Here is a 131692-nt window from a genome sequence, read left to right as displayed (position 1 = left end):
ATTGAAAGGCCGAGTTTGCCCCTAATATTTAGATTAGATAACTTTATCTGAACCCAATCCAACACCTGTGGGGAATTCTGAAGAACAAGTTGAGCATCATCTCCATCCAGCATCCAGGCTCTTAAAGAGGTTCTTCTTGAAGAATGGACAAAGATAGATGTTGCAATATGTCGCCAACTTGTTCATTCCATGCCTAGAAGACTTGATGCTGTCCTTAAAAATTACGATGCTCATACAAAATACTAGATGTAGTAGTTTTTCCTGCAGGGTGTAGTGAAAAGAGAAATACCAGAAGTTTGAAGATTACCGTACACAAAACTGAAGAAAGATGTGTGTTCCAACTGATAATGGGTATTTGAGATTAGCAGTAAACAAAGTTTGTATGAATTGATTTCTATTATGTTATCTGTGACTACTTTGGTGAATTGAATGTTTGAAATAGCATTTTTTTGTTGTATACGCTATTCAATGTTTTCTTTCTTCTTTTATGTTATGGAAAAGCTCCTCAGCATTTTGTCATGTTTTGAAATAACACTCTGGACTGTGTCTATACCAACAAAATGACGCATACAGAGCTGTCCCCATCCTCATTTGGGCTTCTCAGACCACATAGCAATCATGCTGGCCCCTGCTTACCGCCCTCTCCTCAGACGCCAGGCACCAGCACAGAGGACCATCACAGAGGTGGCCCAGTGAGGCTGTACCAGCTCTGCAAGTTTCCAGCACACAGACTGGCATATCTTCAGGGAGGCAGCTTTGCACGAGGGGGAAATGGACCTGGAGGATTACACATCAGGAGTCCTCGGGTACATCAGAAAGTGCACGGAGGATGCCACCAGCACCAGGACTGCAACGGACTAGCCCAACCAGAAACCCTGGCTGAACGCAGAGGTGCGGTCTCTGCTGAAAAACAGGAATGCTGTGTTCCAGTCTGGTGACAAGGTGGCACTCAGAGAAGCGAGAAGGGAGCAGCACGCTGGGGTGAGGAGGGCTCAGAGGATTCAGGGACACTTTACGTCCAATAATTCCTGTAGTATATGGAAGGGCATTAAGTGCATCACAGACTACAACACCAGAGTTGCACAATGCCCTAAAGACCCCTCTCTACCAGACACACTCAATCAGCTCCCTGGACGGGGACTGAAGGACACCAGCTGAGCACACCAGCTCACAGAGGTGCTGACAGACATCTTCAACACCTCCCTGAAGCAGGCAGTGGCCCCACCTGCCTGAAAACCACCATAATCATTCCAATCCCCAAAACATCCTTAGTGACGGGTCTGAATGACTATCGTCCGGTGGCCCTAAAACCGATATTCATGAACTGCTTTGAAAAACTGGTCATGACTCGCACCATAGAATCCATCGATGTCACCAAGGACTTGCATCAATATGCATGCAGGTCAAACTGATCCACAGAGAACGCCATCTCCTATGTGCTCCACACAACCCTCACCCACCTGGAGAACAAGGACTTGCCTGCTCTTCGTGGACCTCACATCTGCCTTCAATACAATCATCCCACAGACCCTCATCCAAAAACTGCACACACTCGGACTGAGCCTCTGTGAAGATCCGTGACGTCTGCTCCTCCCTGATCACCCTCAGCACAGGCCCCCCCCAGGGCTGTGTGCTTATCCCCCACCTGTTCATCCTGCTCACCCATGACTGCACAGCGAGTCACCCCAGCTGTCTGATCGTGAAGTTTGCAGATGACACAGCTGTGGTTGGACGCATCACCAACAACGATGAGTCTGACTATAGGCAGGAGGTGGAACACTTGGAGGGCTGGTGCAAAGACAACAACATCTGCATCAACGTGAAGGAGACCAAGGAGATGATTGTGAACTTCAGGAAGGACAGATACCCCCCTCCTCCCCTTCACATCGGAGGGGCTGCGGTGGAAGTGGTTTCCAGCTTCAGGTATCTGGGCGTGCACATGTCCAATGACTTTACCTGGAGCACCAACACTTCCTGCTTGGTCAAGAGGGCACATCAGCGCGTCTATTTCCTGAGGCGGCTCAGGCGTGCTGAGATGGGGATCTCAGTCCTGACCTCCTTCTACAGGCGTGTGTGGTGGAGAGCGTCCTGACCTCCTGCATCACGGTGTGGCACGGCAGCTGCTCTGTGGCAGAGAGAAAAGCTCTGCAACGAGTGGTTGAAGCTGCACAGAGGACTGTGGGTTGCAGCCTGCAGACCACCACCAAGATCTATGAGACCAGATGCAGGAAACGAGCCTCCCGCATCTTGAAACACCCCACTCACCCCTCACACCCTCTGCTCTCCCTGCTCAACTCAGGCAGGAGGCTGATAAAGAGCAGGACCACCAGACTGAGGAACAGCTTCTTTCCAGAAGCGGTCAGACTGCTGAACTCGGGAAGATCATTGTAACCCCCCCACCCCCAGCCCCCACGGACAACTTGCTAAATCTCAGTCCAATAATCATGGAACTGTTCAATACTGTAATATACTCTCCACTGTTCAATATATTCTCCACTGTGCAATGCTCAATAGGAATCATATTATATCATATTGATATCTACTTATTCCTATGTTCTCACTGTAAACGGCTGGCCCGGGACCAGAGACGCTAATTTCGTTTTATTTTTGTCATATAATTTTGAAAGAATTGATCAAAAAATAAACAACATGTTGGCCTTAATTCTCCTGCATTTGGTTCCTCCACATTTTATGTTGCACACAAACGTGTTCCAAAAATAAAGGCACAATAAGAGTCGTTGAGCTGCCTTGCACGTAGGGTTGTTGACTGGAATGTTTCTAGAGTTGAGTGTTTTTTTTAAACCCACCCCCACTTATAATGAAATGCTGCTTAGTTATTTTACTAAACTTTGACACAAAGGAAGTCTGATCAGTCATTGTTCTCTGTCAAAATGTCACTTTTAGGTGTTTCATGAAAACATTTGTCTTTGCAACCAAATACCACAAGAGATCTATGGTCTCTGACCAATATTCAAAGAAATTCAAAGAAACAGCAGGTGGGATGATAAGAAACAAAACTGAGGTGTTAAGGTAAACTGGAAACAAAAGTAACACAGGATGTGAGGCAGGGGCTCAAAGTCAGAAAAGTGCAGCAAAAGCACCTTTTTTGTCCTTTAAACAACCTGGAAATTAAGTAAAATTTAAGAATAAACTACTAATGGGATTCCAGCTGGGAGGGGTAATTTAGGATACACCTCCATTTGAATTGGAGCCAAACATATCTGAAGGAGGGAAACGATTGCATTTCCATTGTATCTTTTATTTTTTTAAACCAAGCATGTTTCTGTCTTTCTTCCTGTTAGAAATATCTGTCTCCTTGCTTCAGTACACAAGGGACACAACTGTTCAATTACATGATCCATTACTCTTTAATGTGCCAATGGATGAGACATCTGACAACTCAGAGATAACTGTGCTGAGAGATAAAAATGTGGTTAAATCTCCTAACTTCTAAAACGCGCTATGTTGGCCTCACATCAAACCCAAATCCTATGTTGTTGTTTCTAGCTACTGTTGGTGAAAGTGATACAATTGTCATTTCTTTTATATGAGCAAATTGTTGTCAACGTAAGTTTGTTCACTTTATGATAGACTTGGAAGACATCAAAGCATAAAACACTGGAGGCTTTTTATGTTGACAGCATGTGCTGCAGGCTCGATCAACATGAATCCAGTTTAATACAAATGGTAATCTTTTAAACACAGACATCCTAAAACTTTCATCCCCAGAATGGTGAATTTATAAATAGTATTTAATGATATCATACTGTTGCTGTGAGGATTCTGCAGTTTAGTTCTTTAGTGGTGTTTTTGGTCATGTTCTGTTCTCTGTCAGTCACTCCTGGTTCATGTTCATCATCCACAGCTGTAATTATTTCTGTTCATTGTCTTCCATAGAAGCATCTGGTTCTCAGTTCCACATTGTCAAGTCATCTACGTTTTGTTTCTCCACAGTTTTTGTCCTGTTTAGGTTTAATTATTAAATGTTTATGTTTTTGCCACCATAGTTTCCTGCATTTTGTCTCCCACATCTCCAGTTCCTCCACGTAAAGGTCTTTCTATATGGATAAAAATCATTGATTTAAAATGGATTGGCTTACTCACTGTGTTTGATATAAAGACATTGTGAATACTGGCGTAATGTTTTAGCCAAGATAATTACTTTTTGAAAGGTGTGTTTGCTCAAATGTGTGACCAGTGATTAGTGACTAGTGGCGGCCTATGTTATTTCTCTGTTGTCCTCGCCGTTAGGTCACAATAGTAACCACAATTAAAAAACATTAAATTGGGAAAAAATTAACATCAAATTAAAAATGATAATTAAAATGTATAGAAAACAATAAATATCATGAAAATCTAAACAGGGTCAGATCTAAATAATTAATTGGAAAACTAAATATTTAGTGAATATGTAATTATTCAAAAAAAGATTTAACTTTAAACTAAATATTTAGCTTACTTACTAAATGTTACTAACTAAATGTTTAGTTAGTAAATGCAACATTTACAAAAACATGACTTAAAAGGTGGAAAAATACATTTGAAAAAGAAACCTGTTATTTTTCTCCTAAAACAGGCTAAATAACCAAAAATATTGCTGTTAATATTTAACTTTGCAATTTTACAAACGGCGACCCATGCAGCAGAATCTCCATGGATAAATGATAGAATTCATGCTATCAATTATGATATATGTCGTGTTGGTGATTTGATAAGTTTCTGAGTTTTTGTCACATAAGGATGCAAAAATATTGACAAGAGTGTTCAGAAAAAAACTCTTTATTTACTTTTAAATTGTGATCCACAGATTTTTATCATGGTGTAACTGTATCATAAAGAATTAATTATCAACTAATTTTGCCTTCTGCCAATACAGGAATTAGTCATGTAAAAAATGAATAACAGTAGATGAGCCATTGTTACCACAAATTCTTTGAAATTAGCAAAAGTTTTCTGAGATTTCATTGAAGCAACCGTTTTGAAATGAGCAGGAAAGGCTCTTCTACTGCCCCAAGTGGAATGATGATGAACTGCAGGGCAGAAAACATGGACCAAACTAAATACCATTTTTTAAAGGAAGGTTTACTTTAGATCATGTTAATGAGATAGGGATCTCAGAAATGCATGTATCAAATATGATACCAATGGTTATATAGGGTTAAGTGCTTATAGCCTACAGTCCAGAACATCAGAAAGTTTGGAGAAAGAGGTACAGAAGTGGGGGGCTAGCAGGTTGGAACAGGTAGAGAAAGGTTTCAGGCATGACGTATATGATCAAGAATGAAAAGACAGATGTAGAAGACTGTGGTGAGAGCAACCATGTTGTTGGAGACTCTGATGCAGAGAAAGGAGGCTGCAGTTCTCTTTGGGAGACACCAGGATGAATAGGATCAGGAATGAATCCATCAGAGGAACAGACCAGATGTTCTGGAGACAAAAGAAGCAGATGGTTCGGACACATTGAGAGGAGAAACAATGATGATGTTGGTAAAAGGATGCTGAGGTTTGAAAGACCAAAGAGGAGGTTCATTGAAGTAAAAAGGAGGACATGAGGTTGATTGGTTGGTTGAAAGAGGAGGACTCAGAGGACAGGATTAGATGAAGGTAGAGGATTCGCTGTGCCGATCCCCAAAGGGAGGAGCTGAAAGTCACATTTATTTTCACTTAAAACGGTTGCATAAGTGCACCAACATCAGGGTATCATTTCTTACAGAGCAGGTCTTAAAAAATAATCTGCACAGACCTTTAAGACTATAAGGCGAGCTGGACAACTGTGCAAACAAACAAACGCTTTGGAATCATTTGATGTGAACTGGAAGTTGGATCAAAACAACTCTGGAAAGTTTGTCACATGGGAACATTCATGAAGCTCAGAGGCGTTTATTTTATTTTAGCGTCATTTACATGAAAGCAATGTAATTCTTTTTTCAAATACTGTGATTTTTGCTCCATAATAAGGAGACTGAAAAATAAGCAGAGCAGCTTTGCAGAATCTTGTAGAAGTGCAGATGAATGACCTGATGATCATAAAGTCTGTTGTTTCTGCACTGAGCCATAAATAAATATATGCAGATGATGTGAAACTAGACAGGCAGACGTCACAGCAGAGAAACTGCAGTAAAGAGAATTCCTCGTCCTGTCTCGACCGAAAAACTGATTATCATTTAAAGGATAAATTACTGGTTTGAACTGGAAACACGAGGATTTTTTCACATTAAAGTCCTGAGCTAAAAAAGATTCATAAACAGTCTGTTTACTCCTAAGAAGGACTTAAGCTGTTGTAAAGAAGATGTTTGCAGAGCTCAGAATGGCATCACAGCAGATTTGTTGAGGTTCATTTTAAGTTAGTTCAGCACTCAGCAAATGTTTGATGAGTTTCTGACTTTTGTGTTCCTGTGACTAAATTTGCTAAGTCAATGCAGCACCCTAAAACCTTTGGCCCACCCCTTTTCTAGAGCGTTTTATCATCCTGCTTAGCTGTGGTTGGCCTGAACCACCGGGATTTGACTCCCAAAAAATGTTGGAATTCATTTCCTATGTAAAACCTCTTTGCCTATAGAAGGCACCTTGTTTTTCAGACGTTTGAGGGGCTGGTTTATCTTTGAGCCAATATTATTCAGTTAAGAGAAGTTCTCAAGTCTTGGTGGTCCTGTTAGTAGAGGTCCAGTCAGTTTTGTTCTGATTGTCACTGCACTGAATGTAAGTCTGATTTAAAAAAAAAAAGCTTAACTGCAGCCGTTTATATTATCTGTTTTTTTAACAGTAACTAAAATTCACTGAGATTCTAAGTATTTTCTATCAGTGTCCTAAATTTGGTCCTCAGAGCCAACTATCCTGCATGTTTCCACATTGAACTGCTCAAACACACCTGACTTTATTGACTATCATTCTCAGGCTGCAGACTTTGATGATGAGCCAAATCAGGTGATTTTGTGCTGGGAGGGAGGAGGCATGAGGACCAGAACTAAGAAACACTGCAATATTACATTTGATTCTTGTGTTGATGCTGTTTTGTTTTATTTCTGCTGTGCGTGTATCAAGTTTGATCTTAAATAATCCTTAAAAATCCTAAATCTACTCCACCTTTGTTATGACTGGGCGTGCTGTAACCCATTCCAGCCCATTTGGTGGAGATAGAGAACAGCTGGACCCGTCAGCAGCGCATTACTGACATATTTACTTTATAATCAAATAACTAACAAACACACTGATGGACTGTGGAAGAAATCGAGAAGAAAGGCTTTCATTTCAGGTGGGGGCTGAAGTCTTCAAGGACTAAATATCTTGACAGGGTCCATGGATTAGATCCCATGTTCAGTTTTTAAATGGTTTCTCTTCTCTTTGCCACAGCAAAAAGCTGGAGACTGATTGATCATGCACACCAATGCACACAACATCCTCTTTTGTTTCTGTGCAGGCTGGCTGTGACTTCTCCTGGATGGCCTCCCCCCACTGAGGTCCCCTTGAGACAGTCACAGCTGCTTGCAATCAGGCTCAATTAGGCTCACCAATGAAGGAGGTGTCTTTCTGTGTTCTGCATTAGAGCGTCTAGTTGTTGGATATTTGTTGCCCTGGTTGGCAAAGGCAAAACTGTTAGTTTACAGAACAAACTATGTTCCTACTCTCTACTATGGTAATGAGCTGTGGTCATGACTGAGAGGATCAACTCCTGGATACAAGCAGCTCCATATAAGTATTCTTCACAGCATGGGTGGGCATGGTCTTAAACTTAGTCGCAACTGACTTTATGGGTGGATACAGGCTGTCTGCAGGCAAAAAAATGGGCGAACGTTTACGTGACACTTCTGTCAGCTGGAGGGACAGAAACCCAAGTGCAGAGAGGAATCAGGCTGAGACTCTGAATGTGCTAAGAAGCGAATTAATACCAACAGAAAGCGCCACAAGGTGGGAAGGTCATCCTTCAACCCTCCCCAAACCTTGTGCACAGCGTAAGGAGCCCATAAGTGCTGTTTAAGTGATAAGCCTGCAGTCCTTGTGTCCAGCCTGACTGTTAGAATTTGGGAAATTAAAGAATCAAAGTTTTTATGGACATCCTACAAGCGTCCTACGGGCACTTGCATATCACAAGCACACTTAGTGCATGCAGCATTTACACACTGTCAGTAGGAAGCTAGTACTAACACTTTAAATGACTAGACTGTGGCGTAAGGATTCGGTATGACAGCATCACCTGTTCATCATAAGTCTGTGTAAGTTAGTTATCCTTACAAATACTTCACGATACACTTACCACGCACACAGAAATGGTACGTTCCATTTTCATGACGTCCCTTAAGTTGGCTGCTGGAGCCTTAAAGGAACTGCGAGACACATGTGCTCCCCTTAAGATACAGTCCCTCCTCTCTATGACCTTTTGTGGGCCCGGACAACCCAAACCCCCCAACCACTATACGGTTGCATGTGACTGAGGCTTTAGAGGTAAAGGGTGATGAGCTTGACTTGCTGCTCCTCCACACTGAAAGAGACCAGTCTAGGTGGCTCGGGCATCTCTCTCCCTCTCCAACCAAGAAGAGGCTCAGGTAAGACCCAGAACCTGCTGGTGGGACTATGTCTCCCAGCTGGTCTGGTTTCACCTCAGGGCAGAACTGATGGAAGTTTCTGTAGAGAGGAGGGATATGGGCATTTCTTTTAATTTTTATATTTCATTTCTTTAGATTGCATCCCTGCAACTCACCTCCAAATAAGGGGAAGAAGATGGACCATCTTGTTGTGAGATAAAGGTGCTGACCACCACACAATGCTGCCTCTTTACCTAGAGATACCATCCATTGATTTTCTCTACCTGCTGACTCCTGAGTAACCCAGAGAGTACCCAAAGTGGTTAGCACTCTGGGTTTGGAACCAAAGTGCTAATCACTCTACAGTACACTATTTCCTTTTTGTGTCTTGCTCCTTGCTAAAAACTGAGAAAAACATTAGTGAAACAAACAGATAACCTGACCAAGACAGACTTAAAACCTCACTTTGTTATCCTAAGGATAAGATGACCTTTTAATAGAAACAGCAAAGCGAAAGGAGACTTGGTGGGACTGGGACTTGGATAATATAAATTCAAACAGAATGTGATTACAAAGGATGACTACAACCAAGAAAACCCAAACATGAAGCACAAATCCTCACACAAATCCTCACTCAGAGTTGCACAAAACTTTTCTTTACAGCACAGAAGCAAAGTTGTGTTTAAAGCGCCTCAATCCTGCAGAGTTTTTTGTTTCCATACGAAGCATCACAGTCAAAATGAAGCATTTGCTTTTTGTTTTTTTTTAATTTTTAAGATATTTTTATGTTGACAATTTTGAATCTTTAATTAAAGATTTTGTGGACAAATGATTAGCTACGTGTCTGGTTCTGCAAGGTCACTGCATCTGCCAGTTTCACATGCAACATTTTTTGGCTGGATTCGGCAGAGTTGATAAGACCAAAAGCTGGCGCTTCTTCAAAACCCAAAGAGCCCAGATGGTGCTGACTTCACTGCTGACAATTCATACTTTTCGCTATTTCTGGATTCAATAAAAAATCGAACCCCATGTTTATTTACCTCTGCATGGAACTATCAGCTTTTAAGAATTTAGCTGATTTAGAGAATTGGGGAAGAAGCAGGGAGCCTGAAATGGTTGTTATTAAATTAGGAGTGAGAAAAGCAAACACTGACTGCCCACTTGGTCAGATGTTGTTCAGGGTGGGGTCTCCTTTAAAAGGATGCCCTGACAGTTGATGCCTCCCAGTTTGACCATGATGTTCAGGATTTTGGCTGCGTTTGCTGTGTTCCTGCAGGCGGTTTCTGCCACCTCCGTGAGTTTAGACCCAAACTGATATGTACCATCAAAAAAACGTAAATCTTACTTTGAAAAAAATAGCCAGAACCAGGAATTGGGTGATGAAGGGGAGTGCACTGCAGGCAGGGCAGGGGGGGGTGAAAGCCACCAGTGGGGTAACGATTTTGTGTTGGCAGACTTGCTGTTGAATATTAGAGTTATGATTAAATACTTTTACATTCCTAAAAGCCCAAAATCAAGATTTTAACCTTTGTCACTATGCAGACAGTCTCCAATTAAAAAATAATTAATCTTTCAGGAAAACTAGAGCATGTTTTTTTTTTTCCATGTGTGTTATTGCAGCTCGGCATTGTGAACACCGAGGGAGGGCTGGTGGAGGGAGAAAACATCCTCCTGGAAAACAGTCGTTATGTGGACGTCTTTAAGGGGATTCCTTTTGCGGATTTTCCTGGAAGGTTTGAGAAGCCCAAACGCCACCCCGGCTGGGACGGTGGGTGCATTTACCAAAACTTTCCAGTGATACAATTTGCATCCCGGTAAACATGACCACACTTTCTCCGCTCTGTCTTTACCCACTCTTGTTGCTGGGTTCCATATTTTCTAGAGGTTTTTCTGACTGAAAATCAGAACACAGCAGTGGAAATGAATTCAGGTTTTTGATTATGAAAATGAGCTCAGATTGGTTTTAAAACACATCTTACATCCACATCAAGATGTGCATAATAATGCAAGAACATAATTCAGATTGACAAAAATTCTGCAAATAACACTTTTACTGCCTTCTCTTTCAAAACGTACCGTCAGTTGTGCACGTGTGCATGTGTGTTCAACCAGAGTGACATCAGTAACAAAAAATGCATGTGAAGGAGCTTTGCTCATCCACTGAAGAAATGGTGATGGAGACTCGGCAGAAAATATATGTTCAGGTCTGAAAGCGGGTGAGGAGGAGCTGAAGCTTCTGAAGTCAGTCTGCAGGAGGCAAAGAAAGACCCCTGTGGTCTAATACAAACATGTTTAAACAGATGCATTATGGGACACGCTCTTCTCTGTCCAATTCATGAGCCAATTATGACAACTTCTTTTAATGAAAAATGTAACACTGTATTTTCTTAACACGTATTTTCAGGTGTGTCATGTCTTCATTTGATTTTGTATCATTTGTTACTGTAAGCTAAGGGTCATGAGTGGGGCTGGGGCTGCCAAGGCACCTCCCTTCGACTGCCACCCCAGCCTCACTGCACCGGCCTCTTTCCAGCTCTCTTAAACAAACTGAAATACCTTTATTAAAGTCTATTTTTTTATTTCCTACAAAGAGACAACCAACGTTTGCCTTAAAATGTATGTAAGCACTTAAGATTTTACTTCTGCAACTTTCTTAACAAATGCTAGCCTGGTTGTGTTGCTGTTAAAACAGAAAGTTTGTGTTTGAGTTTGGAGGGGGTCATTATTTGTTAAAGCACAGGATGAAGCCATGTGGGACTTGATGGACTTTAGTTAATGAGTTTCACATAATTACAGTTGACAGTTATTCCAGTCATTCAGAGACGCCTAGTGAAGATTTTCATGTTGGAATATTCTGCTCTCCCTTCAGGTTAAAAGAGAAAACATGTTTTACAGACTGAAAGCCTCTTCACCTACATGATGAGATCAATAAAAGTTGTCTGCCTTTGTGCTGTTTCCTCGATCAGGTGTTCTGAAGGCTACCAAGTTCCAGAGGAGATGTCTGCAGCTGGATCTGACCATGACGGGCACCATGGGCAGTGAAGACTGTCTGTACCTCAACATCTGGGTTCCTCATGGCTCCTCAGGTAACAATGATGCTCAGAATGTATGCTCAGTTTCACCAAATTGAGTTTGATATCATGACACCAGGATGAAGAGCTTAAGCAGTTAGAAAAAAAAGGTATTAAACTCAGTTTTCTGGGTCTTTTACACTAAGTAAACCTGATTTGTGAGCAGATATTACACGTAACCGCCTCTTTGGGATACATCTGGTAAATTATATTTGATTATCTATATAACAGCTAAATAACATTAGATCACAGTACACTCAGATAGTTTTTTGCACACACAATGACTTACTTTTATCAGATATGATCCAGTTATTAGTGTGTAAAAAAGATTGACAAGATACGCTTTTCAGGGGACCCAGCCAGTCAAAAGCTTTCTTTAAATTAAGCACTGTTCCAACTACACATAATTTCTCAATGTTGCCTTTAAGTTGATATTTTCCACAAAGGAAAAAAAAAGAACAATGTTACCGGTTAAGAAGTGCATTGAATAAATGTTGCACAGACTATTACAAAAATGTATTTTGGCCAGCTCTGATCATTGTAGTAGATACTCCAGGTTTAAAGGCCGTTTCACAACAGCCACTACGTACAATGTGTGCATTTACAACTTAATTAATTTCGGTCTTTCGTGATCCGTGCAAATGTGTAATACATCACTGTTTCTTGCATTCATCATTCGTCAATGTCTGCAGATGTCAGTCGAGTGTTTCAGCTGACAAGTCTTGAAGTGAATTCCGTTTTGAGCTGTTCAAAATAAGGAAAATCTTGTTGATTACCGCAAATCTTTTGCCTCGTTGTACTTAAGATGTTTTCTCACAAAGAACTACCCTCACCTAGCCCCAACTGCCCTCACGGGGGATGCAGGCTCTCTGCAGGTGAAAAACTGTCAAACCTGTACGGGGCACGGACGTGTCGTGCACAGAACATCAAAGTCGTAGACCATTCGATGAGCCCGTAGAGCGCAAATGTTCATGCATTTTTTCTACGGGAATGCTGCGGACGACAGGTCATAGTGAACATTTAAATAATATGCAACGGTAGGTAAGGGTGAGGTAGGACACATGCAGGCATGGTTTTCTTGTTTTAACCCCAGAAACCCACTGCGCGAGTAGTCCATTAGTGCTGTTCACATGAAAAATGAACAAAGCTACTTGTGCACCCCTTGAGCACTCCGTGCTTCCAGTCTGACTGTAAGAAATACAGAAATTAAATATTCACAATCTAGTTTGTGTGGACAACCTATGGGCATCCTACTGGCACTTATCTATCATCTGTACCCAGTGCGTGCAACAGTAAGGAGCCAGTAATCACATTAAATAACCAATACAGTGTGGCGTTAGGTAAATGTATGTCATAAATGCGAGGCAACTTACATTATCCTTAATAACACTTCCCGATACACTTAACAACACGCACCACAATGGTACATTCCAACTTACTGACGTCTCTTAAGACATCTCTGAGGACTGCATTACTGACCAGTGTTGTCTGCTGGAGGAAGCGATCTCTGTAGAAAACTCTTTGTCAGCTCAGCTCCCTCATTGTCAGAATTAAATGTTTACTTTGCAAACTAAAAAAGGAACTTAAAATTAAATATTTAGCTTACTAATTAAATGTTTGGTTGGTAAATGCAACATTTATAAATACATGAATTAAAAGGTGGAAACATACATTTGAAAATGAAACCTGTTTTTTTTTCTTCTAAAACAGGCTAAATAACCAAAAAATATTGCTGTTAATATTTGAGTTTCTCACTTTACAAGCAGCACACCATACAGCAGAATTTCCATGGATGAGTGGTTGAATTCATTGCATCAATTATGATACATTTCTTGATTTGATACATTTTTGGTTTTTGTTACTTAAGGATGCAAAAATATTGACACGAGTCTTCAGAAAAAAACTGTTTACTTTTTTACTGTGATCCACAGATGTTTAACATGGTGTAACTGTATCATAAAGAATTAATTATCAACTAATTTTGCCTTCTGCCAATACAGCAATTAGTCATGTAAAAAATGAACAACAGTTTTTGAAATTAGCATTTTCTTTTTGAGATTTCATTGAAGCAGCCGTTTTGAAATGAGCAGGAAAGGCTCTTCTACTGCCCCAAGTGGAATGATGATGAACTGCAGGGCAGAAAACATGGACCAAACTAAATAAAAATTTTCAAAGGAAGGTCTAAATCACGTTAATGAGATAGCGATCTCAAAAATGCATGTATCAAATATGATGCCAATGGTTATATAGGGTTAAGTGTTTGGAGCAAACAGTCCAGAACATCGGAAAGATTGGAGAAAAACGGCACCCCATAGTCCACTGCTTTTTAGCATCATGTTATTTTTATTTTTGCAGTTTCCACCGGTTTGCCTGTCATGGTCTGGATCTACGGCGGTGGCTTTGTGACGGGAGGAGCAATGGGTGTCAATTTCCTCAATAATTACTTGTACGACGGGCAGGAACTGGCAACCAGAGGAAATGTCATTGTAGTGACGCTGGGGTACCGTCTGGGACCCCTTGGCTTCCTGAGCACAGGAGACTCTGATATACCTGGTGGGTCATGGTTAAGATCTTGGTAGAAAATGGATCTGCCATATGTTCCAGTAAAAAGTATTCATGTGAACTTGTCCACACTTTGTTTGGGTTAGGAAATTATGGGCTATGGGACCAGCAGGCTGCCATTGCATGGGTCCACAGAAACATTGGATCATTTGGAGGAGACCCCAGCAACATCACCATCTTTGGAGAGTCAGCAGGTGGAGCCAGTGTTAGTTTACAGGTGAGCCTTAGAGTTTTAAAGGCTCTGTATGAGAACAGACAAAAACTATTTCAAATTCCAAATCCATTCAAAGATCATACTATCAACCTTTTTTTCTGTCCACTCACAGACTCTCACTCCTCACAACAAAGGGATCATCAGGAGAGCCATCTCACAGAGTGGGGTTGCAATGTGCCCTTGGGTAATCAGCAAACACCCCCGCAAGTTTGCTGAGGAGGTAAATGTCAGCCTCTACAAACTTAATATACTTTTATTGGAATATTGTGAATATCTATGACCACAACTATGGTAAATAAAACCTTCCAGGTTGCCCTAAAAGTTAACTGCCCCATCGATTCCACTATGGCTGCCTGTTTGAAGACGATAGACTCTGCAACTCTGACAGTAGCAGGAACTATCAACATGTCTGGATCTCCTGATAGTAGGTTGAACTCTCTTCTCATTCTCTAGAACTTTACCGTGAACGCTACTAAAGCCTTTTATCTAAACAAAAAAGAGTTTTCCGTTTGGATCAGTCTGTGGAGTTACCATCTGAAACTACACTACCCATGTCAAAATGCAGTCAAGCAAGTACTTTTAATGAAAGGTCTATGTAAACACGCATATGTACGTGTTTTTGGCTTCAAAACTCTCGCTCCACGTGTAACTATGCAAGTTTCTACGACCGTTTTTGAGCTCTATGTACAAATCGTGAAGCCACTGAACCTGCGTTTAAAGTTGAACCAGGTTCAACTTTGACCAATCAGGGACTCGGATTTAGTAGTGACAATGGATTCACGGAAAGTGCCTCTTTGTGCAAAAATTGACCATGGAGGAGAAATTGATAATTGCAGTTTGTGCTTGGCCAGAATTATACAACACCAAGTCTTTCTATATCAGAAGAGAGCTGTGGAAGAAAAAGCTTGTAGCAAGATTTGCTAGATTTGCAGCATTTTGCAATAAGTCTCTTCCAGATCTTCAAAAGAAAAAAAGTTACCAAAATGCCCCAAGTTTCAGAGCAACTAGCTTCGTGTTTCATTCTTTTAATTTACACAGAGTAAAAGATTTATGATTAAATAGGAGTTGTAGGGGTTCAGATTACATTGAATTTGTTAATATGTCCTGGCTCAGTGACATTTCTGCCTGTAATCTTAAAGATTTGGTTCTGTAAGGTATATGGAGCAACTGAGGTACAGTTCTCTAAACCTTGCTTAAAAGTATCATTAATAATAAAACAAAGATTAAAGCCATGGTTAATTTTTTGAAACCACGGTATAAGAAGATGTGGCATGAATCTATTTACTCCTTGCTGTTCTGAAATGTATTTATTTATCAAACAATATGGCTGCTGTTTGTAATTTTCCTCATGGCAACCTTTTGTTGACAGAGTCTGCTGCTTTTGTTAGATCCCGTTGTGAACAACCTGGTCCTGTCTCCTGTGGTTGACGGAGACTTCCTGCCTGATGAGCCTCACAACCTGTATCACAACGCTGCAGAAATCGACTATCTGGCCGGAACCAATGACATGGATGGGCGTATGTACAGTAGCATGGATGTTCCTTCAGTCAACGATGACGTCCTGGAGACTTCCATGTAAGCCCAAACTGTTATTTCTCTGGAGGAAAGAATGACGTTGCAGCACGTGGGTGTTGAGCCAGATCTCAGTTTGAAAACTCTTCTTCTTTACAGTGAAGATGTTAAGAGGCTCTTGACTGCCTTGACCAAAGAGAAGGGACAGATGGGTTTGGATGGCGCTTACGCCACGTACAGTGCAAGCTGGGGATCCAGTCCCAGCCAGGAGACTGTGAAGAAAACAGTTGTAGCCATTGAGACAGACTACCTTTTCCTGATTCCCACACAGACTGCCCTTTATCTTCATGCTGGAAGTGCCACGTAAGAAAATTTCTTCAGAAGTGTCTCTTTTGTATCATTATGTTTGACTTTGATACATATTTGGACCAGAAGACTTACTTGTGTTAAACAAGGATTGTTGCGCAAGAGATTCAAACATTTGTATGTCTACTCTGGTTATTCAATGGTTCAGGATTTTTCTCACACACATGACACACGTGCACACCAAATATACAATCTTCATCAAATTTCCCTGGGTATTGGATTTTGACATCCAGACAAAAAAATATATCGTCCTTTTTGACAATGGCAGATGTGATTGTCCAGAATGAGATATTGGGTTAATATGCAGTATTTTTCTCTCAAGAAAGCTACTTTCAAGCATGAATCCACTTTCAGTCGATGTTGGTTTGTATGTTTGTATCTGGACGTGTGTCAAGAAAAGGCAGAAGTCACAGCAGCGTTGTGTAACCATGATAACCACTGTTTCTTTTTTGCGGGGTAAAAACGTAGAAGAGTAGCAACGTCTTTGTAGACATTAGAGTTGCTCCATCAGCAAATCAAACACTAAGACCATCAGCACACATTGTTTATAAAATAGGCAGGTGAAGATTTTCAAAGTAAAGGTGGTTTGGAAGCTATTTCAAAATAATCTGATAATTGAGTCCCATGTCCCAGGATCTTTGTGGGATGGCATTTATTTTTGTTTTTTATTCTGATTCTTCAAAACTTTTAGATCTTAAAAAATGATCAATTATCATTTGTTACCATGGGAGACCCCAGTGTAGATAACAGAGCAAAAGTGCATTTTTACACAGATGAGTTATTAACTGAATTGCTTCTCTCTGACCCTTAACTAATGTAATAGGTTGACAAGCTGTCATTTATAAAACATTTTTCTGAAAAGACTTCGGGCTTTAATGAGGTTTTAGAACAGACAAAAGCATTTTAAATGTAAGTATAATGTATCTATTTAAAGTAGGTACTTTGAACTATTGTGTTCTGGACCATTACTCTATTATGTACTTTTATTCCAACCTGTCCCCATCATTGACCATAAACAGACAATGGCATTGACCATTTTGATTACAATACCACCCTGGGTAATTTTCACCATATGTGAAACACATTGAAACCTTTTTAATGTGGTCTTAAAGATGAGACCTAAGTCTTCTTTATGTTTCAATTTCAAGACGTCACCTGCATGACTGAGAACCTTAAACATTTAATAAACAAACTGAAACATGACAAAACTATGGGGAGAAACAAACCGGTGACAAAACAGAGCAGATGACATCTGACAAGGATGAACAGAAACCAAGACACTTAAATAGGCTGAGGGTAATTAACTGAACTGAAGACAGCTGTGGATCATGAACCTGAAAGTGGAGTGACTGACAAAGGAAACCAAAAACATGACAAAGAAAACCAAACTACTGAATCCTTACAGCGTCTTTTTCCTGGGTATTCAACGGTACAGTTACTGGGAAAACAAGCAGTACCGTTCTTGAAGAAATATGGGTGACAGACCACTGATCTATTTACAGTATTCTTCAGAAAATGGGCCTGTTTCTGCACACATGTATATCTGTCACTCGACATTTTAGAATTTTTTTTCCATCTGTTTTTATATGAAAAATTCAAGCCTGACCTTGCACAGGTCCGCTTTCCTTACTTCCTTGTCCTGTGCAGGGGCGGAGCAAACAGATGAGACCCGAGAGTTTTCTTTGTTAGACAGATCCTACTGTTACAGTTGGGGGTATGTAGCATAGGGATAAACGGGGTATATTTGTATAAATCCCTATGGTATTTGAGGCTAAACTTGTAAGAGAAGGGAGAGGAGGATTAAGATGTTGGATTATGATTAAAGTCGTCATTTAATGTCTGCATGCATCACACTATTCTGCTGGTACTTTGTAACATCGATTTACAAACTGCCTATCAGAGCTGAAAGACGTTCCTTGACTGCACAGATCCTCAAATGGTTTATGATTTGTCTGTTAGACAACTCTCAACTTTCTATTTTGTCTCATTGAAGAAGCGGCAGGACCTACTCCTACCTTTTCTCCGTACCCAACCGTATGGGTGGGATCATGCCCTCCTTCCCCAGCTGGATGGGAGCTGACCACACTGACGACCTGCAGTATGTGTTTGGGAAACCTTTGTCCACACCACTTATCTACAGAGCTGAAGATAAAGCTGTTTCTGAGCACATGATCGCCTACTGGACCAACTTTGCCAAAACTGGGTAAAAAACAAACAAACAAAAAAAACATAAAACATTGCAGAGAGGTCTAAGAGAAAAGAACATCTAAATGTGTTTCTGGTCATATTTACAGAGATCCTAACAGTGGAGGGCTGAGCGTCCCAGTGACTTGGCCAGAATTCACCAACGCAGACCACAAGTTCTTGGAGATTAATGCCAACATAAACAGTGCCTCAGTGCGAGAGATGTTGAGGTTGGGTTATGTGTATTTCTGGACCAGTTACTTGCCTGATCTTCCTGAAGTTACCTCCAGATGAAGAGCTGGTGCTTGCTTGTACACCTCTGGATTATAATGTGCTCTGTATTATTTGGTCTCTGCTAAATAAAATCTAGTGAGCATAAACTTCTTAGTCTTAGTCTTATCTTCTCTTGAGCCCAAGACGATTTTTTATTAAGAGTCATCAATTATACATTCAATGAATACATCACCGGAAGTGTGACTGACCTGACTCAATTTAGAAGGCCAATTTCTAAAAAAGCCAACTGTTATATCATTTCTTGATGGTGAATACGATCGAGTCAACAAAACAAACAAGATCTGTTTTTTTGGGGGGGGAGGGGGGAGCATCTCTTCTTTTTTCCTTCATAATAGTTTTTTTGTATTTTTTTTCCTTTGGTTTGTTTGGATTTTGAATGACTAAAAAATTTGCTGAATTAATTGTTCATGTGATGGAGTTGTTCACTAATTTAGTGAATAAGTTCACAAAGACAAGCAATGAGATTTACACCAAGTGGGGTTTAACCCTTGTGCTATCTTATGGGGTCCAGATGACCCGACCCTTACATTGACGTGTTCTCCCTACCATGACAAAGGTGGATAAAGGTGAAGAAGATTTCATGTAATCTATGGACACCAGTGAAGATCACAAATAATTGAAGAAAAAAGGTTCAGCGTACTGTCTTTTGGGGTCTAGATGACCCACTCCCAATGTTAATGTGACTAGGATAGCACAAGGGTTAAACAAAAACCTAATATTTGGTGACAATAGCATTAAAAACAATTTTTAATGTGTTATATAAATGTTATTAACAGTAAAAATCTTCTCAAATTAGCTGAGTTCTGGTCTAAGAGATATACTTTTTACAGTGAGTAAGGGATACAGTGAAAAACTGTTTCTTTCACTTCACAGATTTTGGGGATAGGGAGGTAGTTGAGGTAATAGACATACAGTACCTCATTTAGTGTTTTCCACATAATGGCCTCACTGTGTTCAGTCTGTATTGCTCATTGGTGCCAAAACCACAATATTCTAAGATAAAAACCTTATATGGCATCAATGTCAACAGTCTGTGGAGACAAAAAACTGATTTTGTCAGTAGCTACGGTCAAGTTAATCATAAACACAAGACGTCATTTAACGGACGAGCAGCACCACCTGACCACAGCACCTTCTGATTAGTAGTAGACAGTCAGACGTTACAGGTGAACTTGTCTCAAAGTGTCATCAGCAGACATGCATCAAGAGTCAGAACTACTCTCAGAGTTTGTGAGCCAGGAGTGGAGCCCCCCCAGTGACCAGAGACAGACCACAACTATGACCAAAACCTAAGGGCCTCTGACCTCAGACATGGTTTTGCACACCACACAGCTGCAGCCCTGTTTACAGTGAGGGGTACTAGGATTTCCAGACAAACTATTTACAACATAAATATATGTTGTAAATGGTTTGTATCCAAAAACATGCTTTATAGGTTAATTGGTCGCTCTAAATTGTCCACAGGTGTGAGTGTGAGAGTGAATGGGTGTGTGTTTGTGGACATTCTACCCTGCGACAGACTGGCGACCTGTCCAGGTTGTCCCCTGCCTTTGCCCACAAGTGGCCGGGATAGGCTCCGGCAGCCCCGTGACCCCGAAAGGGAAAAACGGTTAAGAAAATGATTGAACCATTTACAACAGACTCCACCGCTTTGACTGGAATGACAGACGACTGTTGCAAATTACTCCATCTACTCCAAGACACCCCCTGAATGCTTGCAGTGGACGTAAGACCATGTGACCTGGACAATGCAGCACTGGTTTACCATCCTGTTCACTGAGTGTCAGGTCACCTTGCATTGAAATGTTGGTCATCAGCGTTGCTGGAGAAGGCGAGGTGAGCGATACGCCGAGGTCAACATGGTCATCGGGGTTGGCTTTGTTGGAGGTGCAACCGTCTGGTCAGGCATCACCAGTCAGAGCAAAGCTGATTTGGTTATTGTAAAAGTTTCAGTCATCACACATTTTTATCTCCCAATTCCACCAGAACACCCCCAACTGTCTGTTCATGGATGATAACGCTCCACCACAAGATGCCAGAATTCTAACAGCTGGACTTTAGAAAGTGGGCGTGGCTTCATATGGTATTGCCAGCAATGACTCCTGACCTGAACCCCATAGAGCACACCTGGGACAACCTGGAGTGGAGACTGGATGGTCGGACCCCCATGTGACCCGGCAGAACTGCGTGTAGCACTTATGAAAGAGTATAAGGCCTCAGAACAGCATCATGAATCTAGTGAGGAGCATGAGACGTCAGCTTGACAAGCTGTCACTGCAGCAGACGGTTGAAATACCCGCTAGTGACATGCTCCATTTTTGTTATTTGGGGTGATCTTTAATATTGTCTAGATTTTGGGGGTATTAGATATTTAAAAAATGAAAATGGTTTTTCTTCTCATTCATTATTAGTGATATCAAAGAAGAAGTTTACATATTTCATTATAATTCAGACCAAATAGGTAAATCACTCTTTTAAATAACAATATCCCTAACTTACTGTGAGAAGTGCAACTTGTGAATTTTGTGACGTAGAGATGAAAGCTCATAGAAGAAGTAAAGCATTCTAAAAACACATCTCTAGCAAAAATCTTTTCTAAAAGAAGACTAAAAGTCTATAGCAGTGAGGGGGGCCGGGAGGGGACTATGACTTTTTTCTTTAAATAGAAGTAATTTTAACTTTATGAAATCTCATAAAAGCTTGCATTTTGAGGGCTACAGAAACACATTGGTCATAGGAAATGAGACTCTCCATCTTCTTCTTTCTCTTTTGGCTTTTCCCATCGGGGGTCGCCACAGCGAATGAGTCACATGGTAAACATGGCAATGTTTTACGCCGGATGCCCTTCCTGACGCAACCCTCTCAAAGCAACCGGGCTTGGGACGCACAGAGGTAGAGAAGGGAACAGTGAGCAGCCCGGAGTTGAACCCTGGTTTCACAGATCAAAGGCGCCGCAATCCAGCACGAGCTAAACCGGCTCCCAAATGAGACTCTCCATCTGATTAACTCAAATTTTATCAGATCTAGCAAGATCAAAGATGAATAGAATAAATATAGTGGGTGCTTTGCCTTGCATCATGATTATTAGGGAAAAAAACACTCCAACCTCAAACCTAAAGACAAGTAAAGAAATTCCTCCTGAAAGTCTGGAAAGCAACAAAAAAAAGGTGTTAAATGGATGGATCATTGACTGTATATTAGAACTGGACGTAGTGCCCCCCCCCCCCGCGCGGGCGCCAAACAGGAGTATACCCGTGGCTCCAAGAAGCCAAAATCCCATACACATCTATAGAGAAATGAATAGCTGCTACTCAGTCATTCTTTTGGTCAGAATAACCTTTTCTTTTAACATGTTCTAGATTTTTTTCATAGAACAAGTTATTCAAGTTCTAAAAACACCAATCAGATGCCTTGATAAAGTATGTGGTCTTACCTCAAATTCTCCTGAGCCCTCTTTCAAGTGGTAGGGGTGTGGCCTTTCAAGGAGCTCCCTCCTAATTGATGAAAGTCTGATAACTCAGACCGACTTGGACTAATCACTGACCATTTCTGGCTCCCATTTTGCGATAAAAAGGGCGAGTCAATTGACTGCATTTCGTTGGAATCAGGAAGTAAGGCATTTTCAATGAGTGACGTCACACATGGTTTGAACATTTTTTCTCCTACATGACCCACGTCTGCTGTTCCAGTGTGGTAAAGCATCCCTGTTTTAATGTCTCCTCTAAAAATGATGTTCATTGGTTCAAAAGGATGCTTTAAAGAATTCTAAGACAATCATTTCTAAAAATGTCTTTGCAAAATCACAGGTAAAACTGGACTCTAAATATCAGACTGAAGAGGAGTTAGGCAGTCTACCTGTACATGTTTGTGTAAGAAGGGGCAGCCTATAATAAAGCACAATGACACCAAGAAACGTTCTAAAAGAGATTTATTTTGCTTGTTGTTCTGGGGTCTAAAGTTTACTGGAGAGCGTCAGCTCTTCACTGTGAAGGAAGCTTGGGAAACACGCTGGCCCAGAAATGCACATAGCGCAGCCTCAACATTTCATTCACAGATTCACTGTTTGTTTTGGCGTTAATCTCCAAAAACTTGTGGTCTGTGTTTTGGAATTTTGGCCAGGCAACAGGAACTTTCAGATCTCCACTATTAGGGTCTCTATAAACAAAACAAAACAAAAAAAAACATGTTAGAGTTTTTTTCGCCTTTTTTCTTTTTGAAACTTTGTGTTTTTGTTGGTTTTTTACCCAGTTTTGGCAAAGTTGGTCCAGTAGGCAATCATGTAGCTGGAGACGTCTCTGTGACGAGGCCAGTATCCCAGTGGTGTGGAGAAAGGTTTTCCGAACACATACTGTAAGTCATCTGCGTGGTCAGCACCCATCCAGATGGGGAAGGGGGCAATCAGACCACCCATTCGGTTAGGCTCAGAGAAAAGGTAGGAGTAGGTACGACCAGTTCTTAGGTGAAGGAAATAAGGAGATGTTAAAGTTAAATTAGAAAACATTCCAAAGTTAGGTATTCTAACAAGATACAACAGAAATACAAAAAACAGCTTGCAGAACTTTCTCTTACGTTGCCTTTTCAGCATGAAGATAAAGGGCAGTTTGTGTGGGAATCAGGAAAATGTAGTCTGTCTCAATGGCTACGACAGTTTGTTTCACTTTTTGCCAGCTGGGATTTGATCCCCAGTCTGAAGAATAGGTGGAGTAAGCATTCTCCAAACCCAGCTGCCCCTTTTCCTTTGTCAGGGCACCCAACAGCCTCTTCACATCCTCACTGCAAAGATCAGAAAAGTTTTCGGACAGAGAACAGGTACAACACCCACCTGCTCACAAAAACAACTAAATCCAACTATTGTCTTGACGTGCACCCGTATGGGGGTTCACCCATACACAGGGAAACGCGATACACACCTGCGATCATCTCAAGCGCAGGTGTGTCTTGAGGTGGGTCTAACCCACTGACCTGCACAAGTGTGTCTTGCAGTTTCTTTAAGGTGCTTGGGGCTACCATAAGGGAAGTCATGAAAATGGAATATACAATTGTTGTGTGTGTGGTAAGTGTTTCCTGAAGTATTTATAAGGATATTGTAGGTTACATGCATTTACGACATACACGTGATGCTGTTATAAAGTGCACTTATGCCACACTAGCCTTTGGTGAGGGTAGTGCACCGGCTTCATACTGACCATGCAGGATTGCTGCATGCACAGGGTGTGCAGATGAGATCTAAGTGTTGTAAGACCCCTGTAGGATGTTCACATAATCTACACTCAGTCTAATTTTCTCATTTCTAACAGTCATGCTGCACGCACGGACACACAAGGAGTACGCACTTATCATTTGGAAAACTCTTAACGGCTTGCACAGTCCACAGATTTCTACGATGTGCCTGTGTCTCACCTTCTTCACCCTTACCTACGTTTGCACGTTATAAAAGTGTTCACTACAACCTGCCTGTCAAAACAATGTGCATGAACATTTTCTCTCCACAGGCTCACAGAGTGGTCTACATGCAGCCCACCTGTGTGCCCGTTCAGATTTGCCCATAGTTGGCCCGCAGACAGCCCGTATCCATCAATGAGGGCAGTTGTGATTAAGGCATAAAGTTTGGTCTGGTACACATGGTCTGGTAGTGAGCATGAATTAACTCACATGGGAGTTTCAACTATATCATTGTTGACAGATGGAACGTCCAAACCAGTGAAGATATGTCCGTCCATGTCATTGGCTCCAGCAATGTAGTCAACTTCTGCAGCGTTGTGGAACAAGTTGGAAGGCTCATCTGGCAGAAAGTCTCCATCAATCACAGGTGACAGGATCAGGTTGTTCACAATGGGCTCTGGAAAAAGCAGCAGGCTCTCAATTACACTGATGATTTGCGGCCACCTTTTGTTATCAGTGTAAGAAATAGAAACAGTTAAAGATGACTTTTTTTTTAATAAGGCATATTTTATTAAGGTGGAAATATTGTAGCAGATCCTGTTTCTCTGCGTTAAGAATATTAGTTATAAAATGTTATATTGTTTAATGACATATAAACATTTTTAACCCTTGTGCTATCTCAGATGACCCCACCCTTACATTGACATGTTCTCCCTACCATGACAAAAGTGGATAAAGGTGGAAAGATTTCATGTAATCCATGGAGACCAGTGAAGATCATAAGTCATTGAAGAGAAAAGGTTCAGTGCACTGTCTAGTGGGTCTAGATGACCCAACTCCCAATGATAAAATGCCTAGGATAGCACAAGGGTTAAGTACATCTAAAAAAAATGTGCAAAACTCAAAATGCTAGAACCCACTGGGGGAGCAACTTTGGCACAGGGATTCCTGAGAAAAAGAAAGCATAAATTGGAGAGGTATCACTGGGAGTGAAGTTACCAGTGGGATAACACTGGTGATGCTGCTGGACTGGGAACAGCCATGGTATCATTTAACAGAAACCTACGAGGTCATCAGCATTTTACTCCTAAAAACATCACCAGAATCAAAGGTAGACTACCTTAAGCAGACCGAGACTGTCTCTCACTTTTATCTCAAGCAGGTTAGACTGCTCCAACAATCTAAGAGGGTGTAAGCAAATACTAAACATACAAAGCAAATGAATTACTAAAATTCTAAATTTCTAAATCCCAGGTAGCAGGAAGGGTTTCCTGAGGTGCAGCAGCTGTTTGACCCCCCATTTCTGAGAAGATTATTCAGGGCACGGCTGTGACCGGTTATAACCAAATGCTGAATCAGCTCTGGTCATAGGCCAACACCAGCCAAAAGCATCTCCTTAGTGTGTGGAAAGGTCTATGAGAAGCTCAGGAACATAAATTCTGCTGATACTGGAGTTAGCACTGAGAGTAAGACCGAGTCTGCTTCATTTGTTCCAGATCGAGTTCCGAACCTTGCGTTTGGTCTGAGTTTCAGCAGCCCGTTCTGTTACGGACCAAAGCTTGTAAACAAATCGTGTGACTAAAAATCTCTTCAGTCATTGGCCAGGAACTACGAGGCCGGGTCAAAACAATAATAGAAGGATGGACGTGCTGCGCTTTACAATACTTATCCGGACCGTTAACTTATTAAAACCTTATATGTCAAATACCAGTTTTGAACGTCAGGATCAACACTTTTTACTGGGAAGTAGACGTGTCATGTGTACTTTAACTCGGAGGACGCTAGAAACAGGAGTGATGAGGAGACGTCGGGTATGATGGTGCCCTGATAAGTGTTTATGACATATAGATTGTCAGGAAAATAGCGAGAAGCAATGTGGGTCAGGTTAAAAGTTGTTTTAATGAGCCTGAATTCCTCCTACCACATTTCAATGAGTTGCTGTGTCTCATAGTTGTGGTATTATGGCATTCTGTTAAGGAACTACAAGGTAGCTTTTAGGGTGACATCACAGCAGCACTGGGCGCGTAGCACATAACGAAACACAGAAAAGCATAAAAGCAGCTGTGTTAAAATAAACATTCTAACAAAAAAACAGTTGGATCCTTTTTTGTGTTTGATAAAACAACAATCGTTGCTTTATATTTGTCAGCGACCCATCAATTCCTTCATTCCTAATTTGTTTACATCATGTGACAACTTGCTACGGTGGCCATTTTGGTCCAGTTGTTCTGCTCCAAGGCCGAATTGAATTCAGACTAAGGAATCTCAGAGCGAACCGAAGCTCAGTCTGATTGGAAACGAACATGAAACCACCTCCAAAGATGGGTCAGAGAGGCGTTCCTGGTCCCGGATCAGATTCCGCTTAGGTGTATTCAGACTGAAAATTTGTTCTGGTTTATTGAGGGAAACAAACTCTGGTTCTGAGTACACCCGAAGGTTAGATGAAGGACTAACCTTTTCACGTGGACAAGATTTTAACTCTGTTTTCCTAACATTTGGTAATAAGAAGCTTTATGATCAATAAAGATCTCTAATATGAAGGACTTGGGCCTGATATTTGAGGCGGTAACCCTGGCTATAGCTCAGGGCTATAGCCAGGTTTAGCAGTCATTAGGGCAGCACTTCACAAGCACAACACTGACTTTATCTTTACTCAAGAACCTTAAAGTCATGTTTTCCTCCATCCTAGAAAACTGGCGAATTTCTTTGGAAAACTGCGGGAGTGTAATCCTGCCAGGAATCCTGTAAGACCCAAATCTTCAGAGAAAGAAAACAGGGGTGAGCTTACGATCAGGAGAGCCAGACAGATGGATAGTTCCCGCCTTTGTCAAGGTAATAGGATCTGTCATCTTCAGACAGGCAGCCATTCTGGAATCGGTAGGGCAGTTGACTCTGAGGGCAACCTAAAGGAATTTTACAGCAACTCGTAATTATTTACTAAAACTGAAACCTTGCATATTTAATAATAAATCCAAATGCAGATACTTCACAGATATGATAAGCTGCTGTTTACCTCCTCAGCAAACTTGCGGGGGTTGTGGTTGACTGCCCAAGGGCAAAGGGCAACCCCACTTTGGGAGATGGCTCTCCTAATGAGCCCTTTGTTGTGAGGAGTGAGAATCTGTCAGTTGAAAGAGAAAAATGGATCAGTTAAAATGCCATCAGTTGTCCAACAGGTGGCTGTGGGAAATGTGTCCTCTGCATTTGACCCGTCCCCTGGGGGAACGATGAGATACAGTCACAGCCACACCGGGTAAGCATTTGGTGGTTTAACCCCCAATCCAACCCCTTAATGCTGTCACCCATTGGGTCCCATTTATAAAGTTTTGGATAAGATTTGAACCATGCTCCTGCTAATCTCAGGACAATCATTCTACCACAAGATAAAGCTGCGTTCCCTTTGAATAGATCAAAATTGTTACTAAAAAAACGTGAATTGGACGTTTCTCTCTTCTGTTGTCACAAAGTGTTGCAAAGAACAGTTGGTGTCTTACCTGGAAGTTGACGCTGGCTCCACCTGCTGACTCACCAAAGACGGTGATGTTGCTGGGGTCTCCTCCAAATGCCCGGATGTTTCTGTGCACCCATGCAATGGCAGCCTGCTGGTCCCACAGACCATAGTTTCCTGATCAAAATGGAGTGTGGACAAGTTTACACGAAGAAAGGACATTTCAATGAAACTTTTAGAAAATCCAGTTTTTATCAAGATCTTGTCAGTGACCCACCAGGAAGTTCAGAGTCTCCGGTGCTCAGGAAGCCAAGGCTACCAACACGGTATCCCAACGTCACCACAATAACATTTCCTCTGTCTGCCAGTTCCTGCCCATCATACAAATAATTGTCCAGGAAGTTGGCACCCATCGAAGCTCCGGCCAAGAAACCACCACCGTAGATCCAGACCATGACAGGTAAGTTGGTGGATACTGAAAGACAAAAAAATGGTGTAGTGTACCTTGATTTATCATCATACTCTGTAATCAACTGTCAGTTCCTACCTGAGGAGCCATGAGGAACCCAGATGTTGAGGTACAGACAGTCCTCACTACCCAGGGTGTTAGTCAAGGTAATGTCCAGCTGAAGACACCTGCTCTTGAACGCAGTGGCCTTCATAACACCTAAACACAGAAGAATCATGTGCTGTGTTGAACAGTTTAGTTCAGACACACATGAGGTGTTGTATTTGTCAGTAATGTAAAATGTAAAACTTTTACTTCATAAATATGCATTTTCATTTAATTCCCAGTCCATTGAAAGGAGTGAAACATCTCCTTCACTCCCTGTAAATCTACGTACCGTCCCATCCAGGGTGAGGCTTCGGCTTTTCAAACCGTCCGGGAACAGCAGCGAAGGGGACACCCCTGAAGACGTCCATAGTACGGAGTAACCCCAGGCGGATGGTTTTGCCCTCCACCATCCCTCCCTCAGTGTTCACGACACCGAGCTTTAAACAAACACACAGAAAAGGCCATTTCAGCTTATCGCAGAGCACCAGAAGGGACTGATGTTCGGAATGCATCCGTTCAGATGGGAATTTACCAATTCAGATCATTTCAGTTCACAATATGAAGAAGTAAAGAAACATGAGTTTAAACAGATTTAAATGATGAAAACAAAATCTTGAAAATAAGCCACGTGATGTTCAGAAAAGCATCCATTCAGAACTTCTGATTTTTCCTTTTTTACCTGTGCTTTTTAGGGTTTTTTTAAAACTCTTGGAGTTTGTGGTTTCAGGGAAGCTTAAATGCTAAAGAAGTGGTGCAATAGTATACAGAGCATGCATGCATGAGCAAAAGCAAAAAAAATTTTCAGTTGAACTTTTGATAAATTTAGCACAACTCAAGCAGAGGCGTTATTTGGGACAACTGGCCTTAGAGAGATAACCTTTCATGGTCCAGTAGTTCTGAAGAACAGGGACTGGGAATCTGAACCGACACGACTGAAGCAGAGTTTTGTGTTAGAAAAGAAGACTTACAGAGGCAGCAGAGACCGTCTGCAAAAACACGGCAACAGCAGCCAAAATCCCAAGCATGGCCATCAGGATCCTACTGGAAGTCCGGATGGACGATAAGCTGACTTTATAAAGAAGACTCCACCTCTGACCAACACAACATCTGACCAACCACACCTTCAAAGAGCTTTTTTCTCACCCGCTGGAAAATAATTAACTTTGTGTTTAATACTTACATAACCAGTAAACCAGTAATTACATTACCATAGTCGTTACTAATTGAAAGTAATTCACTACTCATGACTTTCCTTTTTTCCCCTCCTATACAAATTCTCAAGGAAAAATCGATAAAATCCTCTTGCCTTTCATTTAACTTTATTTTTTAAAAGCTTTGTCCTCAGGTAAAGTATGAACCTGGTTCAAGACATAAGCTGGCTTCATTAGAATTCAGACAGCAGAGTAAAGAATTGACACAAAAATAGAATACAACGCATGGTTTCTACCACTGCTGAAAGTGAGATGTGGAAAAAAAAACTGTTACAACGATTGCTATGCAGTTAGATTCATATCTATCAAATCTGAAACTAAGCCAGTCTTTGGAAGACAAACTATTAAATGCCTCCAGCAGTTTCTTTCTCCTCCTCAAATGCAAAGAAGTCATTCTGACTGGAGGGGGCGGGGCTAGAATCAGACAAAATGTAAACAGGGTTAAGCATTTCCTCTCAGGGTAATTTTACCTGAATTTCATTAAAAAATGTGAAATGTGAAGCTTACAAAGATCTTTTGACTTTGTTGATTCTACCTTTTTCATATGAAATAAACCCTTTAGAATAGAAATACTGTTGAATTCAGGCCAACCAGTTATTGAATGCAGGTTAATGTGGGAATTAAAGAGCAGACGTAACAAGCTTCCACAGCCTTCACCGTCCAACTCTTCACAGGTGATTTCTAATCTCATTTCGTGTACACTTCCATTTCCAGACCCTCCGTTGAGTTTACTCAGCTGTCCAACATGCTGTGATGTCTCACAGGAGTTCTCCGTAATGCCATCCCATTTTGCTGTAACACAGACTGGACAGGGGACAAGCCCCCGCCCAGAGGGTCCCTGCCGGCACCAGCCCACTCTTTAGTAAACAAACTTCCCCTCACTAATGTCCTTTGTGTTTTTGCCAGATGTTTCCTTATAATCAGCTTTATTTCATTCACCTAAAAACACAAAAAAGTCCTCTAAAGAAGATACAATAATTTAAAACTTTTTCACGAAACATTGCAACAGAAAAGCATCAGAATAAAAAAAAAAAGACAGTGATTTTTTTCATGTTCCGTCAGGTGCTCCCCAACAATGGTGGTAGGTGCCCTGATTGCAGAGGAACATCTTCAGGGGTTTTGGTTGGGGCTGGGCCAACGTCTTGTCCCGTGCCCATCCCAGTTCGGTACGTTTTCTTCTTGCTTTTGGGGCTTCTTCTTCTTGTCGGGGGGGGGGTTATGGTATGGGCTGCTGCCTGCCTCTTTTCTCCTCCTGATGCACAGGTGCAGGTATTTGTAAAGGATCCACCTTAGGAGCTCTTCAGGAGAACTCTTCCTCTGGCTTTCCTGCCACGGCCAGATCCTCCGCTGCAGTTCTGGGGTTCTTCCCTGTCCCTGCAGGCATTCCTCTGTTTGGTTCTGTTTGTTTGCTCCATTTTACAGAGACACACTTCATTCCCAGACACACATGCAGCACCACATCTTCATGCTTTGTTGTTTTTATTGTATGTTCTTCTTTAAACATATTAACCCTTGTGCTATCTTAGATGACCCCACCCTTACATTGACGTGTTCTCCCTACCATGTCAAAGGTGGATAAAGGTGGAAAGATTTCATGTAATCCATGGACACCAAGATCACAAATCACTGAAGAAAAAAGGTTCAGAGCACTGTCTAGTGGGTCTAGATGACCCAACTCACAATGTTAAAGTGCCTAGGATAGAACAAGGGTTAAAGGGGGAAAATCAGTTTCATCTCCCCTCTTATTGGTCCAGAGTTAATCGTAACAAAGTGTTGTCCAAAGAAGGACGATAATCCAACGGTTTTGCTCAGACCAGATGACAAGGGACAACTGAGATAGAGATACAGTCAAGGCCAGGGGGGGCTGCCTCCTGCTACCTAAACTTCTTAAAATAAAGGAAATACTATGGCCGCACAGTCCTTCTTAAAGACTCACTGGATGCACTGGATGTTTTCCACATCTCCTCCATTGTAGACCTTTCTTCTGTCTTCTGTTGTCCATGAATGTAAGTCATTACTGCCTTGATTGACTTCTGTTGTCGTGTCTGTCTCCTTCCTGCTCCTTCATTGTTAAAAAAACACCTATTTGTCTTCACAGATGATTGGATTTTGAGTTTGTCCATCTGTGCCCCATCCTGATTCATGTCAATAACTGGAGTTTATTGGTATATTTGTGAGAAATACATGTTTAATCAACACAAACTGTGATGTGTGCCAGCAGGTTTAGCAGTATTTTCTAGTCCTCAACCAGCAACCTCCCCCTGTGTAAATGAAGCCAAGTTAAAAATAGCACCTATGAGCGGCGTGACGGCTAATGCGCACATGTGACAAACTTTCCAGAGTTGTTTTGACCCAACTTCCAGTACACATCACACAACCCCAAAGTGTTTGTTTGCACAGTTGTTCAGCTCGCCTCACAGAAGCACAGGTCTGCTGTTATTTGCACACTGTGCAGAAATTACTGCAACATTGCTGCAGCCAGGCTTTCATCACTGTAATCATTCCAGAAAGCAGGCTTAAAGTCTGTCTATATAGATACCTGTTGGAATAATGTATATAAGTTATCTCATTTTTGCTTTTACGCATTCCCGAGCTATATAGGTGATATAATCCTTTTTGCAGACGTGTGTGTGTCCAACTCTGTTTCACAGAAAGGTGGAGGTGAAACTCTTGGGGGGAAACAGACTATCTTTGCGTCTTCCCAGCATCAGCATGAGAACTACGTGTTTTCTGTGTCTAGACCTGAATCAAAGGACGCTCTGCGTTAGTTATCCGTGAGTAAAGGCTTTGTAGGTCCAAAGATGATGTGTGAAGACTGTGGAAAGACAGACATGAATGTTTTCTGAGCACTGCGGCTGTGTTTTATCTGTTTCCCCTCCCTTAGAGCTCAGTGCATGTGTAATTTAGGAATTACTCAAAAAAATTAATAAAGGAGGAGGCGATTGAATATGTGCCAGAGTGGAGAGAGATTGTTGCTGGGTCTGATCTCTGTTCGCTCTCTTCATTTAAAGGTACCTTTGGTCTGTTGTCTTTCTTTCCTTATGTTGTTATTCTGATTCAAAACAATAACAATCAAGGAAATAAAAACTGATTATACCACAAAATATTACAACATGATAAGTGTTTCAATAAAACACAAAGATAACTTATGTCTGCAGTTATAAAGACTCTTGGGGGGTAAAGTTAGAAGAGGTATTTTATTTGATAAAATCCAAGCCTTTAGAAGAACAAAAGTAAAACACAGACTGACTGAAGGTTTGTCCTTATGTCAGATCTCAAAAGTCAAGTTCTTGTTTTATCGTTACCTGTTGCCTCCTTTTCCTTTCAGTCGGTCACTAAATGCAAACGACTCACCTGTTGGGTTAAAGTGTCAGTCCAAGAGGAAGGTTTGATTCTACGAGTTGATTGTCCAGTTTCACCCAACAGCAGCTGGGATAGGCTCCAGCAGCCCCGTCATGCCAGAGGGGATTCGGCGGGTTGAGATGGCTGGATGAACAGACATTGGAGTACCCCACACACCACTGGGAGCTTTGATCAGCTGATCACATTACTCCCATGTTTTTTCTCAAGTTACTTCCCCTTCAGCTGTCCGAGCATGACAGAACTATCAGTGTGAGAATTGACTCATTGGTTTGCTTCTTTTCCTAATATCTGCTCCTCTGCATCCTCCTCTCTTACAGCATCCACCCTCATGTCCCCCATCCCTGCATCCACCAAGCTCCTCGTTTGTCTTCTTCTAGGTAGTGAGTCAGACTCAAACATCAGGAGTGATTTTAACTTCAATAACAAAGCCACAGACTCCCTGAAGGTCATGATGACACATGACGAAGAGGAGCCTTTTTTTGTTTGAAGTTTTTTTTCACGTTATCTTTCATCACAAGGTCCGAATGTGAGGAGGCTTTCTTCAATGACTCACAAAGAAATAGTTCAGGTCTAATGAAGTCTGAATGCTGACGAAAGACAGAGCAACTTTTTTTAAAAATAAAACCGAACAGTTTTCAACTTTATTTATAATATTTAAACATTACATTCAATTTCAAAACAAGAAGCTTGAGGTCAAAAATGACTTTTGTCACAAATAATCAAGAATTTCTGTCTCCATCTCATTTTCACTTCCATCAGACAGCTGAACTTCATCATCCTCGTCCTCATCCTCCTTGTTTTCACACTCCTCTTCCTCCTCCTCTTCCTCTGGATCCACATCTTTCAACAGAGATTGTACACACAGTTTGTTGCGCCGTTTCTTTTTGGGGAGGTCAAGGAAACCTGAAGAAAAGACACGGGGTTACTTCCACGGTACGGCGGGGGCCTCCCTGCTGCAGGCAGCCTGCTTTTTCTGCAGACTGTTGGTTTAGCTGAACTGCAGCGTAGACATGACGTTAGTGAGTGTTATGAGAAGCACAGTATACTGTTATGAAGACTCCTAGTCGGAGATGTTTGGGATAACAGCGCCCCCAAAAGAGCAGCTGCTGGAACTGCTGGGTTATTCCAGGCAGTTTGGTCCGCTCCACTCTTACCCGGAATTCACACTGATCCGTCTGCGGAGCATCTCCGTCTGCGGAGATGCTCCGCAGATCGGGAGTCTGTGTCAAGACTCCGGGCCGTCTCTCCTCCCCCTGGCTGGCTGGGGAGTCTGTGTCCTGCTATTTCCGTGTCATCACCATCCAAACTTTTAGCAGTCGTCCCCTCTCCTTCCACATAGAGTCCTTGTAAAATGCATGTTATGTGTAATAAATGAAGTTAAGTTTTGTTGTCCGAAAATAGACGCAGTGTTAAGTGTAATCGCGTGGGCACATCGCCAAAAATATGAAATAAAGTTCTATTTTGAAAGTACAGCTGAAGTTTTTAGTCTGAAACCTGGACCTGTTTCCTGTTCCTCCGGCTTTTAAGCGTGAAATTGATGCGTTGATGGACAGGAAATAGAGCTCCTGCGTAAAGCTTCCGCTGCTATGCAGAGGGACGGATACAGACGCAGACATGATGGAGGCGGTGTGAACATTTTCATTGATTAATGTGTCACGGCGCCACATTGGAATAAATGAATGAAAGGGGCAAATAAGAAAAAAAATCAAATAAAGCTCAATTGCTCAAGGGGAGTGCAAAGTGTAAAGAAAAAGAAGTAAATGGGAAATAATAAAATGAAATCCTGCGGATACACTGCCTGTAAATATTATGTTTGGTGTCACTATGGAAGGGACTTTTGATTGGTTGACATGGCAATGAGGAGGCGACAAAAAGAGTTTAAAAGAAGCTGCACCACAGGAGCACGAAAAGGAGGCGCGGGAAGTCTGCAGCAGCCTCAGGTTGAGATCTCTTCGTCACCGACCTACTTTGGAAGGACAGAGGGGATAGTTTGCTTTGTTCTTCGTCCTGTCGGAACAGTTTTGGGAGGATCGGATTTCCCGGAGGTCGTTCTGGACGTTGTGTGTTTTTTTTGTTGGTTAGATTGACATTGTGAGTAACCTCCTTGGTAATGCAACAATCTAAATGAACAGTTTATGTTCTTGAGCGTTACAAATGAAATTATATGTTTTTTGTGTCAACCCAACGGAGACGGACCAGTGGAAATCAGCCAATAGGTTCTGACCCGACGGCTAATTGAGCCAGATGAAGGGGGGCTGTGCAGTCCAGCTCATCCAAACTAAACCTACACGTCTGTCCCAGAGAGGAAGACCCTCCAACGTGTTGTCCCTCCGTCTGCCCCAGAACGGCTTTCTAACCTTGTTTCTGAGCCTGCATGACATTCTTGATCATGGAGAAGATCAGGTCCCTCAGCTTGTCCGTGGTGCCGGCAGCACACCAGCCATCTCGCTCCAAGCACTGCTGCTCCGTCCCGCTGCTCTGCTCGATCGCCTGCCTGATGCTGGACAGGAAACAACACAAGCTCTGCTCAGGAGTTCCCGGGGTTCTGCTGAGGCTCGCGCACACGGCCACGCCCACCTGTCCACGTCCAAGTCACAGAGCTGGTAGAACATCTGTCGGTACGGAGGAAGCATGCCTTCCCTGAAGATGTATGCAGACTCCTAAAGGGAGGAAAAGACGGGTCGTCACTTGATCCACCAGCCTGCTGCCCTCCACCCCCACTCTCACCTTCAGCTGGTAGGACAGAGGAGCAGAATCCCGGCTGGTGCTGGGGTTTTCCCGAGAGGGAATATGCATCACGCTGGTGGCCTGAGGGACTGAAACCATGAGATGCTGGGAGGTCAGAGTTCACTCTTTTTGTAAAGGCACAATACAGACAAATAAAATCTCTCCTCATTGGCAGATTTTCTTTAAATAAGACAAAAAAATCTGGCAGCGGCTTGTATCTAAGACAAACATTACAGGGTTTGTTGTGTTTATCTCGACATGTTGTGCCTCATCCGGCCTGGTGGCCCACTTCTTCTAAAGTTTCTGCCACTTCATCTCATTCACTGCAGGACTTTGGTTGGAGTCAGCATCGTCACTTCCTGCAGCTCCGTTTCTTAACCCCTGTGCTATCTTGTGGAGTCCAGATTTGATTTGATTTTGATTTATTGAATTATGTCAAGCATTGTAGTCAAAGTCAAAGTCATTACAGAAATGATGAAATGCATAGATTAAAAAGACAGAAAATAAAACAAAACAAAAAAGTCACTTAAATCACGTTTGCTTAATTAAATACAGTGATCATTAACTAAAGTCAAGTAGAGTTTGATTTATGGCTTGAAAAGGAGCGGGAAGAAGCAAACGTATATAATCCCACCCCTACTGAGTAAATTCATTTTATAATTTTACTGTTGTAATTAAAATAGCTTTGATTATTTCACCACCATCAAGTTCATGTATTTGGAATTATTCAAACCCCTGTTGATCCTTAACTCCCCTTATTTTTATATCGTGAGATCAGAGTTTCTTTATACCTTTTCTTGAATATCTGAACATTGTTTGAGCTCATTACTGAACCCGTTCCAAAGTTTAGTGCCACACACCGACACACAGAAACTTTTCTTTATGGTTCTTATCAGTTTGATCTTGAAGTTCCTACATCCTTCATTTTCTAAGTACTGTTTCTGGATATTGAATGGTAACGATTTCCCACTGACTCTGTGTAAACTTTGCGCAGTGTAAAAATCCAGAGGGTAATACAGTTTTAAAAGTCTAGATTGATAAAAGAAATTGTTTGTAAGATCCAGATATCCAGCTTTATGTACAATTCTGACGGCTCGTCTTTGAAGTAAACAGAGAGGATGTAGAGAAGAACTCTTAGAATTATTCCCCCAAATTTCTATACAGTAGGTGAAATATGGTAATATTAAGTAGCAGTACAATACATATCTACTGTTAATAAACGTTTAGATTTATTTACGATTTAAATACTTTTTGAGACTTTAGCTTGTATGTGTCTGATGTGTTGCTCCCAACTTAGTTTGTCTGAGGCACGTTAACATTGGGAGTGGGGTCATCTGGACCCCATAAGTTAGCACAAGGGCTAATCCCTCCTCTGCATGTCGTCAGTCTGCTGCAGCGGACAAACCTTTGAGTTGGTTCTGGATGCAGTGAACTGGAAAAATACCTGCTTTGTTCAGCGTGATGGGAAGGCTGTAGTTCAGGGAGCTCCGCTTAGCTTTCACCAGCAATTTGGAAAAGGAGTATCCTGAAAAGAGGACATTGGTTTTGAAATGAGTTTTCCTAAAACTAGTCTTTGGTGGACTGCGGGCTCAGCCTGGCAGGGGGAGCGCACTGCTCTGACCGTGTTTGGTGCTGCAGCGCATCCTGAAGTCCAGCATCTGGTATTTCTTGGACTCCGGGTCCTTGCGAGGATCGTAGCCTAGCCTGACCCACAGGCTTCGCCACGGTCCGGTCACCTGCACAAACGCCGCCACAGTTTCTGTTGTGTTTGTCAGAAGAACAGAAGATCGCTACGCAATAACGTGAAATGGGCTCCGACCAGGAAGTGGTTTGAGAGCCTCAAAGGTACGCTGCAAAAAAACGGCCCCTAAGAAATAAGATCAAAATTCGTATGCTGTTACCAAATTTTCTTTAAAAAAGCAAAATGGAATTCTGGTCACAGAGACCTTTTTTCCTTTTACTATTAAAAACCTTTTTTGGTCAGATTCTTGGACAGAAAATAAGACAACTTTTCTTGAAACAAGGGTCTTTTTACCCTCTTAAGATTTACTTCTAGCACTGATTAAATGCATAAATTCAAGAAACTGTGAAAGGCATCGCCCCAAAACGCTTCAACACAAACACTAACTAGCAGTTCTTCTGCCATGACGTGAGACAGGATCCAACAGAATCCTTCACACAGGTTCTGAAGCCACTTCCATCTGCCTGGGCTCCTTCTCTCTCCGCAGCTCACCATGTAGTAGGCGAAGAGAGGCAGCAGCAGCTTCAGCTTCTCCGGGTGGATGTTGAAGTTGGCCTTCACTGCATTCTTGGACCAGATGGGCCGGCTCTCAAACATCTGAGCGAGACATGTTTGTCTGAGATGAGCGAAGCACTCATCAACATGCTGCATCAGCATGTGATCAGACACCTCTGCAGCTTCACCTTCTTTATCTGCTCTTCCGCCAGTCGGTCATTGTCCTTCAGGCAGCAGCGGGCCCAGTTCTGCCTGGCCCCCTCCAGACACTCTGTGGGCACCACGGCGTCGTTGAAGCTGACAAATATGGCGTTGTGGGGCCGGCGAGCGCGATTCAAACCAATGGAGTTCTTGTTTGCGTACGTTTGGCTACAACCAGAAAGGAGGAGACGCGTCATCCAGGTGATACGGATGGTAACAGTGATGCTTCAGGAAAAAAGGACTCACGGGGCCTGATGGGCTTCGGCGCGGTAGAAGTAGTCCATGGGGTTGTCCAGGCGCGAGAAGATCACGGGCGGCAGGAAGTACGGCACGGGCTGTTCGAAGAACTCCTGGGTCTCCGTTTGGCGCAGGATTATTCTGTCGTACAGAGACGTGTGCATTCCTCCCTGAGAGTCCACGGCCAGGTACTGAAAGTCTGCCAGGCCTGCAGAGTCCAAACACACGATCAGAACCACCACCGCTTTCACTTTAGATCACAAAAACAAAACCTGAATACGAAACAGTGCCTGGAAAGGAGTCGATGGAAATATGCTGCTTCTACATGTTCCATCATTACGTCACATTCACACCCATGTCACACTCTAAGGAAATACCTGAACGAATGTGAAGCTTCTTTGGTATTTTTCCATCTAGAAAATGATTGTTTCTGCTTCCTCACATCTAATCACATGGTAGTTTTGACCTTTTCTGGCCTTTCAGCTAACGAAAATAAAGTCTTCATTCTTGTGTCAATAAAAAGAGGAAGCCCATACCATGAACACACCCCCATCAATATACATGCCGATCATATTATGTGCAGAACTGAGGCTCTGCAGCTGCAGGTTAGCCCTTGTGCTATCTTGTGGGGTCCAGATGACCCCACTCCCAATATTGTTCGAGCCTCGGAGGCACGTTAACATTGGGAGTGGGGTCATCTGGACCCCACAAGATAGCACAAGGGTTAGAAGATGGTTCACAATATGCCCCCATCATCAAGACAAACATGAAGAGGCTTACAGCGGGTAAATTCTCACCTTGGAATTTATAGGTGGTTCCAATGATTCCAACTACATCCATCTGGATCTCGGCGTCCTTGGGGTCTTTTCTTCGGACGCGCCGCCTCACTCGGAGGAGGATGTTGCTGGAGGAGAGGCGGTTCCCGCAGGCAGAGTGACAGAAAGGGTCCTGGGGCCGGAAACGCAGCTCCAGGCGCCTGTTGGGGTCGGCAAAAGTCTGGACCGACAGAAGAGCTGGTCAGAGACGAGTCTGCAGAGTTTGGATGACGGTCTGGCTTCATTAGAAATTCACCTCTGACTTATGGGCAGCACTGCTGGCCTGCTGAACGGCGTACGTCACAGCTACGAACTTTTTCAAAAAGCATTTTTTTCGTCAGCTCTTGAGACTTAAAGGTCTTGAGTTCAAATCCAGGGCAACCAAAGACTCTAAAAATGGGGTCCAGCTTGACAATCAGCATGAAGGGGGTTGGACTGGACGTTAAACCATCATATGGTTCTTGAGTGAGGCTCTGTGTGCAGCTCACCGTTCCCTCAGGGGATGGGGGAGAACAGATTACAGAATTGAAGCTTAATTTTCTTTATCTATGCCCTCCATCATTAGAAAACATGTCAAAAACACCAAAGAGACCATTTTTATCGGAGTGGGTCTTTAAACATCACTGAGCACGGTGACACGTTTCTGGACATACTCACTGCAGTTCTTCATCACGGTTTAACAGACAGAAACCCCAACACACCCACCAAAAACGCCATGAAGCTCAGTGCCACAGAAACCAGAATGAGCTGATGACTCCGCCCATCGCATGGTGTCCATCAAAAGGTGTTGGCTCTTCTTTTATTCATTTCAATTTGAAATATAAGAACCTGTACAGTCTGTATAGAACACTTTTATCTCCAAAGTTATCTCCAGAATAACCTGAATGAACACAAATTACAGCAGACGGACTCTGTCATCTGTTTTTGGGAAGGTGGGGCTTCCAGGAAATTATACCTAGTCAATAAAAAATAAAAAAAACAACGGGTCACATGACCACAGGGTTCATCAATTCTTTCACTGTTTGACCCATTGACCGTCACAGAGAACTGGAATGAATGACTGGATGACTATTTCAATGGGAGTCTTACGTCACCCATTGAAATAGTTTACTTCTGCCTCAGAACCAAATGAAGTCAATTCAGTCGCCATTTTTTTTGCGATACGGACATCACCGTGTTGGAGCCAGACAACTTCAGTAAGCAGTGATAGGTCCGTCGGTCTGAGTCATCGTTTCTATGGCAACAACTCTCGCTAATCAGGATTGAGCTTGTTTGAAGGCCACACCCTTACCACTGAAAACAGGGTCTGAAGAATCTGTCAATCAAACGTTTGGAACATTTGATGTGGGGGAAAGCGGGCACCACCAAAAACAAATGGCCGGGATGGGGATACAGAAAAAAATGCAGTTTTTTAAGTGAGGATTTTAAAGAAGATGTTAAAAAAAGTATGTAGCAGCCAGCAGGTACTTCCTGTTTGGAACGCCAGGGGTGAAGGGTCACTCAGTCCAGGTCTCATATACAGTCAGTGCTATGACCTCAACAGCGGCGTGGGTTTTGCAGCTAGCAGGTGTGTTTGACACTTGGGTGTGTGTGTGGACAGGCTCCGCCCTTTTTGTACTGCATTTGAGCCTTATCATGGTGATTAACAACCAGTAAACTTGTTGCTGTATGCTGCTTCATGGTCTTATCCCCCTTCCCCTCCTACTATCACCCTCCTTCCCCCCCCCTCTCTAACGTCCCTCTCTCTTCTTCCCCTCTTTCCTTTTCCGTCCGGTCCAACACCAAAGATCTTCAAACATGTTTGAAATTAATAAAGTTTGGCCTCAATTACAAAAGGGGTTTATTCAGACATACCTTTGGTTTGTCTGAAGATTAATAACCCCTCTTGTTAAAGTAAAATATGTCCAACACAAGAGGCCCTCAGCTCTCATCTGTCTGCCCAGCTGTTGGACAGGACAAGTTTAAAAAAAAAAAAAAAAAAACAGCGGCGTGGGTGTGGCCAAGGTAAACATCACTTACTGAGGCGGGATTTTTTTAAACCTAACTTGATGGACCCATACAAAAAGTTGCTCCTTATCAACCACAGATAAACAAATATTTATGCAAACGTTCAAACGTCTTGTTAGAAAAAGACACATTTAAGCCAATACAGTGTAGAACGATTCAGTTTGGAGAGAAAAGCAACACTTTTCTTCACATATTTGATGTTGTTGTTTTTTTTAACATTATTTGTTAGAAAAATATCAGGAGACTTATTTCGGCAGATTCTGTGCAATCAAACTTTATAAAAACGATTTTGACAAACAAAATCCTCTGCTCTCCGGAAGCATAATTGACTCATATTTCAGAATGAGTCAAAATATAGACTTTTATTTTGAAATATGAGATACATATGCCCCCATACTCCGGACTTCCGACTCTGGCTATATTGTACTAAAAATGTCAAAACAGGCACTACAGTGTTTCCTCCACGCCACTCACTTTGCTCACGGCTTGCTCCCCGCCCAGGGTGTCCAGCATCTTGTCCGTGTTGTGGACCACCGCGGGGTATTCCACGCACACCAGCTTCCTGTCCCGCAGCTCCAGGGTGGACGAGCTGCCCGGCACCGCGTCCTCCGCCGCACCCGGCAGGGTCAGCTCCTTCAGGGTAAAATCCAGCCTCTGGTACCTGGGTTCTGCGGCCATACCTGCTACTGAAGGAAGCGTCGAAACCAAAACCGGAAGTTCAACTGTTGGGGCCGTCTAAAAAATCAAGCCGGGTAGAGACAAGTTTGGACGGTTAAAGTTCCGCCCATTTCTTCCCCGCCCCCCATACAATAAACAGCCTGAACCAAATACATTCTTAATAAAAGAATGTTTTTTAAATAAAAAAAAAGAGAATTAAGCTAGTTTTTATTTTAATTTACAACTGCTGTGAAATATAAATAAAAGTATCTACTTTTACACAAGTTCTGCAAAAAAGCTTACTGGACAACACAGAACACAATTTTACACAGCATGCAGTTTTTTCATACTGCCGTTATAGCTGATAAATATGCTTTCTTTGTCTATATTTTTTAATTATAGACAAATATAGAACATTTGAAAGTGTTGTGTGAATAAATGTGTTTTTGCTTGATTTGTTCCTGATATGTAACTTAAGATAAAAGCCTTTGCTATTGATTCAGGCTCTTGTCCTCTTGTCTCTTTGGCTGCGTCTCCTGACTCCAGTCCCCCAACTGTTCTTTGACATACCATAATTTGCCGACTGTCACTTAAATATTCCTGCAAACACTGATGGTGAGAGGAATCAGGTATTTTAACAGAATTGCATTGAAATCCTATAAAACAATGTGTCCTGAGGAACAAAATTAAAAAAAAACACAGGTTTGAGTAGTAACTTTCATCTCAGCTCAACAGAAAAACAACCCAGAAAAAAGTCTGTCCAGCACATTTAGTCTTTTCATTTGTTTGTATCTCAACTTTCAGTCAAATCTTTATGTTTTGGTGCGCTACACAAAAATGTTTCTTCTTCTTTCTAACAAGTTCGCATATTAGTGTTTCTGCAAATGAATGTGTCGGTCCTGCTGGATAACACCCCCCCATATACACATACAAAAGTATTCATTCATTCATTTTCTTAACCGTTTTTCCCTTTCGGGGTCACGGGGCTGCTGGAGCCTATCCTGGCCACTTGTGGGCAAAGGCAGTGGACAACCTGGACAGGTCACCAGTCTGTCGCAGGGCAGAATGTCCACAAGCACACACTCACACCTAGGGACAGTTTAGAGTGACCAATTAACCTATGAAGCATGTTTTTGGATGGTGGGAGGAAGCCGGAGACCCCGGAGAGAACCCACGCATGCACAGGGAGAACATGCAAACTCAAAACAGAAAAGTCCCCCATTGATGTAGTTTTTCACATCCCCCAGCCAGGACTAGAACTGGAGGCCTTCTTGCTGGGAGGCAAGAGCGCTAACCACTGCACCACCGTGCAGCCTACATTCAAAATTAGTTACGGTATTCAAGTGAGCTTCAGAGCTCCGCACAGCCCAAACATTTGAATAAAAGTAACTCAGACAGAACTGAATGGTCACATCATTACCATTAAAGGAATTGTCCTCATTTTTTATGCGTGAGACAAAAAATAGAAGTGAAACCGTCATCTTTGACACTCTTGAGCAGATATTCCCACTTCGGGTTCACTAAAGCAAAAGAGCTTCAGCTGTTTTTCTGTGAGTTGATGTTTTGCAGTCTTGGTCTTTTTTTCTTGTTCCTTTTACCTCACAGATCATCCAGAGATCCACTGTTTGTGGTTCATCCACCTCACTTTGCTATTCTGCATCCTCCTGGTTGATCTTAGAACATCTGCATAGTTACTGATCTTTAGTTTTTAATATTTTCTGCATGTTTAAAGTTAACTTTGTGGGATTAAATGAACTGATGCAAAGTAGAAATTATCTATTAAATTATGATTTGGAATCAAACAAAGCAAAAGTATAAATATCTAATGAAGAAATTCATTGAACAAATGAAAAGTATATATAAAAGTTAAAGCTTTATTATTTTAGTAAAAGTAAATATAGATCAATCAAAATACTAAATGAAACGATTTAAAGGAAAGTCAGGTTTTACAGTGAGGCTGAAGTGGCTGCTGCTGTGCAGCTTTTGGCCTCATGGTGGCAGCACGTCGTTGCCTTCTCTTCACAGCTGAGCATCATGACTCTGGAGTAGCTCTGGTTGCTGGATAATGCAGAGTTGAGTGTTTGGATCAGTTGAGTATTTGTTCAAACATCAGCTGAGTTTTTCCTGCAGATTTGCTGCTGTCCCTCCCCAGCGAGTCAACAGATCCTGTGGCTTCACAGGAAGGGAAGAGGCCTGCAGCCTGTTGTCCTTGTGCTCTCAGGATTACTGCAGATGCTGCCTCACAGTCCTCTGATGCCAAACTGTTGACTTTAATTCAAGTTTGTCTCCTTTGCCTTTGAAAACCTCCCTCCTTCACAGCGACTGTGTTTCCAGTTTCACTTTAAAAGTTTCCAAACTCTGCGTGTTTAACATTTCTAGCTGTGAGAAAGGCTTTCAGATTGATGATACGTGTGAGAGAATTAGGTTATTCTGGGTAATCTGTCCCCAATCTTTGGGTTTGGATCTTTACGCTTCCTGGACCTTCGTTGGATTAAGTTAGTCTTTGTCACATCTTTGAATGCCTAAACCGAAGAGGAGTACATGAAAAACAGTCTCAGAGGGTGGCGTGAAGGTGGGGTTTTGTGGGAGGGGTCTTCAGACAGAAGACGTGACTCACAATCTGTTGTGTGGTGAGGATTTGGTTGATCTTAGAGTCGTTTGTCTTTGTCTCTGGGGGCTCTCATCAATGGGATGTTCACTCAGTTATTGCTGTTATCTGAGCTGAGGCCCTCCACCCCTCCCCGCCTGGCTGCTGGCCTGCTTCAGCCGTTACAGTGTGGGGGGGGCCAGATAAGGTTATCAGGTGGCCTCCACCGCCCGACTGGCTCTGCTGGAGGCTGCTGCTGCCTGAAGATTTCAACGTGCCTGCTTCCACAGCTTTCCCCTCTCACTCATCGGCTCGTCCGTCCTGTCAGAGCCGGACGCTAATCAGCGGAGAGGAAATCTGAATGTCGACTTTGGTCATATTTGGATGTTTGCTCTGGTCCACAGCCACAAGGCCCAATCGATCGCTGCAGTCAAATGGAGAGGAAGGTTTCCGACGGTTCACTAAAAAACCCACAAACATATGAAAATAATACATTTTATTTGTTGGGCGCCTTTCTAGGAACTCAAGGTCGCCGTACATAATAGCGAAAGCTAAAAACAATAAAATGTACAGTAAAATGTGCATTTTAAAACAGGCCAAGAATGTCTCGTTATGGGGGGGAAATATGCAAGTTGTGAGAGAAAATTGTGAGAATTGTGAGAGAGAGGCAATGTTTCTGAGGTCAGGAGGAAGTGAGTTCCAGAGCCAGGGGGCAGAATAGCTGGATACTTTAGTGCCGGACCCTCTCAATTCTTCCAAAAAATGTTTATTTTTTCCCACAAGTCAGAACAATACCAGTACACATCTTTACATCTCCTGACGTCCGACATTCCTTACCTCATGTAACACATCTTTACTACATCCAACACATGTTCACGTCCTCTAACATTCACTTTTTGTAGCGTTTCATCTCCCCTGTCTGTCTTTACATCCTCTAAACGGTACATAGTGTAACCTTTGACCCTCTGAACTCACTGTTGACTTTACCAATCGCATCTCCTGTTTACAAAGATGCAGGAATGCCCCCCCCCCCCCCCCGCATGCTTACCAAACTACTTTTGTTGCTTTTCATTGACATGAAGCCATAATTGGGCTAACAAAGTGCTAATCCCTCGTTTTATTTCCTTCGACACGGTTTGTTTGTGAAAAATGTGCTTACGTCCGTTCAGCCTGATGCTGGCAAATCAAAGCATCAGTCACAGCCGTGCTCTTCTTTACACCCCCTTTAAGACAGAGGGTACGTCTTCTGATGCTGGCAAAAATACAACAGTAAAGTCCAGCCTTTATCCTGAATTCTTGGAGTGTAGTGACCCCCCCCCCCCTTGTTTTATTAAACAGATTATGTCCCAAAAGCGAAACATGGTTATCAAAGTTTTCTATTTTGCCGTGTCCCTCAGGCGTGGCCTCGTGCACGTCAGGCTGCCGTCAGCGCTGCACTTATCTGCAGTGAAGCAGAACCACATCACTGTCACTGCCAATCAAACTGGACCCCCCCACCCACCCACACACACACACACACACACACACACACACACACAGCACGAGGGCATGCGTCCTGTCTGTTCCAGCCCCAATGTCATTTCTCACAGCAAGGCAGGTTTTAATCCGGAGCTCAGACTTTAAATTAAAATCAAATTTACATTAACTTTGCTAAAAGAAAATAAAGTCTTCTTTATAAAATATCTGGCGTTTTCCATTTGTATTTTTGTGTAACACGTAGATTAATAGTTTTACTTTGTTTGTTGTGTTTTTCATGTTAGTTTCTGTACTGCATCTGTCTCATTTTCAGATAAACGAATAGATGACTCTGATGTCAGAGACCAGCTGCACGGCTCACATCTCTCTGTTTTTAAGGTCTGACTGTCAGCTTCAGAACTGATTTTGAGATTCTTTCATTTGTTTTTAGGTTCATTTCAGTCTCAACCGTTCTTTCAGATCTCCACTAACAGATCCTTCAGAGCTCTTCAGGTGCTGCGCTGCGAACAATTCCCACAGTGAGAACCAAATCTCACAGTGAGGCAGCGTTTCACAGTGATGCTTCCTGAGGACCTATTTGTTTCAGCGTTTAGCCATTCCAGTTGGTGTTTGATGCCTTTGAGATTTTTTATTAGCAGATTTCTTTAACATGTTTCAAACATTTTCTAATAATAACTATTTTATTGTGTAAACCCACTTCTAGTTTATTTACACGATAACTATTCAAGTATTTTCATTTCATTCATAAAACAACATATCCGGTGTTTTCTTGAATTTAAATACATATTAGTTTGCAAAGTCTAATTTATTTTGTTGAATTTTCCCTCTTTCCTTGTTTTTAAAGTGTCTATGTTCTCTCTTGAGCTTTTTTTCTCTCACTTTACTGAGAGCCACTTTCTGTTGTGAATGTTTATTTGAAAGTGTGTGAATAAAGTAAATAGTTTAATGACAAATGACCGTTTTTTTGGACACCAACAGTAAGAAAATTGTCATCCGTAACAGGTACACAGGAGGTGAAGGGGTACTCTAGTAAAAGTACTTTAAAAATGAGATTACTCTACATTCTGATGGCGGTTAGTAAGAAAACAACCAGAAAATGCCGTAAACCTAAACGACCAACGACAGAGGACTGGTTTGACGTTGTACAAAGAATTTCTACAATGGAAAGAATTTCTCACTCACTACAAAAAACAGGATGTTTTTTTACACTGCTTAGTCTAAATCAGGGGTTCTTAAAGTGCGGCCCAGGGGCCAATGGCGGCCCGCAGGAAGATTTTTTGTGGCCCTTAATTAAAGAGAGGCAGAGCAGGTTCATTTGAGGTAAAAATTTGTGTTGGTGAGGAGGAAAAGGCGCTTTCAAGCTAAGTGGACAAATGCTTACTTTACCTCATGGGCTGGATAAAGTCATGTGCCTGATTTGTAAGCAGGTAAATGCAAATGCTCAAAGTACTCAATATAAATCGTCACTATGTTAAAAATCATAAAAACTATGACAAATTTAGCGGCAAGTAGCGGAACAATAAACTCCAACAACTACAACGAGGCTGTGCTGCACAGCAGATGTTTACAAAAAGGGCTGAATCCAGTGAAGCTGTAACAGAAGCTAGCTATGTTGTGGCTTTGGAAATGGCTCCGGCACGGCAAGCCCTTTGTGACGGGGAGTTTGTAAAAGAATAAATGCTGAAAGTTGCTGACATTGTTTGACTAGACTAGACTAGAGAAGAAGAAAAAGTTTGAAGAAATAAGTCTGTCAAATGACACAATTACTAGACGAGTAACTGGGAAAACATGTGGAGGCCCTGGTTAACTGTACAAATGACACTTGGTCAATAAAGTTATTAAAAACCACTTTTTCTGTTTTTCCATTTTTTTTCACCAAAATTGGCCCCCAGTCTAATATCAAGTTCCTAATCTGACCCCCTACAAAAACTTTGAGAACCCCTGGTCTAAATGGACAGAACATGTTAAGCCTATAAGATCAGACTTTATGTGAAGTGCCACTAAAATTGTTAATGTTTTGAAAAATCTTATACTCTCTCCCATGTCTGGTCTTTTTTCATTTAAAACTGAGAAAGCAAGAACATTGTAGTCTGTCAACGCAGTGTACAATTTATCATGTGCTTTAAAAAAAAGGAATCTCAAAACAAAAAAACGAGATTACACAAATGAAAGTAAAACACAATTACAGTTCTCTCTAATTACAGTTTCTGTTTTTTAACTTATCTTTGGCACACAGTCAAGGTTTTTTTTCTATGCCACTACAATATAACTTTTTTAATTGATTATGAACTGTTTGTGTCTGTTTGACGGCAATTATGCAACAAGGTAGCTTTAAAAGCATTCCTTGTACGACTCAGTAGAATCCATGTTTTGCTTAAAATCCTTAACGCTTGCATGATTTGACTTCAGGTCTGCACAGACAGTTTAAGTGCTCCATAAAAAAAGTTTTATGGCATGGCACAGCACGGCACAGCACAGTAAGGTACAGTACGGTAAAGAAGGTACAGTTTGGTACGGTATGATAAGGCATGGTATGGCATGGAACAGTACGGTAGGGTACAGTACAGTATCGTACAGTACGGTATAGTACGGCACGGTACAGTACAGCACAGTAAGGTACTGTATGGTATGGCATGGTGTGGTATGGTGTGGTGTGGTATGGTACAGTATAGTACAGTATAGTACGGTGCAGTACGGAGCGGTATGGTATTGAATGGTATGGTGTGGTATGGTATGGTATGGTATGGTATGGTATGGTATGGTATGGTATGGTATGGTATGGTATGGTATGGTATGGTATGGTATGGTATGGTACAGTACAGTAAGGTACGGTACAGTATGGTACGGTACAATATGGCACGATATGGTACGCAGCGGTATGGTGCTGTATAGTATGGTATGGTACGGCACGGTACAGTACAGTAAGGTATGGTACCGTAAAGTATGGTAAGGTACGATACGATATGGTATGGCACGGTACGGTATTCGAATGAGATTATAAAAGTATCTGTTGGAACATCTACTTAAGTTCTGTGGTACAGCTAAACAACATTTTTGGAAAAACTCTGCAATCAGATGAAAAAAAGGAACATGTCAGTATTTCAAAACTAAAAACATGAGTTTTTGATAGCTCAGTTGGTTGGGTGTAGGACTGTCACACAGGAAACCTGGATTTGGGTCCCAGGCCGGGCAATGAGCTAAAAATCCATTGTGGGTCCTTGGACAAGACCCTTGGAGATGCTGCCTGTCTCATCAGATCACTCAATCAATCAATACTTTATTGTCCCGTCAGGGAAATTTGTCTTGGGCTGAGGAGCCCACAGCTACAACATAAAGAACACAACAAAATAAACATGCACAATAAAACAACACCCACAAAAATAACAACCAGAGACCCGAAGCCACGCAAGTGTTGCTTTCTGAAGCTTTCGCTTCTGAAAGGTCTTTTTGTGAAGCTTGTTGTGTTGTAGCCTTTCAGAGTCCAGAGATGTTTGTGTTTTGTTTAAAAAAGTTTACTTCCTTGTTGAACGGGGAAGATGTTGAGCAGAGGATTGAGGAGGGGCGAGGCCCTCCGTTCTGCGGGGGATACCCCGCTCTGACATCTGTGAATGCTGATGCCTGGGGCGCTATCCCGCTCACATCCTGAAGAGTTTCCAGAGTACCGGCCCCACCTCGTTTGCATAGAGCTGATTTGCAAACCAAATCCTGCTGCATTCTGCTTGTACCTGCATCAGGAGGCTGCAGACAGAGGCCTGTTGTTCGGTCTTGATTTAATTGAGTTGTTGTTCAGACTGTTTGCTGGATGCAGCAGATTTGGTTGATCATTGTCTACTTTTTTTTTTTACCTCTGTAGCTAACATCAAAGCAGACAATCGTAGTTTTTCTCAAATATTTCTCCTTTTCTTCAGAGCTCATTTTTTCACCAACATTTCCCTCATGAAGGTCCAGTGAGTGTCTTTTTGATCCCGAAGCAGCAGTTTGAACAAACCAATCTGGCTCCTCATGATACCCCCTCCGCCGTGCTTCGGGCACTCAGAGCTGCACACTTCCTTCAGTTTCTCCCGTTTTTCCCCGGGCAAACCCCAGCTGCAGCGCCCCTCCTCCTTCAGGACTCGTGTCCTGTTTGTTCAGCCCCAGACAGGAGGATCCTCCTTCTGCTGCAGCCTGTGCAGGATTTTGATTTGCTCCATCAACTCACAGCAGCAGGTCTAACCGCTGTGAACCCCCCACCCCTCGACCCGTTTGCCAACTCATTTTGCATAAAAACCTCAGATTTGTTTGACAGAAACTCTTCCATCCCCAGACTTTGATTTCTGCAAAGATGAACCCCAAGAGAAAATAAAGCCTGTTGCACCTCTGACAGTTTCTTATGCAAAGTGCATTTTTAAGCCTTTTATTAATAAACTTTCTTTTAACCTTTTAGCAAACTTGCAATGACTTTTAGAAAACCAAACTCAAAAGTAAATAAATGCTTAGTCCATTGAAGAAAAGGCATTTGTTGGAGCTCTAAATATATTTTTGTTTCTTTTGTGTATTTTTTTTAAATGAAGAATTCAATACATAAACTGTCTCTAAAGAATCAAACCTCTTTTATCATGGAGCTAAGTTTTAGTTTCATTAATTTCATAAAGTCATACATTTAAGCTCTGTTACAGTTTAAAGTATTTTTTAACGGCAGCTGAAAAACTGGATCAGAACCATCTGAAGAGAATATTTCTTGTGAGCGATCTGTCTTTTTAGGATTTTTGTGTAAAATCTGACATTTATAATTGCTTAAAAGCTCAGAATAAAGAAAATGCACATTATTGAAGTTGTAAAGAACAGAGCTGAGAGGAAATGTCTCTCTGTAAGTAAGTGTTAGTTTGTCTGGAAATGAGCTTTTGCTCACCTGAGTTCCCTGAAATGAAGCCCCGGCTGTCTTAAGTCTTTTTCCCTTGAGCTCTCTCTGTTGATCTAGAGCCATCTGCTGTTTTGTGGATTTCTCTTGGTTGTGCCTATAGATGATGCACAGTCATCTGTCTAGAACCTGAACTGCATGTAGTCAAACACCTGGATTCCACCGAAATGTTTGTTAGAGATGCCCTTCTGTTAGCTTTGTCTTCTCTTTGCCCAGTTTGGATTTTTTGTTAAGCAGAAATTGGACAAAAAATGTGAGAAAAAAAGAAATATGACATTCTAAAATCCTTCTACAAAATATCATCTAAATCCCCGGCTGTTAGCTTTTATAAATGTATCAGTGAATGTTCTGCACATTTACATTTTTGCTTATTTTTAAAGACCCACTCCAATGAAAACTGTGTTTTTGGTGTTTTATTAACATATTCTTGGGGCATTTTTCTGATGATGGAGGACAGGAAAATTAAGATTGAAACTGCATTTCTGAGTATTTATTTATTCAAATCCTTGTGATTCAGGAGCAGACGAAAGAAATGCTGTTTGAAAAACCTTGTAGTGGTAAGCTGCGACAGTAGGCATCAGCAAGCTCTCTGCTCTGCTCCGTTCTGATGATCCACTGTCAGACAAATGGATCCATGAACGTCTATCTTTTCCTCGTCTGAGCTGGAATCTGGATCTAAACTGTCCAGCTGGATAGCTCCAATGTTCCTTGCCATTTTGTGTTGCACCGCTAAAGTTAAGTTAGGGCTTTTGAGGGATGTGAACTAGTGGGAGGGCACATAAACAGATGGATGATGGGAAGTGAGGGAAGGCTTACTTCCACACCAACAGTACCACCCACCACTCAGAGGGGCATTTCTGGTGAACTCTGATGCCTCTCTCCTGAAACGTTGTCCTAGAAAACAACACGTTTTTTTATTTTGGCTAAAAATGTCATAATCATAAGAAATGATAAAGACCACTGGGAATGCTTTCAGAAGAGATCTAAAGGGACTTTAAACCCCCATGTTTAGCTCTTTAAGGAAATTTTAATATAAGGTGTTTTTCACAAAGTTCCTTCTGGGAGCTCCTGTCAGATTTGAAGATGTGATTTCCTTGAGCAGCTTTGCTGATGGGGTTTTCTGTTTGATGAAGGCGTTTGTTTGTCGGAGGTAAATCCAACATGATGAAGGGTGTGGTGGAGGGAGTCTTAACTTAGAACTCAGCCTCTTTTTCCAGAGCTGTTTAATTAAGCCGGGATCCCCTGGAACTGCAAAGCAGTCGGTTTCAGCTGCAAAGTACTCTGTTTAAGCTGCCGTGCAGTCGATTTCAGCTGCATAACTGTCTGTTTCAGCTGCCAAACATTCAGTTTGAGGTGCAGACCAGTTGTGTTTCAGCTGCAGAATAGTCGTGTTACAGCTACAGAACAGTCTGTTCCAGCTGCGGAACAGTCGGTTTCAGCTGCAGAACAGTCAGTTTCAGCTGCAGAACAGACGGTTTCAGCTGCAGAACAGTCTGTTTCAGCTGCAGAACAGTTGTGTTTCAGCTGCAGAATAGTCGTGTTACAGCTACAGAACAGTCTGTTTCAGCTGCAGAACAGTTGTGTTTCAGCTGCAGAATAGTCGTGTTACAGCTACAGAACAGTCTGTTCCAGCTGCGGAACAGTCGGTTTCAGCTGCAGAACAGTCAGTTTCAGCTGCAGAACAGACGGTTTCAGCTGCAGAAGAGTCTGTTTCAGCTGCAGAACAGACGGTTTCAGCTGCAGAACAGTCTGTTTCAGCTGCAGAACAGTTGTGTTTCAGCTGCAGAATAGTCGTGTTACAGCTACAGAACAGTCTGTTCCAGCTGCGGAACAGTCGGTTTCAGCTGCAGAAGAGTCTGTTTCAGCTGCAGAACAGACGGTTTCAGCTGCAGAACAGTCTGTTTCAGCTGCAGAACAGTCTGTTTCAGCTGCAGAACAGTTGTGTTTCAGCTGCAGAATAGTCGTGTTACAGCTACAGAACAGTCTGTTCCAGCTGCGGAACAGTCGGTTTCAGCTGCAGAACAGTCAGTTTCAGCTGCAGAACAGACGGTTTCAGCTGCAGAACAGTCTGTTTCAGCTGCAGAACAGTCTGTTTCAGCTGCAGAACAGTTGTGTTTCAGCTGCAGAATAGTCGTGTTACAGCTACAGAACAGTCTGTTCCAGCTGCGGAACAGTCGGTTTCAGCTGCAGAACAGTCAGTTTCAGCTGCAGAACAGACGGTTTCAGCTGCAGAACAGTCTGTTTCAGCTGCAGAACAGTCTGTTTCAGCTGCAGAACAGTTGTGTTTCAGCTGCAGAATAGTCGTGTTACAGCTACAGAACAGTCTGTTCCAGCTGCGGAACAGTCGGTTTCAGCTGCAGAACAGTCAGTTTCAGCTGCAGAACAGACGGTTTCAGCTGCAGAACAGTCTGTTTCAGCTGCAGAACAGTCTGTTTCAGCTGCAGAACAGTTGTGTTTCAGCTGCAGAATAGTCGTGTTACAGCTACAGAACAGTCTGTTCCAGCTGCGGAACAGTCGGTTTCAGCTGCAGAACAGTCAGTTTCAGCTGCAGAACAGACGGTTTCAGCTGCAGAAGAGTCTGTTTCAGCTGCAGAACAGTCTGTTTCAGCTGCAGAACAGTCGGTTTCAGCTGCAGAACAGTCGGTTTCAGCTGCAGAACAGTCTGTTTCAGCTGCAGAACAGTTGTGTTTCAGCTGCAGAACAGTCTGTTTCAGCTGCAGAACAGTTGTGTTTCAGCTGCAGAACAGTCGGTTACAGCTGTAGAACAGTCTGTTTCAGCTGCAGAACAGTCTGTTTCAGCTGCAGAATAGTCGTGTTACAGCTACAGAGCAGTCTGTTCCAGCTGCAGAACAGTCGGTTTCAGCTGCGGAACAGTCGGTTTCAGCTGCGGAACAGTCGGTTTCAGCTGCGGAACAGTCGGTTTCAGGTGCAGAACAGTCAGTTTCAGCTGCAGAACAGACAGTTTCAGCTGCAGAACAGACGGTTTCAGCTGCAGAACAGTCTGTTTCAGCTGCAGAACAGTCGGTTTCAGCTGCAGAACAGTCGCTTTCAGCTGCAGAACAGTCTGTTTCAGCTGCAGAACAGTCTGTTTCAGCTGCAGAACAGTTGTGTTTCAGCTACAGAACAGTCATGTTCCGGCTGCAGAATAGTCGTGTTACAGCTACAGAACAGTCTGTTACAGCTGCAGAACAGTCGGTTTCAGCTGCAGAACAGTCTGTTTCAGCTGCAGAACAGTCTGTTTCAGCTGCAGAACAGTTGTGTTTCAGCTACAGAACAGTCTGTTTCAGCTGCAGAACAGTCTGTTTCAGCTGCAGAACAGTTGTGTTTCAGCTACAGAACAGTCGGTTACAGCTGTAGAACAGTCTGTTTCAGCTGCAGAACAGTCTGTTTCAGCTGCAGAACAGTCGGTTTCAGCTGCAGAACAGTCTGTTTCAGCTGCAGAACAGTCTGTTTCAGCTGCAGAACAGTTGTGTTTCAGCTACAGAACAGTCTGTTTCAGCTGCAGAACAGTTGTGTTTCAGCTGCAGAACAGTCTGTTTCAGCTGCAGAACAGTTGTGTTTCAGCTACAGAACAGTCATGTTCCGGCTGCAGAATAGTCGTGTTACAGCTGCAGAACAGTCTGTTACAGCTGCAGAACAGTTGTGTTACAGCTGCAGAACAGTTGTGTTACAGCTGTAGGACAGTCTGTTACAGCTGCAGAACAGTTGTGTTTCAGCTACAGAACAGTCTGTTACAGCTGCAGAACAGTTGTGTTACAGCTGCAGAACAGTTGTGTTACAGCTGCAGAACAGTCTGTTACAGCTGCAGAACAGTTGTGTTTCAGCTACAGAACAGTCATGTTCCGGCTGCAGAATAGTCGTGTTACAGCTGTAGGACAGTCTGTTTCAGCTGCAGAACAGTTGTGTTACAGCTGTAGGACAGTCTGTTACAGCTGCACAACAGTCGTGTTACAGCTGCAGAACACAGAAAGGAGCGGCAGCCTTCCCTCGGCTGAGCTGCAGTCTGCATGGACAGTTATCTAAACCTGCATTTGCATGGCCTTCCAGGTCTCATTTGAATGCAGGATTACTGTTTTACAAGCCAGGTCTGCTTCCGTGACAGATTTGCACCTGAGCTTGTCATAACCATCCTACTTTTACGGGAACAGACCGTTCATCTGCACAGTTACTGACATTGGATGAACTTTTTTTCATCTACAAAGAAAAACGAAAAAGACAATAAATATTTCTCTTTTATATTGATATTTATTTAAAGATTTACAAACTCAACAATAAATGTAAAATAAATAGGATTGACAACTTTTTTTATATAAAATTCAAAAGACATCAGTAAATCTCCCACGCATGCTCACTGTCCCTTCACAAGGTTTTTCAACATGTGTATGAATATTCTGAACGGAAACTTCTAGCATGACTCGTAACTTTATCATTACCTACTGTAGACATGACATACGCCGACATGCAACGGCGGCTTCGATAGCTCACGCAGGTGCATGAACTGGCGCGTGACAGTTTACCTGAGCTGCCACGTATCAGTGTGCTGCCAGGTGAGGACAAAACACCTTGCTTTTATTTGAAGGTTTATGACCTTTAATTTGACAGCAGCCTCTTTTACTTTGAAAGATCTGCGTGACTTCTTTTTTTCACATTTGGGTTTGTTTTCACCTGCTTCGTGACTTTGTCGCTTGCATTTTCTCGCGTGGTTTCGTGTTATGATTTAAAGAACTTTCTTTTCTTCATAAAGTCTAACATTTTTGTGTAAACTTCGCGAGTTTGCTGCCGTTCTCGCGTGACCATTTCAACGGGAACCAGTCCAATGACTCACAGTCCACGCGCGTATCCACCGCTCCACACGTCTCCACGCAGCGCGCGCCCCAGAGTTCGTTTGGATGTCTGCGCAGCCGCAGACTGTGCGTCAGGTGTTTGCGCTCCGTCACTTCATGCCGTGCTGGCTCTCGTGGTGCCGCCGCAGGTCCACCTTCCTCTGGAAGCCCTTTGCGCAGATGTCGCAGCCGAACGGCTTGAAGCCCGTGTGCTTCCTGCTGTGGGTGATCAGGTTGGAGCTCTGGCTGAAGGCTTTGCCGCACACCTGGCACTTGTGGGGCTTCTCACCTGAGCAGACCATAAGAGAACGTGAAATCTGATCTTCTGTCACTTCTCTGGTGATTTATTTGGACGCGCACGCGCGCTCTACGCCCGATGGACAGACGTCGGGCAATTTTCCCGCACGAAAGAGTCGGGCTATTGTTCAGATTTGTCCGCCGTGATGCTGACAGGCAGACGGGGACAGACTTCCTTTCTCAGAGCTGTGCGTGGAAGCGGGAAAACCAGATATGCAAATTCCCCCGCGTCTTTTTAAGCTTCATTTCCAGATTTATCAGCGGTTTATGGCTCCTGGAAAGAAAAGCTGCAGCAAAGCCCTATGCAAATGTACAGATAGTTACCAGTGTGGATGTAGGTGTGCTTCTTCATGTCGGACTTCTGGTGAAACCTCTTCCCGCAGAACTGGCACGGATAGGGCCGCGTGTCCGAGTGGATGAGTAGGTGCGTGGAGAGCGTGGAGGAGCGCTTGAACGACTTCCCGCACATCTTACACTCGAAGCTTTTCTCCTGGTAGACAGCAGAAGACGGAGCGAGCTGGAGTATGAGGGGTCACCTCATTGCTGCCTCCCCCCTTCAGCCCCTGGGGTACCTGCGAGTGAACGTTCATGTGCTGCTCCAGACTGACGGCGTGGCCGAAGGTTTTCCTGCAGATGCTGCACCCAAAGGGCCTCATTCCGCTGTGGGACCTCCTGACGTGAACCTCCAGGCCGTGAGACGTGGAGAACACCTGAACACACGCAGGCGCGCGTCAGTAATGATGCGCCCAAGGTTCTTCCATGCAAAAAGAGATTTCAGTTCAACAAAAAGGAAAGAAAGTTCAAATAAGAGCTTTTATTTTGAAAATAAAGAAAACAGTCCTCATTGGTAATTTACAAACTTAAAAATGCATTTTTATTATCAGGATATGCATTAAATGAGGCGAATCTCTTAAGGTGTTTTTTTCCTGTCGCTCTAGGATTGGTGGTACCTTGTCACAGGTGATGCAGTGGTAGGTGCTGGACAGGGGGGTGTAGTGGGTGCTGCAGTCCAGCGGCTGCTGCGTGGGGGGGCTGCGGCTGATGCGGCCGCCGTACAGGCCGCTGGCGTGCTGCAGCACCGTGGGGCTGAAGCTCAGCTGGCGCAGCTCGAAGCGGGACGGCGCCGGCTCCCACGCGAACGCGGGCTTGTAGTACGGGGAGAACTCGTCCACGTGGGGCTCTGGGGTGGGGAGAGTAATCTGATTACATACGGCAGGGTTGTTTTGGATTTCGTCCTGGAAAATCAGATGTATCCAGAGGAGAATTTCCAATACATAAATAAATCTGCTGAACTTTGACGAAAGACCCGAGGATGGAAGGGGGGGGGGGGGTCATATTAGGAAGTCCGGGTGCGGAAACAGGTAAACTGATTTCCTGGTTTGGTAACCAGATTACTGGGCGCATGTAAACACACAAGCTGATTTGGATGACTCACCACTCAGAAAGTAAGGCTGCGCGCACGCCACCGGAGAGCTGGGTGGATCCCGCTGAACAGGTAAGGGACGGGGCAGCTCAGCCACCTGCTGCTCCTGCGAAGGGGGGGCCGCGGCCTGCTCCCCAGGCTGAGGCACGTCCAACAGGTCTGCACTCTGGAGCTGCAGCGTGACATCTAAAATCCACAGCAAACACGAGTGTGATTCATACAAGACAAACATGCCTCCGAGGTGTTCCAGAGGTAAACATCCTGGACTCCGAGGCCTCAGCAAAACCAGGAGACTCTCAGGAGGAGATCCGAACCATGTGGCGCAGAAACCAGAGACATCCCAGAGCAGAAAAAGCCTTTTCATGAACATGACCAGTTTTCCAACAAAAGGAAAATGTTTCTCTTTTTTCCTGAAACCTCGCTGCTGTTCAAGGATTTGAAACCCGAACTGATGAATTTAGGAGCTGAACCGCATTTGGTTGGTTTTAATTTATAAGAGTTTATAAGGAAAACTTAAGTTACATTATTTGAGAGAAAAACTGCTGACCTGCACAAGCTGCGGCCTTCGGCTCCTTCTCCGGGGAGCGATGAACATTGTAGGACGCGCATCTTTTGTTTTTCACCAGGAATGACCGCGGCATGATGACGTTTCACTGCAGGGAAAATGAAACATGACGCAAAAGGTCTGCAAAATTATAAGCGACCTTTATAGGTGAGAAGTTGCTATGAGCCTCAGAATTAGAAGCGCCTGTTCCTTCAAACTTCACCGAACCCCCTAAAGAAGAGTTTAAACCATAAAGGGTTCAATTCTGCATTTACAGTTATAGTGATACACATCAAACGAAACTAAACAACAAACTTTAAACGCCTGTCAACACTTTTCCCGGCAGTTCTGTCTCACCTTCACCTGCAGCTCCGCGCGAAGCGCGGCAAACGGACAGAGGAGAGAGAGGATGATGACGCCCGCTTTTCTGAGTCTCCCGGCCGCTCGTGCGTCCCCAAATCCGTTCCTGAAAGTTAGAAAAGCACAGCCGCGTGAAGCCATCTCACCCACTGCCCCCCCCCACCCCCCGCCTGATTTTCAATCAGATAACTTCAGCGGGACAATCTGAGTGTGCTCTCAGCCAATCAGCGGCCGACCCGCAGGCGCACATTTGCCTAAAAAAACACGCGCCTGTGGAACAGTTATACAAAACACACACCAAACTCTGACGCGTTGAAAGCTAAAACAAAATGAAATATTTGAAGTTCAGCTCTAAATGAGAATGTTCTCATTTCATGGAGAGAGACAGAGAATAAAAACAGAACAGAGGATCAAACGTGGCGGCATTTGGGCTTCAAGATTCTCTAGAAAGCCTGGCGCGCGCGCGCGTATGATCTGGACACCTGCTGACTGCTGCTGTCCGACACAGAAATGAGGCACCTCGCGCGCCTCGCAACTTAATAACCATCTCTACTGGAAGCCCACTGCTGCTGCTGCTGCCATTGATAATAATATTCACAATAAAGGTTTACGGGGCATTTTAGAAAGTCAAACAGAAAAATGCTGAAGCGCCCTCTTGTGGAGAGTACGATCAAAAAGCATTTCTGAGGTGGCGTCATAACTTCTGTTGCTGTTCATGAGGAGAAAGCTGAGAGTATCCCATTACAGAAGGGATGTACTACAATAACATATTACCATCCACTCTGTAGTCTGAGGTGTTACCAAATAACATTGGTAATATTGACTCAGTACACTCTCAGTTTACAAAAGACTAACTGCCCAGAATACCATCGTTTAAAGCACCTATGAAGCATTAAAGTGCCACAAACCAAAACTGTAGCCTGTTCTGCTCACTTAGAGCTTCACTTTTCACATCACTGCCTACAGAAAGGAAGAAGAGAATAAATCAACGGAGTTTTGCATTGGCACCCACAGTTTTTCTGCTGGGGGCTGATTTCCCCTCCAGAACCACACATGTCACACTTTCTTCTCTGGTCTATGATTGGACCTTTAGCTGCTTAGGAGAAAACAGTCCACATCCTTTCTGTTCAAGATGTGAGCTGTGAGCTTCAGGATGGATTTTCAGGTTCCTTTGTTCTCTCAGAGTTCTGGTTTGTGAACTCTTTCATGAGGCCTTGTTAAAGTTTGGATATATTGAATTATTGTTTTACTCTTTTTTTACTCTCTATTTATAAATGTTCATGTTTCTTTTTTTCTTACCACATTTAATCGCATTCATTCGTTTTTGTTGCATCTTATATCTTTATGCTGTTACTAATATTTGTAGTTGTTTTTCACTGACTTATCTGCACATCTGTGTTTTCTTGACTCCACACAAAATAAATGACATTTCCTTTTCTTGCTTTAATATTTTGTTTAGTCTTGCGTTTTGGTTTGTTTATTTATTTGTTTATAACATTTTATAAGCAATGGGGCGATTAGCCCATTGACGTGCCTGTTCCCTCCTGTTAGGTTTATAACAATAAAACCGACAAAGTAGAGTTAAACAATAAACAAACCAAAAGAAAATACAAATTATGACATAAATTACATTATCAAGACAAAACATACACACACAAACAGCTCTCACTTTATTTTATCTCTCCTTCTAAAGCTGTTTGACAAACTTCGTATTCAATAAAAAACACAGAACATAAATGATGTGCAAACATACTAAAGAGGAAAGAAAAAAAGAAAAGGACATTTTCAGATCATTAATGATCATGTAAACAAAAACGTGAGCGTGTATCTTTTCTTCTTAAGAATTTGGCGCACTTTGAGTTGAAAGGAGAAGGAAAGGAAAGGTACAGAGAACCCGCAAAACCGACACTAAGACTTTTTTACAATCCACACCAGCAGAGTTCATCGTTTTAAGTTCATATTTCAGCTCATTCATCCTCATGTTAAACTCCACTCCCATCATCTTTTGATCTGTTTTCAAAGCGTTCCCAGTGCTCTTTTAATGATGATGATGATGACGTATTTAGTCCAAAAAAAACCCAAAACTGTGTCGTTTTCTATAGTTTCTGCAGAGCAACAGGAGTTCATTAGAAATTCACCTCTGAGTTGTGGGCGGGACTATTGGCGTTTCCCATCACTCCTTTATTTACACTCTCTCCCGCTATACAGCCCCTCACACCCCCAACTTATGATTAGTGATGCAACAAAAATGGCAGCAATATCAGATCTTTCCAGTTATACAGTTTAGGTCCAGATTCCAGTCAAGACGAGGAAAACAAATACGTTCATGGATCTATTGGTCTGACAGTGGATGATCAGAATGGAGCAGAGCAGAGAGTTTGCATCCTGCCAATTGTAGCACCTACATCACAGTCACAAGCTGTTTTTTTTTTGCCTGCTTCTGATTCCCAACAATGTGAATGAGGAAATAATCTGGAATGCAATTTAAATCTCAATCTTCTTTTTGTCTTCCATCATCAGTAAAATGCTACAAGAACATGTTAAAAAAAAAGAAAAAAAATCATTTTCTCCCATTTTCATTGGAGTGGGTCTTTCAGATGAGTGATTTTACAACCTGAGGGAGACAAAGACAGAAACAGGAGGAACTATACGAGGAACCGGGAGGATCGGGCTGTGCCATGAACCTTCTCAGAACATTTAGATCAAACAATCAATATCCAAAAGCGTTCGCTCACCCATCCAAATGATCAGAATCAGGTGTCCTAATCACTTGTCCTGGCCACAGGTGTATAGAATCATCACTCAGGCATGCAGACTGTTTAACAAACATATGTGAAAGAATGGGCCGCTCTCAGGAGCTCAGTGAATTCCAGCAGGGAACTGTTATAGGACGCCACCTATGCAACGAATCTATTGGTGAAATTTCCTAAATATTCCACAGTCAACTGTCAGCTCTGTCAGAACAAAATGGAAGAGTTTGGGAGCCATAGCAACTCAGTCACCAAGCGGTAGACCAGGTAAACTGAGATGTGTCCGCAGATACTGAAGCTCATAGTCCAAAGAGGTCACTGACTTTCTGCACAGTCAAGTGCTGCAGAGCTCCAAACGTTTAAACAGATTAGCTCAAGTACAGCACGCAGAGAGATTCGTGGAATGGGTTTCAATGGCCGAGCAGCTGCATCCAAGCCACATATCATCAAGTGCAATGCAAAGCGTTGGATGCAGTCGTGGAAAGCACGCAGCCACTGGACTCTAGAGCAGTGGAGACGCCTTCTCTGGAGTGATGAATCACACTTTTCCATCTGGAAATCTGATGGAGCAGTCTGGGTTTGGAGGTTGCAGGAGAACGGTACATGTAGGACTGCATTGTGACGAGTGTGGAACTTGGTGGAGGAGGAATTATGGTGTGGGCTTGTTTTTCCAGACTTGGCCCCTTAGTTCCAGTGAAAGGAAGTCTGAATGCTTCAGGATACAGAAACATTTTGGACAATTCCATGCTTCCGACCTTTTAGGAACAGTTTGGAGCGGTCCCTTCCTCCTCCAACATGATCGTGGACCAGAGCACAAAGCAAGGTCCAAGAAGACATGGATGACAGAGTCTGGTGTGGATGAACTGGACTGGTCTGCACAGAGTCCTGACCTGAACCCCATAGAACACCTTTGGGGTGAATTAGACCAGAAACTGAGAGCCAGGGCTTCTCCTCCACATCAGTGTGTGACCTCACCAATGCTGTTTGGAAGAATGGTCAAAAATTCCCAGAAACACACGTAAAATAATGGCTTAGCCCCTGGGTGAGCCTGCAGTGTGAAAGCACCACTCCACTGCATTCAGACTGAAGTGAACCACACCAGAGTTCATCTGGAAGTGAACATTGACCCTCGTGCGTCCGTCTGAATGCATCTTACTGTGCTAGTGTGTGATGCAGCTGAAGCGTCACTCAACTGAACATTTGAAAAGTGATGCAGCGGCAGCAGCAGCAGCAGCTTCGTCGTCTGTCATGAGGCTGGATGGGGTTGAGTTCTGGAAAGGAGCAAAAGTGAGATCGTTGGCTCTTCAGCCATGAAGCCATGCATCCGTGACAGCTTTTGTCTTCATGGATGTGAGCTGTGGAAGCTGAGACGGCATCTATTGAAACTCTGCTTTCTTAATGTTTGCTGAAGGAGGTGTTTTACAAATGAGTACAAACTATTAAGTTACCATCAAAAACCAGTCTGGCTTCGCTGCTGCCTCAACATTTCTAATTCACTGCCGGAACTACAGTCGCCTATTTAGCCAACTTTTGGAAAGACAAAAAAAAAAAATCACACTGGTCTGGATGTGACTTGGTTCAGCCAGACAGCCAAAAGGGGCGTTCAAGTCTGGATTTCTTTTAGATTTTCTTTAGCAATCAGCACTGAACTGCAGGATGGCTGTTCAGGGGTCTAATATGCACTTTATTCAATTTAGTTTGGCATTAACTGTACATTTCCCGGGCACTTTGAAGGTATTGCAACCCCATTAAGAACTCCTCTCTGCCAAAAGTTGTTTCTCATCATGAAGCGGCATGAATCCTTTACCAGAGCTGCACCTGCTCATCTCGGTCACCACTGGCTCTGTCCCCCATCCATCCTTTATGCGTCCACAAGAATTAACCATGAACATCAATAAATGAGCGGTACGAGTAGGAACTGACGTCTCATGGCTTGTTTTGGCGGGACAACCTGGGAAGACTGAGGAGTTTAATCATCATTTAAGTCACAGTCCTCAGAAGTCACAAGTTTTTAATTCACTTGCCAACACCTCCTTTTACAGTGGCTGTCCTTCCTCTCCACTGGTGATTTGGTCAAAAAGAAAAAAAGTTTTGTTTACATGTTTAGCCCACATTTTCATGATGAAAGTGTAACAAAAACACACAAAGAAACAATACATTAAGACAAAAACAATGCCAGGAATATTTGGGATAAATGTGGTTTTTGTTGATGTTCACCTTTCAGCCCATCCCTTCAGGGGTCACCACAGCGAATCAGCTTTCTCTGATTCGCACAGGTGGTTTGGCAGAGATTTTTACTTCCTGACACAACGCTGTGTTTTATCCCGGCTGGGGACAGGCACAGGGGGCGCGGAGATTTCCAGCTCGACACCTCCTTCTCGATACGCCATCGATTTTTTAAGACTGGAAGTGTCGCTCAGTAGTGATACGAGTTCTGACTCGAGACGTATCCGGTACATGCCTTCCCAGCATGCATTCCATGCTCTGACAACGTCGTCTGCGTTGGCTTGGCCATGTACGCCGCATGGCGGACGGAAGGATCCCCAAAGGACATCAGTTACGGGGAACTGGCATCTGGGAAGAGAACCACAGGGCGCCCTACCCCACGATTTAAAGATGTCGGGAAGCGGGTCATGAAAGCCATCGATATAAAGTCCTGGAGGGGCACTCTGACCACACAGCTCAAGTCAGGTGAAGCGAACATGATGCTTGCATCAGAAGAAAAAGGAAGGAAGTTACGCAACAACAACAGCCAGGGAACCACGACTGCTGCGACAAAGAATGTCTGTCCCAGATTGGCCTTTTCAGCCACCAACGACGCTGTCCCACACGATCCTCGAACCAAGACGAGAGCCAGGAGATGTCCTCCATGGTCAACGCTGACCGACGGAGGCCAACTGCAGTAACGGACCAAACATTGTTGCCAGTGTGGGTTCATTGTTGTGATGGAAATCCCAGCTCTTCTTAGAGATTCGGCTGTTTTGTGACTAAAAAGAGCCTTTTTCGGCTCCCAAACAGCTCTTTAGGTTTATTGTTGCTTTATTTAATTTTTTATGAACAGTATAAGATTATGCACAAAATGAATAAATAATGTAAAAAATTTGTTTTTATTCATATAGGTGTATCATATGTATGTTTTTACTTATTCCTTCCAGATAAAATGTACAAAATAAAGGATAAATACAAAGCCAGCTCTTTACCATTCAACTTTTATTTACTTTACGTTTTTGTCTTTCTCCAAAATAAATTTGGAAAAACACCAGAACCACAATCCAGAATAAAAGTTAAAATGTGCAAGCCAAAAGAAAGACTTTTATTCACTTTAAAGGTTGGCATTTAGAATGACCAAATGAGGAACCGGTTTATGGAATTATTCTCCTGCAGACTCTTTTATCATCCTTAAAAGTCAAATGTTTCCGTACTTTGCTTCTTTTCCCAGTTCGGTCACTCGCTTGTGTTGCTTTACGTTTTTGTGTTGCCGTAGTTTCTCGTTGTTCCCCCGCCGCGCTCCCTCCGTCTCCCCCTTATACCCGGTCCATGCGCTGCAACATCCTCCACCCCGTTTCATTCGCGACCGACACATCACTAGTGCAGATGATCATGATCATTAGTGGCCAATCGGATATCCAAAGCCAATATTACTATACGACATGTTTTCCACATCAAAGTTGTCAAAGCACTATGCAGATAAAATGACAATTATACACCTTTGATCAAACATTTCACAAAAAGACAAACATCGACTGAGCTTTAAAATCTTCTTGAAGTCATGAGGTTTTGACTGCACGAGTCCTCTGATGCATTAATAACAGACAACCAGCAGATGTCACTATTTCTAACTGAAATCATCCGAGCAGAGTGTCCGTCTCAGCCCAGTTGTGTTGAAGCTGGTCAGTGCTTCATGAGGCTTCCATTTGGCCATCACTAGGGGGGACCCAGACCCCCATGTGGTTACATAGTTAGGCAGTGGTGTGAAGGGTGGATGAAGTCCATCGCACACGGATTTCCCATGTGCCAGTCAGACACAGAGCCAACTGAGCTATCCAGCCACTTCAAGAAGTTAGATTTTTGTAATAGTAACTGAAAGTAAACAGAAAATAAATCCGCCTGATCGCTAAAATAACATTTTTATCTTGAAAAGCCGCTCTGCTCAACACGTTCCACTCCTCCTCTGATCCTCGGTGCTGTGATGAACAAAGCGAAACTTCTTGAAACTGCAAAGTAGGGGAACCCAATGTGTCAGAGCTTCAAATAATCCTCTCCACGAGGCCATCTAGTGGTTGCACGTGAGAATAACAGGTTTGTCGCGCAGCACCAGACGGTGGGTTTGGCTTCCTGTCTTCATGAGCTTCATGGAAATTGAATGTTTTTAATTTAAAAAATGGAAATAAACTGTTTTTATTTTTTTAAAAATACATGTTATCTAATAAAATAATTATATTTATGTGGATGCTTCCAACTCTGAAAAACTGGAAACATTTTAAAATTCAATTAGATTGGGTTTTAACGACTCAAACTGTTGCTATCATTTTAGATTTTACTAATTAGTTTTTTATAGTTTAGGTCACATACTTGATAAATGTCACTTGCTTCTGGTGGCATTTCATCTTTATTAGTTATTATTTATTTCTGGTGGAACTGTCTCTAAAGGAGGGTTTTTGGCGTTTTCTAATTCTTTTCTCCTTGTTTTTTTTTTTCTTGCTCTCATAACTTGTTCCTGAATGGCGTTTTGTTTGGTTTGTGCAAAATAAAAAAATAATAAAACATTCTTGTAAAAACAAATAATGAGGTAGCAACATTTTAAAAGTCTTTTCCAAAGATTTAATTTTCTCTAAACTAATTCCATTTGCGAATTTGATTAAAATTCTTCTATTATTTTAAAATACTAGTATATTGAAGTAAGGAATATAACTGCTTATCAGAAAAAGTAAACATAAAAAAGAAAATCAAAAACAACAATTTCTGTTCTTTAAAAATCTGAATGTAATTTTCTAAATTTGTTGGATTTTCATTCTTAATATGATTTATAATTTTGTCCTGTTGTCTGAGTTCATGATGGAAATGTTCTGAATTTTGGTTTAGAGTTTGACATCAATAAAACTTGATCTGACAAAAGCAATAAAATAAACCAACAAAGAGAGGAAGGATTTTGAGTCAACAAATCAAACGATTGCAAAAGGCAGTTCCAAGGACACACGCCACCACCATGTCAGAAGTGTTCACTCCCCCACATCAATTACCGAGTTCACGTGTTTGGTTTCTTCCTCGTCCGCAGGTGAACAAAATCAGGCAGACTGCTTCTCCAAACATCTGTGAAAGTTTTCTGCGATGCTCCTGGGAAATGAGTCCAGTCCTGAAGATGTCCACACTGCTAAATCCTCCACACTCAGAGTGAATATAGCCACGAGGAAGAGCAGGTCAGAGGTCACCATCTTTCTGCAGAGTCTCTGCAGACCATCATGAGACTTTCAGACAAACTCAAAAAGAGTTGGCTTCATTGGATGGGTTTCCATGGTGATCAGCTGTCTTCCATCAAAGTTCTGTAATACAGGGGGCGTAAAACGCACATCTTTGGGCTCTGGCACCGAGAGGACGCCCTCTTTGGAGGGGACAAATTACACCAACTTAAACAAAGGAGCTCCAGATCAATTCAAACCCTTTAGATTATTATGGTATGTCACTTGAATTCATGTGAATTCAGCATAGTAAGGTTAACGTTTGTGTTGCAGTGTTACACTTATAAAGAGGGTATTTTGTAAGTAATTGCTGTTACAAAATAATTTTTTTGAGAGAAGTTTTTTGTGATCATCCATCTTTTTAAGGACAGTTGTGTCATGAGGATTGAACGACAAACCTTTTTGCGCACGCGCCGTCTCTACCTGTTTGCCAGCTAATTTGCGCGTGCGCGTTTTGCATGTGGGTCACGCGAAACCGTATCACATATACAAGCGCAGCGACGGGGAAAACAAACTAAGCTTTTCCCGGAGGCTAGTTTCCCCTGGAACCTTTAAGGAAGTTGCGCCCACGCGCGGACACCTGTCCGTGGAGAACCGTGCTTCGGCTGCGGAGGTAAAAGTCCCGCTAAATCGACGGCTGTGGCACTAATTTAAGGGATTATTTTTCGAGGAACCGCGGAGGCTGACGGCGGTGGGATGGGCTGTGAGTCGTTCAAGATGGCGGCGCCCTGTGGAGTGCATTTACTCTAGCAGGTAAACAGGTGTCTGTTTGTTCGTCCCACGCGCTCTTTGCTTCCGAAATGTGCACGTGCAGGTGAAGATCAAAGAGCAAGGGCTGCTGCCGCGGTTTCCACGCTGACAGAGCCCCTCTAGCGACCGAACGGTCCCGGGGAGGCTGCGGCTCCGCTCCGCTAACACTAGCTCGTCTGAGCGGCTGATGTTTTTCTGATGGGGGGGCGGGGTGCTGCGCGCTGGAGAATGTTTAGGACGTTTGTCGGGTTTTGTCCGAATTCTGTGTGAATAAAAAAAGTTCTGCTCGGTTCTGAACAGACGCTGCCGCGGTTTGATGAAGTGAAGCCGAGCCGCCCATTGTTCTGGAGTTGTTTTACGACACTCGGCGGCAGTCAGCGACACTCTCTGCTGCTGCACTTCATTACATGATGATGCTCCCCATCTTCATCTCTGCTGCGCCTCCTCATCCGACGAGCCAACACTTCTGCAGCTCCTCGTCTTCTCTTTTGCTTCTCCTCATCTTTATCCTTGCTCCTCTACATCTCCATTAATATTCATCCTCATCCTCACTTCTGTTCTGCTGCGTTGATCCCCACATCATATTTTTCATCTTCATCATCCTCTCTTCTCCCTGTTGTTCCTCCCTGACCCCCCCCCCCCCTTCTGCCCCTCCATATCTCTCCATGTAAACTATAATACAGTTGAACAACTTATTCAATAAATTGGAACAATTCAGGGAATCTAGCTGATTTTATTTGTGTCATATTTTTTAAAAAGCTGGTCTTGCATCTGAATCAGACATTAAGTCGGGTGCGTTGTTGGAATGTTTTGGTATTTCTGAGCTCTGATTGTTCTAAAATTTGGATCATTTGATGCTGAATATGAAATATTGTCTGGTTCCTGGACGCTCCTGCAAGAGGAGGGAAGGCCTTGACAAGGGCGTGCACACAGCTAAATGAATTTTCCGTGTGCACGTGGGCGTGCTCGTGCTGCACAAAGCGTCTTTGTGCAGCACGAGCATTCCCGAGCCCGCTGAGATCACGCCGGGCGCAGCTCATGCTCGACTCGGTTCTGCAGCTCTGTGGTGCGTTTGTCCACCGCGCTCGGCCCATCTTCATCGCCATGAGTCACCAGCAGCAGGAAAACGGGGTTCGTGGTTGTTTGCTGGGACTTTGTGGATTGCAGGCCCGTTTGGACCCGGTCCTTTTCAGAGGTTTGCTGTCCTCCATGAAGCAGCACTGTGTAATCACTTAATGCTGAGCTGATTATGAAGAACATCAGAGGACTCTGGAGCGGTCATGTTTGAGTCAGAGTTGAGTAACCTGATGTGCCGACCCGTTTGTGCTGATAATCACCTGCCTGTCAGGATTATTTATGCCTGCTTTTCAGATTTTGGCCCCATGAAGGGCTGGGGAGCTGACATGTGTGGTGGTGTCTTTGTGCAGCTACACACACTCAGACCTCAAAAGTGTCATTCTTGTGAGTTCTGATCATGTTTGTTTGCACAGCTTTCTCCCTTAAATCGTCGTTTTCTGTGGAATCTACGAGCAAAGTGTTTTTACTGGTATGAAAATGTGTCCCGTTGGTGGATCCAGGTCTCGTGTGTCTTATCTGAACACTGCATTTCAAGCACAAAGTGTATCCTGGATGTGCAGCTGATGTTAGCTCTGACTTTCATCGATAAACACTCTCATCTTTGATTCCGTCCTCCGTCGGTTTGGGATTAGCATCTTGAACTGTCCCTGATTGAGACGTCCTATCTGCGAACCAAACACGAATTTCTGCCCTGGTTGTTGACGTTTCTGTCTTTTACCGATGAAAAAATAAAACATTTTCTTCCCAACAGAATTTGGAGACCATAAACAATGAAATTGGAGGAAAAATGAGCTGTTCAGGACGTTGGATGAGCTCATTTTAGAAGCATGCTGCTGCAGGTTTCCGTCTTATCGGCAGAAGCAGCATTTTGAAACATCGGATGTTGAGTCAGAGCTAAAAAAAAGAGCAATAATCTAAACGACAAAGACATACATACATGGATTATTGTCATCAGGCCGTAATTTAAAGAGAAACGTGGCCAAATCACACAAAAACATTGTAGTCCATCCAAACATTTTTTTTCTTTCCCGCTGTCATCCAAAGTCACTAAATGTTTGCTGTCCATCCATTCCCTTTAGCCCTCTCAGGGTCACAGGGTTGCTGGAGCCTGTCCCGTGTTGGCGCCCTCGACGGGTCGCCAGGGCACACAATCACTCCCACACGCACACACTCACACCTACAGGCACAAACTGTGTGTTTTCCTTTAACTGTTGCCCTGGAGTAGACCTGAGCGATATCACCAGAAAGAAAAATCTGTTGTTTTTTTTGTTTTTTTCACGCCAAATTTGATTTCTGATTTTGAATCAATTTTTTTAAAATCTTTTTTTCTTTCTCCCTTTACTTTATTAAGCAACAATTACAAATGACAGATCAGATTTAACAAAATGTCTTTTATTTAAGGCTGAATTCAAGGTGCAACTAAAGAAACGCTGTAAAAATGCTTGTGAAACAAAGCGGCAGGCGATGTTTGAGCTGTGGCGCTCCAAACACTTTTGTCGTACTCCCATATCGGATTTTACGGCACGTGGTTTGTTGCTCCAAGTTTGAAGTCGAAAAAACCCAAAACAGGTCCATAGAAATGGAAAATTGCTCTTTCTTTTTGGGAACAAGCTCCTCCTTGCTACTTCCCTCTTTAACATCTGTGCATTACGAGAAAGTGGGATACTGGCAAAAAAAAAAATCCAGATTTTTCCAAAAATCAATCTTAAACAGCAAAACTGCAAAAAAATGCAATAAAATGAAGTTATTACCAAATCCTATCTTGCACTGCACTGTAGGTCGGCTTCTCAAAAAGAAATGCATTGATTTCATATTAATCAAATGATCTATTTTTAATTTTGTATACAGAAAAACCTTCTGTGGTTTTTACCAGAAGGATTTTCCTCTTCGCAGTTGCATCTTCCACCCTTGTTCAGTTGAAATCCTCACGTGAAAACAAAACTCAGGACGGAATAAACATTTGAACAAGGATTAATATTTCAATAAATTGTAATGACGTTTTGAATCCTGTAGGAAGATTCATGACTTCAGCAGAACCACAGGTGGAGTCTCTTCTCTCATCATTTAAGGCGGTATGCTGCGATCAGTCGTGCTGCGGCGCGTTCTGCACGCAAGCGAAACCCAGCATTGAGCCGCTTCACCTTCATCTCCTCTCAGACGGATAGAATAACCTTCCTCTCTCGGTGTGAGAGTCTTCCTCGTTGCTGTGTCAGCACAGCACTGATCCCAGATCAGAGGCCAAAATCACTCGCAGCCGTGTCGTTTGTGGGACAGAGTGGCCTGGAGACGGAATTGGTGGGCGGGCCCCGGGAGTCCTCCAGGCAGACGGGGACGGACACTGTGATCAGTTGTGGCCTCCTCCTCCTCCTCCTCCTCCCCCAGCACTGCCATGGCCAGGGAGCAGCCCAACGTGGGGGATCTCCTCCCACTGCTGGAGACCTCCGACCTCCACCAGCTAGAAGAGATCAGAGGCCTTATCAACGAGCAGCTCAGCACCGGTATGCCTGCGCCACCCGCCCTTTGACGTTGGTCATGTGACTCTGCTGGAACCTGACGGCTCATTTTCTGCTTCCTGAAGAGCGAGGTTCCATGCTGCTGAACGGGCTGGTGGATTTCTTTTTGGAAACCAACTCCGCCCACGCCATGCACATCCTGTCGTCTGTCAGAGAGCCCCACGATAAGGTAAAGGTCTGAGGAGCCGACGGGAGGCTTTCTCTTCAGGAGGTTCCCACTTTGTGGTTAGAGCTTGAATCCGGTCCACGTCTCCGGTCCGACTCCGCTGTCTGTGTCCCGCAGCACCTTCTAGACAAGATGAACGACTGTATGACCAAACCGGCCTGCCGCCTGCCCACACTCATGCTGCTCGGCCACGTGGTCCGCAAGCAGCCGTCCTGGATCCACAAGATTGCTCGGTACCCGCTGCTGCTGTCGCTGCTGAAATGCCTGAAGGTGAGCCCCGTCTTTGGGATGTGTGCTTTCAGCTCTCTGATCTGCTTTTCTTCGGTGACGTTTGTGTGAAACACGACTTCCCCACAGACGGACACTGATGTAGTGGTGCTTATAACCGGAGTTCTGGTGCTGGTCACTCTGCTGCCCATGATCCCTCAGGCTGGGAAACAGCACCTGTGGGAGTACTTTGACATCTTTGGTCGCCTGGCGTCATGGAACCTGAAGAATCCAGGTAGGACCCAAATGAGATGCTGTCTCTGGTAAACAGTAGGGATGCAGCAAAAGAAAAAGATGTTCACCCTAAGAAATTTTCTGCCTCTGGTTGCATTAAAAAATCACATTGCCTTAGAATGTACGTTTTTAGTAGAGTCAGAATAACTTTAGGCTTTTCAAGAAGAAAGTACTGTACTTGGTTGCATTCGTCATCCTGTTTTGTCAAATTCTAGGACAGAAAAGCGGCGATTGGCTGTGAAAAAAGCTTTCCAATTCCAGTCAATTTTATTTATGTAGCCCAATATTACAACACAGTTGTCTCAATGGGCTTCACCAATTCTAAAAAACATAAAATCAGTTAGAAAATACATTAGCTGATGGCTAACCTAAACCAAACAGACTGAACTGGGCATCCCTGCACTTAGACCCTCCTTCTTGCTGAGGAACAACAGATTCCAGAAGAAACCTCAGGGGTGTCCACATGAAGCAGGGATCCTCCTCCAGGACGGACAGGCGATGGACCAGAACTCTTGTCCAACTCTACACCTACATGTTTAAATAGTCCAGAAGATGGGTTTCATCCAGATGAAAGGGGGGGGGCTGGGGACGCGTGACGAGCCAGAGGTGAGGTCCACGGCCGAGTGTAGGAGCAGAGACGAGCCAACTGGAATCTGGAATCGCTCCCCAGGAGGGAAGTGGGAAAGAGAGACAACCCCCCCCCCCCCCCCCAATCACACTGCACCCAACAGAGGCGTGGAGAACGAAATGATCAAGAATAGAGGACAGAACCTCAGTGCGCCATAGTTTCCCCATCTTCAAACGTCTAGCAGTTTACTAACAACTATTAGTTTTTGTTATTGAAATTTAATTCAGACTTGTTAATAGTAAGTTCCATGCACTATTGCACATCAATCTGACTTTATTAATAATAATAATAGATACATTTTTAGCACGTCAATGTAACACAATGTAGTATTAATCTAAGCAGGAAATGGGCCACCCTGGCCCGGTTCATGAAACCATCTTCTCTGCTTAGATCCACAGAGAAATATGTATAATGGATGTGATGAAAATTATAATTATTTCCTCAAACTTCATTACAGTACGTAATAAATTAAATATTCTCTGATTACTAGCTAGTCTGGCAATAAGTCTGTCCAAACAGGAATGTTTTCAGTCTAACTTTGAATGTAGAAACTGAGTCGGCCTCTCTTCCATGAGCTGGGAGTTTATTCCATAAAACAGGGGCTTGGTGGCTAAACGCTCTACCTCCAACCGTACTTTTACTAATTCTAGGAACCACAAGCAGTCCTGCATTTTGTGAACTAAGTTTTCTGTTTGGATGGTAAGACAGTAAGAGGTCTTTGATATAGGATGGGGAGCCAGTGAAGTGAAACCAACACAGGAGTGATGTGATCTCTTCTGCTAGTTCCAGCTAACAATCTAGCTGCTGCGTTCTGAACAAGCTGGAGACTTCTTAAGGAACTCTGAGGACACGCTGCTAACAAGGAGTTACAGTAATCCAGTAATACATTTCCAGAGAGTGAATGTATTTCTGTTTCTATGTCACTGTGAACACTTCTGCTGTCTGAGTTTGCTCCAGAAGAGAAAGTCTGTCCTAACAGTCTTTAGGACACACTTTCTCTTGAACAGATCTAAAGGAAATATTCAATAGATGCAAACGGTGACAGTTTTATTTTTGTGTCTGTTTTGTGGCCATTCAGGACACGTGCCTGAAGTTTACCTCATCCACCTGCACGCCAGCGTCTACTCGCTGTTCCACAGGCTTTACGGCATGTATCCGTGCAACTTTGTGTCCTACCTGCGCTCGCATTACAGCATGAAGGAGAACATGGAGACCTTTGATGAGGTGGTGAAGGTGAGGCCCTGTGCTCTGCGTCCGTCCTGTGCGGAAAGCGGTTCGTGTTGATGGGTGGTGTGCTCTCTGCAGCCCATGCTGGAACATGTTCGCGTTCACCCGGAGCTGGTAACCGGCACCAAGGACCATGAACTCGACCCCACCAGGTAACTCCGCTGTGTGTCAATCAAACAGAAGAAAGCGGTTCCAGCGTCTCCAGTTTGTGGCGTCGGTAAACCAGAGGGCGTTTGCTTTCCTGCAGATGGAAACGGTATGAAATCCATGATATCGTCATTGAATGTGCCAAAGTGTCTCTGGACCCTAAGGAAGCCTCCTGTGAGGAGGGCTACGCCACCATGCCCGAGAACTTCTACCCCCAGATCCACCTGAGAGCCCAGGACTGCACCTCCAGCCCGTACACGGAGCTGCACAGCAGCTTTGGTCAGTGGGGAAAAGCCGACAACGTGATGTTTGTCTTGAATCTGTGTTAGCCTCGCTCTGTACCCCATGAATTCCGTTGGACGTGTCTTTGAAGAATCTGTTTTTTTAAAAAGTGTTGAACTATCTGAGGTTGTTCTATTGTCTACAACCTGCAGCTTTTCTACCCCTCTAGTGTGGCTCTCTGGTCAAAGACAAATGAGTCTTAAAATATTCAAAAGTAACTGTAGTGTAAAAGGTAAAGTAAACTAGTTCCAACTTTATTCATAAACAGTTAAAGGGCGTATCACAAGTCGAACTAAAACTTTTTGACGGATGTTGAGCGCCGTGTTCCAAAGAAAATCCACTGGAGGTCAGTAAACTCTACCAGAATTAAGGCGCAAAAGAAAATAAGCCTGAGTTTCGAACAAACTCACAGATTTGAAGTGTCCCCTTATGTGCACCGCAAGCGGTAAAAGATCAACTAGAGTTATTTTTACTATCACTGCTGACATCAAGTACATTTTGAGATGATGATGCTGTGTGACTCGAGGTGTTTTATTTTAAGAGGAAGTCATGTGAACCTCAGTAAAAAGTTATGAGCCATTTTAGAAAAAAGGATAGTTTAATCTTTAGGTTTTGTTTTATTCATTCAACAAACAATAGTATATTGATCATAATAGTATCAATAACAGAAATGCATATCAGTGTCTCACTTTTCTGAAGGGTGAAGTGAGAGTTTCCAACTGCATCTGGGTTTTAGTCAGTAAGAAATGGACCCGAATGGGTCTTTAAGTGTTGGAGGCGGCAGACCGCTGCTTCTCATGTGTTTCTAGTCAAAACCTAAACTCCTCCCTTTATTTGTGAAAAGTGAAGCAACTCCCTGAAAGATGGACCTGATCTGTTTGTCTTCTCAACAACAGGAAGCTCTTCTTCAACCCCGTTCTCAACTCCACGCCAGCCGCTGCCCCCTCCCCTGTCTTTGCCCCCCGTCTCAGGGACACAGTTGACCTACCGCAGCCCACAGATCTCCAGAAGACAGGTACGGTCTTCAGAGACGGACAAGCACCCCCCCCCCCTGTTGCCCCCTCACCTGGGCTGGGTATCACTGCCATCATCCCGCCTTGATTCATGTCGCATTCACAAAGTCATGGTTCAATTTGATTTTTCGTCTGGCTAGACCTGAAACTGAGTCATTTTCCAAAATTCCATTCCAAACCCAAACCTGCTCAGTCATGACTCCCACCTGTGGACAAAAAAGCTGAAAGTAAAACCCATAGTGGCCCCTGAAGTAACTTTGAACTGGAAACCTTTGACCACAGCGGTGTGTTGGACTCAGATGTGTCCTGTAATCAGCATCACAGGTTCCTAAGCTGTAATCCGTCCCTCCGTCCGTCTGTTAAAAGTTCCACTCCGATCATCTTTTGATTGGCTGTAAAAGCTTTCCCAGTGAATTATCATTCTGCTGGTCTCAGGCAAAATCACGTTCGCTTTTCTAGGGCATAGTTTCAGCAGAGCGGCGGGAGGTCATTACATACTCGCCTTCTAGCTGTAGGCTGGACGAATGGCACAGAGCAACCCTGCATCCATTTCCCATCATCCGCCTGTTCACGTGCCTAGCCGCTACCTTACAGTCTGGGTCCCAGTGCAACAAAAATGTCCAGATCTGATCCAGATTCCAGCTCAGACCAGGAAAACAAAGACGGTCATGGATCTATGTGTCTGCGAGTCATCAGAATGGAGCAGAGCAGGGAGACTGTGACCCGCCCAGCATAACTTCTAAGTCGCAAATACGACCTCTTTGAAACTACATTTGTTTGTCTGCTCCCGATTCATGATTTGAATAAAGAAATACTCAGAATTTAAGCTTAATTTTCTTTATACACATCTTCCATCATCAGAAAATAACCACAAGAATATCTTGAAAACATCCAAATCACCATTTTCATCAGAGTTGGTCTTAAACCTTTTTATTTTTCCAACTTTCTTTTCTGGTAAATCGCTTCTTTTTTGCTTTAGGATTTGTGTGCCTTTGGAGTAGAGTTCAGAGCTCAAGGCTGTGCACGTGCAGCACTGTTGCAGTGTTTCTGAGCACGTGCACGCAGCAGCCTGAGCCCAAGCTTCAGGGTCCCAAAGAAGTCAGGTTGAAGTGGTTCACGGAGGAAGAAATCTCCTGTGATTCTCATTGTTTATCTCTTGTGCAGAACTCGACTTGTGACCTGAACTCCTCTTGTGGGAGCAAGGACCCCCTATGGAGCCCCTCCTCCCTGTGCGGCATGACCACTCCCCCTTCCTCTAGAGGCATGTCGCCCAACCTGGAGCTGTCCCACAGTGCCTCACACCTTTCCAGCCGCTTCCACTGCACATCAGGTAGAGCTGCCGTTTTCCCCACCCTAACTCAGATTTTAACTCAGGTTTTATCCAGGTTTAATCTAAAATAAGAAAGATTTACCCTGGGTTCAATTCAGATTTGATCGCAAGTAACCTACATTTTAAAAGGGGTTTAATCCAGTTTAAGCCTAAGAGGCCTTAGATTTGATTCCATGTTCAACACAGGTGAACCCAGGTTTCAACTTAATCTAAGTTTGAGATGTGTTTAAACCGGTCTAATCCAGGTTTAACCTAGTTTGTCTTTTCGGATTTGAGCAGGTGGGAAGGGAACGCCGGCCTCCAGCACTCCTGCCACCTCCTCCCCCCCTCCAACCCTGACGGAGGACTTTCCTGCAGTCTCTCTACCAGCCAACACAGTCCAGTCCAGTCCGCCCAGAAAAGTAGGCGCTCCTCTCACCCGTACAAACATCATTTTAGCTTCTTTGGAAAGAGTGCTGTGGCGTTTATGAGCCGGGTTTCTAAAAGGCTAAAAATGTTTTTGTTCTTTCATGTGAATTCTGAAAAATTCTAAACAAATGTGTAATTTAAAAAGTATTTTTAGCTGGCAGCTTTAATGCTGCTCTCATCCAGATTTGGTCCTGGTCGGATCCTGATCCAGTTTGCTCTCTGGGTTTGTTAGGCTCGAAAGTTCTTCTGAATTCTGATGTGGACCAAGCAAAAAAATGCTGGTCCTCTTAAGAAAGAGAGCCTCTGTTCACATGGAAGTGAACCCTGGTGTGGTTCACTTCCATGTGACTGCATCCAGACTTTCCAAAGACTAAAGAGAGCAAAGGAGCCAAAGGAAGCAACACTGCAAAAACCCAGTCTGAAGAAAGGAAAAAGACCAAATGTCTTATCTCCTGTCTTCTAATCTTATCAAGAAAGTTTTTTAAAAGCAAAATATTATTAACTTGAGAAACATTTCTTAAAATGAGAATTCTTGTTGAAACCTTTTTTTTTTTTTGTTACGCCACTGTCAGATTTTTTTTTTTTTCGCTTATTCAAAGAAAATTTGAGACTTTTTTTCTAGGGGGGCCTGTTTTATGCTGTGAGCGAGCGGCTGAGGATTTTTCCAGATGGTTTGGTTTGCTTCAGTCTTTGGTTTCAGAGTCTATTCCATTTGAAGCTCAATCTTTCAAACTGCGTTTACCCTCAGGTCCAAACCTGGTCCCAGAGCTGAAGCAAAACCTGCTTATGAACATAATTATCTCAAATGTAAATTTGTCTTCTGGATTGTTGTACCACACTATAAAAAAAAATCATCATCCCAAAATCTTTTCATTTAGGACCGTCGGCAGGAAGAAAGCAGCAAGCCGGTGCTGATGAGGCAGGAATCCGTCAAGGACCCAGAGAAACCGGGGGAGGCGCCTGCACACAGGGGTTTGTCGCTGCCGCCGCTGTCAAAATAAAAGCCTTCTTGGTTTATCTGCTGAAAATAGCCGAGCAGAGCGACCGAGTTTCCCTCCTGATTCCACATGAAATGATGATTGTGTTTTTACTTCTCTGGTGTTGTGATGGCTTGCTCTTACATTAGTATTTGTTGGTGTCCAGAAGCAGCAGAGAACATTTCCATGACGCTGACAGAGCTGTCTGTGTTCATGAAGAAGCAGGAGCTTGACCTTCAGCTGAGGACGGAGAAGGAGAAGGAGGAGGGTGAGTGCTTGGCTCCGGCCTGCTGGAGTGTCAGAGGAGGACGCCGACTTCAGTCGGCACTCGCACTCCTGCTGGTTACAGCGGGAATCTCCAAAGCACATCTGACCCCTCAGAGGTTTGGTGGACTTGGGAGAATTCTTTGAAAAGTGTCCCTTTTGGAGGGGGTGTGGCCAAAATGCATGAATGTCACGGGAAAAGTAGAAGCGCCTTGGTCTGGCGGCTTGCTCAGTGCAGAAAGCTGAGGGTGAACCTGTGAAGGTGATCTTGACTGAAGCCTGTGAATGTCGTTCTGCTTCAGCTGACATCACAGAGGAGCTGCTGCAGCTCACCGAGGAGAACCAGGAGCTGCTGGGCCTCAGAGGCTTCGATTCGCCCTTCTACCGCACCACCGAGACGCTGACGGGAACCCAGAGCAAAGGCCTCCCCAGCACCCAGCCCGGGGCCTCCATCCTAGACCCCCACCGGGCTGCGTCCACACCTGACAAGGTCGAGAACTCCGTGGGCGTCGGCGCTGAAAGAGGAGTGGGCGGGGACAGCCGAGGTCTGGCCCTGGATCAGTCCTGGTCCTTCCAGTCGGGGTTCACCCCCATCGACCACCACCTGCACCACAGCCCCTCCGCCCACAATGAAGAGGCAGCCAAGTTCAGCTTGTTCTCCCCCAGCCCGTGCAGTAAGACCCCCGCCCCACCACCCTACGAACCTTTTTTTGACCTGGCCCTGCCGAGGGCCGCCTCGCTGTTCGTGGGCAGGAAGACTTTAGAAGCTGTGAACAAAGCCGCCATGCAGAGGCTGCTGCAGCGGGAGGAGCGGCTGGAGGACGGCGAGGAGGAGGGGCTTATGCCCACGTCTCCGCTGGAGGTGCTCGACCGCCTTGTCCAGCAGGGGAGCGACGCACACGACAAAGTTCTCAAGAGGTGAGCAGGTCAGGCGGTGTCTGCCGTCAGAAAGCCACACATACCCAAATATTAATAACCCAATCTGATATCAAATACTCCTCTCTGGGTTCTTCACCCCAAAAAAAGTTATAATAATCAGCAAATATATATAATAACACTCTTTATAAAATTAGTAAAAAAACAAATGACCCTTTCCTGACTTTACATAAAAAGTCAGGAAATATTTAACAGTAGTTTAGAAAATCCATAATAACCACATAACTGTGGTTGTTCACAGAAATAAAGCTTCTGTTGTCCATGCAGACTCTTAGCTAAATGTTCAACTTCAGTTCTAGAGCAGAATCTCCTAAATGACTCGTGTGAACAGCCTCTTTAGGTTTTTGTGTTCTTTGCTTATAATCCAGTTTAAAGGTTTTCAGGAGGCTGGCCTAGCCTAACCACTGTTTGTTCTCTCTGATCATCTTCCCAGGTTAAATACCTGCATTCTGGATCAATGTTTCCCTTACCGACCCTTTTTGTCATTTTTCTGTTTTGACGGGGGGGCGGGGTCACGTTCAAGTTCTATGGCTGGGGCAAAGTGAGGTTGCAGTAGCAACATTTTTGCTTGGCTCACATTTCAATTCAAATAAGCTTTATTGATGCGAGTAAACAATACCAGGGATTCAGTTTTCTTTGCTTTCATGAATCACGAAAAAAAAAAGGGTCTCTCTCTGGTATCGTTCAGGCGACCGGGTCAAATGGGTGGGTGGGCCGGGGTTTGGGGACCCCTGCTCCAGAGTAATAGTTTATTTTTCCCCCCAATACTGACGCCACCATGTTGGAGCCAGAAGTCTTTATCAAGCAGTGATTGGTCCGAGTTAGTCTGAGTCAACGTTTCCATGGCAACCACTATCAGAAGTTGGCCACAGCCCCCCCACTTAAAAATGGACACATGAGAATCTGTCGAGCGTTTCAAACATTTGACGTGACACCACATGCTTTTTTATTTTTGGAGGCATCTGATTGGTCAGTTTATCACTTAAACAACTTGTTGTACAGAAAAATAAAATGATTATTTATAACATGTTAATAAAAAAAAGGCATCAGAGCAAGAATGGTTCTGTTTATTTCTCAATCCCTTGTAATTTCTTGTGGGGTCCAGGTGACCCCACTCCCAACGTTAACGTGCCTTGAGGCACGTTAACGTTGGGAGTGGGGTCACCTGGACCCCATAAGATAGCATGAGGGCTATAGAAGTCTATGGGATTTTGGCTTCTTGGAGCCAGCAGGTACTTCCTGTTTGGAACGCCAGGGGGGAGGGGTCACTCAGGCCCCCAGAGCGGGAAGCAGCAAGTACCTCACTAAAAGCTCTGTGGTTGCAGCCGGTGAAATTCTGCTCTGCCTCTTGATACTTTTGACCAATCACACACCAGTTTTCTTGAAAACGCCAGATCCAAATTCGTTTACCTGCCCCTCCAGCTCCTCTATTGCTCTAATTGTAGGGGCATTTGGAGGTGTCTGACTTTTTTTTTTCAAGTAATGACTTTTTTTAGTTAGAAAATTGATGTTAGGAATTTTCCGAGTGCTGGCAGCTGTGCGCTAACGTAGATGACGGTCGACTAATGATGACATCATCAAGCGGTAGTATCGTCCGGATTGGAAGGCACTACTTTTTCCATGTCTCTCCGCTTGGAGGGAAGGAATTGGGATTTGGCCATTGACTGGATTCCGGCATATTCTGGGCTGCGGTGCAGAACCTCAGTGGTCGAGGAGACGCTCTGCCTCTGCCGGAGCGCCGGGTGTCTTTGGTCCTGGACCGGACCGACGGCCTCCATCTGAACCGCAGACTTTTACTCATCCTTATCATTTTAAAGTGGTTAACAAGCAAGATGGCCAACAGTTACGCCCCTCTTACTTCCTAATTGTAATCTATTACAGATTACTTGTTTCAGAGTAATCCCTTACTCTAAAGCGTTGCACAATTCTTGGGTAATTTTTGATTCACGTTGTTAAAAGTAGCTACAGAATTTGTTCATGACAGCATTTTACATAAATTCTTGGAGGTTTCATGCTGGGTGAGTATTATGGGCTGTCTGGTTCTACTGTTTGTGTTCAACAGAAGAGGCGACAGGCAGTCTGCTGTCTGTGGTTCAAGATCGGATCAGCGGCCACAGAGTTAAAAACTGATTTTCCTCTGTCCTCTCCACAGATTACCTTTGCCGAGTAAATCAGCTGACTGGACACACTTTGGAGGTAAACAACCAAAAGGGGGGGCGGGGGGGCTTTTTACGTCACAGAAGATCTTGTTTTGGTGGGACATGAGTGGGGAGGTCCAGATCCATGAGGAGTCATGTGATCTGAAGTTAAAGCGTGGATGAGAACCTCACACTCATTCAGACGATCATCTGATCCGGAGCAGATCGGTCACAAGCTCTGCGCATTCCTCTGAGGCTGAAAACAAACTTCAGGAAACTCGGCGGGAGAACAGGAAGCAGGAATGCAGAGTTTCTGAAGTGATCCAGAAACTTCATTCTGATGTGATTCTGACCGTAGACGAACCATTTCACTGTAAATGATCGGAAACCTTTTTTTATGTGTAAAAAAAAAAAAAACACTCAACTAAAAGGTTCTAAAATTTTCTTCTTTCTTTTTTAGTCATTCTTATGGCAAATATCTGCATCCAAAGTGTCAAAACAGACAAAATAATGTAACATGGGGGAGGGGGTGTGATTTGATTTGATTTGATTTAAAAGCCAACAAGTTGGTTGAGGTAAAAGCTGAGTCTCTCTCCGCCCTCCTTTGTGTAGGCTCGGCTCCTCTGGACGAGCTGCACACGCTGCGCAGTCAGCTGCTACTGCTGCACAACCAGCTGCTGTTTGAGCGCTACAAGAGGGAGCAGCACGCGGTCCGCAACCGCCGCCTCCTTCGCCGCATCATCAACGCCACTGCGCTGGAGGAGCAGAACAACGCCATGGTATGCACACAGCAACACAGACACAAACTACCCTGCAGGGTGAGGGTTCAAAGCTCTCCAGTCAGAACATCCTCCTGTCGTTCATCAGCTACCATAAAACCAGCAGCAGAGGTCAGAGGGTCACACTTCTGAACACGACAGATGTTTGCTGGAAGCTTTTCCAAATGTGATCTGTGCAGAAGGACCAGCTGAACCTGCAGAGTGTGGACATCACCTCTCTGAGGGAGAGCCTGCAGGTGGAGCAGCACAGGTACCGGCAGCTGTGGGATGACCGGGAAACCGTGGTGACCCGGTTACACAGCCAGATCCGCCAGCTGCAGCAGGCCCGGGACGACTACTACACCCGCAACCAGGAGCTGCAGGTACGCACAAACCCACAAATAGGAGCTGCAGCTACACACAAACCCACAACCAGGAGCTGCAGCTACACACAAACCCACAACCAGGAGCTGCAGCTACACACAAACCCACAACCAGGAGCTGCAGCTACACAGAAACCCACAACCAGGAGCTGCAGCTACACAGAAACCCACAAACAGGAGCTGCAGCTACACACAAACCCACAACCAGGAGCTGCAGCTACACACAAACCCACAACCAGGAGCTGCAGCTACACACAAACCCACAACCAGGAGCTGCAGCTACACACAAACCCACAACAAGGAGCTGCAGCTACACACAAACCCACAACCAGGAGCTGTACGTACACACAAACCCACAACCAGGAGCTGCAGCTACACACAAACCCACAACCAGGAGCTGTAGGTACACACAAACCCACAACCAGGAGCTGCAGCTACACACAAACCCACAACCAGGAGCTGCAGCTACACACAAACCCACAACCAGGAGCTGCAGCTACACACAAACCCACAACCAGGAGCTGCAGCTACACAGAAACCCACAAACAGGAGCTGCAGCTACACACAAACCCACAACCAGGAGCTGCAGCTACACACAAACCCACAACCAGGAGCTGCAGCTACACACAAACCCACAACCAGGAGCTGCAGCTACACACAAACCCACAACAAGGAGCTGCAGCTACACACAAACCCACAACCAGGAGCTGTACGTACACACAAACCCACAACCAGGAGCTGCAGCTACACACAAACCCACAACAAGGTGCTGCAGCTACACACAAACCCACAACCAGGAGCTGCAGCTACACACAAACCCACAACCAGGAGCTGCAGCTACACAGAAACCCACAAACAGGAGCTGCAGCTACACACAAACCCACAACCAGGAGCTGCAGCTACACACAAACCCACAACCAGGAGCTGCAGCTACACAGAAACCCACAACCAGGAGCTGCAGCTACACACAAACCCACAACAAGGAGCTGCAGCTACACACAAACCCACAACCAGGAGCTGCAGCTACACAGAAACCCACAACCAGGAGCTGCAGCTACACACAAACCCACAACAAGGTGCTGCAGCTACACACAAACCCACAACCAGGAGCTGCAGCTACACACAAACCCACAACCAGGAGCTGCAGCTACACAGAAACCCACAAACAGGAGCTGCAGCTACACACAAACCCACAACCAGGAGCTGCAGCTACACACAAACCCACAACCAGGAGCTGCAGCTACACACAAACCCACAACCAGGAGCTGCAGCTACACACAAACCCACAACAAGGAGCTGCAGCTACACACAAACCCACAACCAGGAGCTGTACGTACACACAAACCCACAACCAGGAGCTGCAGCTACACACAAACCCACAACAAGGAGCTGCAGCTACACACAAACCCACAACCAGGAGCTGCAGCTACACACAAACCCACAACCAGGAGCTGCAGCTACACAGAAACCCACAAACAGGAGCTGCAGCTACACACAAACCCACAACCAGGAGCTGCAGCTACACACAAACCCACAACCAGGAGCTGCAGCTACACAGAAACCCACAACCAGGAGCTGTAGGTACACACAAACCCACAACCAGGAGCTGTAGGTACACACAAACCCACAACCAGGAGCTGCAGCTACACACAAACCCACAACCAGGAGCTGCAGCTACACACAAACCCACAACCAGGAGCTGTAGGTACACACAAACCCACAACCAGGAGCTGTAGGTACACACAAACCCACAACCAGGAGCTGCAGCTATACACAAACCCACAACCAGGAGCTGTAGGTACACACAAACCCACAACCAGGAGCTGTAGGTACACACAAACCCACAACAAGGAGCGGCAGCTACACACAAACCCACAACCAGGAGCGGCAGTTACACACAAACCCACAACAAGGAGCGGCAGCTACACACAAACCCACAACCAGGAGCTGCAGCTACACACAAACCCACAACCAGGAGCTACAGCTACACACAAACCCACAACCAGGACCGGCAGCTACACACAAACCCACAACCAGGAGCGGCAGTTACACACAAACCCACAACAAGGAGCTGCAGCTACACTCAAACCCACAACCAGGAGCTGCAGCTACACACAAACCCACAACCAGGAGCTGCAGCTACACAGAAACCCACAACCAGGAGCTGTAGGTACACACAAACCCACAACAAGGAGCGGCAGCTACACACAAACCCACAACCAGGAGCTGCAGCTACACACAAACCCACAACCAGGAGCTGCAGCTACACACAAACCCACAAACAGGAGCTGCAGCTACACACAAACCCACAACCAGGAGCTGCAGCTACACACAAACCCACAACCAGGAGCTGCAGCTACACACAAACCCACAACCAGGAGCTGCAGCTACACACAAACCCACAACCAGGAGCTGCAGCTACACACAAACCCACAACCAGGAGCTGCAGCTACACACAAACCCACAACCAGGAGCTGCAGCTACACACAAACCCACAACCAGGAGCTGCAGCTACACACAAACCCACAACCAGGAGCTGCAGCTACACACAAACCCACAACCAGGAGCTGCAGCTACACACAAACCCACAACAAGGAGCTGCAGCTACACAGAAACCCACAAACAGGAGCTGCAGCTACACACAAACCCACAACCAGGAGCTGCAGCTACACACAAACCCACAACCAGGAGCTGTAGGTACACACAAACCCACAACCAGGAGCTGCAGCTACACACAAACCCACAACCAGGAGCTGTAGGTACACACAAACCCACAACCAGGAGCTGTAGGTACACACAAACCCACAACAAGGAGCGGCAGCTACACACAAACCCACAACCAGGAGCTGCAGCTACACACAAACCCACAACCAGGAGCTGCAGCTACACACAAACCCACAACAAGGACCGGCAGCTACACACAAACCCACAACCAGGAGCGGCAGTTACACACAAACCCACAACAAGGAGCTGCAGCTACACACAAACCCACAACCAGGAGCTGCAGCTACACACAAACCCACAACCAGGAGCTGCAGCTACACAGAAACCCACAACCAGGAGCTGTAGGTACACACAAACCCACAACCAGGAGCTGTAGGTACACACAAACCCACAACAAGGAGCGGCAGCTACACACAAACCCACAACCAGGAGCGGCAGTTACACACAAACCCACAACAAGGAGCGGCAGCTACACACAAACCCACAACCAGGAGCTGCAGCTACACACAAACCCACAACCAGGAGCTGCAGCTACACACAAACCCACAACCAGGAGCTGCAGCTACACACAAACCCACAACCAGGAGCTGCAGCTACACACAAACCCACAACCAGGAGCTGCAGCTACACAGAAACCCACAACCAGGAGCTGTAGGTACACACAAACCCACAACCAGGAGCTGTAGGTACACACAAACCCACAACCAGGAGCTGCAGCTACACAGAAACCCACAACCAGGAGCTGTAGGTGACACAAACCCACAACCAGGAGCTGTAGGTACACACAAACCCACAACAAGGAGCGGCAGCTACACACAAACCCACAACCAGGAGCGGCAGTTACACACAAACCCACAACAAGGAGCGGCAGCTACACACAAACCCACAACCAGGAGCGGCAGTTACACACAAACCCACAACAAGGAGCGGCAGCTACACACAAACCATCAACCAGGAGCTGCAGCTACACACAAACCCACAACCAGGAGCTGCAGCTACACACAAACCCACAACCAGGAGCGGCAGCTACACACAAACCCACAACAAGGAGCGGCAGCTACACACAAACCATCAACCAGGAGCGGCAGCTACACACAAACCCACAACCAGGAGCTGCAGCTACACACAAACCCACAACCAGGAGCTGCAGCTACACACAAACCCACAACAAGGAGCTGCAGCTACACACAAACCCACAACCAGGAGCTGCAGCTACACACAAACCCACAACCAGGAGCTGCAGCTACACACAAACCCACAACCAGGAGCTGCAGCTACACACAAACCCACAACCAGGAGCTGCAGCTACACACAAACCCACAACCAGGAGCTGCAGCTACACACAAACCCACAACCAGGAGCTGCAGCTACACACAAACCCACAACCAGGAGCTGCAGCTACACACAAACCCACAACCAGGAGCTGCAGCTACACACAAACCCACAACAAGGAGCTGCAGCTACACAGAAACCCACAAACAGGAGCTGCAGCTACACGCAAACCCACAACCAGGAGCTGCAGCTACACACAAACCCACAACCAGGAGCTGCAGCTACACAGAAACCCACAACCAGGAGCTGTAGGTACACACAAACCCACAACCAGGAGCTGCAGCTACACAGAAACCCACAACCAGGAGCTGTAGGTACACACAAACCCACAACCAGGAGCTGTAGGTACACACAAACCCACAACAAGGAGCGGCAGCTACACACAAACCCACAACCAGGAGCTGCAGCTACACACAAACCCACAACCAGGAGCTGCAGCTACACACAAACCCACAACCAGGAGCTGCAGCTACACACAAACCCACAACCAGGAGCTGCAGCTACACAGAAACCCACAACCAGGAGCTGTAGGTACACACAAACCCACAACCAGGAGCTGTAGGTACACACAAACCCACAACAAGGAGCGGCAGCTACACACAAACCCACAACCAGGAGCGGCAGTTACACACAAACCCACAACAAGGAGCGGCAGTTACACACAAACCCACAACAAGGAGCGGCAGCTACACACAAACCCACAACCAGGAGCTGCAGCTACACACAAACCCACAACCAGGAGCTGCAGCTACACACAAACCCACAACCAGGAGCTGCAGCTACACACAAACCCACAACCAGGAGCTGCAGCTACACACAAACCCACAACCAGGAGCTGCAGCTACACAGAAACCCACAACCAGGAGCTGTAGGTACACACAAACCCACAACCAGGAGCTGTAGGTACACACAAACCCACAACCAGGAGCTGCAGCTACACAGAAACCCACAACCAGGAGCTGTAGGTGACACAAACCCACAACCAGGAGCTGTAGGTACACACAAACCCACAACAAGGAGCGGCAGCTACACACAAACCCACAACCAGGAGCGGCAGTTACACACAAACCCACAACAAGGAGCGGCAGCTACACACAAACCCACAACCAGGAGCGGCAGTTACACACAAACCCACAACAAGGAGCGGCAGCTACACACAAACCCACAACCAGGAGCTGCAGCTACACACAAACCCACAACAAGGAGCGGCAGCTACACACAAACCCACAACCAGAAGCTGCAGCTATACACAAACCCACAACCAGGAGCTGCAGCTACACACAAACCCACAACAAGGAGCTGCAGCTACACACAAACCCACAACCAGAAGCTGCAGCTATACACAAACCCACAACCAGGAGCTGCAGCTACACACAAACCCACAACCAGAAGCTGCAGCTATACACAAACCCACAACAAGGAGCTGCAGCTACACACAAACCCACAACCAGAAGCTGCAGCTATACACAAACCCACAACCAGAAGCTGCAGCTATACACAAACCCACAACAAGGAGCTGCAGCTACACACAAACCCACAACAAGGAGCTGCAGCTACACACAAACCCACAACCAGGTGTGTACCAAACTACGGTACACCCTTAAATGTTACTGAGTTTTTCTCTTTTACCAGTTTGTAATTTTAACTCTAAAACTGTTTTAGGAACGCCTGTGCCTTAATGTTGAGCAGAAAAAATGTTTCTACAAAGTTGTTTGTCAGGTTGATCTTTACAAACTTACCAACATATGCACACAACTTTTCAATGTTTTGAATGTGTTAAATGACGATTGAAACATCATTTTCACTTAAACGTTTTTATAGAGCAAGCTGCAGGAGTGCCAAAAGAAGATGGATGAGCTGGAGGCGGAGCTTCAGAGGGCCAACAACAAAGTTTGTCACACGGGTCACCTGCTCAACCAGATGACTGTGAAGGTAAAGATGGTGACAGAATCTGGTTGCTCGGCTGGCTGTCGTTTAAAACGCCTTTTTTTAGATTGAAAGGAGCGTCCATGTTGTTTTAAGGCTGTCGGATCCCCTCAGACTGGAATCATAGCAGATGATGTGACCACAGGAAAGAGAAAAATCAAAGCAGAAGGACAACTGTGTCTGACCACAGATCAACAAAGGTTGATTGGTTATTAATAGTTTCTAAGAGCAGATTGAAAGCAGACCAGATCCTGAGTCTAATCCTTCATTTCAACCCCTGGTGCTGAAGTTTTAAGGGGAGAATCATTGAGTTCCATTGTTGTAGTTCTTTATTTTGCACTGAGCCGATCCCTCCATCCATGCTTTACATCGATCACATCGATCCTGTGCCGCGTTTATAATGTCTACAAAGATAAAGAGTTCATCCGTGTGCATTTAGAAAACAGACATTTTGCTTTAAATAACTGCAGCTTCTACTCCACATTACTATCAAGTTTTTATTTATTTTCTGAAAAACTGTAATAACCAAAGCTCCCTTTTCCCTAATGCTGTACTTTCATGAAGTACAAATCCATTTTGACGTGTTAGTTGCAGGCAGACTGGCTGGTGTTTTGGTGATGGTGGTCTTCTCACAGGCTGGAATAGGTGGATTCATTCATAATAAACTCGCTTTTCCTTCAGCTGAGCAACAGTGAGAGCACGCAGCAGCAGATGAGCTTCCTGAACAAGCAGCTGCTGCTCCTGGGGGAGGCGCATAAACTGTCCATGCAGGAGCTGCAGAACGCCGGCACAGATAACACAAAGGTGAGAGGCGGGAGAGGAGGCTTCGGGAAAGAAATGTCAAAAGAATTCATCTGACAGAGAAAACATCTTTAACCGAACTCAAGTTAACAAAGCAAAGACTTCCCCCCCCCCTCCATCTGTCATTCCTCCTGTCTTTCATGCAGGAATTTTGCCTCCATAGGTAGAGCTTTTATATGCAACATGTCGACTTGATTGTGTTTGGTTTGACAAAACAATCTGAGATTCAAAGATGCGGTTACACTTAAAAAAAAGCCCTCCTCACATTGCTCCTCTGCTCCTCTCCTTTGGGCAGCAGGAGGCCCGGATGCTGCAGACGTCCTACGCTAAGGAGGTGGAGGCTCTGCGGCAGAGTCTGCTGGTTCAGGGGCAGAAACTGGAGGCGGCGCAGCAGAGAGTCTCTGAGCTGGAAACTCACCTTTCCAAGAAGGAGCACCTCATTGCAGAGCAGAAGAAGTTCCTGGAAGATGTCAAATGTCAGGCTAAGTGAGTGACTCCACTCTGGAAGTTTCACCCTTTCTAAACATTTAACTGTTTATAGACTTTGTGCTTCAGTGGTGGGGGTGGGGATGGGGGGTGTTCCTCACCACATCCATCTAGGCTGGCGGGTAGCCGGTTAACAGCACGAGATGACACGCACGTAGCGTTTGCCTGATTTTAAACCTGGAAGTGCTTAGAGGAAGGTTTGCTTTGACATCCCTGACCCCCGCCCTCGTCTCGTCTCGTCTCTCAGGGTGGAGCTGCAGGCCTCCGACAGCAGGTACTTGGTTCAGAGGACGATCACGCAGCTGCTGCAGACCGAACTCCTGCAGCTCTACAGCCGGGTGGAGATGGAGGCCCCTGCCAGCAGCAGCTTGCCCCCGGGGGGCAGGTCCGACCTGCACACACCCGCAGACCCCAGGTGAGAGCCCTGTCAGCTGTGTTGTGTTTACTGAACCTGCATTAGAGCTGGTTTTGGCGGTACCGTTCACATGTGAAGTAGCCGGCGTGACCCTCATCTGATCCCTTCGACGTAGAAGGAAAGATGTTGTTGGGAAGTCTTTTTAAAAAGTTCTGTAGCAGTTTTCAGAGGGGAAAAAAAGAGCGTAAAAACATTCATAGGCCGCATTCACACTGCATGGTTCAAGTGACCCAATTCCGATTTTTTTCCTCTCATGTGGCTCAGATCGGATATGACCGGTGAACGTGTAAGCAGGACAAAAGCGCATGGATTCCGATTTTCTCAGATCGGATACAGGCCTCACTCATATGTGGAAATAAATCGGATACGAATCGGATACGTGCATTTACTTGTGCCATGTAAGCAGACAAATCGGATATTCCCCAGTAAATGCGAGTCGTACGTCAGTGACGTCAACTCAGGACACCACCAACTGAGATCACATGACTTATTTAGGTGATTTTGTGCGCTGATTTTGCTGTTTGAGGACAGCTGGAGCCCCAACAGCGTGTTGCCTTTCAGCCTCAGGCTTCAGACCGTAGTCTGAAACCGCTGTTATTTCCGGTCTGGTCCCGGTCGGCACGCAAACGGTAACTAATGAAGCGAGACACCGTTGCTTTGGCACAGGCTGAACGCCGTTTATTTCTTTGCTTTGGATCATACTGTTAGGACAGCACAACGTCTGCAAACACTTCCTCATTCAAAACTCAGAGGGAGCACATAAGCCGGCCGAGCAGCCCTTCTTTTTCCTCTACCGCGCATCCCCGTCCAGCCTCGTCCAGGAGCGCCCAGGGCAACGCCTCCTTCCGTCGCTGCGTTGCCTCCATGACAACCGCAGTCACACTAAAGTCCGAAGGAGGTCCGCGGAAATGCTGCTACGTTACGTAGTCCTCAGAACGTCTACGTTTGGTAGTTTCAGCATTGTATAGTGTAAATGCAAAAATCGGATACGGGTCACTTTTAAAAGATGACGTAAGCGGGCCGTCAAAAAAAACGGATATAGTCAGAAAATTGGATTTGGGCATCAAGGCCTGCAGTGTAAATGCAGGCATAGTCTTTCCTCTCTAGACCATGCTTCACCTTTCACTGTCTTGCTGCTTTGCGGATTTTGTTTTTAGTACAAATTTGTCAATCCGTTTGTCAATCAATCTCCCGTGGATTTCACCTATCGTGAGTAATTTTAGAATGTAGCCCCCGCGATGAACGAGGGAATAGTTTAATTATTTTTGTTGTCATTATGATTTTGATGTGTCTAAAGTTTTTGTTTTAGTTGTATTGAATGATAAGAACCAAGATGTTAAATTCGTCTCCACACACTTAAAGAAAATAGTTGCATCATCTGCATTCACCTGTATGAAAAGAAATGGTTCAGAAATCGACCCTTGAGGAACACCAGTGTCCCACTCTGGGCAGAAGGCTTTAAAAAGATTAACTGTGTTCATGAAATCTTTTTTTTTTTTTTACCCAGTGTGCTGGTTCCGGACGGGCCGGACAGAAACCACACCAGCCAGGATCCGGATGGCAGACCCCCCCATGACTCTCCCCGGGGCAACGGCAGCACTTTAATGCCACCAAAGGTCAGCGGCTTTTCCCTTTCTGCAGCCAGCTCCATCAACGGAGGCCAGGACCCGCCCCCTCCCCTGCTGGTCGAGCCCCACCCACCCTGCCCTCATTCCAATCCTCTGGCGCCCCAGCCTGCGCCCGACACCCCCGTCACCGTGGGCTCGTACCCCAGCGCCAAGAGCTTCCTTGGCATGCGGGCGCGCGAGCTGTTCCGCAACAAAAGCGAGAGCCAGTGTGACGAGGACCAGCCCCCCCGACGCCTGGCAGGCCTCGCCCACGGCCTGAAGACGGAGATGTGCGTGGAGCCGCCCTGCCCGGGCTACACCGCCCCCCTCGACCCGGCGCCCTCGGCCGCTCCCACCTCACCCCTCAAAGCCTCTGGCCGCACCACGCCTCCCACCGCGCCCTCCAAACACCCCCCCACTGAGACCAAGCACCGGGCCTCAAGCCAGGAAAGCCCCCGCAGGAGGGCAGGCGGGGGTCAAGGGGGAGGCAGGGGTCAGATGGGGTCAGGCCGCCCCCGGCAGCAACAGCTAAAAATTATGGACTATAATGAAACGCATCAGGAGCACAGTTAATGACATCCAGAGAGCCGGCAGACGCCAACGTAACTGGGGGGAGGGGCCAAACATAACCGGGGGGAGGGGCCAAGACAGACTTTTTAACAGGGAAGGAGCTTCAAACCTGCAGGAGTCCATCAGTTTTATCGTCCCGGTCCTGAGTGGACAGCAGGATTCCCACAAGCTCCTCCTCTTTCTTTTTCTGGAACAACGAATGACCCTGAAGGATTCTGGGAATGTCACAAAGCTAAAGGCTAAAACGTCGGGGAAGCCGCAGAAGGACGAGAAGCCTCCGTCAGTCTGACGCTCAAACTCATCGCAGGACTCCAGTTTCTGTCTGAAACCAGGCTATTGGCTTTGGTCTGACCGTGGAACACGTTCCTGACGCCACAGATCCTCAGCAACTCTCACCGGAACACGCCATTATCCGGCTCCAGGGGGGTCAAATCCGGTGACCAAAGCGATAAAGGTTTTTTTTGTTTTGTGCCAGCGTGGAAGCAGCCTCCAAGTAAACAAATGATTGTCGCTTCTGGAAAACATGTTTTCAGTTCTCCCAAGACCCCCACCCCGACATGTCGCCATGGAGACAGATGTGACTATTTTGGAGACGGTCAGCCGAGTTTTTTTTAACACGAGCACTTTAGTGAAGTGAAGTGAAGAGGAAGATTTCCATCCCAACCCTGCAGGAATCTGCTGATGCAGCCCGGAGGCCCAGCGGCACACGGGAAGGGATGACATCACAGTCATTTCTTTCTCCACTTATTTATGTATTTATTGACTTTTTAGAAAATTCCAGACCAGATCAGTACGTCTCAACGAGAACCTTTGAGAGAAACGGCGTCCTCATCTTCTTCCCTAAACCAGCTTGTGTCTGCGTCAGACGTATTCGGACCGGCCGGCCCGTTCAGGCCTACGACATTCATGTTTTGTTTTTTGTTTTTTTTTGGAAGTGAAGCTGAAGGTTTGTCAGAATCTTGTCGTCCACTGGGGAACTCCTGCTGTCACTTCCTTCTGCCTCGCTATCTAAAGCATGTTCAGCCGCCCTCCTTATACGCCAACTGTAGAAGCTGCAGCAGAGCCGGACAGAAGGTACAATCAGCACAAACCGCAGGAGCACGACTGGGAACACGGGACAACTCCACGAAGGAAAAACAACAAAAAACAAAAAAAAAGGAAGTTCTTAAAGCAGTGGCTTGTGTGTAACTGTGAACAATAAAGATCGTCTTTAATGTTTTGCACTACAAATGTGACTTTTCTCTGTTTTTTTGGTGTACACCGAATCACCAGACAATTTACCAGCGGTAATAAAAAGTCTCTTCTCCTCTGTGGAGGAAAGAAAGCTGTAATCTGACCGCTAAATGATCCTGATCCAGTTCTATGTGCATGGATTGATGATTCATAGAAGGCTTGTAAGTAATTTGATTAAAAATTACAGCGATAGTCGACTTAAAGAAGGGTTTATTTTTTCCCTAAACTTCTCTATTTATAGTAAACATTTTTTTGTTTTTTGGACTCTTTTTATTTAAAGCTTTTGAATGTGACTCAACCAGGATTGAAGGAAAGGTAATGAAGCCTAAAGCACAAAATCAAACTCATTAGAAACTCACATTCGTTACAAACGATTAAAACAACCCAACTCCAAGGATAAAAAGAGATAAAAATGAATATATATAGTATTGTTCCAAAAAGTAACCCAGAACTCAAGAACTGGGTTGTCTCAGGAGTGAATTGTAGGAATGGACAGTTCCAGATCTGCATAGAAGGTTATTCTGCTGCTCAACGCTCAGGATGATTGCAGGTTAACAGAACACGATTCTTCTTTTTTTTAATTATTATTCATTAGCCTCTGCAGTGCGTGGAAGAACCATGGCGGTCACAACAGCCTGGTGGTCACCGTGCTGGTCACAGACGGCTGATCACACAGCCGTCATGGTTTTTTTTTGGTCACTGACACATACAGTATATCACACTAAAGCTGATCACACAGGATGTGGAAGATCTTTAAAAGAAATTCAACCAATCTCCGTCTTTACCGGAGTTGCGTGAACACAAAGGAGAGGACAGCTTTAGCATTTGAATTGGTCATCTGCCTGCAGCAACTCACTGAGCAGCGTGCTAAAGATGATGGTACCACCAAAAGCTGGTAAGTTCACGCCCTTTGCAGAAAATGAAAAAGTGTTTTCATTTCCATAACTTACTCTCATTATCAGAAATCTTGTTTGTGTGGGTTTTATGAGCTGGAACCCCAATTTATGTAAAAGTAAATACTTGAAATCGATTCAACAGTTGGCCGTGGATCTACACTGGGAGTTGGGTCTTCTAGACCCACTGTGCCTAGGATAGCACAGGGGTTAAAAAACAAACAAAAAAACAATACATTGCTCGTCAGTTTTATGACTGGTTGCCCAAGTGAGACCAATCATGGAATCGTGGAAGGGTTGAGGAAAGCAACGAAAGAAGTCCATGGAGTTATGTGAACTCAGATTTGGCGCCCCCTAAAGGGAGCAGCATAAATAAATGAACAAAGAAATAAATCTACATTTCTGGACTTGTTGCTTTTGAGATATTTAACCCTTGTGCTATCTTAGATGACCCCCCACCCTTCCATTGACGTGTTCTCCCTACCATGACAAAGGTGGATAAAGGTGGAAAGATTTCATGTAATCCATGGACACCAGTGAAGATCACAAATCATTGAAGAAAAAAGGTTCAGAGCACTGTCTAGTGGGTCTAGATGACCCCACTCCCAATGTTAAAGTGCCTAGGATAGCACAAGGGTTACTCTAAAAGAAAAATAAAACGTTCCTGAACTGTGTTGCACTGAGGTTCTGTTTAGTGACGTGTTATTGCAGATCATGGACACAAATCTGTTAGTTTGGGATTTTTCATCGTCTTGTTGGGTTGGCTCACTGAATTTCTGTTTGGGAAGTCAGCAACCTGGCAGACTGGGATTTGTCGAGAGGACCACCGTGAGGAACACTAATCTATTTCCCTGGAAGCCAAAGTTTTTGTTTTTTTACTTTAGTAAACCCCAGAGCTCCTATTTATGCATCAATGTTTATATCTGGTCCTATATGCAACTGTCAGAAGTAACCCTTGTGCTATCCTAGGCACTTCAACGTTGGGTCATCTAGACCCACTAGACAGTGCTCTGAACCATTTTTCTTCAATGATTTGTGATCTTCACTGGTGTCCATGGATTACATGAAATCTTTCCACCTTTATCCACCTTTGTTATGGTAGGGAGAACACGTCAATGGAAGGGTGGGGGGGGGTCATAGGATAGCACAGGGGTTAAAAATGAGTAAATATTTCTGTGCAAACACTATTCTTTTATTGAGGGAAAGTTCAATAATTGATCAGCTTGACAGAAGTTGGAAAGTGAAATCTGAATTCAGATAAATTCAGCAAAGACAGAAAGTCCCTGATGTTTGCTTTGATGCCACTCTGGACTTAAAGCAAATGTTTACAATGTAAATGAAAAATCATTTTCCATCAGAAATGGTTTAAAACTAACAAAGTTCAGTCTGAAACTGTGATGATATGCACACTTATGTAAAGAAAACAGGCAGAAGCAGGAAGAGCTCAGACAGCTGATATGTTTAATCTCCAGACTTTGGCGGCGCCTCGACAGACTCCTCCTCCGAGCTCCAACGCGGGTCATGAAACAAGACGTCAGACATTTGTGCTGCCAGCGTCACGGCTGGTTGGTGCTTCTGAGATTTAGAAAAACAATTCATACTGAAGCTTCGCCTTCATTCAAACAGCTATAAAATACAAAGGTTCTGTTCCAAAAATCCCCCTGCTGTCCATCAGTTTGACCTCAAACACGCTCAGGAGTGGAAAAGCAGCCAGTAACAGTCCTTCAGACACGGACGGCCAGAGGCGGGAGCTCATCACGGGAGAGGAGGAAACGTCCGCCTCATCAGCCGCCGCTTCTCCTCAGACCTTCAGCTCAGCGGCGAGGACTCCAAACCCGCCGTGAACCAACATTCAGAGCTCCAGAGATTTATGTAGTGCAGAAAGTCATCAATAAATACTTCAGTGTCGAGGATCTCAATCATCAGAAACAATCCGGACTCTGGCGCTAAAGCTCACCACGCAAAGGCAAAGACGCACATTTTCTATTAAAACCCAGAAAAATGCAACTAAATAAAAATAAAAAGCAAATTCAGAAAAAAACAAAAACTTTTTTTTCACACATTCTTGTTCACTAGAGAAGTCCTGAACTTCATGGACGCAGAAAGGGGGACTCGGACTCTGACTCAGTTCTCCAGAACCACCGTCCTCAGCTGGTCCTCCTCACTGGTGCTGATGGTGGCGATGGCTCCGTCGTTGAACTCGAAGGACGTCCCTCCGTCCACCACCATGCAGGCGTCCCAGCACCGCGAGCGCACACACACCCTGCCGTGGCACACAAAGACAGCCCCGTCAGAACCGGTCCTGTTCTGCAGGTCCAGACGGAGCGGGCTCTCACTGACTTGCTGGCGAAGCCCCTCTGCCGGCCGCTGGAGAAAACCCTGTTGACGATGGGCTCCCGGATGCTGAAGAGCAGGCGCCGGTCGTCCGGACTGAAGACCAGGGACTGGTTGTACTCGTCCGTGACTGGACACCACCAAACGCCTGTTAGAGACGCTTCTGAGATGCAGGCAGACGCCGGCGGCCTGGAACTCACCTTTCTCAATGAACTCGCGGCTCAGGGGGACGTCCATTCCGGCCTGGGACCTCCCTGAGGGGAACACAAACGCGCAGAAGTGTTCTAATGCTCTACACACAACCAGTTTCCCTTCTTTGACCTTTGACAGCTTTCCAAAGAAGGTCCTCCTGCTGCGGCAGATTTATTTGAAATCAAAATGAAAGAAAGCCCAATAGAACATGGCATTTTTCCATCATTGTGACTTTGATGCAGCTTCATCCTTTTACTATAGAATCTAAACATGACAACATTGGTGTAGAGACCTGTTCTCTGTAGATCTACATGTGCTTTAAGCTCATTCTAATCGTATAAAACAAGCTATCTGACAGGTTCAAAATCTATGTACATGACCTGATTTACCAAAACAAACGAACCAAAACTACCAACCAATTTTTAATGGAAACAGTTAGCATTTTTATTCAGAAGGAGCCACATGTGGCGCCAGAGCCTCAGGCAGGCCATGTAACCGCCTCACCTGTCGCTGAGAGTCAACAGGTGGATGAGAAGCAGAGAAATGCTGCAGGAGGGCGAATATGTTTGGATTTTGACCATGCGGCAGAAGAATCTTAATCAACTCACCAATCTTCAGAACCTCTTCCACGGCTTGTTCTGCCAGCTTGTTGATGTTGTAAGACCTGCAGACAGAAAGTAGAGAAGAATTTCTGACTCGAACGCCTAAAGTTTCAAAGCAGCCCCCGTCAGGCTGGTTTGGGTCCTGCTGAGGCGTCACTAAGCACAGCTTAACCTGCTGTTTGGATATCATGACGGCCAATACAGAAGATCCTTCCATTAGGAAGTATTTCTATCCATCTATCTATATACCCAGGCTGTGTCCCACCAAGGTGGGGAGGAAGTATTTCACTTGTCTTAAAATATTCCATTGAAAAGATTATTGGAAAAAATTCCACAGTTTTTACAGTATAAACACTGTTAACTCTATCTGTTCAAATGTTTCACTTCATTAGAATCTTCCATCATTGACTTTAACAGGAGAGTCCAGTAAAGCCGGGTCCTTTTGGATGAGAAGACTGTTCAGCTCCGCCCGGTTCTTCTGATCTCACCACATCTGGTTGCTCCTCGTGGATTATGGTCATTTCAGGTTGTCACGCTGCACAAACCAAAACATTTTCCTGTGTTATGTCTGCTTTAATAAGCCCAGATTTCAGGAGTTTTCCAGCACTACGTCTGGAGAAAGTTCTGGGTTTGGGTTTCCGTGTGGACGCTCCGAATCTGCATTAGTCCTCATTGTAAAAGGCTGAGCGGTTAGTGTAGATCAAGGAGGTTAAAAGCCACCCGCTGCACCCCAAACCCCCACAAAAGGTCTTACCAGGCTTTGGACCCCGTTCCAGTGCAGATGCTGAGCCCCGAACTCTTCTGCTTCTCCCACGGGCCGTCCTCCACAGAGATCTCATAGTAGGAAGCCCTATGGAGCAAGAGGTTAAGGTGGGGTTTGAAAGACTTTGACCTGTGGTGGACAGAGAGTTCACCTGATGAGTTCTGGACAGGTGAGCATGCTGGAGGTGGAGGGGCTGGGGGTCAGTGATGGTTACAGATATATTAGATGAGGAAGAGGAGCTGAAGCTTTGCTCCAGATCACTGAAGTACCTGGATGACAGAGATTCTCCGATGAAGATTTCGTTGAGGCCTCTGACGGGGAGCAGGCTCGGCGTGGAGACGCTCTGATGCAACGTTCCAGACCCTGAAAGACGCACAAGTGTGAGACGGGAGAACCCTGGTCCTCTTGAGGGGGGGGGGGGACAGGCGGGCGGCGGACTCGTACTCTGTTGGCTGTCGGAGCGGTGAGCCTGGCTGTGCTGCTCCAGGCTCAGCTGCTGCTCGTGCAGGTCCACCGGGGTGGGGTTGATTCCCGTGCCCTCCAGGTGCAGACGGATCCTCTGACGCCACAGCCACCTGACAGACCATAGGATGGGGGGGGGGGGTTTAGAACAGAATTTAGCTGCATTTCAATTAGCACTTGCTGAAGGGCGTTTCCACCACTTAGGGTGCTGCACAGCGGCAGAGCCTCTCTGCTTTCATGGTCCAGACTCCACCTCCTTTTCACGAGAAAGAGGTTGTTGTTGAGTCCAACAGCCTCCCATTTTAGAGTGAAAGACGAGCAATCCATTTATGATCACTGTATGAGAGAACTGGACTGAGTGTGATGTCACCGTAGAAAATTGCGTAATCATTCCTGTTCCAACCAAATGAAGTCAATTCCGTTGCAAAATTCATTTTGTTTGTAATACGGTGTCACTCAGCAGCGATTGGTCCAAGTCGGTCTGAGTCAACGTTTCCATGGTAACCACTCTCACCATTCAGGAGTGAGCGTGTTCAAAGTCCACACCCCCTACCACGTGAACGCGAGCTCGGGAGAAGCTGTCAATCAAACGTTCAGAACGTTGGATGTGGGCGCCAGGCACCACCTGCTTTTGTTCAAGGATCTGACTGGTCAGTTCAGAACTGGAATAATTATCACTACAGAAACAATATTATGACATAAAAATGAGGATTATTAATAACATGGTTTTTTTTTTAAGTATCAGAGCCAGAATGGTTATTCTGACCAATAGAATGACTGAGTAACAGCGGTTTATTTCAGGGAGCCAGTGGGTACTTCCTGTTAGAATGGGAGAGGGGAACGGTCACACAGTCCAGTTCTCCTATACAGTCAATAGTCAAGGCCGGTCCAGATAAGCAGCTAATTGAAATGCAACTTTTGAGTCCGGTTTCAAAGCAGTGAGAACTGGAAGCCGTGCTCCGCCATGGATCGTCCATAATCCATGACCTGGAAGTGTGACCCAGAATTATATGGATGAATGTGTGACGAGCAATACATTTATGACACAAAACTCTGGTGTTGTGGTAAACCGGCCTGTAGAAATACTTATTTTTTATTAAAAGGACTCACAGTTCGTACAAGTTACACTGTTGGTGGCAGAAGTTTTCCCATCTGAATTATTGACTGTACATGAGAACTGGAATGAGAGACAGAAAAGTAGGTCAAACGGAGCCGATCCACTAAGAGACGGGTTCAGTGGGACCGAGTCTTTACCAAAGAACAGCCTCAGTCTAACAAGTGAACTTTATCCCAACATCGTACAAGCAGGAGGGAAACCAAAATATGAACCAACGTTCAGATGAGAAGGCGGAAAAACCGAGATGAACCTGAACGCGTCTTAAATAATCACTGACAGTAAGCTGTTTGTGGACAGCAGCCTGAGCGCGGGGATCAGCGACAAACACGCACACGTCTGCAGCCGTAAGCAGACCTTCTTCACGGGACGTAACTGGATTTAGTAGATCCTGCTGAGCCTCAGGTGCCGCACAGGGTCCCCCCCCCCACGTGGCTCCACAGATTTACGCCGCACACAGACTGAGCTGAAGCTTCGTGGAAGGATGCTCGGACAGAAAACACCGTATGAGAGTTAATGTCTCACTGTACGGCTCATCTAATGCGTCGTTTCAGAACAGCTCCACTCAGAAGCTCTGAATGAAGCCTGACTGACAGCTGATGAAGGCTTTCCCTCCGGAAGCAGAAGTCGGACACGCACCTGAACTCTCCACGGCACAGTTTGTCCAGCGCCTCGGGGAAGGCACGGGTGTAGCGCACGGGCAGGCAGAGGTGTCCTTCTGACCTTCAGCACAGAAGAAAGAGTTCAGAGTCAGACGGCTGCATGCAGGCGTGGCGTTGCTCAGCGTTTACACACAAACAACTTTCCCCATTTCAGCCACTCATTCATAACTCCAGCAGGCGTCCCGCTCACCTCTCAGGGTCCGTGTTCACGCCAACAACCGGCTTGTCCTTGCTCAAAACTTTACTGGCCACCAGCAGCATCGTCCCGTCTCCTGACAAAACAAGCTGCGCTTAGTTTGGAGTCATTTATCTTTATTTGCAAGAAAAGCCAGTCCAGGCTGTACTTTCTCCGGAGGCTTTAACATCTGCTGCACCCGTTTTACCAGTCGGTGGTGGGGAGGGCTCTCCTCTATGCTGCTGTGTGCTGCTGGTGCAATACCAGCAAGAAGAACACCAAGAGGGCCAGCTCTGTGGTGGGACTGAAGCCGGATGTTGTGGAGGAGGTGGCAGAGCAGAAAACTCTGAGCAGGGTCAGGGCCATCATGAGGAACCCCTCACATCCCCTACATGAGGCCTTCGCCAGCAGCAGGAGGACATTCAGCAACAGACTGCTGCTCCACAGATAGACTGAAGAAATGGTTTGTTCCTCGTGCCATCAGGCAACACAACTCTCTGGCAGGGCATCTTAAAAGTAATTTTATTTTTTTACCCACTGATTTTTAAATCTATTCATCTATTAATCTTTTTAATTTATTGCTATTTTTATGTTTTTTAATGTGTGTGTTTTACCAGTGTGAGCAGATGGCCACTTTTACATTTCCTTAGGGATTATTAAAGACTGTTCTATTCTATTCTATTCTATTCTAACCCAGATGAAACCTGAGGAGGAGACAAGAGGACAGCCGGGACCGAGAACAGAACCAAAACCCATCAGTCAACCCGACCAAAACAATACAAGATTTGGATCTCAGATCACATGAGAAAAACAAAACAAAACATAAAATTTTCAAGTAAATGTTTAGTAAACAAAACGTATGGAATCAATTTGAAATCAAAGTTTCTTTCATGTCGTTTGAAAGATTGAGACTATCGGTGAAAGTTCAAAATGAGTTGAAGAGTCATTGGCAGCTAAACTGAGATCTGAAGAATGATTCTGATTCTGAAACCGTTCCAAACTTTAGAGTCTGACTGAGTCCAGAACACCAGAGTTTACCCGGGTTTGTGAATAAAAGCAAACGTCCTGATTCTGTTTGACCGTCTCCACACATGTGTGTGACATCCGGAGAGCCGATACAGACCAGAGCTGTGTGATACTGAACCAGAGAAAAAGGCTTGGAGGGCTGCACACACAGAGGAGTGGATTCACATTCCAGCCCTGAAGACGAGACCGGCTGCACAGAACTTTAGAGAAGAGCCACTAGGGGGGCTGCATGGTAAAGAACAGGACAGAGCTTAGCCCCAACTTAACCGCACTCTCTTTATTCTTATTCTAACAGTCTGTGGAACTTCCTGTTTGGTCACCAGGTACCTACAGCTCACCAACCCCTGGTCATCATCATAAATCTACATTTAGCAACAGATGCTTTTTTAAAAAGTGCATAAAAAGTCCTGGCAGACCCGCTCCAATCATCTGTTGGCGACAACATTGACCTTTACTACGTTCCGTAAATGCCCCACGATATTTGTGAAGTGGGATTGCAGATGATTTGAAGCCTCGCCACTCACTTTATTCACTTTCCTCAGAACAACATGAACATTTTCACACAAAGTTCAAACCTTCATAGAAAAATAAGTCTAGAATGAAAACAAAGATCTGATGGCGAGCAAAGATTTGAGTCAATTTGGAGAACTGTCCGCATTCGTACGATCTTTTTCGGATGGTATTTTTTCCATCTGCTCCTGATTCACAACGATTTGAATAAAAAAATACTCAGAAATGCTATTTTAATCTTAATTTTCTTTACATATATCCCCCATCATCAGAAAACGCCACAAGAACGTGTTAAAACATCAGAAAACAGGGTTTCATTGGAATGGACCTCTCAATTGCTGCCTGTCCATCCTTTTATTTTGAAAATCCCGTCAGCTGTTTCCTTCAGACTTCCTCTTCTACTCACATTTGACCGCTTCTATTTGTCCAAATCAACTCAACGTGGTCGTTCAAACTGCCACCCGTGGATTCCTTCACGTGTGACCCGTATGTGGTCCACAAACGCAGCTGCATCGTGACCCGGTTCGACGCCAGCGGTCCGCTCACCTCCAGCAGAGACGATGGCATCAGCCCACCGGACCACCTCTTCGTTGTAGGCCCCCCTCTTCACCAGCTGCACCTCGATGCCCGCCCTCCTGCACAGGAGGACAACAACGACCCGCTTAAAGACGCGTTTGGACCGAGCAGCGACCGGGCGGCTCCGGTTCGGCTCTTACTCCAGGCTCCTCACGACGTGCTCCACGTTGCTGGTGTGGATGTCGTGTCTCTCCAGCAGGCCGCTGTAGCTGGAGCCCTTCAGGGCGAGCTGCGGACACAGGGGGACCCGGGTTCAGTCTGACCTGTGCGCGCGCGGGTCACGAGCACGCACAGGGGTCAAAACAGTACCAACTGCTTCAGGTCCTCCTCGGCGAGTCCCGCATATCGGTACCGCTGCAGCTCGAACTCGAACCGGGTTGTTTTGGTCACTACCGCCACCTTCTCGGGCTTAAAGCCGGACCTGGGCTGGCACGAGGCGCGGCGCACGGGCGCGTGCGGGGGGTGCAGGGGGAACCGACAGCATGCGGCTCGGTTCCCGAGGCACATGCTGTTAAGGATCGAGCGGAGAGCCATCCTGACCGGGTCAGCCCCGGTCGGGATCGGTTTCACTCACCCAGCTGTCGGGGGAAGGTCGGCGGCTTCCCGCCCTCTGTGACGCCCCGAGTGTTTCCACAGGCGCCGAGTCAGACACCGCGCCTGAGCTGAAGCAGTGATCTCGTTAAGCCGTGCGTTCGGGTCAGCTGACGTCACGGGGCTAAAGGAAGCTAGCTCGGTGCTAACGGGTAACTTTCACTTCGCAGCTGCGCAGATTTCCCGCGCTCGCGCGCTCCACAGTCCCCAAAGACGAAAAGTAACTCACGGTTAGCAGCTTAAAACACAAACACGGCTGTGGAGGCACGCGCCATGCAGCCAGGCACGTACTCAGCGGGCACGTTGATGACGTAGACCTCAGCGCTAATCTGATTGGTTGAAACAGCAGAGCGTAGATATGATGTTTGTTTTGACTGCTGGAAGAAACTATTTGGAACTTTTTAACAGACATAAGTGCAGAGTAAGAAAAATAATTCCCTTATTTACTGGATTTATGATAGGGATGTTTGAATTTTATGAACAAATTAATAAGATTAGTACATCCAAGGCGTGTAACACTGGAACAAAATGTGCTGTTTTGTTAATGTGAATAATCCCCTCTCCTAAGAAAATCATCTGTTAAAGTTTTTTAGAATGATTTTTTTTATTACTATCAAACTTCCCTTTTGCTACTTTCTTTTTATGTTTATTGCACACTGTGGTTCTTTATTTTTTGGAAATTAATACTGTTGTTGCTTCTGATAATTTTGGTTTGTAGTGTGTTTGTGTGTGTGTGGGGGGGGGACCATCATAGACTGAATAGGAACTGGAAAAAAATGTGTTCTCAGGGGATGTAAATAAAAATATATTTTTTTTTGGGTGCCAAAAAATAATTACAAGTGAAACAAAAAATGTATAGTATGTATTTTATTAAGAACTATTTTTTAATTCTTTGCTTGTCTAATTTGATTATAAATTATAACATTTTCTTTAAGTTAATGGATATTTTCCAGTTGCAGTTACAGAAATAATTAAAGATACACCCTCCCCTCTTTTGTTAAGATAAAGTTTTATCTATTCAATGCCTTTTAACATTTAATGGTTTTTGTACATAAATGCATTTACTCCACAGTTTCTTTTCAGAACTGTCGCGTCCTCGTCTGTACGGTGGCCCAGAAGTCTACGTTTGCCTTTGAAAGCAACACACTTCAGCACTTAGCAGTGATGGACTCTGCAGTGCTGAAACAAAATGTTGAGGTAAAGGCTGAGATATGAAAATAGACATTATGCAATCTGATATTGTAAGCCATTTTAAAGAAATCAATTGAATAAATGAGGTTTCATGGCCAAATAAAGCAACAAAGCTTTGCTTTTATTTCAATATCTTTGTTGCTTTTACTTTCATAGACCAGCAGGGGGCACTAAATGACAAACTATTTCCCAACACACCTGGCTGAGAGGCCTGGATGCCTGATGGGGCTTCATCTTACCATTAAATGTCTCCATTATAAACATCACTCACTGTCTATGAAGGGAGGAAGAACGCTGAGTTCCATCCCCAGATCACCACACCCACTGTGAAGCATGGGGGTGGAAACATCATGCTTCGGGCTGCGTTCCAGCAAAGGTGACTGTGCACTGATGCACATCCAAGAGAGGGTGAATGGGGCCATGTGTGGTGGGATTTGGGGCAACAGCCTCCTTCCATCAGTGAGAGAATGAAACACGTCTGGATCTTCCAGCAGGACAACGACACCAAACACATCACCTAGGCAACACAGGAGTGACATAAGAGACGTTTCAGTCCTGTAGAGAATCTGTGGAAAGAGTTGAGTGTCATTGTTGCCAGAAAAGCCCCAAAACGTCACAGCTCTTGAGAAGATCTAAAATCTCTTATTTAATGGTTCACATATTAGTTGTCAGTGGAAGCCATAATGGCAAATAAATAACTGTGGTCTACGGCGCAGTGCAGGCTGTTTGTAGTACAGTTTTCACAGGAGTTTGCTGAGTTTTTAGAACATAAACTGAAAGTCTTTGTAATGAACATCAGAAAGATTACAAAGAATAATGCCGATAATAAGATCATGAGACAGTTCACCAAAAAAAAAAAAAAAAACTTTGCCAGTTAGTTGGAAAAAAACCATTAAATAATTACGCCAGTGAAAGGTGGCTTGTATGGTTGTGCATGAAATCCTGCACTCTTGTGCAAACAATAACTTAGTTTAAACGTCATTGATCTGAAATTCTCAGATTTTCAGTAGATGTACAGTATTTAGAATATTTCTTCCAGCAGAATGAGGTGTCAGATCATACCAAAAGTTGTTTTTTTAAGTCTTCTGGCTCCATCAGAAGTCGATCTCTTAGCTTCTCCCCCTCAGGCTGAGGGCACCAGTAGGTCCACTGTGTTGGCAATTTTCCCACTATAGGAAAAAGGCCGTTTTAGTAAATAATGGGTAGTATACCTATAACATTTTGTTAACCCTTGTGCTATCCTAGGCACTTTAACGTTGGGAGTTGGGTCATGTAGACCCACTAGACAGTCCTCTGAACCTTTTTTCTTCAATGATTTGTGATCTTCACTGGTGTCCATGGATTACATGAAATCTTTCCACCTTTATCCACCTTTGTCATGGTAGGGGGAACACGTCAAAGTAAGGGGGGGAGGTCATAGGATAGCACAAGGGGTTAAACTGTAACATGTCCCAAATATAAGGTGGTCGAAAGAGCTCAACGTCCTACAAATAGAAAACGGAACGCAGCTGCCCTGCATTAACACAGCAGCACAAGGACAACCCCACAACATGGTCACACTGCAAACTTAAAGACTTTACAACTTTAAAACCTTAAGAGGCGCTGCAGTCTTAGGAGGAGCAGCTATAAAAAATGTTTCTGGGGGGGACACACCTGATATCCAAAGGAAGTTTCCTGAAGTTATAATTTTTAGTGAAATAACCCAACTTATTTCAGCACAAAATCAATGAACAACTAACAGCATAACTGTGGGCTGAAGTGCCACTAATTATCTTCCCCCTGCAAACAAGAAATGAAGAGACCCTTTAAAAAGTTTGAAATAGAAAGAGTAGGTTGATTTTCAGAAGTGAAAATACAGAGGAGCGAAAATTAATAAGAACATTTGCATGAAAAATGACAATAATTTGAGATAACAACTTAGTGTAGCGCCCGTGTGCGTCACTAATAATTGTGCCCCGTAAACATTTTTGTTGATGCTCATCCAAAGAGGGGTGCAGACAAGATGGCACCTGGACATCATCAGCCGAAAGCGGAAAATCCACGTTTTTAACTAAACTTTTCATGCTGTGGTGCAAAATAAAAGTTTTAGTGTGCAGGATAAGCTTGAATGGGGCAGAAAACTGTAATTGTTTTATTTCCTTTCAAAATTGGTATTATCAAAAGTGTTTACATTCCTTTGACTACTGTAATTTTTCACCTCTTGACGTGATCTGCAACACTTTCTAAGTAATGTCAGCACAAAGGCGCTTTTCTCTGCGAATCAGCCGATTCGTGAAGTTACAGGATGTCAAAGCGGGGCTGCCAACTTTTCCTTAAAGTTTGGAGTGGGACTCTGAAAATAAAAGTCACTCTTTACAGCAGCAGGTCGTGAGACGAGGCAAGTGTAGTTTTGTGAAAGTGTAATTGTAAAATAAAGGACCATGATGCAAAAAAAAAAACGATGAATTGACAAGTAATAAGAAGAAAAAAAGACTTCTTAAAGAGCAACACAAAAGAAATAATAACACGAGGAACAAACAAACTACTCTACAAACTCAGTGTCTCTGATAGAAACGGCCTTTGGCCTTTTTCAAAGCTTTGAGATGTGTGGATGGTTCCCACTTGAAGCAAGACTCAAGGCAGGCTATGTAACCCTTGTGCTATCCTAGGCACTTTAACATTGGGAGTTGGGTCTTCTAGACCCACTAGACAGTGCTCTGAACCTTGATGCATTGATGCATGCAAACATACTTGAAGACATACATGCAGCATTTATGTCTGCAGGAATGCATTATTGCATACGTGACCCCTTTTCGCGAGTGTGCAGAATGTGGAATGTGTGCCTACAGGCATGCAGACATACATGCAGGAATGCATGCATGCAGATATACACGTCGTTATGGATGCAGCCTTACATGCAAAATTAGACGGTGGTCTGTATTTGTTATCGTTACTATCATTACTATTATGATAAATATGAATGACCAAAAAGAAAAATTAGCCTTATTTTAAAAATATGTATATAACATGGTATAACGTTTGACAGAGGTTCACATGATTTCCTTTTAAAATAAGACACCCTGTGTCACATAGCATCAACCTGAATGCAAAAAAATGCATTAGCAGGTAATGTAATGTTAGCACTGAACAAAAAAAACAAACATTTACCGTTTGTGGTGCAGCCACAGTCAAATCTAACTGACAAATATTAAATCAGAGCCCATCAATGACCTTTGCTGTATTTTTGAACCGTATGGAATACCTGAAATCTCAGATTTCTGTTTTTTTTTTTTGGTGTTTTTAATCTTGTGTCAGTTTCCTCCTGATGGAGCACATATACGAAGAACATCAAAGTTAAATTTCTGCTGATGCAAAAATGTGTTTGGAAGAAGCTTGTAGCTGTAATGTAGGAGCAACAATCGGCGGGCTACAAGCTTCCTGCTCCTCTCCATTCTGATGCCTCCACTGTCAGACAAACAGATCCATGGACGTCTTTGTTTTCCTTGTCTGAGCTGGAATCTGGATCAGAACTGGACGGCTGGATGGATCTGATATTGCAGCCATTTTTGTTGCACCACTGATGTTAGGTTGGGGGTGTGAGGGGCTGTAAGCTAGTGGGAAAAAGTGTAAACAAAGGGATGATGGGAAGGGGACGGCCTTACTCCGTGCCAAAAGTCTCCCCCACAACTTCTAATGAACTCCAGCCGCTCTACAGAACCTATGTTCTTGAAAACGACAAAGGTCTTTTTTTGCTAAAAAAAACAGCACGATCATGATCAAAAGACCACTGGAAACACTTTTAAAATCAATCAAAAGGTGATGGAGAGGGAGTTTAAGAATGATCTCTGGCTGTGCTCAGTCACCCCCAGACTACAAAGCTCCACTGCGTGATGGAGCATTATGGGTAATGTAGTCAGGAGCCTGGCAAAGTAACATGTACTGTTATCCCACTGTTTGTGAATGAGTTGAATAGTTTGAGTTAGTGTTGCTTTTTTTCTCACTTACTTTACAGTTACTTTTTCAAATCAAAAACTATTTTTCTTTAACCAGAGAGCCACAATGGAGGGGTTAAAGAGCCACATTACGGCTCCAGAACCTCAGGCTGCAGACCCCTGAACTCACACTAACCCTTTCAGAGAAATGATGGATCTCTGGACATGTCAGGAGTCTGGGATCATACACCTGATATGGGGGGGGGGATCCAGGTCGTGGGTCCTCAGTCTCATGAGGTCATACTGTATTTTCGACCGTAGCCTTAGCCGAGCCTGGAGGGTCCCTCCATCCTGACCGCTTTTCTCCATGTCAACCCCTCCTCTTCCATACTTGTGTAGCGAAAGTCCTCTTCTTTTATAAAGGTCATCAAAGCCCCCCCCAACAAGATTTCTGACTCAGCAGAAAGTCCTGAACAGCTGTATGTGTTTATTAAAGACAGTTACAGAGAAACACACATGCATGTTGGCTCCACATCAAACCACGGCTGTGCAGAAACTGGAACGAGGACGGCGAGTTCGGCTCATTTCAAGTCAAAAAAAAAAAAATCAAAACACAACAACATGTGCGCAACAGAGAAGCACGACACGCTAAACAAACGGAAGGTCACACGTGGACACACACATGCACAGAACAGCTTCTGCAGTCACTGTTCCCCGGAGCACACGGGTGAAGAGTCCTCAACGTTTTTCATGAGCTAATCGGGATCTGATGAGCTGCAGGAGCGGACGGGTTTGTTTGGTCATCATGTGAACAAAGAAACAACCATCAGGCGCTGATAAGATTTTGGAATATTGTGTCGTAAACGATCCCAAAACGGTCCGACTGTGGACCACGAGGGGATCTGCAACGACAGTTCTGCCCACGGTGTCAGTTAGCAGCGGCTCTCCACGTCTGAGGAAACGTTCCTGGTAATCAGTGATCACGGTGATCTCTGTGTGTGTACAGGGGTGTGCATGTGTGTGTGGGCGCTTGGGGGTGGGGGGTCATTAGCTCAGCAGCTCCAGGTAAGTGACCGGGACTTTGCCCTTCTCGTTCCCTCTTTCTCCAACCAACCAGTCGGGGTCCATTCCTGGGACGGTGTAGACGGTGATAAGCTGCAGGAAGGAGAGAAGAGACATTTTCAGGGACACAAAATAGTTTTATACCAAAGGAAAATCCATTTCTAGAGCTGGACATGCCCAGCTTCTCATGCTGCTCCATGGAGGTGTACGGAAACCTCCGACAGCGCTGGAGAAAGGCCCTGAAATCCCAGGAGGAGAGAGTTTTCCCCTCCTCGAATTCACCAAACATTTGACCCCACCGACCTCCTGCTCTGGGAGTCCAAAACATGTCAGTAGGATAGCGTCCGTCCTGGTGGGATCGATCCCTCAGTCACGGTAAACCCAGGAAATATTGACAAACCCTGAGGTCACATGACTCGGTTTATTCTGGACTCCCGAGGCCCGTTTCATTCGCTCCATGTCATTGCCAACTTTTCAAAAAAAAGGAAATATGTCCGTCAATCATTGGAACAAACCCAGTGAGGCCGTTTTAGAATTGATGATTAGATGAATGAAACCCAACAACAGAGGAGGAAAGAAAGAGGGCGGGGCTTTAGGAAGCAACCCTGACTCCATCAGTGCAGCTAATAAAGCCTGAAGATTGTGGAAACTGGTGTGTGCATCCCAGAATCTGCTCTTTCACACTCCCATAGACACAGAGCTGGATGCATCTCCTGCTCTAAGCATCATGGGAACCTCGTCCGGGTCAAAACCAAAACTCTGTGATGAGGTTACGGCATACAGGATGGACTTTCTGAAGGAAAAGCGAGAAATAGATTCCCAGCATCAACCTGACCGTCTATGACATCACTACACAGATTCTGAAACCTGAAGTGGGAGGGGCATACTGACAGAAGTTAACTCCGCCCACCTCAACAAACATGCTGGAAAATGGCAGATGAGGCAGAAGAGAGCAGACGGTTTCATTTGAGTCCACCAATAAGTCAATCGATGCACCAGTGAGACACTCCTCTGTTCACAGCAGAACTTTAGCTCCTGTGTTTTTGTTCTTTGAACTTTCATTATGCAATTTACATAAAGACAACAGACTCTTAAAGTTGAGAAAAGCAGCTTTGCTGACTGGACCTGTGTTTATTTTTGGCTATGAAACTTTTTAACATGGGGGTGTCGATAGGAAATGGCTCTGACACCGCCATCCAGTGGTCTTTTGAAGAACTGCAACATTTCTGGTGTGCATCCTATTCAGCACTGGAAGATGAGGTCTCAGTGCACAAAGACCGCCGATCATATCGGTTCGCTGGAACCCGTTTCAGCAAAAACCGTCGGGGTCTAAACGGGTGGAGCTCAGTCAGCTGATGCTGCTCGAAATTTTTCAAACTGAAAAATCAACATAACATAGCTTTGTATACAGAGGATCTTTAAGACATCATCATCATCATCATCATCCAGCTTCCAAAGTAAAACGTTTTCGCTTTAGGCTGGTCTTGCTGTACCTCGTCAGCCAGGAGGGAAAGCTCGCTGGCATCGTGGGCGTCGTAGTCGTACAGGACTTTCGCCTTTCGGGTGCCGGTGGCCGGCGGCTCCATCGACAGCGGTCCGGGCTTTGGATCGCACGCGGAGAAGCTGGCTCCAGGAGACGAATGATCGGACGGAAAGGCGGGGTTGGAGCTAGCAGCAGACGAGTGGGGGGCGCCAACAGCGTTGGCACATCTGACATTTAGAAGAAAACAAAGCGAAGCTGTGAGTGACAAAGGGATCATCCTACACTCTGAGGGACCGCAGGAGGTTCCTCCTCACCTGTGGAGCTCCCGCTGAAGCTCCTGCATGTGGTGATGACACTGAGAGAAGTATGTGGTCTGAGCTTCTGCAAAGTCCTGCAGGCAGCGCAGATGGTTGAGCTGTGGGGACAAAGAAGAAGGTCAGGGGGAGAGGAATCAGCTCCCGACACCAGGAGGGCAGACCTGAAACCTTTCACAGGTTTTAGCATTTCTCTTCTTTCTAAAGAATCCTTTCATCTTTTCTGTAGCATCTTTATCCTATTTATGAATAAAAATAGACGACAAACATTTTTCTAATGTAACCTCTAATTATAATCATTTTTTTAAATCTGAAAAAAAAAGTTTAATTTGTGAATTAAGGAGCGTGCACGTTTTTCAGCGTTGACAATTCTGCTGGTCCTTGAACGTCCCACTGAAGTGCCTCTTTAAGGCGGATCCTTAATGAAGGTGCATTTCTGTGATGAACAGCAGAGACGCTCGTCCTGGACCTGAAGCCAAGCACACCGCCGCTCTGCACACAGGCCGTCACTCACGTGCGTGCTGCTGATGCCCTCCAGCAGCAGCCGGGTCACCTCCGCCTGCCGGTCGAACTCCGTCTGAGCCACCCGGAGTTCGTGCTCCGCCTGGGAGGAAGCAGGCGGTGAGGAGGCAGCAGGAAAAGACGCACAAACGCACACAGCACACACAGGATACTCACTTTGTCCACTTCCTCGCTGAGCAGCTGAGGGGCAGCGGGGGGAGGATGGGGGGACCAGAAACCCAGATTACCAAAACAGCAAAGATTCAGACGCTAAACCAGAGCAGCACAGCTCATCTCTGACCGATTCCTATCTGAAACGTCTGAATCAGGAAGAACTGAACCAGGTTCCTATTTCTTACAAACGTCACTGTTTCTACGGCAACGTCGTGGTGAGGATGGAACAGATCAGGTACTCTGTTTCTGGACCGGGTCAGGCCGTTTTTCAAACTCGCATGTTTTTAAACTGGACGACCCGTGACTAAAACCTGATGATGAGGGAAGAGTGGGTGCTACACAACATCTGCTCTACCGCAAACACACAACCACACACAGGCTATCCTCTGCCGCGAGGAAGAGTCCAACCTTCGTCTGCGGGCTGGCAGCGGAATCAGGCGCCACGTCCCAGCTCTCCCAGCCGCTCTGTAGCCGTTCAGGAAACAAACTCAGCATCACCGAGAGCACACAACAGACAGACACAAACACACAACCCTGACCCTGGTGGGCAGCAGCTTCAGCTCGTCCAGCTTCTCCCAAAGCCCTGATGATGAACTATGCAAAACTCTGCAGTTTGACAGCGAGAACACGGTTCTTAAAAACATTCCAGACTGGAGAACTTCCGACCAACTGGACGTCTGAGACTCCGCCTCCTCAGACGACGCTTCATAATAAATCAGACCTGATCTCAGTTTGACTTCTTGCCTGAACTTTCTCAACATTTGATGCTCGATCTTAATTGACTTCAGTTTATCTTCAAAACAATCTGAACGGGACAACGGGCGTGAAGCACGGTGGGCGTTGTAGTCGTACAGCAGAAGCGGCAGGAAGTTAACAGGTTAACGTGTGGCGCTGCTCACCGCCGAGGCGCTGGCAGAAAGGACGTAATTTCGAGGCCTGGTCTCCTGAAAGTCTGGGGCTGCCTGTAAAAAAGAAGAAGAAGAAGAAGAAAGGAGGTGAAAGAGATTGACGGAGAGGAAGTTCAGTTTGAATTATCTGAATGTGCCAGGAGAGGCAGATCCGCCCATCGTTCCAGCCACGCAGCGAGGTCACACATTGACCCCTCCCCTATGTGACAACAAAAACTCCTCCATGCAGGGTTTGTTTCAGCTGGAGGATTTTAATAGCACACCTATAAAAATTGTATCGTGGAATTTTTTGGGTGATAAAGATAATTTGTGATGATAATTTAAGCTAAATCTGATTCTTGCTTCATAGACTGAAGGAATTCTGCAGAATCAGAAACGGCCTGGAAACGATGGAAAAACGGCGAAGAGGTTTTGGCGCCCTCTGGTGGTCAAACAGTGCAATTTCAGAGTTGGTAATTGATTTGAGGAGGAGAGAGGAAGGGAACCACAGAAAACTGAACCGTGTGACGTCACCCGTAGAAAATTTTATTTATAACTGAAGTCAATTCAGCCGCCATTTCTTCACAGTGCGGACCCTGGCATGTAGGAGCCAGATGTCGCCAGAAAGCAGCGATTGGCCCGGATTAGTCTGAGTCATCGTTTCTATGGCAACCACTCTCCCCAATCAGGAGTGAGCTTGTTGGAAGCCCACACCCCTGTCACTCGAAAGCTAGGGAGAATCTGTCAATCAAACGGTTGGAGCATTGGACGTGGGGGACAGCAGGCACCGCCTATTTTTACTGAGGCGTCTGATTGGTCGGTTTATAATGCCAGGGGGGAGGGGTCACCCAGTCCAGTCTTCTTATGCAGTCAATGAGGGGAAGGTGCATTCTGGCCTCACCGCAGCTTTGGCCTCGGCATGCTTGGCCTTCTTCAAGCGAGCCTTGCAGATGTCCAGATCCAGCCGTCGGTTCTCCAGAAGCCGCTTCTCTTTCTGCCAAAGAGACCAGAACCCGGCGTCAGCAGAGGAGCTCACGTGCGCGAGCAGCTGGGCTCACATGCACGCCCGCGGGGCACAGAGTCTTACGGAGATGGTCCTCCAGTCTCCTTCCAGGAAGTTGCGTAGAGGAGAGAGGAATGCGGCCGCTGAGGTCTGCAGGAACTCTCGCTCGGCACCCCCCAGCCTCTTCTGGTACTCCCCAACGGTGATCAAGGTGCTGCCTGGGGGTCCGTCAGACACAGAAAGTCACCCACCAAGACTCAAAAGGATGAAGATGAGGAGGATAGTTCCACTATCAAAATGTCATTTTAAAAACAGTTTGGTTTAAAAATAAATTCAACAGAAATAATGAGTTTAACTGTTTGGTCGAAGTGTTATAAATAAAGTAATACATTCTGACAGAAAAGCTTTATAAACTGATAAAAAATGCATTCATAATTTTCAAGAATCAAACGTGTTCGTTTTCTGGACGTGACGACCACGATTCTGCTCGTATCTGTGCTGGTCTGCTGACATCAGCATTTTCAGAGCCATTACTTGGCAAAGGACAAGAAACTCTTCCCGGTTTGTCTGCAGAAAATGTGTCAGAAATGGGGATTTGAAGACGTTATATCCGACGCAGAGAGCAACCCAAAAACGACAGATCGCTTCTGCAGCAGGAGAAGGCTGCCGGCTGCAGTTCTCAACAGAAAAACAAAAACCCCGCCGTTCCAACAGCCGGGAGCTCAACAAACGCTGTGCGACACTAAACCCTTCCCTCACAAACACAATTACCTGAAACCGGAAGAACATCAGAAAAACACTGACTACATTCTGCTCACCGTACGGAGAGTCTGCTCCGAACTCCTTGGCGGCGTCCAGCATGTACTGACCCAGCAGCTCGGCGGTGGTCATCCGGGACGGCAGCTTCTTGTCCAGTTTGTCGTAGATGAACTCCTCGATTCGAGCGCCTGCACGGTAAAACCAGCTTTCAACCTCTGCAGAAACATCTGGCAGCTCTTTGAAACCCGCCGCTGGTGTTTCTTTGAGACCGGATCAGAACAGGACCGGTTTCATAAAAAAAAACATTTTATGAATCCTGAAGATACCAGAACACAGAAGGGAGAACTGGATTCATTTTAGGAGATACCCGAGACACCTTCAATCAAAACCTAAATAGAATCCTGAAAATTACAGATCATAACAAAAATTATATTTCAATATTATTTAACGTATGAAATATTAAGTCTAACTCTACTTGAAGTAAAATACATCATGCCCAATTCATAAAAACACAACAAAAACCCGAATAAATTCAAAAGTACAAAGGAATTAGAATAGATTCTGAATTACACAAAAGATCTTAGCCGAGCAGATAAAAATCAAAGTTCTAAAACAGTTTAAAATCCTCTGAAGTGAACCTGAGGTCAGTTTTTTTTCTGAATCTTAAAGGTTAGTAAACTAGGTCTCCTTAAAGAACAGGATCAATCCTTTTTCTTTCCTTCAAGCCGTGGAGCAGCAATGAAGAATGTCACCTCCATCCAGACGATCGGCTCACACCTGAAGGAAGCCATCGCTGAGCCGTTGTGTGAAGAACAGCTCAGATCTGGTTCCAAACCAGGTTGTCTGGTGGTTGACAGAAGTCCTGATCACCCGTCCTGGAAAGGTTTTTGTTTTCTGCAGATTCTCCTCTCCGTTCTGCTGGGGTCAAAGGACTCCAATCCAGGAGTTCGGGGGTTCAGATCTCTGGACCTCGGTCATGCTCTGCACGTCTGACGGCTGCTGCGCGGCACGCCAACGCGCCGACTGAAGCCGCAGAGGCTGAGATGAAGCCCACACTCATTCCCTCCACCTTTGAGCGGATGGGACTTGCCAACGTGAGTTTTTTCCTCTGGTTCTGACCCAGCTTGTGTCGCCTCGTGGGTTTATTCTTGTGAAGCGGGTTTCTGTGCACGGAGGGAAGAACTGCATGCTGGGAAGAAGACATCCATCTAGCAGGCAGCAGGGTAACTTGAGTGAATTTATTGAGCTTCGTTGGTTCGTGAAGCTCACCACAGATCCTCGCATCTCATCTAATTCAGTGTTTCCAATGAAAATGCATTTATTTATGAACATTTACCATAAATACATTTGGTTTAAAAAACAGTTAACTAGTAATTTAAAAGAGGGGGAACCATCTTATGTATAATAGCCGTCTTAGGTGATGCCCCGCCCACTTCTAAGGCTATTTCTTCTTCTGATTGGTCAACAAACAAACAGTGTTCTTAATGCTTGTAAACCATAAACACTGTTTGCTAAATGACTGAAGACAAATACAACCTTATTCCTGATAAATCTACTAATAGAAAAGGAGGCTGATCATCGCAGCTCAACTCCTCCGATCTTTGCTGTTCCAAACTCACGTCCCTGATGCTCAACAGACCTTCATAGTTTCAACACAGACGTTCCCGTGTTCCCGTGCAGAGTCTGAGGAGCAAACTAACTGTTGGAGGCGCCAACAGGGCAGAATCCGAGTCCAAAGACCAGCCGGTCCAGAGCCCGACTGGGAGCCGTTAAAGGGAGGTCCATGCATTTTTCAGCAGGACCGCATGTGAGCACGCCCCGCTCACGTTACAAAGACGTGCTGAGGAGGAAGAGGAGGCGGAGGAAGGAGGAAGCAGTCCTGACCTGTTGCCGTGACACAAACGATCCCGTGGACGGACAAACATTTTCCAGGGCTGTGAAGCTCCTGACAGAAAAGATGAACCCCAAAGTCCGACGTTCAGAGGCGGAACATCAAAGTCACGAGTCAGGATTCCAAAAGGCTTTTTGTCCAATTCCTGTTTCCACCTGACATCAGTGTTTCCAACAGAACAAAGGTGGAACTAGAAACCATCAAACTGTTGAGGCTCACATTTAAACTAGAAGAATGACAACATTCTGCACCAAAAGAGAGACAACAATAAGGGTATTTTAGGAATCACTTAGAGAATATATTTAGTGAATAAAGTTGATATTTAAACCTAGATCCATGACTAAGGTTAAAGGTTAAAGTTTGGTTTGGGGGGGTTGGAGGCCTTAACTCAACCTGACAAAACATGACAACACAAAAAAAGAGTTTCTGATTGTTCTCATTTCCTTAAGCAGATCTTACAGTTGTGTTTAAAATCCTCTGGTTGTTGATGGACAGACACAAAAAGACACGGCGTGAAGATGAAGCTGAAGGTTTCTTCACCTTCAGACTCAGAGGAAAACGGAGGAATCACTCACCTGTGTGGTCGACTGAAGCGTGCAAGAACAAAAAACAGAAGTCAACAGTCAGCAGCTTTTCTGTCTCACAGGACAGAACCGTGACACAGAAGAGCTAAACCTGTACTTTGATTGAACTCATGTCACACAAAAACAGAACCCAGGTCCACTGCACCTCAACCCTTCATACTGGACCAGATGAAACCACCAATGCTGTGGTATGCGTGACCCTAGTCTGGGTAAATGCAGAGGGTTCTGTCAGGATGATTGTCTGATGTAAAACTAAATCAATCAGAACTTTCAGACTGGATCTGTCGGGTCAACAACCATCAGTGGTTCTGTTGACCTTCAGGGTTCTGGTCAAAACTGAACAGCTGTTGGTGGAAGAAGGACAGGAGGACGGAGTGTCTGTAGAAAGAAGAGGAGAAACTTTGAATGTAGGAACTCTGACAGGAAAACTAGAGAGTTTATCTAGATGGATCTGGATCTCCTGTGAGTTGAAGAGACCAGATGGAAAGAGATCAAAGCTTCTGGATTTGATCAGGATGTGGATGGAAAGAGGAACGGAGGAGAGATCCTGAAGGAGTTTGATAAGAATGTTCTGGAGGTGAAGAGAGGGAGATGGGTCTGAAGCTGGAAGTTGAAGGTGAAATGTTGAATGTTGTCGGTTAGGATGTGAGCTGGAGGAGGAGGAGAAATGATCCAGGGTTCCTCTGAAGGGGACGGGGGGGGGGGGGGGGGATTGAGCTGACATGTGGATGAAGGAAACAGAGGAAGTTTGGTGTTCAGGACAAGAATGCCGAAGGACAGATGCTGGTGAAGTGGTGAAGACACCCAGAAAAGAGAGGGAGGAGAACACAAGTTGATGTTGTAGATGTCCAGACCACAGAGGACGGTGGTGTGAGGAAGACTCTGGTGGTGAGGAAGATAAAGGGAAGAAGAACGGAGCAGAGGAAGTTAAAGTGGGAAGGTTGCTGTGTGGCTTTGGGGGAGGAGGAGGTTCTTCCAGATGATTGGAAGTTCCAGCTAAAGAGATCAGGGAGAACGGCGGATCAGGAGGTTCCTGGTTTTACATCAGATCAGGACATTTGGAATGAATTTCCTTTTTGATGTTTAGATAAAAGTCATTTTATTCACAAAGAAAACATGAAGCTTCCTGATCCATGCTTAGCTTGGTAAAGTGCTTTAGGAGAAGGGCGTGTGTCGCTAATGCTCCTTCGTTTCTGAAAGAAACCTCCTCCAAAACCACTGAGCGAGTCCCTCCACGTCTGCCAAAGTGGGACAAAAGTACACCCAGAAAACACCTGCATACAAACCATCACTGGGGGAACTCTGGGGGGGACTTACTGGGGTTGGGCTGCAGGAGAACTTCAGTCTGTCTCAGGATCTTCTCTGTCCAGTTCTTGGTGCTGTCTGCTCTGGTTATCAGGTTTTCTAGATGAGGGTCCAGCTCCGTCTTCTCCGCCTGGCCCAGCTTCTCCTCTGTGAACTGAGACCCGTGGATAAACGTCAGGAGAAACGATAACATTCCAGCAGAGTCCAGGAGGAACCACATCATGAAAACAGAACTTCTTCAAGTCCCACTCAGACCATCATTGATGTATTGTCTAAGCGTTCTGCAGTTTTTAGCCGCTGTTTTCTAGGACATAGTTCCTGCAGAGCAGCAGTTCATCAGAAATTCACCTCTGAGTTGTGGGCGGGACCCTTGATGCAGAGTAAGCCTTCCCTCATTTCCCATCATCCCTTTGATAACACTCTGTCCTGCTAGCTTACAGCCCCTCATAACATTAGCGGTGCAACAAAAATGGTGATCAATATCAGAGCCATCCATCCGTCCAGTTCTGATCCAGATTCCAGCTCAGACCAGAAAAAAAAGACGTTCTTGGATGTATTCGTCTGCAGGTGGATGATCAGAATGGAGCGGAGCAGGAAGCTTGTGGCCCGCTGACTGCAGTTTGTACAAAACAACTACAAGATTTTTCAAATGGTGTTTTTTCATCTGCTCCTGAATCACCACAATTTGAACTAGAAGGAGCAGCATTTCCACAAGGAAATGCAGGTTTGAATGCTATATTTCTGAATGAAAATGAAAAGTAAAGGGGAATAATTGTCAAACACCAAAAAAATAAAGAAAAAAAATGATCAAAGTTGACCATAAATAAAGTGAAAACAGCCAAATAACAAAAAAGATCTGTTTGTGAAAAATGCCAGAACCGGGACTCGAACCGGCGAGCTTCTGCACTAAGGATTCCCCGTGTTCCAATGGAGGCAGAAATCCTGGAATATTTTGAAAAGTTCAAGGATTTGAAGGACCAAAAGTCATAGCTGGAAAAAGCTGAAAGAGCTGAACATTTGAATAGTTAAAATAGATGAAAAACTGTGGAAGGAGTTCAGGAACAAAAAATGGCGGAAGAGAAACAGAAAAACAATGGGTTGAATACTTTATAGCATTCAACCAATAAATAAACGCTCTGAAATGCAGTTTTAACCTTAATTTTCTTTATAAAATGACCTCCATCAAGAGAAAAATGCTACAAGAAAATGCAAAAACATTGAAAACCGCAGTTCTTTCCACTAAACACTGCTTTGTTTTTATTGCTCAGTTTCTTTGTCCTTTAGGTCAAATGCATCTCCATTCTTCAGCTGAGGTCTCCAGAAACAATGTGGACAAAGTATTTTTTGTAATGAACCGTCCAAAATCCCAGAACCCAAACAAAAACAAGTCTTTTAGTGCCACCGGCAGAAATACAAATGAAATATCGTTTTTGTTGGCAGGGTGACGCCGGCTCTTTAACAACGGCAGCCTCTGAAGAGACAAAGACGGTTTCTGATGACCTCAAAGGGTTTCAATCAGGTGACTGCATCCTGCTGCGCTCTGCTGGCAGCACCAACAGGCCGACAGGTGCATTAAAGTCCTGACTCATTTTCCACATGTAAAGAAAATTAGACTTAAAACAGCATTGCTGAGTATTTCTTTATCCAAATTGGGATGAATCAGGAGCAGATGAAAAAATGCAGTTTGAAAAAGTTTGTAGGTGTGACGCACAAGTTACTACGGTAACACGAAGCTCCCCGCTCCGCTCCATTCTGATCCTCCACCAGCAGACACATAGATCCATGAACGTCGTTGTTTTCCTCGTCTGAGCTGGAATCTGGATCAGAACCGGAATCTGGATCAGAACCGGACGGCTCTCACTGGGTTCTGGCCGGTCTGAATCTGTAGCAAACGGCTCTTTTGGGGCACAGGGGGCAGATCTAAAGGATGAAAGACCGTTTTTTTCTACTGACAGGAGTCTCTGCTCCTTTATTTACCCATCGGAATCTAAAATCCTTCTTATGTCAAAGAGTTTTTTTCATTTGAAACTCTATATGTAGAGTAGAAATCTAAAGTAGAGACTCTTGACTCACTCATGCCTTTGCAAAAAACAGAAATCGATGTTTTAAAATAACTTAATAACTGGCTAAAAAAGAAAATCCAGATGTTAGTTTTGCCAAAATAATTCTAATTTGTTGTCCCAACCTGAACTGGACACTTTTCCTGTCGCTCTGCTTTAACCAGACAGGTTTTTTTTTACACTCTTTTGTTTTTGTTTATTTCAAATTAATTTACAAAAAACGTAAACCTGCAGCAGCAGCTGGATTTTTCTGGTTTTTGTTTCTTTGAGGCGCGTTTAAAGACCTGACATCATCACAAATGTTGTTTTTGTGATTATGAAGATAAATGATGAGGATGAGGAGGATAAACATGACTTGGATTAAGACAAATGTGATGATGATGATAACAACCGTTATAAAGGAGAGGAAGGTGAGGAGAAAGAGTGTAAATTGAAGACGCTCGCTATCTGCCTCGTCACGTGACTAATGGGCTCCATCGCAGCCATCAATAATGGATGAAAGCTGCACGAGCCTTGATCGGCTTACAGCGCGCGCGGCTCAGTAATAAAAAAAAACCGCGCAGAAAACTTCCCGAATGCCCCCCCCACCCCGGGCTCATCCTGCGGTTGCGGACCGTCAACCCCATCGCACCGAGCAGCTGCGGAGGCGCGCGCCCGGGGCTCACCTGGACGGCGCGCGTGAAGAACACCCCCGCGTCTGAGGCCAGCTTCTTGACGTTGAAGTCCATGACGGCGCGCGGGCTCGGTTCGCGCAGCTTCGACTGTCGGCTCGCGGAGGAATCCTCGAGGTTCGAGGGGGGGGCGGAGGTGAAGATGAAGCAGCAGAGCCGAAATCCTCCGAACGCCGCTCGGAAATCCTCTGACCGACCTGCGCTTAAAGGGACCGCAGCCCCGCGAGGGAGGGGCGACGACAGACCCCCACCCTCCTCTCCCGAATGTGACCCAAACCAGGAAGAACCAGAACCTTTTATTTGGACAATTAGAACATTTGCAGAACATTGGACTAGATTCATATTACAAGACATATCTGGACGTCATAAATAAAATAAATAATTACAAACAGACAGTAGGAGCAAATGCCAAAGGAAAACTCAACTAATAAAAAAAATAAGACAAACAATAAAAAAGAAGAACCAGAACCACTGAACTTGTGTCCACTCGGGTCTCAGCGTATCTAGAGGCTTGTAGTTTTATTTATAGTTCATGGCAGCTCTGGGGGTGTGGGTGGGGGGGGTCAGTTCTTTTACATCATCTCTTAATTTATGTGGAGTTTCAGACTTCATTCTTATAGGGGTGTGGTATTTTCACAGGGTTGTGGACCTAACGGAGTGTTGTGGAGACGGGCGGAGTAAACTGTGGGTGGTGCCCCCGCCCAACCTAAGGCCTCATTTTCCAGTGCAGACATCCATGGGTGACATCAGAGGTCATGCATCCAGTGTACATCCGTCATGGCCAAAAGTTTGGAGAATGATACAAATATTAGTTTGCTGCTAAACTACTTTGTTCCAGTTGTTTCTGTTCTGTACTGAAATAGAATTACAAGCACGTCACATGTTTCAAAGGCTTTTTATCGAGAATACCTGACTTTTATGCAAAGATTCAGTGTTTGGAGTGTTGGCCAGTGGCGGTTCTACCCTGAATTACTCCCCGGGCGAGACCCTCCCCAGGCGCCCCCCCCCCCATAGTCACAACAGAACTTTGTTTGTCTTTGTCAACTGACATGTTATATTGTCATTGAAATTAAGAAGTGGATACAAAAGATGTCAGAATTCTGAACAGCATTATAATAGTTATCAGAACACAAAAAATAAAAGACCATAAGCATGGCAAAAATACAGTTAGCTAAGAAATATTAAATAAATATTAAATAAATAATATAAAATAAATATTTTAAAAACATTTATGAATTGGAAATTTAAATTGTCATGTTCTATATCGATCTCTACTTCAGAGAAGAAAAATTAGCTCATATTTTCCGTCTTCAATCCTTTGATTGGAAAATTTTCAGTTATGACCTGTTGAATTATGTTTTGTCCCCATAGATTTGCAGTAAATGGTAAATATTCATTTTTAAAACTACCTTCAGATTTATGGAAATTCTATTGGCTAAAAATATAATCCCACATTTGTAAAACAAATAAAAAATAAACTTCATATGCAGGCTCAAAATTAACCCCTAAATCCCCAGTTAAATGTCAAAAAAACATTGGGAAAACGTTTAGGCTGCCACAAACGATTATTAAATTTAAGACCAATCTCAAATTATTTGCCCCATTAGCATCTTATGGCAGCAGCAGCATGCTGTGTAACCATCACAGCTTTTTTAACATTATGAACTAGTATACAACAGCAAAACCCAACAAAACCGTTGTGTTACAGCAGAGCAGACAGACACATGAATCATAACTAATGTTACAAGTTAAGGCAGAGCAAATTTTTAAGAATAAAATCTAAAAAAAAAAAAAAATGACGCTATTTGCAACATTTGGGCCTACTTCAGTGTTGGTCATCGACCAAAATAAAGTTTTCATCGGCAACGTTGTTGTAGGGCAGGTAGCATTAGAATTTAGAAAAGACATGCATCAAGCTGTGAGGACTTACCCTTTTCTTTATCTCTTTTCTCCTCTTCTTCTTTTCTTTTCTTTCTAAATTGGGCACCAGATGGCTTTGACCTTTTTTTCTCCATATTTTAGATGTTTTTGGCGTTTGTTTGGCATAAATGTCCTCACGTCACGAAGAAGACATCAAGTCCGTCAACTGAACCAACTGTCACCTTAGTGACAGCATTGTTTTGTGTTGCCATTTTTTTTATTTGGGCATTTAACACAAAATTAACCCAAAAAAAGCAGAATATATTTTCTATACCTTTATTAAAGTGTAGGTTATAGAATGTCACCTTATGACTGACTTATAAAAAGGTTTTATGAAGTAGATTCAAACCCCCGCCCTTGTCCCCACCTAGCCACTTAATTTGGAAGCGTCCCACAATTGAACTGATTCCCCGCAGCCCCCCCCCCCCTTTCTTCACACATTTCCAGCAGGAGCGCGTGCAGCTATAGCCAGGGGCGCTGATTCGCTACATGACGGCGCAGTCGCAGTTTTTACTTTTATTTTTTTCATCAAGCCCGCGACCGTCGCCTCCCCTGAAAGATGAGCCCGCCAGGTTTTGCGCATGCGCAAACGCGGTGGCGCTCCGTGCTCCCCCCGCGCCCCCTCCCTTCTTCTTCACACACATTTGTGTCTACTTCTCAAAGACAGGAGAGCGCACAGCTGCGGGGCGAGGGCGGCGGCGCGGCCAGGTTCAGGCTGTTACAAACTCACAAACTGTGACATAAGTAAACCAATAGTGGTGCATATAATATTTTACAAGGGCTGAGCCGCCGGTGCCGCCCCCCTTCAGTTTTCCGCCCCAGGCCACCGCCCGGACGGCCCGTGCCTAGAACCGCTACTGGTGTTGGCTCTTCTTTTTCAGGACCTCTGCAATCCGACTGGGCAGGCTGTCAATCAACCTCTGGGCCAAATCCTGACTGATGGCAACCCGTTCTTTCAGAACCATTTCTTGGAGTTCCTCAGAATTAGTGGGTTTTTGTTTGTCCACCCGGCTCTTGAGGATTGACCACAAGTTCTTACTGGGATTAAGATCCGTGACTTTCCAGGCCAAGGACCCAACATTTCAACGTTTTGGTTCCAGAGCCACTTAGTTCTCACTTTAGCCTCATGGCACCGTGCTCCATGGTGCCGGAAAATGCATTGTTGGTCACCAAACTGTTGTTGGATTGTTGGAAGAAGTCGCTGTTGGATGGTGTTCTGGTACCATTCTTTACTCATGGCTGTGTTTTTGGGCTAAATGGGGAGTGAGCCCCCTCCCTTGGATGAGAAGCAACCCCACACATGAATCAAAGTTCAAAGTTCAAAGTTCAAAGTTCAAAGTCAACTTTATTGTCAATTCTTCACATGTGCATCACATACAATGAATCGAAAATCCGTTTCTTACTCTCTCGTGTCTGTTCAGGGGAAGAAAAATAAAAACAAAGTATACGTTTAAAATAAAATAAATAAGTAAAAAGAAAGAAAAAGATACAATTTACAATATACAACATAGGCAATTTGCTATAAAAGTGCGAGTGCACTTAAGGCAGTGTCTCAAGGCAGCGGGGGGGGGGGGGGGGGGGGGGGGGGGGGGGGTTCGTTTGAGCACTGTTCATGGGGGGATATGGGTGGTGGGTAGGTGGAGAGGGGAGAGGGTAGAGGGGGTGTCCACTCGGGTCTCAGCGTATCTAGAGGTGGTGTCCGGATGCTTTACTGTTGGCTTGACACAGGACTGATGGTAGCGCTCACCTTCTCTTGTCCAGACAAGCCTTTTTCCAGATGCCCCAGACAATCGGGAAGAGGCTTCATGGGAGAATAGGACTTTGCCCCAGTCCTCAGCAGTCCATTCACCAGACTTTTAACTGGAGATCAATCTGTCCTTTATGGTTTTTTTGGAGAGAAGTGGCTTCCTTGCTGCCCTTCTTGACACCAGGCCATCTTCCAAAAGCCTTGGCCTCACACCTGCCTGCTGCCGTTCCTGAGCAGCTCTGCACTGGTGGCACTCCGATCCCACAGCTGAATCGTCTTTAGGAGACCATCCTGGCGCTTGCTGGACTTTCATGGACGCCCTAAAGCCTTCTTAACAAGAATATAAGATCCTATAAATTGTTGATTTAGGTGCAAGCCACAACATCGTCGCCGGTGAAGCCATTTTTATGCAACGCAACGATGGCTGCACACGTTTCTTTGCAGGTCACCATGGTTACCAATGGAAGAACAATGATTTCAAGCACCACCCTCCTTTTAAAATGTCAAGTCTGCCATTCTAACCCAATCAGGCTGACATCATGATCTCCAGCCTGGTGCTCGTCAACATTCTCACCTGAGTTAACAAGACGACGACTAAAATGATCTCAGCAGGTCCTTTACTGACAGCAATGAAATGCAGTGGAAAGTTTTTTCTCGGGATTAAGTTATTTTTCATGGCAAAGAAGGACTATGCAATTCACCTGATCACTCTTCATTACATTCTGGAGTAAATGCAAATTGCTATTCTAAAAAATTAAGCAGCAACTTTTCCATTTTCCAATATTTATGTAATTCTCAAAACTATTGGCCACGACTGTACTTCTGCTGGCTCTGCCAAAACTGTGCCAGACGGACATCCTCACAGAGATTATTAATCCCAAAGGGAGGATTTTACAAGCAAATGCAATATTTTTTTACCCTGAGAGTTGTATGGCTGAAGGCAAAAGTTTTTACTTGACTAGCAAGAAGATAACATTATCAACCTTCAGTTTTTGGGAGGTTTTTCTGATTTGTTTTCCTTTAAAAGAGCTTTTAGTGAAAATTAAGTCTGTATTAGTTACCTTTGGGTGAAGGTGGAGACAAAGACTTGTTTTCAATTTGTTTTTTCCAATCAAAACAAGAGAAGCTGTAAAAGAAATGACCCAAACCACTGCTACTCTAGCTCCTGCATACACCCAACACAGAGTGACCAGTGGGAGAGTAAAATGATAAGATCCATTCATCACAGTTGTCCCAAAAAGATGCACAAAAGACAAAAAAAAAACTTAACAGAGCTCTCAGTATTAAAATTGTCCATAATTGGAATAATTATAAACCAGTATAAAGAAATTATGTCCATACAATTCAAATGAGACCAGAATGTCTATTGTATGATAATGGCTCATAAAAGTGACTGAAAGATGTGTTACTTGACACAGGGTCAATTTCCAGAGCAATGCCTATTGTTGGTAATTTCAGGATTTTTAAAGATGTTCTCAGAATGTTTTAGCACCTCGTAACTTTCTTTCAATATTCCTGTTTTAAATGATCAAATAAACTGAGTTTCCATCAACCCGTGCAGGCTGGAGCTGTCCGCGGTGCTGAATCCTCCTCCAGAAGCGTTCAGACGGAACCGCGAGGCCAACATCTGCCCCACAGCTAAGACAGGAAAAGGAGCGCTAGGGTGGCAATGGTGCTTTCGTAAAACCCTTGGGGGGTACGTTTGTTTGTTGGGGGGGGGGGGGGGGGGTGCTGAACAGATGGGGGCGCTATGGAGCAGGAAAAGGAGTAGGCAGCAAAGAAGACGAGCTCTGCTAAGAACAAATTAAAGTAATTTTTCAGACACTTTATGCCAGGACAAACACCAGAACTTTACTTTTCGTTATCTTAATCTCTAACAATAGTTTATATTGACGAATTAAAATCGAAAAACAAAATGGTCAACAATCTTCGAAAAATTCAGATACTCCGACCGGAGCGGTGCCAACTACTACGGGACCCAAAACATCGACCTGTGAGGGTTCACCACCCAAAGCTATATGCATCACAATCTGGAGACCAAATGGACCCGTCGGTTCTGAAGGCGGACATCGCTGCAGCTATGTTCAGGCAGGACCTAAAGGCAGCGCGCGCTCACAGAGGACTTTGAAGCCATAAAAGCCTGCTTCTTTGCTCGCCATGAAACAGTCAAACACCACCCCACCACGCCGGAACCACCCCCAACCCACTGGTGTCAAGCCAGCCCTCTCTCGTCAAACGGCTGTCAAGTGACCCCTCTCTCAAATACGGTGTGCCGCTTTTTTACATACATTGCGGTAACAGCAAGAAAGCCTTCATTCGAGTAAATGCAAAAAGTAAGAACTGTCATTATACTCATATGTATATATTTACACATAAGCCCCCCTCCCCGTATATAGCTATATATTTATATGTGTATATTTAATTATATGTTTCAGGTGAATTATCAATTAAAGACGAAATTAAAATCATATGTTGAAGAGGATTTACTGTAATGTTCATTTATGTTTAAGAAAAAAACTCCTAGTTTCCACAAACTCATTTCACTTCTCACTTATAGTATCCCACCTGGTGATGTTACAAAAAAAGTTTCAGATAGATCTGATGTGGAATTTCAAAATAAAATCCCATTGAAATCTGTTATAACAGCATTATTGCCACATGTTTACAGAGCTGTAAAATGAAAACTCCTAGTTTCCACAGAGTCATTTCACTTCTTACTGATAGATACCCACCTGGTGATGCCACAAAATAAGTTTCAGAGGGATCTGATGTGGAATTTCAAAATAAAACCCAATTGAAATCTGTTATAAATGCGTTATCGCCATATGTTGACAAAGCTGTAAATTGAAAACTCCTAGTTTCCACAGACTCATTTCACTTCTCACTTATAGTATCCCACCTGGTGATGTCACAAAATAAGTTTCAGAGGGATCTGATGTGGAATTTCAAAATAAAACCCCATTGAAATCTGTTATTACGGCGTTATCGCCACACGTTGACAGAGCTGTAAAAGGAAAACTCCTAGTTTCCACAGACTCATTTAACTTCTCACTTATAGTATCCCACCTGGTGAGGCCACAAAATAAGTTTCAGATAAATCTGATGTGGAATTTCAAAATAAAACACAAGTGAAATCTGTTATTAGAGCATTATTGCCACATGTTGACAAAGCTGTAAAATGAAAACTCCTAGTTTCCACAGACTCATTTCACTTCTCACTTATATTATTCCACCTGGTAATGCCACAAAATAAGTTTCAGATAAATCTGATGTGGAATTTCAAAATAAAACACAAGTGAAATCTGTTATTAGAGCATTATTGCCACATGTTGATGACAAAGCTGTAAAATGAAAACTCCTAGTTTCCACAGAGTCATTTCACTTCTCACTGATAGTATCCCACCTGGTGATGCCACAAAATAAGTTTCAGAGGGATCTGATGTGGAATTTCAAAATAAAACCCAATTGAAATCTGTTATTACGGCGTTATCGCCATATGTTTACAGAGCTGTAAAATGAAAGCTCCTAGTTTCCACAGACTCATTTCACTTCTCACTGATAGTATCCCACCTGGTGAGGCCACAAAAAAAGTTTCAGAGGGATCTGATGTGGAATTTCAAAATAAAACCCAATTGAAATCTGTTATTACAGCATTTTCGCCACATGTTGACAGAGCAATAAATTGAAAACTCCTAGTTTCCACAGACTCATTTCACTTCTCACTTATAGTATTCCACCTGGTGATGCCACAAAATAAGTTTCAAAGGGATCTGATGTGGAATTTCAAAATAAAACCCAATTGAAATCTGTTATTATGGCGTTATCGCCACATGTTTACAGAGCTGTAAAATGAAAACCCCTAGTTTCCACAGAGTCATTTCACTTCTCACTTATAGTATTCCACCTGGTGATGCCACAAAAAAAGTTTCAGAGGGATCTGATGTGGAATTTCAAAATAAAACCCAATTGAAATCTGTTATTATGGCGTTATCGCCACATGTTTACAGAGCTGTAAAATGAAAACTCCTAGTTTCCACAGAGTCATTTCACTTCTCACTGATAGATACCCAGCTGGTGATGCCACAAAATAAGTTTCAGAGGGATCTGATGTGGAATTTCAAAATAAAACCCAATTGAAATCTGTTATAAATGCGTTATCGCCATATGTTGACAATGGTGTAAATTGAAAACTCCTAGTTTCCACAGACTCATTTCACTTCTCACTTATATTATTCCACCTAGTGATGCCACAAAATAAGTTTCAGCAGGATCTGATGTGGAATTTCAAAATAAAACCCAATTGAAATCTGTTATAAATGCGTTATCGCCATATGTTGACAATGGTGTAAATTCAAAACTCCTAGTTTCCACAAACTCATTTCACTTCTCACTTATATTATTCCACCTAGTGATGCCACAAAATAAGTTTCAGCAGGATCTGATGTGGAATTTCAAAATAAAACCCAATTGGAATCTGTTATTACAGCGTTATTGTCATATGTTTACAGAGCTGTAAAATGAAAACTCCTAGTTTCCACAGACTCATTCACTTCTCACTTATAGTATCCCACCTGGTGAGGCCACAAAAAAAGTTTCAGCAGGATCTGATGTGGAATTTCAAAATAAAACCCAATTGGAATCTGTTATTACAGCGTTATTGTCATATGTTTACAGAGCTGTAAAATGAAAACTCCTAGTTTCCACAGACTCATTTCACTTCTCACTTATAGTATCCCAGCTGGTGATGCCACAAAATAAGTTTCAGAGGGATCTGATGTGGAATTTCAAAATAAAACCCAATTGGAATCTGTTATTACAGCGTTATTGTCATATGTTTACAGAGCTGTAAAATGAAAACTCCTAGTTTCCACAGACTCATTCACTTCTCACTTATAGTATCCCACCTGGTGAGGCCACAAAAAAAGTTTCAGCAGGATCTGATGTGGAATTTCAAAATAAAACCCAATTGGAATCTGTTATTACAGCGTTATTGTCATATGTTTACAAAGCTGTAAAATGAAAACTCCTAGTTTCCACAGACTCATTTCACTTCTCACTTATAGTATCCCAGCTGGTGATGCCACAAAATAAGTTTCAGAGGGATATGATGTGGAATTTCAAAATAAAACCCAATTGAAATCTGTTATTACGGCGTTATCACCATATGTTTACAGAGCTGTAAAATGAAAACTCCTAGTTTCCACAGAGTCATTTCACTTCTCACTTATAGTATCCCACCTGGTGAGGCCACAAAAAAAGTTTCAGAGGGATCTGATGTGGAATTTCAAAATAAAACCCAATTGAAATCTGTTATTACAGCATTATTGCCACATGTTGACAAAGCTGTAAAATGAAAACTCCTAGTTTCCACAGACTCATTTCACTTCTCACTTATATTATTCCACCTGGTAATGCCACAAAATAAGTTTCAGATAAATCTGATGTGGAATTTCAAAATAAAACACAAGTGAAATCTGTTATTAGAGCATTATTGCCACATGTTGATGACAAAGCTGTAAAATGAAAACTCCTAGTTTCCACAGAGTCATTTCACTTCTCACTGATAGTATCCCACCTGGTGATGCCACAAAATAAGTTTCAAAGGGGTCTGATGTGGAATTTCAAAATAAAACCCAATTGAAATCTGTTATTACGGCGTTATCGCCATATGTTTACAGAGCTGTAAAATGAAAGCTCCTAGTTTCCACAGACTCATTTCACTTCTCACTGATAGTATCCCACCTGGTGAGGCCACAAAAAAAGTTTCAGAGGGATCTGATGTGAAATTTCAAAATAAAACCCAATTGAAATCTGTTATTACGGTGTTATCGCCATATGTTTACAGAGCTGTAAAATGAAAACTCCTAGTTTCCACAGAGTCATTTCACTTCTCAATGATAGATACCCACCTGGTGATGTCACAAAAAATGTTTCAGATAGATCTGATATGGATTTTCAAAATAAAGCACATTTGAAATTTGGCATATATGCATTATGGACATATGTTGACAAAGATGTTAAATGAAAAGTCCTAGTTTCAACAAACTCTTTCCACTTTACACTGATAGTGACCAACCTGGTGAAGTCACAAAATAATTTTCAGATGGATCTGATGTGGAATTTCAAAATAATATCAAATTGAATTCATGTATGAATGCATTATTGCCATATGTTGACGATGGTGTAAAAGGAAAACTCCTAGTTTCCACATAGTCATTTCACTTTTTACTGATAGATAACCACCTGGTGATGTCACACAAAAAGTTTCAGGTAGATCTGATGTGGATTTTCAAAATAAAACACAATTTAATTCAGACAAGGCAGAGGTGAGATGTTTTAACCTGTTCTGAAGGACCATCTTTTCATTTCAGTCTCATCTGATTTAGCATTCCTAACTTTCTTTTGCATTTATTGGTTGATTGTTGTTGGACCCGATGGCATAGCTGGCTGGGACAAAGTCCAGGAGCTGGTTTCTTACTTAGTGGGACTCCGTGAGGCTCCTTACCTCACTGACCCACTTGTTACAGAGGCCATTCAATTATGGACCGCTCTCCTGGATGTGGACAAAAAGTGGGTCAACTACCAGCCTCAACTTACTCACGGCCGCTTTAAGGTACCAAAATGCACCGTGGTGACACCAGGAGTGGAAAGTGTCAAAAGGTGTCTCATTGGACATCCTATGGGGTCCAGCTCAGTGGCCAAGTACCAGCCGCTTGGTGGAGGCCAAATGCATAAGTTTAGCAGTTTACATAAGATTCCTGACAAAAAGGCTGGAGTTATCACCCCAAGGTGGTCCAAAATCCTCATGGATAACCACCATATTCGGGATATAGTGCTGAGCAATCGCAGGCTGATGGAAGAAACTATGATCCAGCTGTTTGAGCTCAAACAGAGAACACTCATTCAGTGGTGAGCACAGCTCGTTATTTTCTTCAATTTCACAGAGTTTTTCAAAACATTATCATAATACCTTTGATTTATTTCAGGTTTCAGCGGAGGCAGAAAAAACAAGACATGAGTGTCCTCGCCTATGGATTGACTCATCCAAGCTAGTTGCTGGAGCTGCACTGCACGCGACCTTCCAGCTCCAAGGGAAAAAATGGATGAGGTACCATTCACATATTGGCCAAAATTCAAATTTAATCTCCCACTAAATAGAGTAGGAGAGGCTCCTATTCTGAGACCAGGTAACAAGCCTGTTGCTGCTGCTACAGTTTCTTCCGCTGCTGCTGACAGTATGAAGTGCCATCACACCTGCCACCAGTGTAACTGGAATTATTCCACCTGTGTCAGCACCTGGGTTACTGTTGGGGACCATAATTCTAAACCCAGTTATGACTGTGCCCACTGCGTATGCATTTCCTGGAACAACAAGATAAGGTGCAGGCTTCATTCCACTTGTCTGTGGAAACTAGAAGTTTTCATTTTATAGCTCTGTAAACATGTGGCAATAATGCTGTAATAACAGATTTCAATTGGGTTTTATTTTGAAATTCCACATCAGATCCCTCTGAAACTTTTTTTGTGGCCTCACCAGGTGGGATACTATAAGTGAGAAGTGA

The 131692-nt window shown here is 44.4% G+C and overlaps 7 protein-coding genes across 13 annotated transcripts; 2 read left to right on the top strand and 5 right to left on the bottom strand.

Annotated features, from left to right (window-relative positions):
• Positions 1-9704: 9704 nt before the first annotated feature.
• LOC101172916 (bile salt-activated lipase) lies at positions 9705-18808 on the top strand. Its single transcript, XM_004075121.4, has 11 exons — positions 9705-9813; positions 10140-10287; positions 11486-11605; positions 13946-14143; positions 14239-14369; positions 14479-14586; positions 14676-14790; positions 15755-15941; positions 16038-16241; positions 18238-18447; positions 18539-18808. The coding sequence occupies exons 1-11, from the start codon at positions 9736-9738 to the stop codon at positions 18720-18722; spliced, it is 1683 nt and encodes a 560-aa protein (XP_004075169.2). The 5' UTR covers positions 9705-9735; the 3' UTR covers positions 18723-18808.
• Positions 18809-22633: 3825 nt separating this feature from the next.
• Positions 22634-29203, bottom strand: LOC101172670 (bile salt-activated lipase). The gene is made up of 11 exons (XM_004075120.4): positions 29077-29203; positions 28398-28545; positions 28100-28219; positions 27830-28027; positions 27599-27729; positions 27118-27225; positions 26893-27007; positions 24375-24561; positions 23292-23495; positions 22967-23176; positions 22634-22877 (listed from the first exon to the last, which is right to left on the bottom strand). Exons 1-11 carry the CDS (start codon positions 29137-29139, stop codon positions 22703-22705), a joined length of 1659 nt encoding a protein of 552 aa, XP_004075168.1. The 5' UTR covers positions 29140-29203; the 3' UTR covers positions 22634-22702.
• Positions 29204-33289: 4086 nt separating this feature from the next.
• On the bottom strand, positions 33290-41645 carry gtf3c5 (general transcription factor IIIC subunit 5). Of its 2 annotated transcripts, none has more exons than XM_004075119.4 (11): positions 41380-41645; positions 38881-39079; positions 38093-38291; positions 37834-38014; positions 37643-37747; positions 37031-37145; positions 36854-36934; positions 35410-35498; positions 35260-35342; positions 35040-35182; positions 33290-33585 (listed from the first exon to the last, which is right to left on the bottom strand). In XM_004075119.4, the coding sequence occupies exons 1-11, from the start codon at positions 41581-41583 to the stop codon at positions 33392-33394; spliced, it is 1593 nt and encodes a 530-aa protein (XP_004075167.1). In that variant the 5' UTR covers positions 41584-41645; the 3' UTR covers positions 33290-33391. The 2 variants fall into 2 exon arrangements, with proteins under 2 accessions (XP_004075167.1, XP_020563553.1); XM_020707894.2 differs by lacking the exon at positions 41380-41645 and adding an exon at positions 39155-40476.
• Positions 41646-55170: 13525 nt separating this feature from the next.
• gfi1b (growth factor independent 1B transcriptional repressor) lies at positions 55171-58469 on the bottom strand. The gene is made up of 8 exons (XM_023961064.1): positions 58452-58469; positions 57967-58075; positions 57613-57718; positions 57078-57251; positions 56593-56822; positions 56215-56352; positions 55967-56132; positions 55171-55634 (listed from the first exon to the last, which is right to left on the bottom strand). The coding sequence occupies exons 3-8, from the start codon at positions 57704-57706 to the stop codon at positions 55456-55458; spliced, it is 981 nt and encodes a 326-aa protein (XP_023816832.1). The 5' UTR covers positions 57707-57718; positions 57967-58075; positions 58452-58469; the 3' UTR covers positions 55171-55455.
• An 8194-nt stretch (positions 58470-66663) lies between these two features.
• On the top strand, positions 66664-92764 carry tsc1 (TSC complex subunit 1). Of its 3 annotated transcripts, none has more exons than XM_023960744.1 (22): positions 66664-66928; positions 70277-70500; positions 70581-70684; positions 70799-70951; positions 71039-71183; positions 72889-73043; positions 73116-73189; positions 73285-73463; positions 74363-74481; positions 75644-75809; positions 76086-76210; positions 77096-77189; positions 77361-77462; positions 77761-78376; positions 80547-80590; positions 81145-81311; positions 81491-81673; positions 87551-87661; positions 88337-88459; positions 88755-88942; positions 89190-89357; positions 90865-92764. In XM_023960744.1, exons 2-22 carry the CDS (start codon positions 70392-70394, stop codon positions 91535-91537), a joined length of 3798 nt encoding a protein of 1265 aa, XP_023816512.1. In that variant the 5' UTR covers positions 66664-66928; positions 70277-70391; the 3' UTR covers positions 91538-92764. The 3 variants fall into 3 exon arrangements, with proteins under 3 accessions (XP_023816512.1, XP_023816511.1, XP_023816510.1); XM_023960743.1 differs by having other exon boundaries at positions 66665-66928; positions 76089-76210; positions 88752-88942; XM_023960742.1 differs by having other exon boundaries at positions 66665-66928; positions 88752-88942.
• A 2336-nt stretch (positions 92765-95100) lies between these two features.
• Positions 95101-102957, bottom strand: nadk2 (NAD kinase 2, mitochondrial). Of its 3 annotated transcripts, none has more exons than XM_023960746.1 (13): positions 102386-102957; positions 102217-102305; positions 102047-102135; positions 99980-100061; positions 99767-99850; positions 97996-98126; positions 97821-97914; positions 97703-97744; positions 97543-97638; positions 96795-96850; positions 96195-96248; positions 96001-96124; positions 95101-95923 (listed from the first exon to the last, which is right to left on the bottom strand). In XM_023960746.1, the coding sequence occupies exons 1-13, from the start codon at positions 102608-102610 to the stop codon at positions 95785-95787; spliced, it is 1305 nt and encodes a 434-aa protein (XP_023816514.1). In that variant the 5' UTR covers positions 102611-102957; the 3' UTR covers positions 95101-95784. The 3 variants fall into 3 exon arrangements, with proteins under 3 accessions (XP_023816514.1, XP_023816516.1, XP_023816515.1); XM_023960748.1 differs by having other exon boundaries at positions 102897-102918; XM_023960747.1 differs by lacking the exon at positions 97703-97744.
• Positions 102958-108236: 5279 nt separating this feature from the next.
• On the bottom strand, positions 108237-120668 carry sh3glb2 (SH3 domain containing GRB2 like, endophilin B2). Of its 2 annotated transcripts, XM_020707884.2 has the most exons (12): positions 120458-120668; positions 117745-117886; positions 116419-116430; positions 114012-114140; positions 113278-113411; positions 113092-113184; positions 112203-112265; positions 111307-111330; positions 111143-111232; positions 110629-110729; positions 110325-110541; positions 108237-108924 (listed from the first exon to the last, which is right to left on the bottom strand). In XM_020707884.2, exons 1-12 carry the CDS (start codon positions 120518-120520, stop codon positions 108817-108819), a joined length of 1176 nt encoding a protein of 391 aa, XP_020563543.1. In that variant the 5' UTR covers positions 120521-120668; the 3' UTR covers positions 108237-108816. The 2 variants fall into 2 exon arrangements, with proteins under 2 accessions (XP_020563543.1, XP_011480393.1); XM_011482091.3 differs by lacking the exon at positions 116419-116430 and having other exon boundaries at positions 120458-120667.
• Positions 120669-131692: the final 11024 nt, after the last annotated feature.

This window comes from Oryzias latipes, chromosome 12 (assembly GCF_002234675.1).
Source record: "Oryzias latipes chromosome 12, ASM223467v1".
Lineage (NCBI taxonomy): Eukaryota > Metazoa > Chordata > Actinopteri > Beloniformes > Adrianichthyidae > Oryzias > Oryzias latipes.
This window is presented reverse-complemented; position numbering and strand designations above follow the sequence as displayed.

Excerpts from the sequence above, each read along its gene's own strand:
- LOC101172916 (XM_004075121.4), top strand. The coding sequence starts at position 9,736 with ATGCCTCCCAGTTTGACCATGATGTTCAGGATTTTGGCTGCGTTTGCT. Across the intron at positions 10,288-11,485 it reads ACGCCACCCCGGCTGGGACG|GTGTTCTGAAGGCTACCAAG; the intron begins GTGGGTGCATTT and ends TTCCTCGATCAG. Across the intron at positions 11,606-13,945 it reads GGTTCCTCATGGCTCCTCAG|TTTCCACCGGTTTGCCTGTC; the intron begins GTAACAATGATG and ends TTATTTTTGCAG.
- LOC101172670 (XM_004075120.4), bottom strand. The coding sequence starts at position 29,139 with ATGGCCATGCTTGGGATTTTGGCTGCTGTTGCCGTGTTTTTGCAGACG. Across the intron at positions 27,008-27,117 it reads CCCGCAAGTTTGCTGAGGAG|GTTGCCCTCAGAGTCAACTG; the intron begins GTAAACAGCAGC and ends AAATTCCTTTAG. Across the intron at positions 23,496-24,374 it reads GATATAGTTGAAACTCCCAT|TGAGGATGTGAAGAGGCTGT; the intron begins GTGAGTTAATTC and ends TGATCTTTGCAG.
- gtf3c5 (XM_004075119.4), bottom strand. The coding sequence starts at position 41,583 with ATGGCCGCAGAACCCAGGTACCAGAGGCTGGATTTTACCCTGAAGGAG. Across the intron at positions 35,499-36,853 it reads CATCACGCTGAACAAAGCAG|TCCCTCAGGCCACCAGCGTG; the intron begins GTATTTTTCCAG and ends TCATGGTTTCAG. Across the intron at positions 35,343-35,409 it reads CTCTGTCCTACCAGCTGAAG|GAGTCTGCATACATCTTCAG; the intron begins GTGAGAGTGGGG and ends TCCTCCCTTTAG.
- gfi1b (XM_023961064.1), bottom strand. The coding sequence starts at position 57,706 with ATGCCGCGGTCATTCCTGGTGAAAAACAAAAGATGCGCGTCCTACAAT. Across the intron at positions 56,133-56,214 it reads ACATGAACGTTCACTCGCAG|GAGAAAAGCTTCGAGTGTAA; the intron begins GTACCCCAGGGG and ends GCTGTCTACCAG. Across the intron at positions 55,635-55,966 it reads GCACACCTACATCCACACTG|GTGAGAAGCCCCACAAGTGC; the intron begins GTAACTATCTGT and ends TGGTCTGCTCAG.
- tsc1 (XM_023960742.1), top strand. The coding sequence starts at position 70,392 with ATGGCCAGGGAGCAGCCCAACGTGGGGGATCTCCTCCCACTGCTGGAG. Across the intron at positions 77,463-77,760 it reads GGAGAAGGAGAAGGAGGAGG|CTGACATCACAGAGGAGCTG; the intron begins GTGAGTGCTTGG and ends GTTCTGCTTCAG. Across the intron at positions 81,674-87,550 it reads CCCGCAACCAGGAGCTGCAG|AGCAAGCTGCAGGAGTGCCA; the intron begins GTACGCACAAAC and ends ACGTTTTTATAG.
- nadk2 (XM_023960746.1), bottom strand. The coding sequence starts at position 102,610 with ATGGCTCTCCGCTCGATCCTTAACAGCATGTGCCTCGGGAACCGAGCC. Across the intron at positions 100,062-102,046 it reads TGCCATCGTCTCTGCTGGAG|GAGACGGGACGATGCTGCTG; the intron begins GTGAGCGGACCG and ends TTGTTTTGTCAG. Across the intron at positions 96,125-96,194 it reads CCGCGAGTTCATTGAGAAAG|TCACGGACGAGTACAACCAG; the intron begins GTGAGTTCCAGG and ends GGTGGTGTCCAG.
- sh3glb2 (XM_020707884.2), bottom strand. The coding sequence starts at position 120,520 with ATGGACTTCAACGTCAAGAAGCTGGCCTCAGACGCGGGGGTGTTCTTC. Across the intron at positions 113,185-113,277 it reads GAGACTGGAGGACCATCTCC|AAAGAGAAGCGGCTTCTGGA; the intron begins GTAAGACTCTGT and ends TCTCTTTGGCAG. Across the intron at positions 110,542-110,628 it reads CTTCAGCGGGAGCTCCACAG|ATGTGCCAACGCTGTTGGCG; the intron begins GTGAGGAGGAAC and ends TCTAAATGTCAG.